Source organism: Chiloscyllium punctatum, chromosome 19, assembly GCF_047496795.1.
Source record: "Chiloscyllium punctatum isolate Juve2018m chromosome 19, sChiPun1.3, whole genome shotgun sequence".
NCBI classification, from domain to species: domain Eukaryota; kingdom Metazoa; phylum Chordata; class Chondrichthyes; order Orectolobiformes; family Hemiscylliidae; genus Chiloscyllium; species Chiloscyllium punctatum.
The window spans coordinates 94,345,664-94,461,137 of NC_092757.1; the positions used below are offsets into that span (position 1 = coordinate 94,345,664).

General features: G+C 43.1%; 2 protein-coding genes across 2 annotated transcripts; both read left to right on the forward strand.

Annotated features, from left to right (window-relative positions):
- The first annotated feature begins 1,825 nt into the window (after positions 1-1,825).
- pigs (phosphatidylinositol glycan anchor biosynthesis, class S) lies at positions 1,826-56,710 on the forward strand. The gene is made up of 11 exons (XM_072590104.1): positions 1,826-1,920; positions 8,089-8,228; positions 13,820-13,934; positions 15,016-15,105; positions 24,917-25,243; positions 26,158-26,300; positions 36,988-37,102; positions 44,138-44,283; positions 50,791-50,891; positions 54,054-54,264; positions 55,992-56,710. Exons 1-11 carry the CDS (start codon positions 1,884-1,886, stop codon positions 56,253-56,255), a joined length of 1,689 nt encoding a protein of 562 aa, XP_072446205.1. The 5' UTR covers positions 1,826-1,883; the 3' UTR covers positions 56,256-56,710.
- Positions 56,711-72,347: 15,637 nt separating this feature from the next.
- Positions 72,348-115,081, forward strand: unc119a1 (unc-119 lipid binding chaperone a1). Its single transcript, XM_072590105.1, has 5 exons — positions 72,348-72,590; positions 107,220-107,333; positions 107,823-107,925; positions 112,199-112,371; positions 114,160-115,081. Exons 1-5 carry the CDS (start codon positions 72,413-72,415, stop codon positions 114,270-114,272), a joined length of 681 nt encoding a protein of 226 aa, XP_072446206.1. The 5' UTR covers positions 72,348-72,412; the 3' UTR covers positions 114,273-115,081.
- Positions 115,082-115,474: the final 393 nt, after the last annotated feature.

The window sequence follows — 115,474 nt, forward strand, 5'->3', positions numbered from 1 at the left end:
ATGTGAAGGGCAGTGCTTGTCACTGGCCACTCGGGTGTTTTCCTATCTTCCTGGTGGTGGAAATTGAATAAAGATTCGTACACCTTGTGTCTCTCACTGTGTCTCACACCTGCACACACACACCATGGGTGCTGGGGAAAAAATAAGCACTACCGCAGTTAGGCGGTAGTGTTGGGGGTTAAATAAAAGGAAAAAAAGAAAAAAAATTAAATCTTCTATGCGATGTACTGTTACATTGGCCTTCCGAGCCAACGTTAAAGCTGATGAGCTGATGTCCTGTTTCTGCAGGAGGGTGGGATACTGCACCTCGGCAGTTACAGGAGATGATCGAGCTTGTGGGCCCATGGGCCGTCAGTTTGGTCAGGGGGCAATGATAACCGCTCATCCAACCTTGGTATCCTGCTGCGAGGAGGCAACTTCACCATCTCAGACGTTAAGGAGGTGGTGGGCGCGCGCCTCCTCGTCACTGATGTCATATACAGAAATGCTCTCCTGAGACTGATTAATGTGTCTGTCCCAGCGGGTAAGAGTGAACGGTCGGCCGTCCTGCAGCAACTACCACTATTGCTGGCCACGACAAAGCTGGTCATTCTGGCCGGAGACGTCAACAGCATCATTGATACTGATGGACAATCTGGCAGGAAGGACAGCAAACTAGATGCCATGTCCAGAGTCCTGATGGAAACGGTCAAAGATGCCAAGGTGCACAACGTCTTCAGCACGCCCGCAGTCTGTGGGCAGCATAGATACACCTGGTCACGGGCAGACGAGTCTATCCACTCAAGGATCGATTACCTGTTTGTGTCCCAAATGTTCTTGGTCAGATCCACCAATGCCAAGTCGGTGTTCTTTTCTGACTACTGTCTCCTACTGGCCGACTGCCACCTACAGGACGAGCAGTGGACTGGTAAGGGAATGTGGAAGCTAAACACCAAGTTGTTGACCCCAGGAAACATTGAGGAACTCAAGAGGGATTATGCAGGTTGGCCAACTGTGAAACCCATCTCTGACTCTCCAGCGGACTGGTGGGAAATGGTTAAAGGGAACATCAAAAGACTCTTCGTCCTCAAAGGTGTTCAGGAGGCAAGAGAAAGGTGGGCTGAGAGAAACCTGTTGGTCTTCCAGCTGAAGGAGTTGACCCCGACTGAGTGTTGCAGACTGGCACATCCCAAGGTCCAGGACTACGTGCTGAAGCTTGGGGCAGCTGCCGCCAAGGCAGGGTGGGGAAAGACCACCGTGTAAGGTCTGCTGCCAAAGAAGAACAGGGGCTCACTCAGTAATTGGGCTCCACTGACGCCTCAGCTAAACACCTGGATGGGAAACATACAGACTTGTATATACAAATGATTCAGTCTGATCTCTGTATGTAAAGGCACGCAATTAGTACATCACCAACTGTACACATATCAAAATATTGTTATGAATACCGACCACCCTGATATTTTGCACAGGAGAACGGTTAGCGGAGTTGGCTGGATGGCTGATTTATAATGCATGGCTCAATACCTGTACCACTATCCTGGTGAAGCCACGATTTTAGGAGCTGGTGTTGGACTGAGGTGGACAAAGTTAAAATTCAGACAGCACCCGGTTATAATCCAACAGGTTCATTTGGAAGCACCAGCTTTCAAAGCAATTTTTCTTCATCAGGACAACAACCAGCACGTGCGGCGGCCACCACAACGCGGGAAATTTGAAGGCAGAGGCCCGGATGTTGCCGCCAACCGATACCTAACGCTCGCGCCCTGACCTCCGGAAGCTGCCACTCGTCCCGCCTACTCACCCGACGCTTGGTGGATGAGCAGGTCTGTCACGATGCGTTCCATTGGTGGATTTCCTGTCACTCAGACAGTACTTCCGTTGTCAGGGGAGCTCGAGGCAAGATGGCGACGGCGGTGGCAATAACAGCAGCGGCAGAAGGTGCGAGACGGTGTGTGTGGAATGGGAGCTGGGCATTGCTTTATTCCCCCCCCCCCCCCCCCCCCCCAAATCACGCGTATCCTTTTCCAGCAACACATCTTTAGCTCTGATCTCCAGTCCTCACTTTCTCTTATCCTGTTATTAAGCAAAGCTCAGGCGCGGGCATCTTTCTGTTTGTGTAATATGACCATTTTCCATCAGGACTAACCGCAGCAATATCTGAAGCGAATGACGGGTGAGGAGATCCCCAACCGCGCCCAGTGTCTTCAGTGAACCTTTATCCAGTACTATCAGCTCTTCTCTCCTGTTTCACACCCTCCATGAGTAATAACACCCTATCTGCCCTTGAGGACCTTAAAGTCCTCAGGATTCAACATCGAATTTATTTTTCCTAGAGCAGGAACACCTTATTGCCCTCTCCACTCCACGCCCCAGGTCCTGTCGTGACATGGAACATACCTTGTTCAAATCCTACTTGGGACCCTCCACAGCCCTTTCTCCAGCACTGATGACATTGTTAATGCTGCTTTCCTCTCATTTGGAATTGGAAAAATGTATCAATTTTCCTTTCGATTTCTCCCTTCACACGGTCTATCTCTGTTTCCATTTCTGGATTAAAAATCACACAAGGAAGGAGAGGTGCTCATGCTTCCAAATAAACCTGTTGGACTATAAACTGGTGTTGTGTGATTTTTAACATTGTCCATTTCTCCCACAGTTAAGAAAAGTTATGAGAATGAGGGTGTTGCTGGCTAGGCCAGCATTTCTGGCCCATCCCTAATTGTGCAGACAGCAGTTAACAGTCAACCACATTGCAGTGGGACAGTAGTCACATATAGGCCAGGTAAGGATAGCAGTTTCCATCCCTAAAGGAAGTTAGTGAACCATTTGGGTTTTTCCCCATCAAGCAACAATGGACAGCATCAGATTCTTAATTCCAGACTTTTATTGAATTCAAATGAAGGAGATATTTGGTATGCTTTCCGTTATTGGTCAGGGTACTGAGTATAGAAGTTGGGAGGTCATGCTGTAGCTGTACAGGACATTGGTTAGGCTCCTTTTGGAATATTGCATGCAGTTCTGGTCTCCTTCCTACCAGAAGGATGTTGTGAAACTTGAAAGAATTCAGAAAAGTTTACAAGGTCATTGCCCAAGGTTGGAGGATTTGAGCTATACAGAGGGGCTGAATAGGCTGGGGATGTTTTCCCTGGCGCGTCAGAGGCTGAGGGGTGACCTTATCGAGATTTATAAACTCATGAGGGGCATGGATAGGATAAATAGACAAAGTCTCTTCCCTGGGGTCGGGGAGTCTAGAACTAGAGGGCACAGGTTTAGGGTGAGAGGGGTAAGATATAAAAGAAACCTATGGGGTAACTTTTTCACACAGAGGGTGGTACAGGTATGAATGAGGTACCAGAGGAAGTGTTGGAGGCTAGTACAATTGCAACATCGAAAAGGCATTTGGCTGAGTACATGAATAGGAAAGGTGTGGAGGGATATGGGCCGGGTGCTGGCAAGTGGGACAAGATATGGTTGGGATATCTGGTCAGCATAGACAAGTTGGACCGAAGGGTCTGTTTCCATGCTGTACATCTCTATGACTATGACTCTATGACCACCATCTGCCTTGGTGGGTTTCCAACTCTGGTTTCTATAACATTATTCCTGGGTTTCTGCATCAACAATCCAATGATAATGCCACTATGTCATTTCCTTCCCCTATACATCTGTACATCCTCACATCCAGCTTCGTGTAAGGATGTCGCCCCATTCTCCCAGTTTCTCTGTCTCTATCACATCTGTTCTAATGATGCCACCTTCCGTTGGGACAGCCTCAGAAATGCCTATCCTTTTCTTTAATTGTGTATACCCTGCCACAATGGTCAGTAGGGCACTTAGCCCTCTTTGACCTATCTCCCAAATTTCTGCTTTCCCTTCTTTCCAACAATAATGCTCAGGCTCCCTGGTGCTCACTTACCATCTAATCGTATATGCATCTAAAAGGACTGTAAGCCCTCCATTTATGTCACCTTCAACAAGATGCCACAACCAGATACATTCCCCTTTCCTCGATTTTGCAGGAATCATTCCTTCTGAAGCACTCTAGTATACTCCTCCATTCCCATAGCATCTTCCCATACAATTGTTTGTCTGTTTACCTCCTCCCTCCTCACAATCCAAGGCCCAGGGCTTACCTTCCAGGTGAAGCAGCTATTTATCGGTACTTCATTAAATCTAATTGCTGTTTTCACTGTTCACAATGTTGAGAAGATGGAATGCAGACTGGGTGACTGCTTTGCAGAGCGGCTATCTATCTGCAAAAATGACGTGAGTTTCCAGTTGCCTGCCACTTCAGCACACCACCATGTTTCCTTGCCAACACTTCTGTCACGCACCTGTTGTAGTGTTCCAGTGAGCCTTAGTGCAAGTTTGAGAAACAATATCTCATTTTCTGCTTGGGGACTAGAAGCCTCTAAGTTTGGGAGAAGATTTGTAGCTCAGGTGCTCGTTGTTGTGGTTCTGTTCACAGAAGCGCTTCACAGGAGGTTCCCAAGCACTGAGGATGTCACCTAGACAGGGAACGAAACAACTGCAACACAAATTCCCAGCTCGGTGAACAGAACCACAACAGCCTCTAAGATTCAACATCAAATTTGATAACTTTATAGCCTGATTCAATCTTTCTGTATTTTTAACCCACCCCACGCCTGGCCCTGTTAATGACGTAATTGCTTTTTAGGAGTCACCCGTTCTCATACTGTGAGGTTGCATGAATTGCATTCAGCACAGCTCACTCATTTTCTCACTCTAAACTCTTCTCACGTATTCAGCTTTTCCTCTACCAAATCTGCTATCTGTAATCTCCTTGTTTACTTATCCCTTTTAAATTCTCTCTTGTGCTGTCTCCACCAATCTGCTCACCTTTCATTGAGTCATAGTTATACAGCACAAAACAGACCCTTCAATCCAACCAGTCCGTGCTGATCATAATCCCAAACTAAACATTTCTTATTCCTGACTTTTCAGCAAAACTGTATCCTCATCTACCACTTCCTCTGGAAGTTCATTCCACACACGAACCTCTGTCAAAAAAATTGCCCTGCTGTTTTGTTAAAATCTTTCTCCTCTCAAAAATATAGCTAGGCGAAAGTAAATACTGCAGATGCTGGAGATTAGAGTTGAGAATGTTGAGCTGGAAAAGCACAGCAGATCAGGCAGCATCCGAGGAGCAGGAAAATTGACGGTTTTTTTGCTCCTCGGATACTGCCTGACCTGTTGTGCTTTTTCAGCACTACACTCTTGACTTAAAAAATATAGCCCCTAATCTTGAAATCCCCCCCCACCCTAGGGCAAAGAACTTACCATTCACTTTATCTGTACTGTTTTGAACTTAAAGGTGTGTACTGTACCTTTAAGAGAGAGAGAGAGAATGCTGTTTTGAACTGAGAGCTTACAAGTATACATGACTAGATGGCAATCCAAGATTGCACTGAAAAATTGAAAATATGTAGCATTTGGCTGTGAAATGGATACCTGAGTTCTGTTTAAAGATCTAGGACACTAATCACCAAGTGTTTAAATCTGCTGGATCTTTCGTACCCCAGATTGGTTCAGATCTGTCTAAACCTGTCCAAATCCCAGATAAGCCTCCAATCTGTTATGTCACGGAGGCGAACCCTCTGTTAATTAAACCAAACATCCAGAAAAGCTTGCCTCGCCACATAATCTGTTAAACTACGACTGACAGAACTCCCAGGTTCCACTATTTAAAGAAAATAACATCAATTTATTTTTTAACTCTAAAAGTGAGCATTAAACAACAACTATTCACAACTCTAAGCCCCACTTACTCTTAACTGTTTATTATCCGCTTCCAATGCTATAACAATGTGCTGTTCCATTTAAGACAGTTATTAAAATTACATCAACTTAATTTTCAAAATCTCTCAGTTGTTGTCTTTGTTTGTCTTCATTCTTCTGGCTGAGCATCTCCCTGGGTCGTCATCTCTTTTTACTGCGTGTATGTTTCACATGAATAGATTATGTTTCCTAATTTCTTGAAGTGCAAGATGTTAGATGGGCAATTCGGTCTTTCTACAGCAGTTGCTCTCTAATCAATTTGCAGAATGTTGGCATTCTTATATACCCAACATCAGATCATCTCATTGGTTTGTTGCTGGCAAAACAATAAATCCGAACTCGTTTGGGTTTTAGTGTCCTGGGGCATAATTTAAACAGTTTAGTTAAATTTGAATTGTTGTCAAAACTTAGGTATTCATTTCACAGCAAAATTTTGGATATTTTCCACTCTGGGACAGCCATCCAGGCATAACACAGGTACTTAGAGTCATAGAGATGTACAGCATGGAGACAGACCCTTCAATCCAACTTGCCTATGCCGACCAGCTATCTCATCCCAATCTAGTCCCACCTGCCAGCACCTGGCCCATATCTCTCCAAACCCCTCTGATTCATATACCCATCTAGATGCCTTTTAGCCCCCACCACTTCCTCTGGCAACTCATTTAGCTTGCAATTCAGAACAGCATTCTTTTTCTCTTAAAGGTACAGTAAGCACCTACAACTTCATAATAGTATCCCTCACAATTTTATAAACTTCTGTAAAGGCATCCCTGAACCTCCTATACACCCCAACTTCAACTTCAGCATAAATGCCACTTTTCCTAGCTACTAACCATTCTGATGAAGAGTTACTGGACCCAGTGTTAACTCTGTTTCCTTCCAGCAGATCCTGCCAGACCTGTTGAGTTTCTCCAGCAATTTCTGTCATGACATGTCTTTTTTCTTTAGCACAGCCACCCTGTTTTCATCCACTTGAAGCTCCAATTATCACCTGCAGTCATTTTTTCTATAGCGTGATGGTCATGTTCTTGTGCACCCTACTCTACACACAATAATTGCGCAATACGAATAACAGTGTTGGTGATATGGTCGTGCTATAGCCAACACACATTTTAAAAGTTTGCGCTTTAGAACCAGAATCCCCATTTGTCAATTGCGTTACAGCAAATTTGCATTGGTGAAATGTATGATATAGCAGAATGACCTATATCTAGTTTTCTTCACAAACAAATAAATTGCTGGTGAATCTCTGCAGGTCTGGCAGCATGTGTGGAGAGAAGTATAGAGTTAATATTTCAAGTCTGATAGACTTCAGAATTTTTCTTAATTTCAGATTTCCAGTGTGCAGCTTTTATTATAGCTGATTAAACTACTGTGGCTCCTGATTATGGGATGTAATGAGATTTGTTGGCTTTGCTCATATTTTAACCAATAGGATAGCATTTGTCCTTTACTGATTGGCTGCTCACGAGAGTAGTCTCAAGTATTATCGTGTGCAGTTTCAACTCACTGCTCAGTGCTGCCCCATAATAAGAACAGCAGTAGTCTGTAGCACAAATACAGCCATTTGATAAGATTATGACTGACCTTTGACCTTAATTTTATACCTGCACAGTTCCCAAACTTGGCATTTCCCCTGAAGCCCAAAAATCCATTAATATGTTTCTTGACTATATTCAATGATCTAGCTTCTGCTGTCAGAAGTAGAGAGTTCCAAATATCCAGGGCTCTCTGAATGAAGAAACTCCTACTTATCTCAGTCTTAATTATCAAACCCTCATCTGAGACTCTGCCTTCTAGTTCTAGACTTTCCAGCCAAAGGACATAATCTTTTGCTGTTCATCCCGTTAAGCTCCTCAGCATTTTTGTTCATTTCAATCAGATCATCTCTAATTCTGCTAAAATCTGGAGCATAGAACTAATCTTCTGAACCTGTCATAGCACAACTCACTCACTGCAGAAATTAATGCAATGTACCTTTGTTGAAACAACAGTATATTATTATACTGTTGTATAATTTTCAAATGGCTTTGTGAAACATGGGCAAAGCTGACGTTATGTTCAATTCTCAAGGACGTGCAGATGGGGCCTCAATATATATCCTCAGGTGGAGTAAACCTCAAGGGATTTTATCCTCAGTAATTTTCTCAACCTTAGCATTGAAGGATAGTTGAGAAATTTTAGTTTGCAAATTTTCTTTTATTCTTGCTAAGACTTCCTCTGGAAAATAATGGTACTTTGTAGTTAATGTTTTCCGACTTAAGTGCTGAGCTTAGCGACTCTCAAGCTGTTTTGTTTCCCCAGAAAGGTCCCGAGGAAAGTACTCAGCCGGCTGCATCACTGTGATTGTGGTATTGGTTGGCCTGCCTCTTTGGTGGAAGACAACAGAGACATATCGTGCCTCGCTGCCTTACAGTCAGATCAGTGAACTAGATATTCTCTTGGTAAGTGATTCAATGGCAGTACATTGGGCTTTGTCATATTGTAAGATGTGAATGTGCAGTTTCCTGACTAGGTACTGATGAACGTCCACCAATATTCAGTGGATAGCATCCTCGTCTCTGAATCAAAAGGTTCTGGGTTCAAGTCATAATCCAGAAACCTGGTGTACCCTCAGGGAGTGCTGTATATTAAAGGTGCTGTTTGTCAGCTGAGGACTTGTCTTTACTTTATAAGATTCCCATACAGTATGTTGAAGATGAGCAACTGAGATTTTCCTGATGCCACGGCCAATATTTCTCTTCATTAATGCCTCTCTAAAAACAGATTATTATCCTTATTGTTTTGCTGTGTGTGCAAGCTTGATGTGAATAAATTAGCCACTACACCCTGAGCCAGGAACCCTGGGGTATGTATCAGAGGTAGCTCCCCATGTTCAGGCCTTTTTTGTGGGGATGGGGGCATCTCCTGGTTAGGAGCAGCACTGGGGCCTGTGATTTCTTTACCTGGTCTTGGTGGATACATATCAAACATACTTAGTTGACTTTAAAACTCTGTCATATTCTGTGCTAAGAAAGATGTTTTTGAAATATGTCTTTTTACCTTTCTCTGGTTAATGGCATGTGCCTGAATTGTGCTGGGGCACTGGATGTGACCCCATTTTCTATACAATACTGGGAACTGATAGTGAAGGTGCTTATTTGCAGACATTAAAGGTGAGCTCTGCTTGTTGCAATTCCACTTGCCTCATAGTAGCTTTTCCAGTTGGCATCTAGATTATGAATGGAAAGCAGCCAATAGGATGATTGGTGAGTGTTTGAACTGGCTTGAAGAATGGCTCTGGCACTGTGACCAGAATTATTTGCAAAACTATAATTGGAATTATTAGACCAATTACACCTGCTGTTATCATAGGTGTGCATTATTGAGAATACTTTTAGTTTATGGAACATGTATGCATAATGTGAAAGATTGCCTTGACCTTTGCAACTTTGAATCATTGAGTGCAAACATAAGGAGGACAGTCAGGAAGGGCTGTGGAAAATGAACTTTCCTTTCTACATTTATGCCTTCAGGATGTATCATCATCAAACTGACCATTGTTCTTACTCAATCTTTACACACAACTTCCATCAGAAAGCAATCAACTTGTTACTTTTTCTCTCGTGACCCTGATGGTAATCAAGTCCCATTATTCCACAAGCTGTCACAAATATATAAATGACCAAATCAGTCACTAAAAGTTTATAGAGAACACTACAGTACTGCATAAGCCCTTCAGCCCTCTATGTTGTGCCAGCCTTTTATCCTACTCTAAGATCAGACAACCTACATACCCTTCCTTGGATTATCTTCCATGTGCCTATGCAAGAGTTGCTTAAATGTCCCTGACTCTGCTATCACTGCTGGCAGTGCATTCCACACACCCAGCATTCTGAGTAAAGAACCTCTTTCTGACATCTCCCCTAAACCTTCCTCCAGTTACCAAAATTATGCCCCCTCATAGTAGACATTTCCACCATGGGAAAAAGTCTCTGTCCATTCTATCTATGCATCTCATCATCTTCAATGTCTTGATCAAATCACCTTTCATCCTTCTTCATTCTAGTAAGGAAAGCCCTCGCTCCCTTAACCTTTCTTCATAACACATGCCCTCCAGTCCAGACAGCATCCTGGTAAATCTGCACCCTCTCTAAAGCTTCCACATCTTTCCTATAATGAGCTGACCAGAACTGAACACAACATTCCAAGTGTGGGTCTAACCAGGGCGCTCTGAGCTGCAGCATAAGCTTGCAGTTCTTAAACTCAATCCCCTGCTAATGAACACACCATACCGCTTCTTTGGGGTGGCAACTTTGAGGGATCTAAGAATATGGGCCCCAAGATCTCTCTGTCCCTTCACACTACCAAGAATCCTGCCTTTAACCCTGTATTCTGCATTCAAATTCAGCCTTCCAAAGTGAACTACTTCACACTTTTCCAGGTTGAACTCCATCTGCCACTTATCAGCCCAGTTCTGTATCATGTCAATGTCTCGTTGCAACCTACAACAGCCCTCCACACTATCCAAAACTCCACCAATCTTTGTATCATTGGCAAACATGCTAACCTACCCTTCCATTTCCTCATCCAGGCTGAATACTTTCCATCTACTACCACCCTCTGTCTTCTATGGGCCAGCCAATTCTGTATCCAGACAGGCTTCCCTGTATCCCATGCTTCCTTACTTTCTGAAAGAGACTACCATGGTGAACCTTATCAAATGCCTTGCTGAAATCCATGTACACCACATCCATTGCTCTACCTTCATTAACATGTTTTGTCACATCCTCAAAGAGTTCAGTAAGGTTTGTGAGGCATGACCTGCCCCTCTCAAAGCCATGCTGACTGTCTCTCATCAAATTATGATTTTCCAATAATCATAAATCCTGTCTCTCAGAATCCTCTCCAATGCTTTGCCCCCCACTGACGCAAGACTGACTGGTCTGTGATCCCCTAGATTAACCCTATTCCCTTTCTTGAAGAAAGGAATAACATTTGCCATCCTCCAGTCATTGGGCATGACTCCAGTGGACAGTGAGGACGCAAAGATCATCGCTAAAGACACAGCAATGTTTTCCATCGCTTCCTGTAGTAACCTAGGGTGTATCCCATAAGGATAGATGGGTGTATCCCATCAGGAACCCTTTCTGAACACACCTGACAAAAACTGCTCCATCCAAACTATTTGAACTAAATAGGTTCCAATCAATATTAGGGAAATTAAAGTCCCTCGTGACAATGACCCTGTTATTTCTGCACCATTCCAAAATCTGCCTCCCAATCTGCTCCTCTGTGCCTCTGTTGCTATTGGGGAGCCAGTAGAAAACGCCTAAATAAAGAGACTGCCCCTTTCCTGTTTCTGACTTCCACCCATACTGATTCTGTAGGACGATCTCCCTTTCTGCAAGCTGAGATGCTATCCCTGATTAGCAATGTCACTCCTCCACCTCTTTTACCTCCATTCCCCACCCTAACAATTCCTTGTGTAACATCCGAACCCCAGAACATCCAACAGCCATTTCTGTCCCTCTGATATCTATGGCCACAACATCATAGTTCCAAGTACTCTTATTCCTGATTCTCCTTGCATTAAAATATACACACTTCAACCCATCACACTTGACTGTACCTTTGTCCTATCAAGTGCCTATCCCTCCTCACAGACTCTCTGCAGGCTGTATCTGGCAGTTTACTGCCTACTCCATCATCTGATTTGCAGCTCATATTCCCACCCCCGCCAATCTAGTTTAAACCTTCCTCAAAGCTCTTGCAAACCTCCCGTCTGTGATATTGGTGCCCCTCCAGTTCTTGTACAGGTCCCACCCTCCCCAGGAGGTATCCCAACGATCCACATATCTGAAACGCCATCCGACACCAACCCCTGCAGCCATGTGTTCATCTGCACTCGCTCTCCAGTCCTCGCCTCACTGGCACATGGCACCGATAGCATTCCTGAGATCACTACTCTGCTCGTCCTGCCTTCTAGCTTCCAACCTAACTCCTTATATTCTCTTTTCAGGTCCCTCATCCCTTTCCTTACCTATGTCATTGATGCCGATGTGTACCACGACCTCTGGCTGCTCTCCCTCCCCCTTAAGAATCCTGTATACTTGATCCAAGACATCCCTGACCCTAGCATCCAGGAGGCAACACACCATCTGGGCGTCTTGCTCACGACTACAGAATCTTCTGTTTGTTCCTCTCACCTTTGAATCTCCTATCACTATTGCACTTCTCTGTTTCCCCCCCCTTCCCTTCTGAGCCACAGAGCCAGGCTCAGTGCCACAAACCTGGCCACTGTGGCTTTTCCCTGGTAGGTCATTGCCCCCAGCATCATCCAAAATGGTATACTTATTATTGAAGGGAATGGCCACAGTGGGTCCCTATTCTGTCTGCATATTCCATTTTCCCCCTCCTGATGGTCACCCAGTTACCTTTAATTTAGGTGTGCCTACCTCCCTATAACTCCTCTCTACTACCCCCTCAGCCTCCCGAATGATCTGAAGTTCATTCAGCTCCAGCTCCCATTCCCTAACGTGGTCTGTGAAGACTGGAGTTGAATGCACTTTTTGCAGGCAAAGTCAGCAGGGACTTCAGTGGTGACTCTGACCTCCCACATGCTGGAAGAAGAGCATGTAACTGCCCTAGCCTCCTTCCTCTCTGCTCTAAATTATCAAGAGAAATTGAATAAATTAGCCATAGCCCACATATTGATCTTTCCTAACTTTGACTGCTGTCGAGGACAAAAGAAACTCATAAGATTTCATCAATAAACCAAAAATAGAAATTTATTTATTGTAAACAAATTTAACCTTTAATAAGTTGTAAAGCAAATTTTTAACTTGTAATATTCAAACTTAAACTAAAGGTAAAGTCACCGTAGTTTTAGAGGACCATAGGGCTGCTCTTTCATTAGAAAGAGAGAGAAAGAAAATTAGTGGTTAAACATGAGGGAGACCATACCTTGGATGAGGAGAGAAGCTAAGAACAAGAGTCCTTCACAATATCTCGGTGTGTAGAACCCACGAGGTTGCCGTTTGTCTGCATAGCAAACAATCTGTCTAGCCAATCGAAATTGCTGATTCCCTAAAGACCCCTTTAAACCCAAGCATTGACACATTAATTCAAAAATAGAACAGACAAGACAAACAGCTGTGCAGGTATATCATAGGTAAAAAACTTAAACCAAAAGGAACAAGTTCTTTGAATCAAGAGTCCAAACTACAGGAGTGGAACAAGCTGACTTTCTCACCTTTTGGCAATGTTTGTTGTCACATAGTTGTTACATTTTTGTTGACTGTAGTGTAATACATTTGGTAAGTTGGACCTAGGTCGTTGATTAAGTTAGTTTTTTTTTGTAGAGTCCCAGAGAAAGAGAGACCCGTGTATGCTTTCTGGAGTTCTGAGTCAGCTTTCTTCTCAGGTCTGTTACAAACTAGTTTCAAACCAAAGGCACTTGGTACTAGCTTGTCTCTGTCAAGTATTGAATCCAGCTTCTCCAAAAGATTCTCCTCAGCATACAGATGGTCAGTGCAGACCAAGGGTCAAACCTGATATTTTCTAAGTATAAATCAGGATGCAACCATGCAATGTGTGCATGTACTTAATATGGCAGTTAGTGTTCTTAACTGCTGTGCCACTGGGTAATGCGATAGAAAATTAAACTCTCTTCTGTCTGATGTCAACCTCTGTGCAGTGATATGAAAGTCCCTTCTGTGTGGCAAGGTGTTTTAGTCCTTAAGGAGCACCATCTGAAGAGGCTACATTTCAGATCAGATACTAAGCCAAGGCCTCACTATCAGTTCAAGTAGATGTAGAACACACCATAGTATTATTCAAGTCAGATCAGGAGGAGTTCTCCCCAACATCCTGGTCAAAGTTGAAGTGATTTCAATTTGTGGGATCTTCCTGTATATATATTGACAGCAGTGTTTTCCTACATTACAAAAGGGGTTGTACAAGTGGAGGATTGTACTTTTTTCTACAGGCTATCAAATTAAGTTGTCCACATCCTTAGATTTCGTTTAATGGAACCTTGTGACTTCTTTTGCAGCTTGACATTAGTGTACCAGTGGAGGTGGTCTTCACAAGAGACACATTGACGGCAGAACAACAGAAAAGGCTGCTGCCACAGACTCAGTTTAGCCAGAAACTGAATCAGCTGGATGGTGAGTAAATACAACAGTAAACTTAAAATGGTGGCTTCTCATTTTATATACTGATTGCAATAGTGCTGATGTTTGAACAAGTAAAGAAATGTTTGTCCCCACACCAATATGTTATCCTTTTCATATTATTGAGCTGTGCAAATAAGAAGATAATCAACTTTGATTTCATTGTTTGTGCTGAGATTAATTGATCACAGTAAGATACAGTAATAAAGCATAACGGTTGATATTTTTAAAATTCACTTATGGGACATAGGCGTTGCTGGCTGGCCAGTATTTATTACCCATCTCTAGATGCCTTTGAACTGATTGGCTTGTTAGTCCATTTCAGAGGACAGTGGAGAGTCAACCACATTGATGTGGATCTGGAGTCATATGTAGGCCAGACCAGGTGAGGATGGCAGATTTCCGTCCTTGAAGGACATTAGTGAACTAGGTGGGATTTTTCTGGCAATCAACAATGTTTTCATGGTTAACAGTAGATTCTTAATTCCAGATTTTTATTGAATGCAAATTCCACCACCTGTCATGGCAGGATTCGAACCCAGGTCCCCAGAACATTAGCAGAGTTTCTGGATTAATAGTCTAGCGATTATACTACTAGGCCATCAGTTCCCCCAGGATCTTGGTGTCTATCAAGGGTTTTGCCCCATATCACCATCCAGTAATTCCTGGTTGGGATGTGCACATGTTTGCTCTTCAAGTGGTGATAGCCACAGACTCAGCAGTGTGATCTCTGTTGAAACTCACTTGTAAACTCAAAGCCAAGACTGGTCAGCAACTGTTTTCACTGGGAATGCTGAGGATTATTAGAGAGAAAACATGAACAAAATAAATGTAAAGAGATTCTATTTTATACTATTGGCACTAAAAATCCGTTTGTACTGTTCTCCCACATGTTAGTATATAGTTAATGTAGTGCTCCCTGTGGGTCACTACGCTCAATGCATAAATTGAATCTGAACATTAAGATTGGCAATTGTGTTGCTAAATCACTGTCTAGTCAGCTTTGCTTCTTGTACAAATTCTGTTTCATGTCTAGTTTTGTAAAGTTTAAATCCTTGTACTGTTACTCTCTCAGGTAAAACAGGCTTCAAGTATAGGTATGAGAAGACATATAGAGCTGCTACCGGTATTGAACAAGATGCAATAATGGGTGAAAATGTGGAAGGTAAAAAATTGCTGCTGCGTACCTTTTCTATATTGAATTTACTTCTGTCTCTATCTGTTGCACTTGCCTCAAAGCCGAGTGAATCCTGTTTGTTTACCTGGATACTGAGAGGATGAATTGAAGATTAAAAATCCGAGTTACAACTGTGATAGGCCAGCTGCAGTCAGTTGTTGGAAGATCTTTGGGAGTGATTTAGGGAGATGACTGGTGTCTCTGGCAATAAGCCTTTCCCCACTGAGCTGATGCTGTGGTTTACATTGATTAAGATTTAAGAACTTGTGACCAGAACTGTCCATCATCCTGTGAGGCCTATCCTAAACCTTAAAAGTATTGTGAGGACCCACTTTCAGGGTCTGTATTATCTTTGTCATTCTGATCTCATTTCACCAAGCTTGCTTTCGAGCACTGGTCTGGGAAGTATATTGCAGCATTGAAACCCTCCATCTGCCTATATAATACAGCCGTTTATTCCCTGGTTTCTTAGAACATAGAACATAGAACAATACAGCACAGAACAGGCCCTTTGGCCCATGATGTTGTGCCGAACATTTGTCCTAGCTTAAGCACCTATCCAGTTGCCGCTTAAAGGTCACCAATGAATCTGACTCTGCCACTCCCACAGGCAGCGCATTCCATGCCCCCACCACTCTCTGGGTAAAGAACCTACCCCTGACATCTCCCCTATACCTTCCACCCTTCACCTTAAATTTATGTCCCCTTGTAACACTCTGTTGTACCCGGGGGAAAAGTCTCTGACTGCCTACTCTATCTATTCCCCTGATCATCTTATAAACCTGTATCAAGTCACCCCTCATCCTTCACCGTTCCAATGAGAAAAGGCCTAGCACTCTCAACCTATCCTTGTACGACCTATTTTCCATTACAGGCAACGTCCTGGTAAATCTCCTCTGCAACCTCTCCAAAGCTTCCACATCTTTCCTAAAGTGAGGCAACCAGAACTGCACACAGACTCCAAATGTGGCCTTACCAAGGTCCTGTACAGCTGCAACATCACCTCACGACTCTTGAATTCAATCCCTCTGCTAATGAACGCTAATACACCATAGGCCTTCTTACAAGCTCTATCCACCTGAGTGGCAAATTTCAAAGAGCTATGTACATAGACCCCAAGATCCCTCTGCTCCTCCACCTTACGAAGAACCCTACTGTTAACCCTTTATTCCGCATTCTTATTTGTCCTTCCAAAATGGACAACCTCACACTTGGCAGGGTTGAACTCCATCTGCCACTCCTCAGCCCAGCTCTGCATCATATCTAAGTCCCTTTGCAGCCGACAACAGCCCTCCTCACTATCCACAACTCCACCAATCTTCGTATCGTCTGCAAATTTACTGACCCACCCTTCAACTCCCTTTTCCAAGTCATTAATAAAAATTACAAACAGCAGAGGACCCAGAACTGATCCCTGCGGAACTCCACTTGTAACTGTGCTCCAGGCTGAATATTTACCATCTACCACCACTCTCTGACTTCGACCGGTTAGCCAGTTCTCTATCCAACTGGCCAAATTTCCCACTATCCTATGCCTCCTGACTTTCCGCATAAGCCTACCATGGGGAACCTTATCAAATGCCTTACTAAAATTCACATACACTACATCCACTGCTCTACCCTCATCCACATGCTTGGTCACCTCCTCAAAGAATTCAATAAGATTTGTAAGGCAAGACCTATCCCTCACAAATCCTTGCTGGCTGTCCCTAATCAAGCAGTGTCTTTCCAGATACTCATAAATCCTATCCCTCAGTACCCTTTCCATTACTTTGCCTACCACCGAAGTAAGACTAACTGGCCTGCAATTCCCGGGGTTTTCCCTATTCCCTTTTTTGAACAGGGGCACTACATTCGCCACTCTCCAGTCCCCTAGTACCGCCCCCTTTGACAGTGAAGATGAAAAGATCATTGCCAACGGCTCTGCAATTTCCTCTCTTGCTTCCCACATAATCCTAGGATATATCCCGTCAGGCCCGGGGGACTTGTCTATCCTCAAGTTGTTCAAAATGCCCAACACATCTTCCTTCCTAACAAGTATCTCCTCTAGCTTACCAGTCCATTTCATACTCTCCTCTTCAACAATACGGTCCCTCTCATTTGTAAATACTGAAGAAAAGTACTCATTCAAGACCTCTCCTATCTCTTCCGACTCAATACACAGTCTCCCACTACTGTCCTTGATCGGACCTACCCTCGTTCTCGTCATTCTCATGTTTCTCACATACACATAAAAGGCCTTGGGGTTATCCTTGATCCTACCCGCCAAAGATTTTTCATTCTCTCTTTTAGCTCTCCTAATCCCTTTCTTCAGCTCCCTCCTGGCTATCCTGTATCCCTCCAACGCTCTGTCTGAACCTTGTCTCCTCAACCTTATGTGAAATTAGATTAGATTAGATTACTTACAGTGTGGAAACAGGCCTTTCGACCCAACAAGTCCACACCGCCCCGCCGAAGCGCAACCCACCCATACATGTACCCCTCACCTAACACTACGGGCAATTTAGCATGGCCAATTCACCTAATCTGCACATCTCAAAGAAACCGGAGCACCCGGAGGAAACCCACGCAGACACGGGGAGAATGTGCAAACTCCACACAGTCAGTCACCCGAGGCGGGAATTGAACCCGGGTCTCTGGCGCTGTGAGGCAGCAGTGCTAACCACTGTGCCACCGTGCCGCCCCTCCTCCTTCCTCTTTACTAGATATTCAACCTCCCTCGTCAACCAAGGTTCCCTCACACAACCATCTCTTTCCTGCCTGACAGATATATCCATATCAAGGACATGTTGTATCTGTTCCTTGAAAAAGTTCCACATTTCAATGTCATCCTTCCCTGACAGCCTATGCTCCCAACTTATGCTCCTCAAATCCTGTCTTACAGCATCGTATTTACCCTTCCCCCAATTGTAAAACCTACCCTGTTGCACGCACCTATCTCTCTCCATAACCAAGGTGAAAGTCACAGAATTGTGGTCACCATCACCAAAATGCTCACCTACTAACAAGCCCATCACTTGTCCTGGTTTGTTACCGAGTACCAAATCCAATATGGCCCCCCCTCTGGTTGGACAATCTACATACTGAGTTAGAAAAGCTTCCTGGACACACTGCACAAACACCGCCCCGTCCAATCTACTTGATCTAAAGAGCTTCCAATCAATATTTGGGAAGTTGAAGTCGCCCATGACTACTACCCTGTGGCTTCTGCACCTTTCTAAAATCTGTTTCCCAATCTGTTTCTCCACATCTCTGCTGCTATTGGGGGCCTATAGTAAACACCCAACAAGGTGACTGCTCCTTTCCTATTTCTGACTTCAGCCCATACTACCTCCAAAGGAAGATTCCCCTCGAACTGCCTTTCTGCAGCCGTTATACCATTTCTAATTAGCAACGCCACCGTCCCTCCTTTTTTACCATCCTCCCTAATCTTACTGAAACATCTGTAACCAGGAACCTCCAACAACCATTCCTGTCCCTCTTCTATCCATGTTTTTGTGATGGCCACAACATTGTAGTCCCAAGTACCGATCCATGCCTTAATTTCACCCACCTTATTTCTGATACTCCTTGCATTGAAGTATACACACTTGAACCCATCTCTGTGTCCGCAAGTATTCCATGTCAGTGCTACCTTCTCCCCAGCCTCCCTACATTCTTGGACATCCTGAAAAACAGCTAGCCTACTTGCTGGACTACAAGTCCGGATCCCATCCCCCTGCCAAATTAGTTTAAACCCCCCCCCCACCGAAGAGTGCTAGCAAACCTACCTCCCAGGATATTGGTGCCCTTCTGGTTCAGGTGCAACCCGTCCTGCTTGTACAGGTCCCACCTTCCCCAGAATGCAGTCCAATTGTCCAAATATCTGAAGCCATCCCTCCTACACCATCCTTGCAGCCACGTGTTCAATTGCACTCTCTCCCGTTTCCTTGCCTCACTGTCACGTGGCACCGGCAACAACCCAGAGATGACGACTCTGTCCGTCCTAGCTTTTAGCTTCCAGCCTAACTCTCTGAGCTCCTGAATGACCTCCCCACCCCTCTTCCTACCTATGTCGTTGGTGCTAATGTGTACCATGACTTCTGGCTGCACACCCTCCCCCTTAAGGATTTTGAAGACACGGTCTGACCCTGGCGCCTGGGAGGCAACAAACCAACCGAGAGTCTCGCCCATGTCCACAGAATCGCCTGTCTGTCCCTCTAACTATAGAGTCTCCTATAACTAGCGATCTCCTCCTCTCCCCCTTTCCCTTCTGAGCCTCAGAGCTGGACCTCGTGCCAGAGACCCGGTCACTGCAGCTTACCCCTGCTAGGCCGTCCCCCCCAACAGTATCCAAAGCGGTATACTTATTGTTGAGGGGAACGGCCACAGGGGATCCCTGCACTGCCTGCTTTCTCCCCTTCCCACCTCTAACTGTTACCCAGCTACCTCTGTTCTCTGGCGTAACTATGTCCCTGTAGCTTCTATCTATCACCCTCTCAGCCTCTCGAATAATCCTCAGTTCATCCAACTCCAGCTCCAGTTCCCTAACGCGGTCTGTGAGGAGCTGGAGCTGGCTGCACTTCCTGCAGATGAAGTCGGCAGGAGCATCGGTGGTCACCCCTACCTCAAACATCCTGTAGGAGGAACATTCCACTGCCTGCGCTGCCATAACTCTACACTTAGTCTCCAAAACAAGAACAATATGTAGCTTACCTTTTTTTTAGGTTAGAGGAGGAAGGAGGGTAGGAGACACTACACGTGTAGTGTCTCCGGTTCCTTCTCCACTCAAATAACAATCACTTACCTTCCCGACCGGCTTTGCGCTCCGACTTCACTTCCGCCCAGCTCCCACTGCTCTCTGCTGCAAAAAAAAATGAAAACCAATGAAAACCAATAGTTTCAGTCTTCCTAATATTTATTTGGGGGAAATTTCTGCTCGTCCCTTATTGGCTATTTGAGGGGACCATGGAAGAAATAGTGATATTGTATTGTCAGCATATATTAGGAATCTGTTTTGGTTGACATGACGGAGGGCTATTATGCGTTTAAAAAGGTAGAAGGAGCCCTAGGATACATCCTTAGCAACACCCAGAGAGAACAGAGCAAAAAGAACCTGGCCAGGTATCAACCTACATGAATCTCATTTAAATATCATCCGTTGTGCACGCTGAGTTTCACTGGCTCTTTGTCTGACTACATCAATTTCCAAATCCTTATCCTTTATTTTAATTCCCTCTATGGCCACATCCTTCCCAATTTCTGTAATTCCCCCAAACCTTTAAGCTTTTGAGATCTCTCTGTTTTTCTAATTCTGCCTCTTGAGTATCCCTGATTTTAATAACTATGTCATTAGCAGTGTACTTTCAACTGCCATGACTTTAAGCTCTGGAATTCCCTCCCTATCATTGTTCTCTTTTTGAGATGATCCTTTAAACCTTTGATAAATCTGGGCTTGATTTCTCATGCTGTGGCTTGTTACAAATATTTCATTTATATTGCTCTTGTTAAGCACTTTGGGATTTCAATGTTTGTGAGAAGATTTGTAGCTCGGGTGCTCGTTGTGGTTCTGTTCACCGAGCTGGGAATTTGTGTTGCAGACGTTTCGTCCCCTGTCTCGGTGACATCCTCAGTGCTTGGGAGCCTCCTGTGAAGCGCTTCTGTGATCTTTCCTCCGGCATTTATAGTGGTTTGAATCTGTCGCTTCTGGTTGTCAGTTCCAGCTGTCCATTGCAGTGGCCGGTATATTGGGTCCAGATCGATGTGCTTATTGATTGAATCTGTGGATGAGTGCCATGTGTCTAGGAATTCCCTGGCTGTTCTCTGTTTGGCTTGTCCTATAATAGTAGTGTTGTCCCAGTCGAATTCATGTTGCTTGTCATCTGCGTGTGTGGCTGCTAAGGATAGCTGGTCGTGTCGTTTCGTTAGTTGGTGTTCATGGATGTGGATCGTTAGCTGTCTTCCTGTTTGTCCTATGTAGTGTTTTGTGCAGTCCTTGCATGGGATTTTGTACTGAAGGGGGGTGATAAACCACCCCATGTTTACCGTGGAGCAAGGCCCGCATTGGGAGAGCCAGCAGTATCCATTTTAAAGCAAACAGTATTCATTCTAAAACAGCAGCTGCCAGCCCGACCACATGCAAAACAGTCCTACACAAAAGGCACGGTGGCACAGTGGTTAGCACTGCTGCCTCACAGCGCCAGAGACCCGGGTTCAATTCCCGCCTCAGGCGACTGACTGTGTGGAGTTTGCACGTTCTCCCCGTGTCTGCGTGGGTTTGCTCCGGTTTCCTCCCACAGTCCAAAGATGTGCAGGTCAGGTGAATTGGCCATCCTAAATTGCCCGTAGTGTAGGTAAGGGGTAGATGTAGGGGTATGGGTGGGTTGCGCTTCGGCGGGGCGGTGTGGACTTGTTGGGCCGAAGGGCCTGTTTCCACACTGTAAGTAATCTAATCTAATCTAAAAAAAATGATCAGGAGAAGGGGGCCCAAAGACAGATCCGAATACACACCGGACCAGACACTAGTCAGGACTCCAGACAATGGTCATGACTCACAGATCGAAACTCACTTTATAATCTCGTCAAGGCTCCAACTGACACACACCCATAACCTGATCATGCAAAACAGTCCTACACAAAAGGCAAACACCAAATGAACAGGATGAATCTAACAGACACTTTGGAAGTAACAAACGGGGGTGCTAGCCTCCAGCTCTCACGGAGAGACAAGCAGATAGCACCCGGACCCCTTTACGTAAAGATAAACAGCACACCTTTTGTGTATGCTACTGACTCTCCGAGGACGGCAGGAATCTTGACATTCACACATACTCCAGCCATGATTACCACCATTCACACTCATTCATACCCAATCTCCTACATCCTGACTCATGAAGTATATAACTTGTAACATCGCGCGTGGAACGGGAGAGCGATCGAGATTCGGACCTCGGTTGGTCTCCGCCGGCGTTAAACACTTTAATAAATTACTGATTGTCGAACCGCGCTCTGGGCTCGGACTGAGATCATTTCATCCGCGCTAACAGTACACTACATTGGTTTTGCTCATGCTGGGTATCGGGTCCTTCGTTCTGGTGAGTTGTTGTCTGAGAGTGGCTGTTGGTTTGTGTGCTATTATGAGTCCTAGTAGTCACAGTAGTCTGGCTGTCAGTTCGGAAATGCTCTTGATGTATGGTAGTGTGGCTAGTCCTTTGGGTTGCGGCATGTGCTCGTTCCGTTGTCAAAATGGATACCCGCGCAATTTCATCAACAGATGCCTAAGGGAAAGACAACAGAATGAGGACATGCCGTTCAATCAATAAGCACATCGATCTGGACCCAATACACAGACCACTGCAACGGACAACTGGAACTGACAACCAGAAGCAACAGATTCAAACCACTATAAATGCCGGAGGAAAGATCACAGAAACGCTTCACAGGAGGCTCCCAAGCACTGAGGATGTCACCTAGACGGGGGACGAAACGTCTGCAACACAAATTCCCAGCTCGGCGAACAGAACCACAACAACTTTGGGATTTATTTTAAGTATGTTGAAAAATGTAATTTGTTGTATAATATTGTGGAAGATCAAAATAAAATCTCCTTGAAAGGATGTTTCTTCCACCACCATTGCATTTTCCATCTCCACCTTTGTTCCAACCCACCGACTGCTAAACCTTCCTTCTGTGCCTTTATGCCTGGATATTGCACTATTCCAATGTTCTCTTGGCTAATTTATCCTCCAGGAGAAAGTGAAGACTGCAGATGCTGGGGATCAGAGCTTAAAAATGTGTTGCTGGAAAAGCGCAGCAGGTCAGGCAGCATCAAGGGAGAAGGAGAATCGACATTTCAGGCAAAAAATGCAAAACTTGCGCCCACACCTCCCCCCTCACTTCCCTCCAAGGCCCCAAGGGATCCTTCAATATCCATCAGAAATTCACCTGCACCTCCACACACATCATTTACTGCATCCGCTGCACCCAATGTGGCTCCTATACATTGGGGAGACAGGCCGCCTACTTGCGGAACGTTTCAGAGAACACCTCTGGGACACCCGGACCAATCAACCCAACCGCCCAGTGGCTGAACACTTTAACTCCTCCGCCAAGGACATGCAGATCCTTGGCCTCCTCCATCGCCAGACCATGGCAACATGACACCTGGAGGAAGAGCAATTCATCTTCCGCCTAGGAACCCTCCAACCACAAAGGATGAATGCAGATTTCTCCAGCTTCCTCATTTCCCCTCTTTCCCGCCCCCCCCCACACCTTTTCTCAGTCGCAGCCCTCAGACTCAGCACCGCCTTCTTGACCTGCAATCTTCTTCCCGACCTCTCTGCCCCTGCCCTTGCCCCCACCCCCTCTCCGGCCTATCACCCTCACCTTAACCTCCTTCCACCTATCGCATTCCCAACCTCCCTCCCCCTCGTCCCTCCTCCCTACCTTTTATCTTAGCCTGTTTGGCACACCCTCCTCATTCCTGAAGAAGGGCTTATGCCCGAAACGTTGATTCTCCTTTGATGCTGCCTGACCTGCTGCGCTTTTCCAGCAACACATTTTTAGCTCTAATTTATCCTCCATCCTACATAGATGTAATCAAAAACTTTGATGCTGGTAAGTCTCCTGCTCACTCATCACCCCTGTGCATCCTGACTTACTTTGACTCCTAGCTACCACATGCTGCAAATTTCGATCTCCCATCCTATGAAGTGCCTTGGATCTAAATAAATGTTAGTTGTTGATGTTAAAATCTCTTTCTGGCCTTATCCCTCTGTATCACTGTGATCTCTACAAACTTCTAGCGAAGGAAATCGGGTTAATTAGATCCAGGATTGGTTGAACGGTGTTTTTGTGACTGGAAGCCTGGGTCTATTGAGATTCCACAGTGTTCAGTGACAGGGCTCTTGATGTTTGTGGTGTGTATAATGATTTAGACATGAATGTAGGCGGGTTGGTCAGTGAGGTCGTGGGTAATGCAAATATTAGTGCGTGGTAATAGTGAGGAGGATAACCTTAGATTACGGGCATCTGAAAAGAGAAACAACTGGATCAAGATTCATTTAGGCTTTAGCAGAAACTTTAAACTGTTACCTTAATCTCAACTGTTGTTTTGTAATTTGAACTCATATTAATCCAGGCCTGTATAAATTAACCACTTATTCCACAGTGCAAACTTAGAGAAATGTTGTCTGCAGCCCGGGAAATACATGTAGTCCATCTGTACTTTAGCTTCTACTAAACATTAATCAACTACTCCATCTTGGTCAGCTCAGCTGATTGCTCACAAATGTTCATTTTAGTTGTGCAATAGTTATGAATTGGTTCTGTTCTTTTTGTTTTCTCATCCATCCCAGCTCCTCTTTCCTGAATGAGATGCATTTCTATGAAGCACAGTCCTTGGACTTGAAACTCCTTTTAACATGCCAAGTTGCTCACTTGAGAATCAAAAACAGGCTGTAGGGGAGGGGCATCACCTGAAGGTGACTATTAAAATTCTTCCAAGATTGTGATTCATAATGAGAGTGGCAGCCTAATTTGACTTTTCTCTATCCCTCTCTTGGGGGATTTCTCTCTCAAGATTTCTTAATTTTTTTTCTTTATCCCTATTTCTCTTGCTTTTTTTATTTCACAGGGCTGACTCTTATTATTTTTCCTGTCCAACCTGCAATCTGCTTATTCAAAAAAGCAGATTAGATATTAAGACTGCCATGTTCTTCTTTGTAGGGCTCTGTTTTGAAAAGTCTTTTTCTGATTGTGTCATTTATTTCTAAAGTAGAGATTCCCTTTCTAATCTAATTCCTTCTCTCTTCTGTTTCAGTGACTGTTGTCACGCTGTCCCGAGTTTATGAGAGCTTGATAGGATCTGTGGTGATATACGTTGTGCCTGCTGATTCCCAGCTTTTTCCACAAGAGGTCACTGTTTACATTGGGAAACACAGGGCTGCCTTTCTGCGCTCACCTGTGACTAGATCTCATACTGTGGCGGAGGTACTTCAGGACATTGACGACTACGTGGAAGATATCCTGCAAACAATGTCCTTCACTGATGACATGGTGGTTGCAGCATTGTCTAGTCGCTTTCCTTCAGGAACTTTTGGCACTGACACCTTCACAGACAGCATGACAGCTTTTAAATCTAGTCTTGGTAAGAATTTTCCCTTTTGTATTGTTTGGTGCTCTGCTTCTCTTCCTATTTCTCCTGAAGTTATGTACTGTCATTGGAAGGTAGTTTTATTGTTTGCAACCATGCTCTAGTATCTTGCCTGAGAACGTAATCAGTATATTGGGCATAGACACAATGAGAGCAATTTTAAAGACTTGTGAGATGAACTAACTGTGGAATTCAATGCTGAATATAAATCCTGCCCAATATTACTCTTATTTGATATTTTATAATGTGGTGTTGCACCTAATCCTGTTAGCTTATAAATTGGTAAGTCGGGTTAAAACTCCCCCAATATCTTAACAAGGACTTTGACTGGGATGTATCACAGCTGAATCCAATCTGCCCTTGCTTGACATTCACATACACAGGCAAACTGGGTACAGAGCAGGAGCCCAAGCTGATATCCCTCTCTTTGTGCTCGGGAAGCAGAAAGCAATTGTAGCCTTTCTCCTGAACCAACCAAGAATAAAACTGCATATGTGCCACCCTCACTTAAGATCCCACAGATGTAACCACATGCATACTGGAACTATGCACAATTTCCCTTGGATCCTCCCCTCTAATCTCTCAACAAATGCTCATAGCTGATGGAGTGATCATTCAGATATCTTACAGCTTAAATATTTTAATATTTATTTCAAAACTTGGTGTAGAGGAGCATTCTGCAATTTGCAACATTGCTGCATGTATGTTAATCTTGGCTCTGAGAATTGCCCTGCCCTCATCTGTTAAATAATTGCAATGTTCATCATATTAAATAATAAACAGACCAGGTTTATCAATTAATGCATAAAGCAGAACTAAATACCCTCAATACCACAATCAGTGTTTGTTTTAATGATGCACATTAGTTTCCGTTTTGATGAACTGTACTCTTTTCAATCTCCATGTAGGATATGAAATCACTTTCAGTTTGTTGAATCCTGATCCCAAATCCCACAACACTTGTTGGGACATTGAACAAGCAGTGAATAATTATGTGCAACCCTTCCTGGACAAGATGTCAGTATTCGCTAACTTTTCTGTTGACTCTCAGGTAAGGTTGAGTTGAAAAGATTGTTTCTTAAACTGAAAGAACTGGGCAGAAGAAAGAACTTTCACCAGGACACCATCAAGTGTAAAATAATTAGAGAAGGAAAACAAAATAAATAACAGGAAAGAGAATTTTACACAGTGCCTCTCATAAGATCAGAACACCCTAAAGCTCACTTGTAGTGAAAGGTTGCAGCCAATTTGCACACAACACATTGCCACAAGTAGTATTGACGCAGGTGACTAGATTATCTGTTTGATGTGTTGGTTGAGGGATTCCTGTTGGCCAGGATACCAAGGAAACTAGCCTGTTATGTGAAGTAATGCTGTGGAACCTGTTACATCCACCTGGGCAGAACCTCAACTAGCATCCCATCCTGAAGACTTTAGACCACAGAAAGTCCAGCACTTACTTAGGACTGATCTGCTGACAGGACAACACTCCTTAAGTATCATCCATCCAATAATGTTGCTTTCTGTCAGTTCAGCAATCCTTCTATACTGACTCTTCTATAGTGCAGTGCTCCCTAAATATTTATGTTGGACAGTTGACCTCAACCAAATATTGCAGACTGGCATATTCCAAGGTTCAGGGGTATGTGCTGGGGGACACAGGAAAGCTTGGGGCAGCTGCCAAAGTAGAGTAGAGAAAGTTTTTCATCTAAGTTCTTTCTGCCAAAATACAACAAGGGTCCACGCAGTTATCAGATCCTCTCTTTGTCTCAATGTATAAAAACAGAGTCCTGCATGAGTAGGAAATGCCTTTGGTTTTTTAACTCCAGGAACTTCAAATTCCAGTGTTTTTGTTGTTTATATGCAAAGACTGTACAGAACTACTTTAGGTACAATGGAACTGACTCAGCATGTTCCTGCCCCACTGAACTCATTTCTACCTACCTTGACACTGTCCTATCCCCCCTTGTCCAGGAGCTCCCCACATATGTTCGAGACACCACCCACGCCCTCCACTTCCTCCAAGGCTACGTTTCCCCAGCCCCCAACGCCTCATCTTCACCATGGATATCCAGTCCCACTACACCTCCATCCGCCATGACCAGGGCCTCCAAGCCCTCCATTTCTTCCTCTCCCAACATTCCCAACAGTACCCTTCCACTGACACACTCATTCCTTTGGCCGAACTGGTCCTCACCCTTAACAATTTCTCCTTTGAATCCTCCCACTTCCTCCAGTCCAAAGGGGTAGCCATGGGCACCCGCATGGGCCCCAGCTATGCCTGTCTCTTTTTTGGCTATATAGAACAGTCCATCTTCCATAATTACACGGGTACCACTCCCCACCTCTTCCTCCACTACATTGATGACTGCATTGGCGCCACCTCGTGCTCCCGCGAGGAGGTTGAGCAATTTATCAACTTCACCAATACATTCCACCCTGACCTTAAATTTACCTGGACCATCTCTGACACCTCCCTCCCCTTCCTGAACCTCTCCATCTCCACTAATGACGACCGACTTGACACCGACATTTTTTACAAACCCACCGACTCCCACAGCAACCTGGATTACACCTCTTCCCACCCTACCTCCCATATTCCCAATTCCTCCGCCTCCGCTGTATCTGCTCCCAGGAGGACCAGTTCCACCACAGAACACACCACATGGCCTCCTTCTTTAGAGACCGCAATTTCCCTTCCCACGTGGTTAAAGATGCCCTCCAATGCATCTCGTCCACATTCCCCACCTCCGCCCTCAGACCCCACCCCTCCAACTGTAACAAGGACAGAACCCCCCCTGGTGCTCACCTTTCATCCTACCAACCTTCGCATAAACCAAATCATCCGCTGACATTTCCGCCACCTCCAAACGAACCCCACCACCAGGGATATATTTCCCTCCCCACACCTTTCCGCCTTCTGCAAAGACCGTTCCCTTCATGACTATCTGGTCAGGTCCACGCTCCCCTACAACCCACCCTCCCGTCCTGGCACCTTCCCCTGCCACCGCAGGAATTGCAAAACCTGTGCCCACACCTCCTCCCTCACCTCTATCCAAGGCCCCAAAGGAGCCTTCCACATCCATCAAAGTTTTACCTGCACATCCACCAATATCATTTATTGTATCCATTGCTCTTAATGCGGTCTCGTCTACATTGGGGAGACTGGACGTCTCCTAGCAAAGCGCTTTATGGAACATCTCTGGGACACCCGCAACAATCAAACAATCCGCCCCGTGGCCCAACATTTCAACTCCCCCTCCCACTCCCACTCAGCTGAGGACATGGAGGTCCTGGGCCTCCTCCACGGCCGCTCCCTCACCACCCGACGCCTGGAGGAAGAACGCCTCAACTTCCGCCTTGGAACACTTCAAGCCCAGGGCATCAATGTGGACTTCACCAGTTTCCTCATTTTCCCTTCCCCCACCTCATCCCAGCTCCAAACTTCCAGCTGAGCACTGTCCCCATGACTTACCTGCCTATCTTTCTTTCCACCTATCCACTCCACCCTCCTATCACCTTCATCCCCTCTCCCACTCACCTATTGTACTCTATGCTACTTTCTCCTCACCCTCACCCTCACCCTCCTCTCATTTATCTTTCCACCCTTCAGGCAGTCTGCCTGTATTCCTGATGAAGGGCTTTTGCCCGAAACGTCAATTTTACTGCTCCTCGGATGCTGCCTGAACTGCTGTGTTTTTCCAGCGCCACTCTAATCAAGAACTACTTTAGTACCTGTGTTGTACATAAAGACAATTTTTTATGAATAAAGTATCTTTTTGCAATTTTTTTCAGACAGTAGCATTTCGTCAGACTGATTCTCTAACAGAATTATGCTCTCTCAGTGCCAATCCTCTGACGTCATGGTGCTCTGGATGTAGGTTTGCTTGCTGAGCTGGAAGGTTCATTTTCAGACGTTTTGTCACCATACTAGGTAACATCTTCCGTGGGCCTCCGGAGAAGCACTGTTGATGATTCCTGCTTTCTATTTATATATTTGGGATTATTTGGTGATGTCATTTCCTATGGTGATGTCATTTTCTGTTCTTTTTCTCAGGGGGTGAGAATTCGGGTCCAAGTCAATGTGTTTGTTGATAGAGTCCAACGAGAATTCTGTTAACAAACACAGCTACTTGGACCCGATTTCCCAACCCCTGAGAAAAAGAACAGGAAATTACATCACTATAGGAAATGGCATCACCACAAGAAATTCATCACCAACTCAAACACACCCAAATATATAAATAGAAAGCAGGAATCATCAGCAGTGCTTCGTCCAGAGGCCCACTGAAGATGTTACCTAATATGGTGACGAAATGTCTGAAAATGAACTTTCCAGCTCAATAAGCAAACCTACATTCAGAATCTTAACTTGAGCTACAAATCTTCTCAAAACTTGCTATCATGGTGCTCTTTCATTATTGACTGTCCAAGTGGGCTCCACTACCTCGGCACACTCTCTCTACTAGTTCAGTACTTGCTTAGTATTTCCCTCAGTGCAGTGCTGTCTCAGTACTGACCCTCTGAAAGTATGGTACTCCCTGAGTACTGATACTATGACAGTGCAGTGCTCCGTAAGCTCTGACCCTCCAACTGTGCAGTGCTCCCTCAGTACTGACACTAACAGCATGGCGCTCCCTTAGTAGTGTCCCTCTGATAGCATGGTACTCCCTCAGTACTGACCCTCTGACTGTTGCAGTCTGTCAACACTGACCTTCTGACAGTGCGATGCTTACTCAGCACTACACTGGAAGTGTCAGTCTACATTATTTAACTCTCTCAGCAACTTGCTATCTATCCAAAATCTGTCTGACTCAGCCTTGAAGCTATTTGATGTTCCAGCCACCACTGCCCTCTTGGCAAGAAATCTCCAAAGAGTAATGACCTTCTGTGAGAAAATATAGCTCTTCATTTGCATCTTAGTTTTCAGACTGTGTTTCCTGTTTCTAGATTCCTCCATGAGGGGAAATGTCCTCCCAGTATCCATCCTGTTAACCTCCTTCACCATGTTATACATTTCATTATCTAAGGTCATCTCTCATTTTTCTAAACCCCAATTTCTACACGCCCATCCTGGTCAACCTTTACTTCTGAGCCAACACTTTCATTCTGGAAGTCAACACTGTGAACCTTTTCCTGAATAGTTTCCAATTCAAGAATATTCTTCCTTAAATAGACAGCCTAAATCCGTGTGTAGTAGCTCAGATGTAGTCTCACCAGGGCCCTTTGCAGTTGTAGTGAGACTTCCTCCTTTAATACTCTATACTCTAATTCCCTTGCAATAAAGGTGATGGTCTATTTTCCTTTTTCATTAGTTGATGCATTAGGTAGAAGTGCTTAGTGAAACCTGTTGGTAATGGCCTCTATCATTTAAGGTAGGAAAATCGTTTCATAAATAGGATTTGAACCTGGAAAAAGATCACTGAAGTTGTCCACGTGGCAATTATATCTTTAAGCATTGCCACAGTGAAATTTAGAGTGTTTGGCTGAGTGCATTTTGGACGATTAGCAGCACAGTTAAAATATTGTTACTGATTCTCTGTTATCCCAACCTCTGCCTGAGCTGAGACTCATGACTTTTTTTTTATAGATTTTTTATTAGAAATTTAACATTTGAACAAGTTTACAAAAATAAACAAAACTCTCAAGTACAAACATTAATATACAATTAAATCAAATATACAATAGCCAAAATTTAACAACAGAAAAAATACCGAAAAAGAAAAAAAACAAAACTCAACTATCTAATAATCTAACCTACAACTAACCAGAGTGTACATTTAAGTCTCTTACATGCTCGGAATGTATTAACGCCAAATGTAATAAAACCCGTATTTGTGCGGGATTCCTCTCCCAAGGGACCCCGGACCAGCCAGGTTCGCAATCCTAATTAAATAAAAGCCCTTGTTAGGATAGCCAAAATATCTGTATTTATGTAATTCAAGAAGGGCTGTCATATTTTATAAAATAATTCGGTCTTTCGGTGCCCCATATTTGTAAGGAAGTCAAGGGGAATACATTCCATAATTAATCTGTGCCAATTTGAAAGTCCGGGGGGCCCTCAGCCACCCAGTTCACCAAAATATTTTTCCTTGCACAGAAAGAGAGAATAGAAAATAGTCTCTTCCCATGCATATCCAGGGAGGGTAAGTTCGAAAAGCCCAAAAGGAGAGATACAGGGTCCACTTTAATTTCCGTTCCTAAAATTTCTGTCAGGGTACTTGCTACTTTAGTCCAATATCTACGGATCTTATGACAGGTCCATAGACAATGTTCAAGAGTACCCACCTCTATTTTACATTTAGGACACATTGGAGATGCTCCTGCCTTAAATTTTGCTAATCAAACCGGTGCTATATGGGCCCTATGAAGTATCTTCAGCTGGATAGCCTGGGTTCTGTTACAGATAGTAATTTTTCTAGCGTTTTCCCAAATATCATTCCATGTTTCTACAGAGATTTCTAGTCCCAAATCCTGATCTCATGTTTTAAGCAGATTATCCATATCGGTGCATAGGGGGATGTTTTATGTGGGCGGCATGGTAGCACAGTGGTTAGCACTGTTGCCTCACAGCGCCAGAGACCCGGGTTCAATTCCCGCCTCAGGCGACTGACTGTGTGGAGTTTGCACATTCTCCCTGTGTCTGCGTGGGTTTCCTCCGGGTGCTCCGGTTTCCTCCCACAGTCCAAAAAATGTGCAGGTTAGGGTGAATTGGCCATGCTAAATTGCCCGTAGTGTTAGGTGAAGGGGTAAATGTAGAGGAATGGGTCTGGGTGGGTTACGCTTCGGCAGGTCGGTGTGGACTTGTTGGGCCGAAGAGCCTGTTTCCACACTGTAAGTAATCTAATCTAATCTAATCTAATCTCCCGATACTTCTTCATGTAGTAAATGAAGATAGTACTGACGGAAGATACCCCCACTGGTCGTAGGACTCTACATTCTCTATCTGATTTATAAAGACTATCTATTAACGTAGTCTTCTTCTGTATATAGTCTCGAATTTGGAAATATCGAAAGAGGTCTCCATTAGGTAATTCGAATTTCTGACACAGCTGTTCAAAAGACATCAGGACCCCATCCTTAAATAGGTCCCCTAGACATGAGATACCCCTGGATCTCCAGAGTTTAAAAGTGGCATCTGTAAACCCCGGTTGGAATCCCCAAGCTCCCACTATCGGTGCATAGGGGGATGTTTTATGTGAGTTGCCCTCATTTTGCTGCATTATATTCCAAGCCCTAATTGTGTTTAGTATTATAGGGTTTTTACAGTGATCTGTAATGATTTTCCTCTTGTCTGAAAATAAAAGGTTAATAAGTGGGTATTTTACTTGAGAGGCCTCGATGTCCAGCCAGATTGATTGTGGATCAGACAAGACCCAATCAGCTATGTAACTTAATAGGGAACTTAACTGATATTTCCTAAAATCTGGGAAATCCAATCCTCCCCTTGCCCATGGAAGCTGTAGCTTCTTCAGTTTAATGAGGGGCCGTCTATGATTCCAGATAAAGGAACCCAGCCAGCCATATAATTTACGTAGAGCCATCCTCGGCACCATCACCGGAAGAATTCTCGTAGGATATAGGAGATGGGGCAGGACATTCATTTTAATTAGTGCTATTCTACCCAGCCAGGAAATTGGAAGGTCTCCCCATCGCTGGAGGTCCTGCCTGATCCTTTCCAGTAAATGCACAAAATTAGCCTTATACAACTGACCAAATATTGGGGTAATAAAAATACCTAAATATAAGAAGCCCTCCAGGGACCAACGAAAGGGAAAAAGGGATCCGTCCACTAAGTGGGGTATCATAGCAAGGCCACCCATTGGTATAGCCTCTGATTTTGAAAAATTAATTTTATAGCCTGAGAATGTACTAAATGTATTAATAACTTGGATTAAGCAAGGTACGGACATCAGAGGATTACTAAGGAATAGAAGAACATCATCTGCATAAAGGGTAGTTTTATGTTTACCTGTACCAATCCTCGGGGCCATTATATTAAGATCAGCTCGTATGGCTTCTGCTAGTGGTTCAGTTATTAGCGTAAATAACAATGGTGAGAGAGGACATCCCTGACGGCAGCCCCTATCCACACTGAAGCTATCCGAACATAATCCATTGGGAACCACAACTGCTTTGGGATCACTATACAATGTTGTGACCCATTTGGTAAACACCTTTCCAACGCCAAACCTTTCCAATGTGTAAAACAAATATGACCATTCAACCCTATCAAATGCCTTTTCCGCATCTAATGAAACTACTACTCCTGGAATCTTTCCCTGATGGCAGGCTTGAATCATATTCAAAACTCTTCTAATATTATTGGATGATCTCTGGCCCTTAATAAACCCCGTCTGATCCTCCTTTATAATATGTGGCAGCACCCTTTCTAGTCTCAGTGCTAACATTTTAGAAAGGATTTTAAAATCTACATTTAGCAAGGATATTGGTCTGTATGACGTACAATCTTCTGGATCCTTTCCTTTTTTAAGGATAAGAGAGATATTTGCCTCTTTCAGCGAAGGCGGGAGACAGCCCTGACTATATGCATAGTTATACATATCCATAAGTGGACCAGCCAATATTTCTGTAAATTCTTTATAGAATTCAGCTTGAAAACTATCTGGGCCCGGTGCCTTACCGCTCTGAAGTTGCTTAATTGCATCAAGTATTTCTTGGACTGTTAGAGGAGCATTTAGGACCGATACCTGTTCTGGAGTTAGGCCTGGAAAGGTCAAATTTTAAAAAAATGACTGCATCCTCCTCGTCCTGTCTTCACAATCCTGTGATTTATATAACTCAGAAAAAAATTCTCTAAAGATTGTATTAATCTTTTTATGATCATGGGTCAGAATACCCGTACTTTCCTTGATAGACGTAATAGTTTGAAGGGCCTTTTTTCTCTTTGCAAGAAATGCTAAGTATCTACCCGGTTTGTCGTCATTAGCATATAACCTTTGTTTTACAAATAGTATTTCCCTCTTAGCCGTTTGGGTAAGAGTAGTGTTTAGAGCTGTCCTAAGGGCCGTAATCCTTTGCAATTTGATTATAGAAGGTCTGTCAGTGTATGCTGTTTCAGCTGCTTTTAAGCGAGCTTCAAGCAGACACTGTTGTTCTCCCTTCAATTTTTTCTGGGTCGCTGAGTAGGAGATGATCAAACCTCGCGTGTAAGCTTTGATGGTCTCCCACATCATTGATGGGTTGCTAGCTGTACCTGAATTAATTTCTAAAAAAGTTTTAAATTCTTGAGAAAAGTACTTTACAAATTTACTATCTTTCATTAGGAAGGGGTCCATACGCCAATGCCGAGGGGATGTCCCATTGTTCCTCGCCTTAGTTTCCATGTATACAGCAGCGTGGTCGGAGATTGCTATACTACCTATTTTACAGGATGATATGGAATTTTAAAAAATCGAGGGAGCAAAAAACATATCAATTCTGGTATGACATTTATGTGGATTGGAGTAGAAAGAAAAGTCTCTGCCCTGTGGATGAAGACATCTCCATACATCTACTAATCCTAATTCTTTGTTCAGATCCACTAATTGTCTAGATCTGGGAGATACTCCTGCAGTACTCTTGGGAATCCTATCTATTTCCGGATCCATAATATAATTAAAGTCTCCCCCTATAATTGTATGACGGGCACCAAAAGCCATTAATTATGAAAAGGCTTCCGTTATAAATTTAAAGGGGTGTGCCGGGGGGCAGTACAAATTTAAAATCCCATATTCCTCTCCATTTATAAGGGCTTTAATCAGAATATATCGCCCAGATTAATCTTTTATCTGATTTAGGATTTTGAAAGGGGAATTCTTCCGAACGAGAAAAACAACTCCCTGCTTTTTGAGCTAAAAGAAGAAAAAAAAGGCCTGATCAAATCCACCCTGTCGTAATTTCAGGTGCTTTTTATCTAATAGATGTGTCTCCTGTAGGAGAGCTATATCAACTCTTTCTTTCTTAAGATTTGATAATATTTTCTTCCTTTTGACTGGCGAATTACTCCCCTTGACATTCCAGGTGCACCACTTATCAACCATAATCATCCAGGCCAATACGAGACCCCTCGGGAGGGGAAACCCTATCCAGAACATCCCGAGCATAGAACATATAAAATTTACAAAAATAAAGGCTCTCTAATACACTCACAACAGTGTAATAAAAAAACTAATTCTAAATAATAAAAAAAAGTGTTTAAATGGAGATACTCTCCCTTGTTCCCAGGGGGTGTCACTTCCTTTCCAAAGGTCCATCTTATCCTCTCCCAACTAATGCCCCACCCTTAACCCAGGCGCTCCTCAACAAAATGAGGAGAATTCGAATATAATACAAAGCTAAAGTTAAGAGTGAGCACCCTACCCCCACCCACCCCAACACCTGGATATATTTGGTAATGTTAATACCATATATAAACATATATAACTATAAAATTACAACCTCAATAAATAATAATTAAATATAATAATACAAAATAGCAAGGGAAAAAAACAACCCCGCTCCTAAAGACAGAAATAAAAGGAAACAGCCCCAAGGGGGGGGAGAAAATCAAATACCTCTCCTCACCCCCCATGATAATATTAAACAGTAAGGTAAGAAAAAAAGAAGAAAAAAAAGGGGGGATATAAATCGAAGTAGGGGGAAAGGCAAACCAACATCATTATCTCTTACAATTTATCTAAGAGAGTCCAAGAATTCCTTAGCCTTTTCTGGCGATCCGAAGTTATACACGGATCCTTCATGGTTAAAGCGTAGCGTCGCTGGGTAGCCTAAGGAGTACTGAATATTTAAGTCCCTTAAACGCTTCTTCGCCTCATCGAATGCCTTCCTCTTTCGGACCAGAGCTGGGGAAAAGTCCTGGAATAACATTATCTTGGATCCTTTATAGATCATGGCTTGGGGGTCTTTTCCAAGATTTCTGGAGGCTTCTAGGAGTATCTGCCTCTCCCTATAGCTCGGCAGCCGGAACAGGACCAGACGTGGATGCTGGTTCGAGCCGGGCCCGCGTATTGCGACCCGGTAGGCCCATTCTACCCTTACCTGGCCTGATCCATCTTCTAGATTTAAAAACTGTGGCAGCCACTGTTGGAGAAATACTGTAAGCTGGCCTTCCTCTTCCCATTCGGGAAGGCCCAGCAAATGAATATTTTTTTGATGACCTTGATTATCGAGGTCGTCAGTGTAATTCTCTAAGGTCCGGACTAGCTGTTCGAGAGTCCGGACCCGAACTACGGCCAATTGCGCTGTAGTTTCAGAGGTCACGGCCTTTAGCTCCACCCCTCCAACTCGGCGCTCGATTTCCTTAATATCTCGGTCGTGCTTTTGCAGCGCGGCCAAGAGTGAGTCCCATCGACCTCGGGATTCCTCGATGAAAGCGTCGATCTTCGAATCCAATTTGGAAATCATTTCCACGAGGCTTGCAACCGTAGGTAAGTCCCCCGGGGCGGCTGTGGACGCCTCTGCTGCAGCTGGAGAGGATGGGGGAGGGGTCCCTGCTTGCTGAGAGCTGTGGGCTCTCTTCCCTTTAGTCATTTTTACTAAGGATTAAATTATTTAACTTTAATACTAAGCAACTAATTAAATTAAACAACAGTTTTAAATTTTAAACAACAGTGTGGTGGGGGTGGGTGACCCACTTTGTCCAAGTCTTGGGAAGAGCACTATAGACTCAGACTTGCTGGGTCGCCGCCATCTTGAATCCCCGAGACTGATGACTAACCCCAGCTCTCTCTTTACAGATACTGTATTATGCAGTTCTTGGTGTAACACCACGCTACAATAAGACCTCATCAAGCTTTACTTTGAATGAGGAAAGCTTGCCCCATGTGATCAATCCGGTCGAAGCCAAACTGGGTAAGAATCTCCATCTATTATAGCGATGATTCTACAGTCTCATCTCATTATGAGACGGTGAACCAGTCTCATCTCATTATGTCAATCTGGAACATGCTGTGTAATAGGTTCATGATATAGAAGCACAATTAGGCTCTTTGGCCCATTGAAAATGCTCCATCATTTGATCATGGATGATATGCTCCACACCCCCATTTTCCTGCCTTCTCCCCATAACCTTGCAACCCCATTACCTCGCAACCCCATTACCTCTAACTCCTCAAATTTACTCACTGATAGGACAGTGGAAGCTGATTTGATGGTAATTTTGAAAAGGGAATTGAATTAGTATTTGAAAAATAACATTTTTCTGGACTTTGATGAAAGAACTGAGAAAATTAGATGAAGCATTTAACACCTTCAAAGATCTGGTATAGGTACAGTGGGCCAAATGGCCTCTGGTTCTGTGACTTACCTGCTGTCACCATGCAGCACTGGTTGTTGCGGTTCCAGGTTTCGAGTATTTACACTTCTCGCTGTGTTTATTTCTGTATTGGCTGAAAGTCAATGTATAACCCAAAATTGCAGTATATTGTATGTCAATTCCATCTGAGATGTGGTTTTACCAAACCAGTTATCAATCCCTGTAGAGTGAGTGATTGATGCTTATTCCCAAAGTGAATGTCTTTATTTTTATTGGTTAGCCACCAGATGGAGAAACTTGCCATGAAAATACTTGGCTGCTGTGTCTCTTGACTGTCACAAGGCTCCTGTAGACCTGTGTGTATGGCATTACTGTCACACTGAATCTGGAAACTGCCCTCTGTCTGCCTGGAAGCTGTTGTATCTGTGTATCAGAGTCATAGCTAAAATGCAAATTGGGATACCGAGCAGTAACTTGCAGAGGTTTACTGTTTAGCATCACTGGTTGATTGTTTTGAATGGGAAGAATTTTCATCATCTGAATCAGAATCATTTGGTGTTGTCACTGCTGTGGCTGTTGCTGTGGAGGAGTTGCAACAGCAACAGCTGGACATTCAGTGGTTGCTTAGAAAACTGGAATTCTTAATTTCTTGATGTGCACAACCTGAAGTTTCTAATATCATGTTGGTCAAGGATTTGGGTGCTGAGTCTTTTGTACATGTCATTTGCCAGTGACTCCTAGATTGGTTTTGGCACCTTCCTCATTTACCTTCCCTATCCAATTGTACTTGGTTCTGAGGCTGAGTCATGCTGTTGTGGGGAGGCAATGAGCAGAGGGCCGTGTGCTGCAGGGGGCTTGCTCTCTATGAAAATGATTATAATTTAGGATGCAGCTCAGTTATTGTGTGGCTTACATAGAAATGGGAAAGAGAGATAACTAGGGAAAACACTTCAAGGTTGCTTACATAACAGAAGTATTGCTGGAATACAGCCTTGGTTTGTGGCTGAGTTAACAAAGTATGTGGATTAGTAAAGAAACACATTTAGTGTAATTGAATTCAGTGGGGACATAGAGCCTGCATGGAATAAATGAGTTCACATCTCTTGTGTAAACTCTTTTTGCTGCCTGGATACATGTCAAACATTTTATTTTAAGCAACTGCTTTTTTTTAAAAAGAGAAGAAACTCTTTGAGCAATAAGTACCATGTGCAGTAATTCCAGCCCACTTTGGATGTGTTCACTGTGTGTCTTGCCCCAGTGGCTAGGCTGGGCACAGCAGACCTGCTTCTCCTCAGTAGAAGGCTGTTCAGTCTCTCTAATGTGTTCTGGTATTCAGAGAGATCATGTCTGGTATTTAACCTAGCTCCATTTACCCTCCTTGACTTTGTTTTCTTTTATACCTTTGTCTATTAAAAATCACAACAAAGAAAAGTACATCCAGAGTATGGAAAACAAATTCTCGAGTGCTGCCAAAAATCTTGGTCCACAAATTACTGTCTCCAAAACAGTGCTTATGTTTCAGCCAGCACCAGACACCCTCTGTACAGTGTTAGACATACAGGTTTTTAAACAGACAACTATCCCCCGGTTGACTTAGATCAAGACTTTCAGAAACTTGGAAGAGTTTTATTGTAAATCTACAATTTAACACAAACACCTTCCTTCTCGATCTGTTCCCTCTCCAGAAGTCAATTCCCCACTGCACCAGAGCCTAATTTTATTTGTAAACCCTCCACAGATCACCCAATTAAATAACTGCATGATTAAACGGATTTTAAAATATTTTCTAATGAACTTGTTATTACATTGGAGGAAGTGGGCCTTGGGCCCTGGCTGATGGTCCAGAGGCAGGGACACTGCCACTGCATCACAATAGCACAGTTGATTAGTCCAGTATTTGGTGAGGCATTGGGCAAATCAAATCAGAGGCTTTTCATTTCAATCTCCAGGCTCTGCTTGTTAGGACTTTGCGGAGACTATAGTCTTGAGAAGGAGGAATTAGGCAAAGCTGCTGCTTCTGATCACTGTCCTGTGCATTCCTGCTGGAAAATGCGTTTCAGTGAATATTTGAAAGGGGAGGTAATGGCCTAGTAGTATTACCACTGGACTATGAATCCAGGAACTCAGCTAATGGTTTGGTGATCCAGTTTCAAATCCTGCCACAATGGATGGTGAAATTTGCATCCAATAAAGAATCTGAACTTAAGGATCTAATGATGACCATGAAGCCATTGTTGATTGTTGGAAGTACCGAACTGAATTCACTAATCTCCTTTAGGGAATGAAATCTGTCATCCTTACCTGGTCTGGCCTACGTCTGTCTCCAGACCCACAGCAACTTTGAGTCATAACTGCCCTCTAGGCAGTTATGGCTGGGAAATAAATGCTTGCCTAGCCAGACGTACCTGCATCCCATGAGTGAATTTAAAAAATGCTTCATATTGATGTCTTGCATTACTCATTATGCAGACAGGCACAGTTTCAAGTTGGACAGTCAAGCCAATGAACAAGGAAGGTATGTGACATCCATTAAAGTAAAAGCAAAATGTTGCTGACAATCTGAAATAAAAACAGTGCAGGAAATTTTCAATATGTCTTGCATAGTCTATGGGGAGAGAAACAAAATTCATGTTTCAAGTTTCATATGACTTTTCTGTACTGCAGCACTTTCTTTGGACTCTGAACATGTATTCTGTTTCTCTCCCCTCAGATGCTACCAGACCTTATGATTTTTGTTCACCCAGCTCTTTGTTTTATACCTTAAAGTTAAATTCAGTCTCAGGGTAAAACCTGGTGACACAGCTGTGATGGGAGGAATGTCCTAGTACTCAAGCCCCACAATTCTGTCTCATCATTAGAGTAAATGTTTTGGTTCAATCTCCAAAACTGCCAATGTTTTTTTTTGTACTGTTATCCAGAATAACAGACTTTCACCAGATCCCAATTTCTTTTAACTCATGCCCCATCTCTGTGCCAATGTATCCACCAACATTTGCCAGCTTTGACCTTGTCGGCCCTAGATCTACAGAAGAACCTCGTGGGTTAAGTTGGTGCTGCATCCACCTCCAGTTAAGCTTGTTCAACAATTACTATCTGATTATTGCTGGTGGCTTTGTGAATATTAATCCTCTGCCAGACGTAAACTCATGAATAAGTTGATTGGAGTTGGGACTGAATGAGTCGTGTGTAAACCACTATCTTTGGAATCTCGAGACTATGTTATGCAATGTTGCAAAAATAAACTGACCTCTCGAGTTTTCATCCAAGCCAGAATGTGTTTTTGTTTTAAGAAAGAGAGAATTTGTAGTTTTATGGATATAATTTTTATAATTTCAGAGTCTCAGCATGTTACATAGTGATGTGTAGTCAATGATGCACTTTCAGGCGTCGTCATTGTTGGCAATGCAGGGAAACGTTTAATTCCTGAAGCCGGGCTTCAGTGTTTATATAAATACAGAGGTCAAAGCTGCTAAGTGCATGATACAGTGCCACCAGTGTGACATCTGTTGAATCTTGGATTGGAGTTGGGGTACTAATAGGACATGAGATCCTAGACTACAGGCAGGTGGAGAATGATTCACTCTGGACTGAATTCTCTCAAAGTAGGTAGTGTAGAGGTAGCTTTATCAAGTATCTAATCCCATGCAGTACCTGTCCTGGGAGTGTTTGATAGAGACAATAGGATGGAACTTTAATCCGTATCTTTAAGAAACGCAAAAGAACTGTGAATGCTATAAATCAGAAACAAAAACAGAAATTGCTGGAAAAACTGAGCATTGTCCAGCAGTATCTGTTGAGAGAAATCAGTTAATGTTCGGGTCCGGTAATCCTCCTTCAGAACTGGGTGAAGAAATTTCTCCATCTTCAGTTCTAAATGGTTTACATTGTAACCTTGGACTGTGGCCCCTGGTTCTGGAATCCCCCATCATTGGAACTCTCTTCATACATCAGTCTCGCTATCCCAGGAATCAGTCTGGTAAACTTTCACTGTACTCCCTCAAAAGCAAGAATGTCCTTCCTCAGATAATGACACCAAAGCTGCATGGAGTATACCAGGTGTGGTTTCACTAAGGCCCTGTATAATTGCAGCAAGACATCCCTGCCCTGTACTCGAATCATCCTTCTATGAAGATCAGTGAACCATTTGCCTTCTTAACCAAATCTATGCTTACTTTCAGCAGCCGGTGTTTAAGAACACCCTGACCTCGTTGCAAATTTCCCTATCTTAATTTATAACCATTCAGATGATAATCTGCTCTCTTGTTTTTGCTGCCAAAGTAATAACCTTATTTATCCACAATATATTTCTCAGTTTGTCCAATTTACAATGAAGCATCTCTGCATCCTCCTCACGGTTCACCCTCCCACCCAGATTTGTGTCGTCTGCAAATTTGGTGATATTATTTAGCTTTATCATCTAAATTATAAATATTTATTGTGAATAGCTGTGGTCCTGTAATATTGATTGCCCTTGAAAAAGACCCATTTATTCCTATTTTCTGTTTCCTGTTTGCCAACCAGTTCACTGTCCATCTCAATACACTACCCTAATCCCACATGCTTTAAGTTTACACACTAATCTTTTGTATCAGGCTTTGTTGAAAGCCTTTCAACAGTCCAAATAAACCATACCCACCAGCTCCTCTTCATCAATTCTAAGAGTTAAATCCTCAAAGAATTTTAATAACTAGCCATTTGGATACAGAACTGGCTCAAAAGTAGAAGACAGAGGGTGGTGGTGGAGGGTTGTTTTTCAGACTGGAGGCCTGTGACCAGTGGAGTGCACAAGGATTGGTGCTGGGTCCTCTACTTTTTGACATTTACATAAATGATTTGGATGCGAGCATAAGAGGTACAGTTAGTAAGTTTGCAGATGACACCAAGATTGGAGGTGTAGTGGACAGTGAAGTGGGTTACCTCAGATTACAACAGGATCTGGACCAGATGGGCCAATGGGCTGAGATGTGGCAGATGTAGTTTAATTCAGATAAATGCGAGGTGATGCATTTTGGGGAGGCAAATTTTAGTAGGACTTACACACTTAATGGTAAGGTCCTGGGGAGTGTTGCTGAACAAAGAGACCTTGGAGTGCAGGTTCATAGCTCCTTGAAAGTGGAGTCACAGGTAGACAGGATAGTGAAGGCAGCGTTTGGTATGCTTTCCTTTATTGGTCAGAGTATTGAGTACAGGAGTTGGGAGGTCATGTTGCGGTTGTACAGGACATTGGTTAGGCCACTGTTGGAATATTGCGTGCAGTTCTGGTCTCCTTACTATTGGAAAGATGTTGTGAAACTTGAAAGAGTTCAGAAAAGATTTACAAGGATGTTGCCAGGGTTGGAAAATTTGAGCTATAGGGAGAGGCTTAACAGGCTGGGGCTGTTTTCCCTGGAACGTCAGAGGCTGAGGGGCGACCTTATTGAGGTTTACAAAATTATGAGGGGCATGGATAGGGTAAATAGGCAAAGTCTTTTCCCTGGGGTCGGGGAGTCCAGAACTGGAGTGGCATATGTTTTGGGTGAGAGGGGAAAGATATAAAAGAGACCTAAGGGGCAGCTGTTTCACACAGAGGGAAATGTGTATGTGTATGGAATGAGCTGCCAGAGGAAGTGGTGGAGGCTGGTACAATTGCAACATTTAAGAGGCATTTGGATGGGTATATGAATAGGAAGGGTTTGCAGGGATATGGGCAGGGTGCTGGCAGGTGGGACTAGATTGGGTTGGGATATCTGGTCGGCATGGCTGGACAGCTCTATGACTCTAATAGATTTGTCAACCATGACTTCCTTTGTGTAAATCTATACTGACTGATCCTGCCACTGTTTTCCAACTGCTCAGTTATTAAATCTTTTATAATGGACTCTATCATTTTTCTCATCACTAATGACAGGATGGCTGGTTTTCTCCCTGTCAGCCGCCTTAAACAGAGGGGCTACCTTAGCTACCCTCCAATCTGTAGGAGTTGTTCCAGACTCTCTAGAATCTTGGAAGATGACCCCTAATGCATTCACCATTTCTATGGCACTTTCTTTTTCAGTACTTTGGATGTAGAAGAAGTTTGGAGAAAGCTAAAGGCTGTCTTTTCAAATATTTATCCCTAAGTCAACATAATATTTTCTTTAAAATACAGGAGATCTGGTAATTTTGTTCATTTGTGTTTTGGGATCTTCATATTCACTGGTTGCTGCATGTCCTACATTGCAACAGTAACTAAAATTACAATGTAGCTAATTGACTGTGAAGCACTTTAAGATATTCTACCTTTCATGATCTCAACATACGAGTTCTGTCTTTTTCTCTGTCATGCCTTCTCTTTTCTCTTTTTTCCTTTTCTCCCTTCTTCCTTCCCTTAGATCCTTCCTCTGAAATTCTTCCCTTCTGACTGAGGAAAATGAATAGACATCAGTTTTCTCTCTCAGAAAGAGGTGCATGTAACCAAATCCTCCAGATTCCTAAAAGTGTGCATTGAATATTAAAATGTAATCGTTTTGAAGGGAAGAAAATTACAATATATTAACATAAGAGGATTTTGGCTAGGATGTACACTGTACATGGAGGGAAGGCTGGAGTCAGTGTTGAGGACAGGAAGGCTACCAAACCCACCTGAAATTCAACTTATTTTTTTTTGTTCCTAGGGTCCAACGTTGCTTCAAGCTACCCTGTTTTAAATTTTCTTCTTTATGTTCCTGAATATTCACATTCTCCACTGTATATCCGTGACAGCGATGGATCTCCCGTTGAATCAAACACTTTTCACAGCTCCCGCTGGGGAGGAATCATGGTAATGACAGAATACCCTTGAAAGAAAAATATTCTTGTGTTTATCAAGCTGTATTCCAACCAGTGTTTGACAAACAAACATCCTGAAGTGTGCTAATTGTCCTATGTAGCATAATGCAGCACACATTGTGCATGCAAGTTCCTACCAAGTGGTAAGGAGAGGAGTAAACTGTTTCTTTTGTAATGGTTATCTTAGGGAGAAATATTGGGTAGGACACCAGAAAAACTGTCATGGATCTTTGACTGTTTCGGAGATTAAGTGAATGTTAAACAGGTCTGAGTCAAGTGTCACATTGGATTAATGGTATTGCTGACTGTACCTCACATACTCTGTGCTAGGTTGGGTATCACTCTAGATTATAAATTTACATCCTGTTTTTAAATTAGGTTAGTAGTTTTGGTTACTTAGTTCTTGCCAATCATCGCTAGACCCATCATTAATCAGAGCTGAAGCTTAGTGGGATGGAGAACTGCAAAATGTATGAAAAGACAACAGAAAATGCTAAAATTAAATGGGAATGTCAAAGATTATGTAAAATAGTTTAGTCAATTTGGAAAGAAAATTCCTTTCCGATTTGTGTCAGGATGTTGCCATGATGAAGTGCAAACCCATCTGCTTTCTGTACCCAGGGATATTGGTTGCAGCCAGATAATTATCTAATTTCTGTTTGAACTATTGCTATGAATCCAGATTCAGCGGTCACCTTGGCCTCTATAGGAGGAAAAAACCTTAAGACCTAATGTAGTGTATCCAAACGCAGTTTAAAACCTCTCATGGCCCCTAACCTCTCACGCTGAAAATGTCTACCTCCACAAATGCATTTAGTGCATCAAATTAAGTCACCCCGAAGTTTATTTCTCTAAGCTCTTGGAAGCTAAAGATCAGTTTAGAAAATATTTAAAACTAGTCTACTAATGCCAATACCAGCCTTTTAATCTTTACCTTTTTTTGCATGCAGTGAGTGCAGTGCTGTCTTTTTAGAGTCTTGAGTTTTTCTTTGCCTGTATAGAATGTCCATCTGCTCAGTAGTTGTCACCGACCCATATAATTAGCCCTAAATGGAAAACCTATCAACAGACAGTGTCTGGGCAAAATTGCCCTGAGCGAACACGTGCACACATAGAGACACACACACAGACGCACACACCTGATAAATCCAGCAATCCTCCCCCACTGTTTGAACAAGGCAACATTGTTTGGGCAACTCACAATGGGACATCAGAAAATAGGGTGTAGGCCATTCATCCCCTCGAGTCTGTGCCATCACTCAATGAGATCGTTGCTGACCCATGCCAATAATGAGTTTCAGCAATTTGTTTTAAAGCTGCAATGTCACCTTCCAAATGTTCTCGCTGAGAATTGTGTTGGGGGAGTGGGGGAAGCTTCATAGATATTAGTTGGTCTACAGTCCAAGCTGTTCTTCCAACAAGTCTTAATGTCAACAGATTATTTGACCTTGAAGTTCATCACATTCAAGCCCAAATTCTGTTCTCTTCTGTCCTGTTCACAGTGATGCACTTGCCAGATGGCATCATTAAGTCTTTAGCAGAAATCATGGCTGATACCCACTTGCCTCTAGCCTGGAACCACAGTAACCAGTTTTGACTGGCCCACCACTTCATTGTAGTTGAGGATGGAATTGTCTTTTTTGCTAACTGGCCCATTTGTGAACTTCTGCCAGTACTTTCAGAGAAATTACCTTGTGATCTTTTGCTTTACGTAATACTAATATGTGAGTAGGCCATTCAGCTTGTTGATCTTGTTCCACCATTCAATTAGATGATGTTTGATCGTCATCTTTTATGCCAATTTCCCATACTATCTCCATGCCATTGATGTTCTTCGTCTTTATAAATCTAGTGACTTCTATTTAGAAAATGCTTCGTGATTTTACTTCCACAGTACTCTGCGTAGAGAATTCCAAAGATTGACCATCCTATAAGTGAGGACATTCCTCCTCATCTTAATCAAAAATGGCCAACCCCTTATTTTGAGTTTTTGTCCCCGGTTATGGACTCATCAGCCAGCAACAACATTCTATTGATATCTACTTTGTCATGCCCTGGTAAAACTTTGTAACTTTCAAAGTGATCTCTCTTATTCTTCAAATCTCTACAAAATAAGATTTAGCTTTTTCAGTCTGTCTTCCTAAGTCAATGCCAGAGATTAATTTGGTGACTTCTGATGCACTCCCTGTAGAGAAAGTATATCTTTCCTTAGTTCAGGAGACCAAAATTGAGTACTGCTGGTGAGATCTCAGCAAGACATCTTCACTTGTGTATGTAAATCCACATATGTTGAACATGTCGTTTACCTTCCTAATTGGTTGTTGTGCTGCATGTTGGCTTTCACTGACTACGAATAAGGACACCCAATCCAGGATTCTCTGAAGCATTCTTGCATAATAATTTACATTTTCACCTCATTTTGTGTCATCAAGTTTGGGAATATTATATTTAGCTCCTAAGTTATTATCCTTTGTGTAGGTTGTGAACAACACTGATCTTTGCAGTAGACAAAAAGTGTGACACTGGAAAACCACAGCTGGTCAGGCGGCATCAGAAGAGCAGGAGAGTCGATATTGCGAGCATAGGCTCTTCATTAGGGATGTGATCTTTGCTGTACCCCTTTAGTAATAGTTTATTCCTAGTTTATTTTGTCCATTAATCAATTCTCAAACTGTACTAGTATATTACTCATATAATACCAAGCCCATGCTCTATTTGCTAACAACCTCTGTTACTTCTCAATAGCCTTCTGAAAATCAAACTACACCAGATCTATTGGTTCTTCTTTATCTGTGCTGAAATAATATCCGCAAAAACCTGTCAACGTGATTTCCTTTTCATAAATCCATGTTGACTTTGCTCGATCACATCAATATTATTCTATTTCTTAATCTCCTTTTTTTATTCATTTATGGGATGTGGATGCCGCTGGCATTTATTGCCCTTGCCTAATTAAATGTTAATCACATTGTTGTGGGTCTGGAGTTAAATGTAGGCCAGACCAATTAAGGAAGGCAGATTCCTGCCCTAAAGGACATTACTGAACCTGATGGGTTTTTTTTTGACAATTAATAATGGTTTCGTGGTTATCATTAGACTATAAATTCCAGATGCTTATTGAATTCAAGTTCCATTCTCTGCCATAGCAGGATTTGAACTCAGGTACCCAGAACATTACCAAGATATCTAGATTAGAACATTACAGCACAGTGCAAGCCCTTCGGCCCTCGATACTGCGCTGATCTGTGAAACCAATCTGAAGTCCATCTAACCTGTACTATTCCATTATGTTTATCCAATGAAGATTAATAATCTAGTGATCATACCACTAGGCCGTCACTTCCCCTGAAACCAATATGTGTGCGCTTCTCAATTCCATTCCCATTATCTCCCTTCTTAAATAGTGGGTTACTTATTCCAGTCTGCAGGAGCCTTTTTAACGTTGAATGAGTTAGCTGTTGACACAGCTTTCCTTACAACCACCATCCTTTATTGAGTTGCTATCTTTCCGAGCTACCTCTTTTCTGAAACATTCTTAGCATTGGTCCCTATGGCATCAACCTGAAGATTTGGCAATGCGTAATATGCATGCCTGCACCTCCAAAGGAATGTATTAGTCTCAAGGAGTTCACTGCAATCCTAATTTTATAGATAGCAACCTCAAAGCAGCATCTATAGCGACATCTGTTGCCCGTCGTTCTAGCAACAGTATCCATAGCAACATAGCTTCTCAACCACTTCTTAGTGCTTGTCTTTGCACATCACTGCTGAAAATAGCATAATGTTTAATTTCCTGTTTTTCTAAAGAGGATTTCCATGTAGGCAGATTTCATAAGTCTGTGGTGATTTACTGTATCTAGTATTTGACCCACTCTAACAAACTGAATTTATAACAGTAGTTTTATAGATTTCATACTGTTATCATGAATGACACCAAAATAAATAACAAAAAGAACAATTTATTTGCAAATAAATAGTGAGAAATCAATTTACTGTTAACTCTTTCTGCTCGAGTATTCTCCTCTTGTGTTTTGAGTGTGTGCGTCTTATTCTTTCTCTGGCTGTTTGTCTTTCAGTGACCCTTGTTTTTCATCAGCAATAAGTACGCTATCCAATTTTAATTTCATCACAGTGAAAAGAAACCTCATTTTGCTGAAAACAACACTCATTGCATTATTGTAGCACACAACCTGTTGGGGCATCAAAACTATAGGATCCCTTTGTGTTAACACAGGACTTTTTTTTTCTTTAGTTGATTATTATCTTGGAATACTCTTGTTCCATGCAAGTTAGTACGAGCCTTTACTGACCGCGATAATCATGAAAAGCCTAGGGGATCAAACAGAAGACTATCGTTGTTATATACCAGCTTGAGCTTTTCTGAGTTTCTTGACTTTGGAAGTTGGAAGGATAACTACAGACTATTGTGGCTAAGCATACAAACCAGGCCTAGTACTACAAAGCAAGAGGAACCAGTAATTGCATATTGAGCTACACAGCCCCACTGATATACAAAAATTATAAAATCACTCCTGCACTTGAAATTAGGTCTGAAATAAGCTTTTTGGTTAATCTTATGTGGTGGCTAGCTGTTAATCTACCATGTAGCCCCTGAACCACCACATCACTGTTACCATAACATCAAAACATTGTACAGGACTTCCAAAAACCTTTTGAAGATAAACTGAAGCTGAGGAAATTAAACATGTATCTTTCTAACTTGACAGTTTGACATTCCATAATGTTACAAAATTTGAGGTTTCCTGTTTGTGCTGAACCTGCTTCCTATGTTGTTGCAACATTGTTGCCATCATTGCTTGATTGCCAGTTTTATCTTGTGTTTCATGCTGTAGAAACATTTAAAAATGACAGGCAGGGAAAGATGCACTGCTGCATCAAGCTTGTCCCCCATTCCTGATGGTCAGAGCACTGTAGACACTTTCAAACACCCCAACCACTTGCGTCATGTGATCAGCTGGGAGACACAAGAAAAGGTGATAAGATCAACCTAAGCTCAAGGAAATGATGTGTTTTGGGAAGTTCCTCTCTAACCCCCTCAACTGATTGAAATCAGTCCGAGAGATCAGACGGACCAAGTGTCCGTCCTCTGGAAGTTGGTGTTCCAAAGATGCACTTGCCTCCACCACTGAATGGGCAATGTGTGTTTCAAAGATTCATGATTCTGAGAGAAAATAAAATGGGAGACTCCTTAGTATCACATCATGTCCCCTAGTTCCATTAATCTTTGATTAATGCTTCTCAGTTGCTGGAGTTGAACCAAGAATTGATGCAGGCCATTGCATGGAATCTACATTTCTACTTGCAGACAGGATGAAGCAGTTGAAGCTCAACCCAGGAATAAATTGGTTGCTGAGGTTTTGCTTCACATGATTCAGCCTGATCAAGTGGCTGGTTTAAGGCAAAGCTTTTGTTTGTACAGTGCCTTTTATAATCTCAGACCATTCCAAAGTACTTCACAGCCGGCTAAGAGTGTTATTCAAAAAGTATAGTCAATGTGGTCACAGACATGGTGGCTATTTTGTGTGAAGTAAATTCCCATAAGTCGTGGTATGAAAATGGCCAGATAATTTATTGCAGAGTTGCTATTTGAGGGTTAATGTTGGCCAGAATAGGACCATGAAGTTAGTGATAATCAAATGAAAGAGTAACACTATCAAAAAGATGGCCTTGATGTCTCTAGTGTTCAGTGAAAGAGGTTTAGATTGATTCATCCCTTATATTGTACAGCAAGGTGATGTGATCTCAGGAAAATATGACAAATATGCTTGCAGCCTGGCATAACAGGTCATGAAGAAAAAAGCCATCAGTTGCTACATTTACAATCTGCATACTATAATCTGCAGACAGTAGTGTGTTTAGTTTGGTTTCCTCTATAGAATATGAATTAATGTAATGTTTCTTGTCTGCCCTGCCTCTCTGGGCAGTACTCTCAATTCCAAAACCTAATAGTGTAGGTTTCCTGAGACTCGAACCTAAAATTCAGGATAATGTTTTCAGTGCTGCACTGTTAAAAATGCTGTCTTCCAGATGAAGTGTTAAGCTGAGGTAGCTGTGTACCCCCCCCCCCCACCTCCGATGGACACGCAATTAGGGATGGACAATAAATCCAGGGCCTTGCCAGTGCTACTTGCATGCAAATGAATTCAAAATAAAAGCTATAAAAGATCCCAGGGCGTGATGCCGTGAAAGTGGAAAAACTGAGTATTCAACCAAAATCGCTACAGCAGATAATTTGTTCATTATTTCTTTGCTGTTTGTGAAAGCTTGTCTCAGATTGGCTGCCATGGTTTCTACGTTACAGCAGTAACTGCATTTATCAAGATGAAAAAATGCAAGTCCTTTCAATCTTTATACATAGTTTATGAATATATTAAGATTATATGCATTTACAAATGTAGTTTGGGATAAGTAATAATTCTGTTCTCAGGTTTTGAAGGGTTTCTGTTTCATTAACATTTTAACCTTGTTTTCTGATTAGATTTACAATGTGGATCACCAGCAATTGAATGAGACTCTACTGCCAGTATCAGTCAACATAGACATGGCTCGCGTGATGGAGGTGTTTCTGACTCAGCTGCGGTAAGACATAAGAAATGGGGCAATGAAATTGTGCCCAGCAAGCTCTGGTAAACAGTCATGTCATAGTGAACAGGCTATCTGATTATAATTGGTTTGAGCAACATATAGGGACCACAACTCTCTGGAAAACTCCTGTGTTCCTGTTGAATATTGGCCATGAAGCCTTTGTTAACACCCTAAAGGGCAGGCGGGTGTCAGTAGTTTGGAACGCCAGCTTTTGTTTTTGTTCTCAAATTTTTGGAGTGGGAGCCTACAGCCTTAGATTACTACCAACTGAGTCACTGCATGCCTGAAACCCTTAGCTGAGGAGGGGATTGATGCTAATTGGTCTAATTATTATTCATTTTGTGGGGTGTGGGTATCACTGGCTGATCAGCATTTATTGCCCATCCCTAGTTGCCCTTGAGAAGGTGGTGGTGAGCTGCCTTCTTGAACTACTGCAACTACTTCAACCTGCTGTGGTTGACCCATAATGCCATTAGGGAGGAAATTCCCAGATTTTGACCCAGCAACAAGTGAAGGATTTGTTTCCAAGCCAGGATGGTGAGAGGAGCTTGAAGGTGGGAGCGGTTGTGGGTTTGGAATCCTTGATGAATTTCTGCAGTGCATCTTGTAGATGGTACACATTGCTGCTACTGAGCGTCAGTATTCCTAGCCTCTGACCTGTTCTTGTAGCGTCTGTGTTTATCTGATGAGTCCAGTTGGGTTTCTGGTCAATGATAACCCCCCAGGATGTTGATAGTGAGGAATTCAATGATGGTAGCACCTTTGAATGTCGAGGGGCGGTAGTTAGGTTGTCTGTTATTGTAGATGGTCACTGCCTGGCATTTGTGTGACGTGACTGTTACTCGCCACTTGTCAGCCCAAGCCTGAATGTTGTCCAGATCTTATTACACTGAAGAAACCAGGTGTAGAATAGTTGGTCTGTGCTGCCATCACTGTCTGGCAGACTGTCTGCTTGACGAGCGAATTGCCTACCTATAGAGTCATAGAGATGTACAGCATGGAAACAGACCCTTCGGTCCAACCCATCCATGCCGACCAGATATTCCAACCCAATCTAGTCCCACCTGCCAGCACCCGGCCCATATCCCTCCAAACCTTTCCTATTCATATACCCATCCAAATGCCTCTTAAATGTTGCAATTGTACCAGCCTCCACCACCTTCTCTGGCAGCTCATTCCATACACGTACCACCCTCTGTGTGAAACAGTTGCCCCTGAGGTCTCTTTTATATCTTTCCCCTCTCACCCTTAACCTATGCCACTCTAATTCTGGACTCCCGACCCCAGGGAAAAGACCTTGTCTATTTATCCTATCCATGCCCTCATAATTTTGTAAACCTCTATAACGTCACCCCTCAGCCTCCGATGTTCCAGGAAAAACAGCCCAGCCTGTTCAGCCTCTCCCTGTAGCTCAGATCCTCCAACCCTGGCAACATCCTTGTAACTCTTTTCTGAACTCTTTCAAGTTTCACAACATCTTTCCAATAGTAAGGAGACCAGAATTGCACACAATATTCCAACAGTGGCCTAACCAATGTCCTGTACAACCGCAACATGACCTCCCAACTCCTGTACTCAATACTCTGACCAATAAAGGAAAGCATACCAAACGCCTTCTTCACTATCCTATCTACCTGCGACTCCACTTTCAAGGAGCTATGAACCTGCACTCCAAGGTCTCTTTGTTCAGCAACACTCCCTAGGACCTTACCATTAAGTGTATAAGTCCTGCTAAGATTTGCTTTCCCAAAATCCAGCACCTCACATTTATCTGAATTAAACTCCATCTACCACTTCTCAGCCCATTGGCCCATCTGGTCCAGATCCTGTTGTAATCTGAGGTAACCCTCTTCGCTGTCCACTACACCTCCAATTTTGGTGTCATCTACAAACTTATTAACTGTACCTCTATGCTCGCATCCAAATCATTTATGTAAATGACAAAAAGTAGAGAGCCCAGCACCGATCGTTGTGGCACTCCACTGGTCACAGGCCTCCAGTCTGAAAAACAACCCTCCACCACCACCCTCTATCTTCTACCTTTGAGCCAGTTCTGGATCCAAATGGCTAGTTCTCCCTGTATTCCATGAGATCTAACCTTGCTAATCAGTCTCCCATAGGGAACCTTGTGAACGCCTGACTGAAGTCCATATAGATCACATCTACTGCTCTGCCCTCTTCAATCTTCTTTGTTACATCTTCAAAAATCTCAATCTAGTTTGTACTATTCACTTTAAAAATGACAGTAGCATGTTGCTATTTTCTTGTAGAGTCAGTTTTGGAATTAAAATATTAGCATTTTGTTTTCTGCAAGCTGGATTTTCGCATTCTTACCGGCTGAGGTGACCATGAAGGCTCCACCTTCTCAAGCTTGTCCCTCACCCGAGGCATAGGGACCTTTGCGGTGGTGAGAATGCAAAGCAACCAGATGGCGTGATTAAGGTCAAGAACTGATAATTTGAGGAGAACTTGCATCAGCACATGATGCAGAAAAGATTAAAAGGTTTTATTCGTAAGGTGAGGTGAAAGTTAGCGTCCTGTTGGTCCATAAATCCTGACCTGGACCATGTGGGCCGAATGGCTTGCTTCTGTGCTGAACATTCTAATGCAAGGCATAAAATAATTCATTCAAAAAGATGAAATTTGCTCATTATCCCAAAAACTTAATTGTGATCCACAAGCATTGACCTGGAATGAGATGTTAAAATACAGGCTGCCTATCCCTCACCCCGCAAATGTCAGGCAATGACCATCAACAATAACAGACAGCCTAACCAACGCCCCTCAACATTCTAAGGTGTTATCATCATTGAATACCTCACTACCAACATCCTGGGGGTTATCATTGACCAGAAATTCAACTGGACTCATCACATAAACACAGTCGTTACAAGAACAAGTCAGAGGCTAGGAATACCGACGCTCAGTAGCAGCAATGTGTACCATCTACAACATGTACTGCAGGAATTCATCAATGTAGTGAAAGGCAGCACTAGTCTTGCAGCAGGGGCTTTGGTTATGCATATATCAAGTGAGATCTCGAATTAATTCTCTCACATAACTCTTTGAACTGCGAAGTTTCTGGTTGCACAGACAATTTCTTTGATTAGTTTGCATACTTTCTCATTTTCCTTTACTCTCTACCCCTCCTGACAGGTTACTATTGGGTATACAGAAAGTACAGCCCCCTTCTCAATCCCTTGTCCAAAGTCCCGGGAACATGATTGCCACTGACTGGGAACTTGACCGCCTGCTCTGGGTGAGAACAGTGGAAAATATTGCCACTGCAACAAACACACTGACCTCCTTAGCTCAGCTCCTCGATGAAATTGGAAACATTGTGATTAATGATAACATCGCCTCTGAGGTGAGTGAGAGCCAAATAGACTTTCGTTTTTCAGATGTTTCTCCTTCCTCTCAAGAAGGCATCATCGCTTTGCCACACTGTAGTTACACAGGTGCAAAGAATAGAATGATGGAAAGCTTATATTAGAGAAGGAAATCATTTGACTTTTATTGTCTGTCCCAGTCTACTGCAAGAACAATTGCTCTAGTCTCACTCCCCTAGCACTTCCCCTTAATCCTGCAAATCTTTTACTTTTAAATAATTCCCCTTTGGTAACAGTTACTGAATTTGATAGAAGTCGGAGTTGATTTTGAAAGCTCAAAAGGTGCTGATCCCTTTTCAGCAAAGGGGTCAATGTATGGGGTCATCAATCAACAAGGAATGTAGGAGAGGAAGATAATGGCAAATGAAAATAACTTTCCAAGTTCAAAAATAAATAATGAGGAATTTTGGCAAAGTAAATGAGGCAAGCATGTTTCCACTGGCAAAAGCAGGTAACCAGTGGAAAGAGACTGTCATTTGTCATTTTTATAAATGACTTAGACGCAAGCATAGGTGGATGGGTTAGTAAGTTGCAGATGACACTAAAATCGGTGGAGTAGTGGACAGTAGAAGAATGTTGCAGGTTGCAGGGGGACTTGAATAAACTGCAGAATTGGGCTGAGAGGTGGCAAATGGAGTTCAATGCAGCTAAATGTGAGATGATTCAATTTGGGAAGAATAACAGGAAGGCAGAATACTGGGTCAATGGAAAGATTCTTGGTAGTGTGGATGTGCAGAGGGATCTTGATGTCCATGTACATAGATCCCTGAAAGTTGCCACCCAGGTTGATTGTGCTGTTAAGAAGACATACAGTGTGTTAGGTTTTATCGGTAGAGGGATTGAGCCGTAGTGTCATGCTGCAATTATACAAAACACTAGTGCGGCCGCACTTGGAATATTGTGTACAATTCTGGTTGCTCCATTACAGGAAAGATGTGAAAGCATTGGAAAGCAGAGGAGATTTACCAGGATGCTGCCTGGTCTGGAGGGAAGGTCTTATGAGGAAAGGCTGAGGGACTTGGGTCTGTTCTCATTGAAAAGAAGAAGGCTAAGAGGGGATTTAATAGAGACATACTCGATGACCAGGATGATGACGTCAGCTTGTATGAGGGGGCATAACTACAAATTGAAGGGTGATTGACTGAAGACAGATGTCAGAGGCAGGTTCTTTACTCAGAGAATGGTAAGGGCATGGAATGCCCTACCTGCCAATGTAATCAACTCAGCCACATTAGGGAGATTTAAACAATCCCATGGATGATGGGATAATGTAGGGGGATGGGCTTAGATCAGTTCACAGATCAGTGCAACATCGAGAGCCGAAGGGCCTGTTTTGTGCTGTATTTTTCTATGTTCTAAGACAATGTATTTTCAAAAGAATCAGAGGAAGTAAGAGGAGAACAGTTGGTTATTACAAACCAGAATGCACTGCTGGAAAGAGGGATAAAAACAGATTCAATAGCACCCATAAGGGAATTGGACACACATTTGAGAAGGAAGGTTTGTAAAGATTAGGGATGTGGGATTAATTGAACAGCTGTTTCGAAGAACTGGGACAGGTTGAGCTTTGTGATGATGGGTAGGCTATGTTTACTTAAATTTTAATACCATTTCTTTCCCAAGCAGGGTCTTTTAGTTTATTTGTGTTTTCGCCTGTTTATCCAACACCCTTCCTCTCTCCATCTCTCTTCCTCTGTCTTCACAGGTGTACAGTGCCCTAGCCTCTGTTCAACAATCGCTTCAGGAGCTGGAGGCTGGAAGACTGTTGTCAGCTTTTCAGGCCAGCAAAAAAAGCATCACTTCATCTGAGAGAGCTTTCTTTGATCCGTCTCTCCTCCACCTCCTGTACTTCCCAGATGATCAGAAGTTTGCCATTTATATCCCCTTGTTTCTGCCAATGTGTGTCCCCATTATGCTATCCCTATTAAAAACTGCCAAGGATTTTAAATGGAGAAAGAAGGTGGATTGAAATGGTGAAGTGGTAATGAGCAATTGATGGCTCCCCATGGACTTAAGATATCTCAATTATGAAAGAATATTGGATAGTAGGTCTCAAAAGATTTGTAAATGTTTTGGATTTTGTTCAGTTTAATTTATTGGAAGTTCTTGCCCTCTTTCCTGACTGCATGACGGACTGGAGTTCTACAGATACCTCAGCCAGAATAGGCCAGCATACACTGGACTCATGAGTGGTTGGTGTATGAAGTGAATCTTGGGCAAAGTTGATGCCTCCGTTTTATGCACATCTTCATACAGTAAATGGGGATACTAAATATGAACATCTCAGAATTTATGTCTGGACTGCTTTTCCTACTGATTTTCATGTAAAATAATTCATAGGGAAAGCCTGCAAGTTTGTTTATGTAGCTTTCCAACCGATTGTTGAAATGTTCAAAAACCAATAAAACGAGACATTAATTTGAAGGTTAAATAATTTCCTGTTATCTGATCATTCCCTCTTCTGGTGTTCTCCCTCCCCCTCCTCTTTCGTTCTTGCTGAATGTGTCTATTCCCACTATCCTCCACAACTTCTGATTCTTCACCCCTTCTATCTCACCATATATCTATGGCTCTCTACTTTTCCCATGTGTATCATTTGTTACTCTACCATTTTGTATCTCTCACCACAATGGTAACCTCCCCACTAATCCACTACCTTCCCTAGCTTGCAGTGTTTCAGTCCACCTTTTGCTCCTTTCTATCCTGACCATCTCTACCCAATTCCTTGATGTGCTGATGTAAGCTCTTCAATTACTGTGGGGCGTTGTAAATGTTATGTTCTATCTTGTAAGTGCACCTTTGTGTTGCTGTGTTTAATCAATTCATCACTAATGAATTCCTACTTCATGATGTGTACAATTGTAGGGTCTGACCACAGTAATTAAATATGGTGACAAGTGTTATGATTTATAAACAAAGCTTGCCATTTTACCTTGGTGGGGTCCCAGACAGAATAGTGTGTCCAGTTTTGATCACATGGTGGATAAATATTATGACTTTGGAAAGGCTGAAAAAGAGAGCTACGAGATGTATTTCCTGTCTTGCTCACTATACTAATACAACAATAAAGTTCTGCAGAAGCTGGAAACTTTGGTTTTGATGAAAGGTCATCAGTGTTCAATGATTTCTACTCTGTTACTGAACTAATTACCTCCTCTCTCTCTCTTTCTCTCTCCAGAAGTAATGCCAGATCCACTGAATATTTCCAACATTTTGTTTATTTTTCAAATTTCCAGCATTGGCAGTATTTTGCTTTTATTTTAGTAAACCAGATAACCTCAGACCTGGGTCTATATTTTGTCGAGAAGCTATAGTGTCAGATATTTTGCTCGAGGTTTAAAAGCAATAAAGGTCTGTATAGGCTAATTACTTTAACTGGTTAGATTAATGAAGACTAGAAGTCATGATTGCAGTCTAAGGGCAGGACTAGATTGGATTCTTGTTTTTCTAGGGAATAGTAAAGCTGTGGAACAGAATGCTGGCTCCTGAGGTGACTACTAATTTACTGAATTCCTTCAAGCAAGAGCTGACCTGGTGCTGACTGGAGTGAAAATCACTTAATAAGAGGTATGTAACCTGCTGGATTAATCAGGGTCTACTGATCTCTTGGATTAATTTTGGTCACGTAATGGCTGTCTAGAAAAGCTTTCCAGATTGATTTTCCTAAATTATCTTGGTTTCTGCCAGTTTTACCACTTCTCCCAGGAGATTTTGTGCCTCTGGATGGTTGTGGAGTATCTGTATTGTGGCGCATAATGACTATGTGGGACAGGTTGGATGGATTAATGAGCCTTTTGCATTTCTTGTTTGTGTGTTTTTGTTTTATTTGGTACAGTTCCATGGCACCTGTCGGAATGTTTGCAGAGGACTGTTTAAAATTTTGAGTATGAAGACAGAATTCCACCTCCAAATATTGTACTCATTTCAGTGCCTTTGCTAGGGCAACATGAGCTACGCAGACAGTAAAAGTGAACACAGCTGTCTTTGCAAGTTTCTGTTCTAATATATTACAGTCTGTTCAATAAGCCTTCTTCAGCAGCAGCTCCCAAATATGAAGTTTTCGCCACCTCAAGAAGAAGGGCAGCAAATGCTTTGGATCACCACTAGCTCCACATTTCAAACCAAGTCACACATCATATTGACTTTGCTGTTCCTTTAATATGACTGTTCACCTTTTTTGTAAATATTGTAATCCACTGCACTTTACCTGCAATAACCACACTCCAGTACACGTTTTACCTAAGATGGTTTCTTTATTTTAGATGAGGTATTAAACCTGTTAAACTTATTTTTCTGTAAGGTGGACACAAAAGATTCCTTGATACTAATCTTAAAAGATAAGTGGTCTCCTCATTTATCCTTCCACCAAAATCAGTAAATTAGCTTGAACCTGTCAAATTGGTGGAGCTTGCTGCATGCAAACTGGCTACTGTTTCGAAAATTACTACTGTGTTTGGACTTCAAAATGATTTCTTTTACTCTGGACTGACCTGAGGGTGGTGAATGCTGCTGTAGAATTACAAGTTTTTTTTTATATGAAGCGCAGCAACATTACTATGGCAAATTCAGTGCCAAATATAACTATAGGATGTGTTTTACCCAGGATACACTCCCTGCTGTACACCGAGAGGGATAACTACTGCCTGTGTATAAATTAGACGATTCTGTTTTAGCTGGGGTAGTTCCCCACTCCTGTTAGTAGGCTAGTTTTTGGGAATCTCTACTTGTACATAAAACAATCATCTTTCACCAAGTCATTGTGTCAAAATTGCCACAGAAACCTCAAGCTGGCCAGCAAGGAACTCTCAAAATATGTCACAAGAAGACTAGTTTCTTCTGCAGTAAATTCTGGATAAGGACAGATTTAGTCAAGGGAGAAAATTATAACAGGGAAAAAGTGAGGACTGCAGATGCTGGAGATCAGAGCTTAAAAAATGTGTTGCTGGAAAAGTGCAGCAGGTCAGGCAGCATCAAAGGAGAAGGAGAATCGATACCTGAAACATCGATTCTCCTTCTCCTTGGATGCTGCCTGACCTGCTGCGCTTTTCCAGCAACACATTTTTAAGAAAATTATAACAGACCACATTAGTCTACACTTCGAGTTGGAGTATCAGTTCCAGCTTTCTGCCAATTGTATTTTTTTCCCCAGGAAACCTTGTGTGGGCATATAGATGAAATCCTATTTCTCTACTCGCCATAATATTGTGACCTTTGTCACTCATCATCCTGTCACACTAATCCCATTGTATACAGAGTGGTGAGTGACCCTATAGGGATTGAGTTAACAAATGTGTGGAATGAAGCAGATTGGAGTTCTACATTGTGGATGTAGGAGTGAGAAATCACTCATTCACTATCCAGAAGCCTAATTTGTTGCAATGCTGGTGGAATCCTTGGAAGTAGGCACCTTGCTCTGCTTTTGACTTGGAGTTATGTATCCATGGCCAAAGGCATTTGGTGAAAATGCCATATTGTTATGAGGTGATGACAAATTTCCTGATGGCTCAATGTATAAGGACCAAGTTCTATGGTACTGAGAGAGATACAAAGTAACCTCAGTTTCCCTGACTACAGAAAAGGGTGTTTAGCTGAGCTGTAATGTATGGAAATCAGATAAGAATTGATTTGATTTCGGGATGGTTATAGGTAAGGACACTTTATACAGTGCCATTGAATTTTTAATATCCCCACAGGCAACAGTTTAACATTTTGTCCAAATTGCAGCATACCTGACAAAACAGCACCTCCTCAGAACTGCATGAGTGCCAGACTACATTTCACACAAATATTATGATATGGGACTTTCTTATTCAGACAATCTAACCTGGACTACTAGCAGCTGAGTGAAACTGAGACCCCCACAGTCTGGATAAAGTTAAACACAAATATTTCTATGAAAGCAACTCTTCAGGATTGAGATGATACGTATTTTTGTTGGCTAAGGATATGAATTGTTACTTAAACAAAGATGGCTAACTTCTGACCAGTGAATGGTAGAACAGGCTTGAGGGGCTGAATAACCTACTCCTAATTCTAAAAACTGGAATGTTGAACAAGATATTAACCTTTTTTATTCTTAGATTTTTTGTCATGCTTATTTCAGAGAAAAGCAAGACATGCTGCAGTGCTACGCTTCACTTAAACATACAAATCTGACATGAGTGTTGTTTTAAAGTGATGGACACGTGCAAAGGCGAAATAAAGGAAAGCATTTCTACATTATAGGTGGTTATGATCTGGAATGCTCTGCAGAAAGGGTGGTAGATTTCATAATGGCTTTCCAAAGGGAATTAGCTAAACACCCAAAGGATGAAAATTGGCAGGGCTGTGCGGAAAAAGGATGGGAAAGTGAAACTAGCTAAATTGTATTTGCAGAGAGCCAACGTGGACTTGATTAGCTGACTAGCCTTCTTCTGTGTGGTAGTCATTCTGCTCTGCTGCGCTGTTGAACAGACTGAAACAAGTATGATGTACAGGTTAGGTAAATTGGCCATGCTAAGTTGCCCATAGTGCTCAGCAATATGTAGGTTAGATACATTGATCAGGGGTAAATATAGGGCAGGGAAATGGGTCTGGGTGAGTTACTCTCCGGAGGGTCGGTGTGGATTTGTTGGGCCAAAGGGCCTGTTTCCACACTAGGGATTCTATAATTGTATGATTGGGATCATTTGCTCTTTGATCCAGTTTGAGATCCTTTATGACACTGTAACTGAGATTTCAGACCTTTGTTTACTGACATGTGACTGTCAGACATTTCTGGTGAGAAATAAAAGTTCAAAGGGGAAAACATACCATCCATGGTTAAATCAGAAGGGTAAAGGTAGTATCAAACTTAAAGGGTGTATAATTGTGCAAAATTGGCGGGTCCAAAGAATTGACATAAATGCATACAAAAAAGCACAGATGACAAAAAGATTAAAAGGAGGAAAAAGTTAGAATGAATGAGTGCTAGAAATACAAAAATAGGAGATTCCACAGATATTGAAAAAGGAAAGAAGCTAATAAGAGTTGATCAAATCGAAAGCGAGTCTGGGGAATTAAAAATGGAAAATGTTGACATGGCAGATGAATCAAACAGGCGTCTTCACAGTAGAAGACATGAAGACCAAAAGTTCTAAACCAGGAAATGGATGGGAGAGAAGAACTGAAAAAAAAAGGCTGTATCCAGTGAAGTGGTACAGAACAAATATATCAACACTGATAAATCCCCAGATCTTGATGGACTTTTTCATAGGATCTTAAAAGAAGTAGCTCTTGAGACAGCTGATGCAGTGGCTTTAATGTTTCGAAATTCCTTAGATACTTGGAACGTTACACTAAATTGGAAAACAGCAAATAAAACACTTATTCAAGAACACCGGGAGACAGAAAATAATAAACTAGGATCAGTTAGCTTAACATCTGCCTAAGGGAAGATATTTAATGCTGTAATTAAAAACATTATAGCAGGACACTTGGAAAGTTCAAAGTAATTAGGCAAATCCAACATGGTTTTATGAAAAGAATTTATTGGCACTCATTGTGGAAGCAATGTGCTCTGGACAAAGGAAATTAGTGGACTGGATTTCCAGAAGACATTTGATAAGTTGCCACATCAAAGTATATTATGAAAGCTAAAAGTTTATGATGTCCATAGTAACATTGGCATGGATAGAAGATTGGCTGACAAACAGGAAACTCATTATAGTTTTCTGGTTGACAAGTATCAGGTGGTGTGCCACGGAGATCAGTGTCAGGCTTCAACTTTTTAGGTTAGGGTAAAGGAACCAAAGATACGGTTGGTAAATTTGTTGAAGAGACAAAAATAGTTAGGAAAGTTAAGTGAAAATAAGGATACAAAGTAAACTAATTAAGTGTTTGGGCAAATCTCCAACACATAGGAAAGTGAAATTATCTGTTTTGGCAACAAAATAGAAAGCAGCATATTATTGAAAAAATAGATTGCAGAACCACAGGGGTCTGGGGCGTCAAGGTGCATGAATCACAAAATTCAACACACAGTTACTGCAAGTAATTAGGAAAGTTCATAGAATTATTATTTTTGCAAGGAAAATTGAATGATACAAAATACAAAAGTATGGAAATTATATTTCAGTTTGGAGTACTGGTCTCTTTGTTTAGGGAAGGATCTAAATACATTGGAAGCAATTCAGAGATTGGGATGGACAGTCGGGGTGGGTGATGGCCAAGACTTAAATCCGTTGGAGTTTAGAAGAGTTAGAGATGATTTGATTGAAACAGGATCTTGAGAAGTATTGATAAAGTAAATGTAGAGAGATATTTCCTCATCTGGGAGTATCTAGAACTAGGAGATGCAGTTTTAAAAACACAGTTTAAAAACTACACAACACCAGGTTATAGTCCAACAGGTTTAATTGGAAGCACACTAGTTTCGGAGCGATACTCCTTCATCAGGTGATAGTGGAGGGCTCAATCCTAACACAGAATTTATAGCAAAAATTTACAGTGTGATGTAACTGAAATTATACATTGAAAGATTGATTGTCTGTTAAGTCTTTCATCTGTTGGGATAGTTTCACTTCTATCATGTGTAAATCACAAAACCTTTTTTTTAAAAAGTTGCATTCTCGGGTTAGCTGTTAACAATGGTGATAGCTAGACAATATGTTGAAGGTGTTGGCCCCCTGTGTTCACTGTCTATGCCGTGATGTTTAGATTGATTCTAATCTAAAAAGTGAGATAACGGAGTTTTATACAAATTCATGCAGTTTTTGAGCTCAAGAGTTCTACATGAATGCATGCAGTTTTTGAGCAAAGTACAAAGGCTACAACAACGGATGAATGGGCACCGCACAACAATCAATAGACAGGAGGGTTCCCTCCCAGTTGGGGAACACTTCAGTGGTCCAGGACGTTCAGCCTTGGACCTTCGGGTGACCATCCTCCAAGGTGGACTTTGGAACAGGCAGCAGAGAAAAGTGTCCGAGCAGAGGCTGATAGCTAAGTTCGGTACCCATAGGGAGGACCTCAGCTTGGACCTTGGGTTCATGTCACATTACAGGTGACCCCCATTGCACTACACACACACACACACACACACACACACACTCCTACACACACACACACACACAGGCACTCCTATACACACATACACGTATAAACAGATACCCACACACACCCTTACAGACACACACTCTCACACTCACCCCTTCACAGACTTAAGACAGTCTGCACTCACTGCACGCACACATACACTTTCTCACACTCACAACTCCCAATCCAGACAGACACACACACATAGACCGACAAAGACCCACATGCACACATATATTTTGTGGGGTGAATTTGTACTTGCAGGGTTACATTGCACTTTGCTTAAAAACTGCATGCATTCATGTAGAGCTCTGAGCTCAAAAACTGCATGAATTTATGTAAAACTCCGTTATCTCACTTTTTAGATTAGAATCAATCTAAACATCATGGCATAGACAGAGAACACAGGGGGCCAACACCTTCAACATATTGTCTAGCTATCACCATTGTTAACAGCTAACCCGAGAATGCAACTTTTTTAAAAAAGGTTTTGTGATTTACACATGAAAGAAGTGAAACTATCACTGTATTCTAACAGATGAAAGGCTTAATAGACAATCAATTTTCAATGTATAATTTCAGTTACATCACACTAAATTTTTGCTATAAATTCTGTGTTAGGATTGAGCCCTCCACTATCACCTGATGAAGGAGCGTCGCTCCGAAAGCTAGTGTGCTTCCAATTAAACCTGTCGGACTATATAACCTGGTGTTGTGTGATTTTTAACTTTGTACACCCCAGTTCTACACCGGCATCTCCAAATCTTAAAAACATAGGATTGTCCATTGTAGATGGATAAGGAGAATTTTGTTCTCCAATTCTAACCAATCTCTCTCCATAACTAATAAACCCTCCAGCCCAGTAAATCTCCTTTGCACCCTCTCCAGTGCAGTTATTTGACATCTATCCTTCATTGCAAATGGACAGGACAAATCATGGAAGACTTTGATTGTGCCACAGCCTACCTCTTTAAAAATGTCAGTAGTTAGTCTATTCCAACAGCCTGTTGAACTGTTCCAACCATTTGTGTCTTAGCTGTGTCTGAATTTTCCACAATGACGATGTGGAATTTGTCCATTTTCAGATTGAATAGAGCTGGAGAGCTTTTTTTTTTAAGTTGTAGGAATCTGCATATTGTAATTCTTTAGCTTCCTTTTCCCAAAATTATTTTGGAAGAAATGCAGTTGTCTCTGAACATTGCTTTTCAGGTGTCAGAACTAGTCTCTTGGCGATGCAGGTTGGATTACTCTGCCACTGCATGTATGCTTTAACATAGAACATTACAGTACAGTCTTCGGCCCTCGATATTGCGTCAACTTGTGGAACCAATCTGAAGCCTATCTATCCTACATTATTTCATGTTCATCATGTGTTTACCCAGTGCCATTTAAATACCCATTTGGCGAGTCTGTTGCAGACAGTGAGTTCCACGCCCCTACTGCTCTGAGTAAAGAAACTACATGTCCTATATCTATTACCCCTAAATCTAAAACTATGTCCCCTCATGCTAGCCATCACTATCTGAGGAAAAAGGCTCTCCCTGTCCACCCTATCTAACCTTCTGATTATCTTGTATGTCTCAATTAAGTCACCTCTCAACCTTCTCTCTTACAAAAACAGCCTCAAGTCCCTCAGCTTTTCCTGATAAGATCTCCCTTCCATACCAGGCAATATCCTAGTAAATCTCCTCTCAACCCTTTCCAAAGCTTCCATATCCTTTCTATAATGCGGTGACCAGAACTATACACAATGCTCCAAGTGCAGCCGCACCAGAGTTTTGTGCAGCTGCAGCGTGACCACATGGCCCTGAAATTCAATCCCTCTACCAATAAAAGCTAACACACCGTATGCCTTCTTAACAACCCTATCAACTTGAGTGGCAACTTTCAGGGATCTATGTACATGGACACCAAGAATCTTTGTTCTCATCTACACTACCAAGAATCTTACCATTTGCCCAGTACTCTGCATTCCTGTTACTCCTTCCAAAGTGAATCACCTCACACTTTTCTGCATTAAACTCCATTTGCCACCTCTCAGCCCAGCTCTGCAGCTTATCTATGCCTCTCTGTAACCTGCAACATCCTTCAACACTATCCACAATTCCACTGACCTTCGTGTCATCCGCAAATTTACTAATCCATTTTTCTACACCCTCATCCAGGTAATTTATAAAAATGACAAACAGCAGTGGCCCTAAAACAGATTTGTGTTGTACACCACTAATAATTGAACTCCAGGATGAACATTTCCCGTCAACCACTACCCTCTATCATCTTTCAGCTAGCCAATTTCTGATTCAAACTGCTAAATCACCCTCAATCCCATGCCTCCATATTTTGTGCAATAGCCTACAGTGGGGAACCTTATCAAATGCCTTACTGAAATCCATGTACACCATGGGAGCTGTTTTACCCTCATCCACCTGTTTGGTCACCTCTTCAAAGAACTCAATAAGGTTTATGAGGCACGACCTACCCTTCACAAAAGTGTGTTGACTATCCCTAATCAACTTATTCCTCTTGTTATGGACTAGGCCAGGCCACTCGAAACATTCTTGAGCAGGCAACCCAGATCATAACTTTGCAATTTGTTTCAGTAAGTGTACAGTGAAAATTATCCGGATTAAGTTAGCTAGGTTGACTACTAGGTTTTAAATCAGACTGAAATGTATTCACAAAATTACACAATGAAACACAGAACAGAATAAAGAAGCCCTACAGAACTCCAGTCTATCTAAACTAGACTTAATAATGCTGTTCCAAATATACAACAGTCCCAATAAGCAAACCCCCTTAAAAAGTAGTCAAATGAAACAGATACTTACAGGTTGAGGTTAGAAGGGCAGAGAGAGAGAGAAAGCCTGTTTACACACAGCTCACTGTTGAACTCCTAACTAGTTCTGGACTGAACTGCTCAGCTAGAGAGATGATCACTCCTCTTTCATTATACAGGTCACCTCTAAAACACGACCACTTTGGCCTGAAGTCTCATCTGTTTACATATAAACAAAAAGGCCTCTCAGTACCCTTTAATCTCTGTACTAAACCAGTCTAATCCGAACCAGGAGCTGGTTTATGACCCCTCTGAAAAAAAACCAAGGACATAGTATCCTTGAGAAAAGGAACAACTTTTTTAAAAAAGGGACCAGCTTTGTGACAGGGTTTGGAGGGATATGGGCCAGGTGCTAGCAGGTGGGACTGGATTAGGTTGGGATATCTGGTCGGCATGGACGGGTTGGACCGAAGGGTCTGTTTCCATGCTGTACATCTCTATGACTCTAAATCCTATCCAACACTTCCGAAGTAAGGCTCACAGGTCTATAATTACCAGGGTTGTCTCTACTCCCTTCTTGAACAAGGGGACAACATTTACTACCCAGTCTTCTGGCACTATTCCTGTAGATAATGATGACTATCTGGCTTCCCAGATAATCCTAGGATGAATCCCATCCGGCCCAGGGGATTTATCTATTTTCACACTTTCCAGAATTATTTATTTTTGAGCTGCAGGATTTACAAGATGTTTCCTAAGTTTCATTAAATCAATCCTTGATGCATTTATCTCTTCAGCCCAAGAAATGTTTGTTGTTTCACTGAAGATGTATTTAAATCTGTCCTATTTCTCAACACAGTCTCCATTGAAGTATGTGCCAGCTTTGAGTTTTCAACAATTCTATTATTGGTTACATCAAGCCATGTTACTCAATTCAGCCATACTGAAAGGATCTCTGGTAGCTTTTGGTCAGCTGTGCTGAGTTGGAATAATTTGCAAGTTGAGAATTGCACTGATAGGTCTGCGATCAGTATACTATTCTATACCCTGGCACTGAACAGGTGCTCTGTACATCCTGGAGATCTCTCTGAAACACTTATCAACTTGTCTGAATATTGTTAAAAATCACACAACACCAGGTTATAGTCCAACAGGTTGAATTGGAAGCACACTAGCTTTCAGAGCAACGCTCCTTCATCAGGTGATAGTGGAGGGCTCGATCGCACCACAGAATTTACAGCAAAAATTTGCAGTGTGATATAACTGAAATTATACATTGAAAAATTGATTGTCTATTAAGCCTTTCATCTGTTAGAATACAGTGATAGTTTCACTTCTTTCATGTGTAAATCACAAAACCTTTTTTAAAAGTTGCATTCTCGGGTTAGCTGTTAACAATATGTTGAAGGTGTTAGCCCCCTGTGTTCTCTGTCTATGACCTGATGTTTAGATTGATTCTAATCTAAAAAGTGAGATAATCGAGTTTTACATAAATTCATGCAGTTTTTGAGCTCAGAGTTCTACATGAATGTATGCAGTTTTTGAGCAAAGTGCAATGTAACTCTGCAAGTACAAATTCACCCCACAAAATATATGTGTGCATGTGGGTCTTTGTCTGTGTGTGTGTGTCTGTTTGGGGTGGGGGTTGTGATTGTGAGAAAGTGTGTGTGTCTAGTGAGTGCAGAGTGTCTTAAGTCTGTGAGGGGGCGCATGTGTGAGTGTGGGGGTGTGTGTGTCTATAAGGGTGTGTGTAGGTGTCTGTGTGCATGTCTGTGTGTATCTGTGTCCGTGTGTCTGTGAGAGTGTGTGTGTGTGTGTGTGTGTGTGTATTGCAATGGTGATCACCTGTAATGTGACATGAACCCAAGGTCCCAGTTGAGGTCCTCCCTATGGGTACTGAACTTAGCTAACAGCCTCTGTCGGCCACTTTCCTCTGCTGCCTGTCCCGAAGTCCACCTTGGAGGATGGTCACCCGAAGGTCTGAGGCTGAATGTCCTGGACCACTGAAGTGTTCCCCAACTGGGAGGGAACCCTCCTGCCCATTCATCTGTTGTCGTAGCCTTTGCTCGGTTTCCCCAATGTACCATGCCTCCGGGCATCCTTGCCTGCAACGTATAAGATAGACAACGTTGGCTGAGTCACATGAGTACCTGCCATGTACAAGGTGAGAGGTGTTCCCTCGTGTAATAGTGGTATCTATGTCCACAATCTGACCCGTCTTGCAGCGTCCACCATAACAGGGTTGTATGAAGTTGTCCTGAGAGCCGGGCAGTTTGCTACGAACAATTATCTGTTTGAGGTTTGGCGGTTGTTTGAAGGCAAGTTTGAAGGTTGTTTGGAGGTGTGGGGAAGGTCTTGGTGAGGTGCTCATCCTCATTGTTAACGTGTTGCAGGCCACGAAGAACATGGCGTAATTTTTCAGCCCCTGGGAAGTACTGAACAACGAAGGGTACCCTGTCGGTTGCAGCATGTGTCTGTCTCCTGAGGAGGTCATTACGGTTCCTTGCTGTGGCACGTCGGGACTGGCGGTCGATGAGTTGGGCATCGTACCCTGTTCTTGTGAGGGCATCCCTGAGTACTTCCAGGTGTCCGTCACTTTCCTCCTTATCTGAGCAGATCCGGTGTACGCGTAGGGCTTGTCCACAGGGAATGGCTGTTTTAATATGTTTTGGGTGGAAGCTGGAGAAGTGTAGCATTGTGAGGCTGTCTGTGGGTTTGCGATAGAGTGTGGTGCTGGTGTGTCCGTCCTTGATGGAGACGCATGTGTCCAAGAATGAGACAGATAGTCGAGAGTAGTCCATGGTGAGTTTGATGGTGGGATGAAACTTGTTGATGTCACTGTAGTTTTATCAGTGACTCCTCACCATAAGTCCAGAGGACGAAAATGTCATCAATGTACTTGGTGTACAATGTTGGTTGGAGATCCTGCATAGAGAAAAATCTTGTTTGAACCTGTGCATAAAAATGTTGGCATATGCTCAACTCATCGACCGCCAGTTCCAACGTGCCACAGCAAAGAACCGTAATGACCTCCTCAGGAGACAGACTCGTGCTGCAACTGACAGGGTACCCTTCGTTGTTCAGTACTTCCCAGGAGCTAATGTTCTTCGTGGCCTGGAACACATTATCAATGAGGATGAGCACCTCACCAAGACCTTCCCCACACCTCCACTACCTGCCTTTAAACAACCGCCAAATCTCAAACAGATCATTGTTCATAGCAAACTGCCCGGCTCTCAGGACAAATCCATACAACCCTGTTACGGTGGACGCTGCAAGACGTGTCAGATTGTGGACATAGATACCACCATTACATGTGGGAACACCTCCCACCTTGTACATGGCGGGTACTCATGTGACTCAGCCAATGTTGTCTATCTTATACGTTGCAGGCAAGGATGCCCGGAGGCATGGTACATTGGGGAAACCGACAAAGGCTACGACAACGGATGAATGGGCACCGTACAACAATCAAGACAGGAGGGTTCCCTCCCAGTTGGGGAACACTTCAGTGGTCCGGGACATTCAGCCTAAGACCTTCGGGTGACCATCCTCCAAGGTGGACTTCGGAACAGGCAGCAGAGGAAAGTGGCCGAGCAGAGGCTGATAGCTAAGTTTGGTACCCATAGGGAGGGCCTCAACCGGGACCTTGGGTTCATGTCACATTACAGGTGATCACCATTGCACTACATACACACACACACACACACACACACACACACACTCTCTCACATACACAGGGACACACAGACGCGCACACAGACACCCAGACACGCCCTTATAGACACACACACTCCCACACTCACACATGCACCCCCCTCCCACAGACTTAAGACAGTCTGCACTCACTACACACACATACACATACTTTCTCACACTCACAACCCCCACCCCAGACAGACAGACAGACACACACACACACAGACAAAGACCCACATGCACACACATATTTTGTGGGGTGAATTTGTACTTGCAGAGTTACATTGCACTTTACTCAAAAACTGCATGCATTCATGTAGAACTCTGAGCTCAAAAACTGCATGAATTTATGTAAAACTCGGTTATCTCACTTTTTAGATTAGAATCAATCTAAACATCAGGTCATAGACAGAGAACACAGGGGGCTAACACCTTCAACATATTGTTAACAGCTAACCCGAGAATGCAACTTTAAAAAAAAGGTTTTGTGATTTACACATGAAAGAAGTGAAACTATCACTGTGTTCTAACAGATGAAAGGCTTAACAGACAATCAATTTTTCAATGTATAATTTCAGTTGCATCACACTGCAAATTTTTGCTATAAATTCTGTGTTACGATCGAGCCCTCCACTATCACCTGATGAAGGAGCGTCGCTCCGAAAGCTAGTGTGCTTCCAATTCAACCTGTCGGACTATAATCTGGTGTTGTGTGATTTTTAACTTTGTACACCCCAGTCCAACACCGGCATCTCCAAATCATGTCTGAATATTGTGTTGTTAGTATAAAGGATGTGCTCAGGACATTTTGCCTCAGAATTGACAGATTGCTGTTAAGTTTTGCAATGCTGTATCTCCCTCAATCACCTTTCCAGTAATTGCTGACTTTCCCTGCAGAGGCATTGAAGTCTCCCAGGCGCATGAGTTTATCACGAACAGATGTGGACAGGGCCAATTCAGATCTTCCAGTTTATTGCATTACATCCTCGGGGCTGCTGAGGTTTGGTGTATAGACACTTGACGTGTTAATTCCAATGGGAAGTGCAGCTTGGGGTACTTGTTGATTCTGAAGGAAGTGTCTTTCATTAGGATGACCTGATGATGAAACTCCTTCAGGTCCAAAGCCTGGGTTCAATGGTACAGAGAACCCTTAAGACTGAAAGCTTTGGCTGTAGTGGATGACTGTTACATCTTTTGAGCCTTTTCATGTTCTTGCTGCACTTTTCTGGCTTGCTGGTACTCGGACAGTCATTGTGTGGATTAGTGGTGCTGGAAGAGCACAGCAGTTTTACCTCAGCTGTTGTGTGCGCGAGACAGGCAACTCAGAAACTCACTGATACTTACTGCACCAGTAATATCCTAGAGCATTGCCAGTGAGATATCAGACAAAATTTGACACGGACACGAGGAGATATTGGGGCCAAACGCCCAGTCAGAGAAGCAGGTCTAAAGCATCTTCAAGGACGCAGAGGAGTTTAGTGAGGGCATTCTACAGTTTGGGGCCCGGGAAACTGAAGGCACAGTGATGGAGTGATTAAAATTAAAGACACCAGAATTGGAAAAATGTCGAGATCCTGTCAAGGTCTTCTGGTGTAGAGGTGGAAGAAGTTAGAAATGGGAAGGGATTTGAGCACACAGATAAGGATTCTGAAAACCAGAGTGAGCTGTAAGGTCCGGCGGTATCTGTGGAGTGAGAAACACTTAACATTTCCTGTTCAATATGACTCCTCATCGAGCCTCAAAACTCCAGTTCCAAAAAAAGGGTCACGTGAGGTTAACTCGGTTTCATATCCAGACACTGCCAGACGTTTTTCCAGAGTTTTTTTTTTAAATTTCAGGTCTTCAGCGTCTTCAATACTTTGTTTTTATCTTAAAGTCTAAGGTGTCTGGATCACGGGCAAAGGGGGGGGGGGGAGGTGAACAACAGTCGCTGGCGAGCTGAGTATGACGCTGATGGCTGAGTTCTGGTTGAGGTGAAGTTGATAAGTACAGTACTATACAAGGTTAGGGACTGGTCCTTGCCAAGTGCTTTCCCGACAGGCTAGTGCCCGGTAGTGGGAGCTCTGGTTTAATGGAGATCCGGGCCCAGATTAGGCTGCTTGAACTGCCAGACTCCATAGTCTTGCATATTAATAGCCGCCATCCTTGCAACACGCCTCTATTTATTTATTATATATTCAAAACTGCAGCTCATGTTATTTAAAATATAAATACGATAAAACGTGAATTAACGAGGGTTTGTTTTTGAATGAATTTGCTGCACAGGTATTGCAAACGGATTGTACCATTGCTTCAGAAAGGAGGGGGATATGGTAGGAGAGAACTGGGTAACGATGAGAGGTTTGGAAGCTTGGAGGGGTACATTCCCCCCAACCAAGTTATTGGTGGACTGTAATGTTATGAATGGGTTGTTTGCGAGAGAGGAAGGAGTGAGGAAGAGTCTATTCGGAGTGGTGGCTGATTATGTGTCCCCTGAATGTGGGTGGTGCAGTCCGCACTGGATACATTGTAACGGTTTGATTTCCGCTCCAGGTAAAGAGCGGATCTCGCGGCGGCGGCAGCAAGATCCTCGGCTCCGGGAAGGGAGCCGGAGAGACATGAGCTTTTCTGGCACCAAAGCCCTGAGCAGCAGCGCCAAGAACCAGGACACGGTTGGCATGAAGGTGAAGAAGGCGCCGCCGAGCGAGGGGCTCCCGGCTACCACCGAGGAGGAGCTGCTGAAGAAGGAAACTGTGACCCCCGAGGACGTGCTGGGGCTGCAGAAGATCACCCAGAGTGAGTAGAGCCTCTTTAAAGAGACAGCTGAACACTGCCACGGCAAAGAGAGGAGCTGGAGGGAGACGGGAACGGAGCTTCAGTGTCCCCAAAGCTGGGTCGCCAGAGCTGGGGGGAGAGAAGGGCTCAGAGCCCCCTCACCCCAGAACCAGCTGCCCACAGAAGTCAGGTACAGAGTTTCAGCGCTGAAGAACCATCACAGCCAGGTATCGGTGTGGTGGAGAGTAGGGGCAGTCCTTCAGTAGATTGTGTTACTGTAGGTTGGGATAGGGATGGAGACACAGAGTCTCCGGATGTTCTCCCAGGACCCAACAACCTCAGGGGCTGAGATCTGACAGGCTGTACAGAAGGTGTTGGGAACACAAATCTCTCTCAGTTTGAAAACACTAGAACCAAAGAGTGGCACAAGCCTATGGATAGCCTAGATCCAGACAAATGAAGCAGAGGGTAACGAGGAGGAGGAAGTATGTCAGACAGAATTTACATCCTCTGTTTCTGGACAATCAGCTCACGTACTCGTTCATAGTGAGTATCTGGGGGTCAAAACTGAAAGGAATAGGACATGAGCAGTGCCCCAGCAATTTGAGCTGAAGGAACTGCCTCCAAAAGCAGATGCACTTTTAAACACAGAGTGAGAGTAACTCTGTCCCAATAAATGACATTTGATAAATGTGTTTATTCCTGTTCCAACTGCCAGTTAGAATCATGCAAAGGAAGGTCAAACTGTCTGTACTGTGATGTCACCTAACAAGTATTATTTTTCAAATGTTACATTATTTTATGTTAGCTTTACTCTTCATGCAAGTTCCAGTTTTCCTTGAAGCAAGCGTTCCAGTGCCTTGAATATATAAAGTTGCAATTAATTTATTAAAAGTGAGGCTTCGGGAACAAATCCAGCATTTGAGGAATGAAGAGGTGTTATAGACATTGGGAAAATGTGCTCTTTGCTTTTCCATCCAGTGGTTGTATGAAGTTAGATCGAAACCATAGGATTTGGGCTCACTCCATCTCTTGTGCCAGAGGCATTGATACAGTGAATATCTAGGAAATCTTGGAAAAGATGTACCCTTCATCATTGTTAACACTGGGCCTGACCTTCTGATTTACAGCATTGTTGCAATCCTTAAATTTGTGAGAGTTTTTGATTTCTTTGTCTAGATCTGTGCTTTAATTGTGTTTTCTATCCTCTGTTGTCAGCTATGATTTGTAACTCAAGAACCTAGCAGAGAGTTCTTTAATCCTGATGTGGGTCTTTTGCCCAGTTCTTAGATACATGGAGTATGGTCACTGGCAATATGGTGAACAAGGAGCTCCCAACAACTAAATTTAAAATGGAAATATTCAATTCCATAGCTGGGGATTTGTTTATCAGAATCCATGTATTCCCAATCAGATAATGTCCAGAGTTGTGATTGATTCTGTATCTGTGTAGTTCTGTCAGGGCTGTCAGTGTCAGAACCACACAGTTTGCAGTCATTCCTATCAAAATTGGGAAAGCAGTGTTAATTAATCCTACCTGCTTTCCATCTCCTACACAGGTCATTTGGTGGCTTCTAGAAACTGACATTCCCAATAGTCCCCAAGAGAACAGTCCCATTCCAACACACTGCAGTTAATTGGAAAACGAGGTCCCAGATGAGAATTGGCATTTTCTACCTCACTTACCATGCAAGAGTTTTTGTTGATTTTAATCAACCTGTTTGGACATGTTATAGTGCACCTTTGGGCAGGTGGATCTTGAATCCAGAACTCTTGGACTAGAGTAGATACAGTACCACTGAGCCTTAAGATCCTGTGAAAGAGTTTTATCCTTGGATTGAAGATCGATAGATGAATGCTTGGTTGATTAATACTTGGTGCTGTAACACCAACTGTGTGTCATGTCAGTGCCCCTTGCCTTATTATTTAGATGGCATATCAGGTCATGGGATATTTTGGCTATTGCTTTCCTACGTTATGGTTTAGTCCTTTTAAAGGAAAGTGTATTCACTCTACCTTTTTTAACACCAAAAATGGCCGTCAGTGCTTAGTTTGCTATTTGCGCACGTTTCGTCAGGGTGACCTTATAGGGATTTAAAATCATGAGGGGTATGGATAGGATGAATAGCCAAAGTCATCTTTTCCCAGGGGTAGAGGAATCTAGAACTGGAGGGCATACATTGAAGGTGAGAAGGGAAAGATCTAAAAGGGACCTAAAGGCAACTTTTTCATGCACATGATGGTGCGTGTATGGATTGACCTGCCAGAGGCTGGTAAAATTACTTATAAAAGGCATCTGGATGGGTATATGATTAGGAATGATTCAGAGGGATTTGCGCCAAATGCTGGCAAATGGGGCTAGGTCAGATTTGATGAGTTGGACTGAAGGGTCTGTTTCCATGGTATACATCTCTACGACTGTTCAAGTAAGTAATTTGTTAGTTTGCACCAGTAGTTGATAAGAATCTCACACTTGCTGATTTGGGAATACCCTAATTCTGGGCATTCAACTAAGACTTTCTTTCAAACTGTAAGTAAAGAGAAGGTTGGTCAAGTTCAGTTAAGGCTATAAATTCAGTCAGGTTGTCTTTTAAGAAAACTTCAAGATCTGTCAATGAGACTAATAGCTTAGAAATGCAATTGAGGGGTTAGAAACTAACTTGTTCAAGTCAAGTAAAATGAGCACTTGATTTCACAGTACCGTTATGGCATAGTTGGAGGCCATTTGGCCCATCATGCCTGCACCTGAACTATTACATAGTGCCAATTTGGGGACATGATTTTCTTTTGTACTCTATCATGGAGAGAGGATTGAAGTGTGTGAGTTCAACTGTAATTGATGTCTTAATGTTTACTTCCACTGAGACTGAGCACAGTATATCAAGACAGTTCAATAAGTGCTTGCCATCTCTGCTTTTTGGAGAGATTGAAAAGACACCAGCACCTGATTCAGGTGACAGCGAGTCAATAAGGTGACATGCTCAGGTTCTGCTCCAAGTAAAACTGAGACCGCATTGCGGGAAAGAATTGACACAATCTGAGAAGGTTTCTGTGGAAGGGCTGAATTTGCAATATTGGGATTTGCTGCAATGTAGTGAATTAAACTTCCAAACTCTATCCCTTTGGAAAGAAAAAAAAACAACGATCAACAAAATTTTAGAACTCATGCTGCAAAGTTATGTTCTTTGTACTTGGAATATTTTGAGCTGTCTAGCAATGAGGTAAGGCCAAGTGGGAACAGATCTGTCCCTGTATAACACTGGAGTACAGTACTGGTGGGGGCAAGTCTGTCGCTGTGTAACACTGGGTGACAGTACTGGTGGGGACAGGTCTGTCAATGTGTAGCAGGTACAGTCCTGGTGGGACAGATCTGATACAACACTGGGATATAGTATATGGGAGATAAGACTGTCACTGATACTGGATGCAGTAATGGTGAAGACACATCTCTCACTGTATAACACTGGATTACTCTGAATTGCCACAATTTTTTTTTGCTGTATTCTTTTGTTGTCAATGTAACTAGCACTGACTGACATCGCATCCTTGAGCCATGGTTTGAAATTAATATTTTGAAACAGGTGAATAATTTTAAATTATTTACCTGTGCCTAAAACTCAATCGTGAGTACAATATGAGGAGCAACAGGTTGATTCAGTGATGTCATACTGCAAGCTGTTCATTTCCACACAATGATTTGTAAACTTTCCTGATGGAACTGCTAATTCCCTCTAAGGAATAATGCCAGACATTCCTTCGCATCTTATGATTAGGGAAATACTTTCAGCCGATTAATGTAGTTTTGTGGTTAGAGTGACAGTCAGCATCAATCACAACAGAATGAATATCCTATTGTATCTTTGCTCCACAAGCGTATTCTCCGACATCCCCATGTAACATTCAGCGTCTCCTTTAATTCCTCTTTCCTTAATGTGCTTATCTCCATTCCTTTTAGTCCTTGCAATGGATTCTACATTGTAACCTCGATTGATAAAGGTGTTTCTCCAGTATTCCACATTGTGATACCTTGAAATTAAAACTCTCAATTTTAGAAACCCCTGTAAGAAAAGCTAAAAGTTCAAGGTGAGTTTTAAGAAGTGTCATGAAGGAACAGCATTGTAGATATTTAAACAAAAACTATTCTCCTATCAACCTATTCAGAAATGTTATTCCACAATTCCGGGTGGCACGGTGGCTCAGTGGTTAGCACTGCTGCCTGACAGCACTAGGGTCCTGGGTTCAATTCCCGTCTGTCTGTGTGGAGTTTGCACATTCTCCCCGTGTCTGAGTGGGTTTCCTCCGGGTGCTCCGGTTTCCTCCCACAGTCCAAAGATGTGCAAGTCAGGTGAATTGGCCATGATAAATTGCCCACAGTGTTAGGTGTGTTAGTCAGGAGTAAATATAGGGTAGGGGAATGGATTTGGGTGGGTTTCTCTTCGGAGGGGCGGTGTTGACTTGTTCGGCTGAAGGGCCAGCTTTCACACTGTAGAGAATCGAACCGAAATCTCTGAAACAAATGAAACTTGAACTTGGCTCTCCTGGCTCTAAGGTAGGGATACTACCGTGTGCTACAAGAGGCAGTGTTGTTGAATACAGGGTAATGTGTGAACAGGACTTGGTGTAAGTTAGGGTGCAAGCAGCAAAAGTTTCAAGTGAGCTGCTGTTCAGGAAGTTGGGATGGATGGACACACCAGGAGACCACTCGAAGAGTTAATTCAACAGCTACCTTGATTAATTGCCTTAAATATTGTTGACTCTGTGGTAGTGGTTATTTAGAAGTTGAGGCAATCTGTACCATATATGAAATACTGAGCAGCCAGTATGTTTAACACTGAAGCCAGTGGTTAATTTTCTGAAATGTCCAAGGTTGTACAGGTTAGATGGCTTGATCATGCTAAATTGTCTAGTATCCAGGAATGTGCAGGCTTGATGAATTCGTCTTGGGAAATGCAGGGTTACAGGGATAGAGTAAGGGGGTAGGTCTGGGTGGATGGTCTCTGAAGGATCGGTATGGACTTGATGGGCCGAATGGCTGGCTTCCACACTGTAGGGATTCTGAGATTCGATGATCTGAATTGCATCAAACTTGTGCTGATTTCAGAGACAATTTTCTTACATGTTATAAAGGATACAATACAGTACAGTTAGGCCTTTCAGCCTAACTTGTCCATACTGAAGTCTGTGCTCCTTACAAGCCTCCGTCCACCAGATTTTAGTCCCACCTGTCAGTACATCATTTTGTTCATTTCTTCCTCATGTATTTAGATTTCCCTTAAATGCATTGATACAATTCCCTCATTAACTCCTTATCGCAATGAATACCACATTTCCATCACTTTCTGGATAAAGAGGCTTCTCCTGAATTCATGAATTCATGAGATTCATCAGCCCCCTCACTGCTGATTACCAATTCATTCTGCTATTGGTTGTTCCTCTTGGTCTATGTCAAGTTCCTTTCCATAGGGCAAGTTTTCTCTTTTCCTATTGGTCTGGAGTAAGCACATGTCTCCCTAACTACCTCCATTTGGAGCTGAACATTGAATTAATTGTGAAAGGGTAAGTCAAAAAAGAAAACCCCTTTCTGACAATATCCAGATAATGTTTTGCAAGTATTCATTTCACTGCCGCATTGTTGGGTGTATTGCAAGCCAAACTCTACACGTCGTGATTCTACTAGCAGTGACAGTAGGATAGGACCTCAGTCTGGTGATAAGATGGAGTTATAGTCAGTTTGTATGGTGTAGAACATTGAGAACAACGCAGTCCCACCTTTAGACAGCACCCGTCCTGTTCCAGTCTGAAGCTCTTATGGAGTAGTATAGCACACAAGAAGACCATTTGGCCCATCATTCCTTTATGAATGAGCTATAGTATTTGCCCCATTTCCCAACAGTACCCAAAGACTTGCATTTTATTCCTTTTCAAATACTTATCCAACTAACTTTTGAAATCTCCTGATGAATCTGCTTACAAGGCAGCCATTACCATAACCTACTGCTTGGACATTTCTCCTTTTTTTTTTAAAGATTAGAATACTTACAGTGTGGAAACTGGCCCTTCAGCCCAACAAGCCCACACTGACCCTCCGAAGAGTAACCCACCCAGACCCATTCCCCTACATTTACCCCTTCACCTAATACTGCAGGCAATTTAACCTTGCCAATTCACCTAACCTGCACATCTTTGGACTGTGGGAGGAAACCGGAGCAAACCCATGCAGACACTGGGAGAATGTGCAAACTCCACACAGATAGTTGCCTGAGGCGGGAATTGAACCCGGGTCTCTGGTGCTGTGCGGCAACAGTGCTAACCAGTGTGCCGCCCACTGGTTCATTTACCAATGATCTTCAAACTGTGCCCTCTAGTTACTGATCCTCTTGACACTGAAAACAGTTTATCTTATTTATTTTAGCAAAACATTTCATGAGTTTGAACACTTCTATTAGACCCCTTAATCAAGTTGCTGCTGGAGGGAGAGCATTCCAAGTCTTTTCACCTAACTGATGGCTCTCACCCTGATAGCATCCAAGTAAATCTCTTCAAGGCTTTCACATTCTCCTGAAAGAGTGGTTACTGGAATTGAACACTCTCCTCCAGCAGTGGCTTTACCAGCGTGTTGTAACGGTTTAGTACAATTTCCTTACTTTTACTCTGCATCTATTCATAAAACACAAACTCTCTAGTTAAATAATTATCTTTATCCTGAACTTGCCTACCATGACTTCCTTTTTTTCCAAGTTGTCTATCTGTGTTTTAAACAGCTACAAGGACAGGAACTTCCTGTATGTAGTCCGAGTGGATATGTGGCCATGTTGAACAATAGCCTGGTGTTGTCCATGTTTGTCAGGACAGTGGCACAGTGCCTGTGTTACTGGAATAATATTCCTGAGAGTCAGTTCTGTGTGTGGCACTTTGAGATTTTGGTCGCAATTAGGAACATAAAGCCAGTAAAAATGAAAACGAAACGTTGGATTGTTGCAAAAACCCAATCCTTTTAAGGAAAGGAAACCAACCATCTCTATCTGGTCTAGGGTTAAATGTGCCTCCAATGGGATTGACTGTGATCTTATGGCAAACTAAGCTGTCACTTCTCCAGGGTCGGTTGGCCACACCTCCCAAACTATCAACACTTCGATGTTCTCTGGATGGATTGTTTATCTGCAACTGAGCCTAATAGACTCTCAAAATCTAGGCTGACAGGAACCAGGACCCCCCTGCTGGCTCTTTCTGGCCGGAAAGCAAGTCAATGCTGTCCCTGGCAGTTCACCCAAATAATCATGATATTGTGGAGAGTGCCATCAAAGTAGAGCGGCAGTCCTATCCTCAGTGACTGCAGTTAACTGGGTTACTTTTATTCCACATGGGGTGATGACTTAACAGCATTTAAAAGGCATCTGGATAGGTATATGAATAAGGAGGGTTTACAGGGGTATGAGCCAAGTGCTGGCAAATGGGACTAGATTAGGTTAGGCTATCTAGTCCCAATGGGCGAGTTGGACTGAAGGGTCTGTTTCTGTGCTGTACATCTCTGATTGGCGTTCTCTCTTCCTCAACACTGAGATCAGTGCTCCTCACCGCTGAATGTGAGCTATTAGAGAAAGGTTTCCCTGTTGTGGTTCAGTGGTAGTGTCCTTACCCCTGAACCAGGAGGCATGGGTTCAAGTCCCACCTGCTCCAGAGGTATGCAATAACATCTCTGAACAGGTTGATTTAGGAAAATAGGTTAAATTTAAAAAAATTGAAAATTAGAAAGAGTCTTCTGACAGTTGAAGCCTGTGTTGGTCACACAGGACAGTACAGCATTAGCTTTTATTCTGGAGGACGGGGCTGCTTGGGATCAATGAGAGAACCCTCCAGAGGCATCTGCCAATCTTTATCTTCGCCATGTTTGTTAATTTCAATGCCTAACTGCATGATGATGGGAGAGAAAGAGCTAGGGAGGGGGGATGGTTCGGGTGAACGGAAGGTAATATCAAGCTAAACAGAGTCCCTGTCTGTGTAAGGGGCTACATTTTAATCAGGATAAAAAAAACACACAAATACTAATGAACAACTCACTGAAGTGGCAAAAATAAACCTCCTTTCCTTGTTGAACTGGGAAGATTGAGCAGTGTTTTGGAGTGTGAGCAGAATGCAAACTAGTCTGCAGCCACTGTCAGAATACTAAAAGCATGCTGACTGATGGCTGGTTAAAGGCAAAGTCGACTTGCATTTCTATCTGTTTTTTCTCATTTCCCAAATACTTCAACATGCAAGCATGCAAAGTGCTGTCTTAAAGCGCAGTGTCCTATGTGGTCAAAGACAGCAGCCATTTGGGCACAACAAGATCCCAGAAGCAGCAAAATAATGTTTCAATTCACAAAGGACTGGGTGGGTAACAGTGCAACAGGAGCACAGCAAGTAGTGGAAATCTGAAAACACAGAATGCTGGAGAAACTCAGCAGGTCCGGCAGCATTTGTGGAGAGAGAAACAGAGTTCATATTTCAAATCCAATGTGACTGTTCCGCAGAGGAGAAGCGATCTGGAGGGCTTTGAGAAGGCATGTAATGAATCATCACTTTCTCAATGCAAACCGGGGAGGGGGGCAATAATTGCTAATCATGTCGGCAATACCGATGTCCCTAGATGAATTTAAATAATGCTCAGCTGGTCTGGCAGCATCTGTGGAGAGAAAGCAGAGTTAACGTTTCGGGTCCAGTGACCTTTCTTCTGAAACTCCGTAGATAATCAATACTCCTTGTCCTGATCTTGCCCACCACAATTTTTTTAAACTGTGTTTCAACAGCTGTAAAGACAGGAACTTCCTGCATGTTGTAAGACCGGATATGTGGCCACATTGGGCAACAGCCTGGTGTTGTCCATGTTTGAAGATCCAGTGCCACAATGGTGATGTTATTGGAACAATAATCCAGGGAATGTAAATTCTATCCCAATGTGGCACTTTTTGAGTTTTGGTTTTAATTGGAAATGTGAAGCCAGTAAAAATGAAACAAAACTTTTGGTTTGTTGCAAAAACCCAATGGTTCATAACTCTTTTTTAGGAAGGGAAACAGGCCATCTTTATCTGGTCTCGGGTTAGATATGCCTCCAGTGAGATTCATGATATGGAGTTGCTGGTGTTGGATTGGGGTGGACAACATTAGAAGTCACATGATAGCAGGTTATATTCAACAGGTTTATTTGAAATCACAAGCTTTTGGAGCACTGCTCCTTCATCAAGTGAAGGATCTTAACCAGGTGTCATGTGACTTCTGACCTTGTCCAATGGGATTGACCCTTAACTTGTCGAATCTGCTCTGTTGCTGTCCCTATGGTCTATGGCAGCATGTCCCAAGAATTAATTCTGGGGTTTCAGTGCTTCATTTTAAAAAGAACTGCAGATGCTGAAAATCTGAAACAAAAAGCAGCATTGACTTCTGAAGAGCATCTCCACAGACCCAGCACACGACCCTCTCTCTGTATTTAGCATGGTGAATCCACCTAACCCACACATCTTTGGTCTGTGGGAGGACACATGCACATGGTAGAAAACCCCACAGACACGGGGATAATATGCAAACTCCAGACAGACAGTCACCCAAGGCTGGAATTGAGCCCAGATCAGTGGCACTGAGCCACTGTGTTACTCCTGTATATAGAAAGCAACAGAACAGGTGGATTTGGGAGGTTTTATACATAGATCATAAAAAGCTAGCATCTAAATTCAATGGATAATAGGGAAGGTGAATAGATTTTTTTATTTCAAAGGGAATGGAGGATATGAATAAAAATTTGCAAGGCCCTATTTATGAACAATTTTGGTCTCCCTACCTAAGGAAAAATATACTGGTGTTGAAGGGCTGTCTTTTGAGGTGAGATCGAGTATGTTGGGCCTGTACTCATTGGAATATAGAAGAATGAGAGGTGGCCTTATTGAAAAATACAAGATTCTTGGAGGGGCTTTTCAGCACCGATGCTGAGAGTTACCTTCCCCTTGTAATAGAGTCAAGGGCTGGAACCTCCGAATAAAGGGTTACACATTTAAACACAAGTGAAGAATTTTCTTCTTTGAGGGGAGTGAATCTGTGGAATCCTTTACTGCAAAAAGCTGTTGAGGCTGGGTCATTGAGTATGTTCAAGATTGAAATAGACCCTTTTAATGAGTAAGGGAATCAAGGTTTTGAGGCAAGAGCAGCAGAGTGGATTTGAAGATTATCAGATGAGCCGTGATCTGTGAATGTTTTTATTCAATCATGCTAAACCAGCATTTATTACACATCCTGAATTGCCCAGCGGGCAGTTCAGAGTCCACCTCATTGCTGTTGGTTTGGAGTCATGTGTGGTCTTCAGTCTAGTGATAATGCTACTAGGCCATTCTCTCCCCATTAATGAGAGGCAGAGCAGATTCAATGGACTGAATGAATTATTTCTTCTCCTAAGTTTTATGATCTTAATTATTTGGAGGTGGGACCAATTGTATTATTTCCAAATTTACAAATAACCGAAAACTTGGTGAGAATGAAAGCTGTGAAGGGGTTACACTGATTTAGACAGGCTGGGCTGAGTGTGTTAGAACTGGCAAGTGGGATATAATGTGGATAGGTGTACTCAGAACAAAGGTGCAGAATATTTCTTCAATGTTTGCAGATTGGGAAGTGTTGATGGCCTTAGGTGTCCATGTTCATTCAAGCGTTCTTGTGAGACTGTAGGAATGGCTCCACCATGGAACCAGGAGTCCAGAGATGTGTAATAACATTTCTAAATAGGTTGAGAAAATATACATGTTTATCAATTATTGAAAGCAAGCATACAGATGCAGCAGACAGTTTAGGGAGCAGATAGCATTTTGGTCTTCAGCACAAGAAGATTTGAGTGTAGGAGGAAAGCGGTCTTGCTCCATTTGTACAGAATACTGAGACTCCACCTGGAGTACTGTGAGCAGTTCTGGTCACGTGCCTAAGCACTGATATACTTGCTGTAGAAGGAATGCAGCAGAGTTAACCAGCCTGACCCCTGGATTGCTGGGGCTGTCCTTTGAGCAGAGATTGAGAAAACTAGGCTTGTATTCTCTGGAATCTAAAAGATAGAGATGGGATCTCATAAAAACTTAAGGTTCTTAAAGGATATACAGGGTGGATGTAGGAAGGGTATGACCTCTACCTGGGGCACCCCAGAACCAGGGGACACAGTCTCAGAATAAAAGGCAAGCCATTGAGGACTGAGATGTGGAGGAATGTCTTCACTCAAGGTGATGAATGTTTGGAAATCTATTCCAGAGAGTGATGAGAGCTCAGTCATTAAGTTTGTTCAAGCCAGAAACTGATAGATTTCTAGTTACTAATAACATTGAGGGTTATGGGAAAATGGTGTTGAGATGGATAATCAGCCATGAATGCTGGGTGAAGTTTGAGGGGCTGAATGGCCTACACTTGTTCCAAGTTCCTTTTGGTAAAAGCAATGACTGCAGATGCTGGAAACCAGATTCTGGAGTAGAGTAGTGCTGTGCAATAAGGTCCTAGCAAATCTTCCCATGTTCCTGTTTTCAGAATGACTCTTCTCTCCTGAAAAGACCAAATCCAAATCTAGGTAATTTAGGATTAGTGTGAACACAGGGGTCCAATAAAATGATAATGAGTAACTGCTGCAAATAAGAAGAGCAGCAGCAAGATGATGCTCCTGAGTATCAAAGCAACAAGCAGACGCATTGACATAAACTGATTATATCTCTGACTCTCAGAATAGAAAGAGAGGTGGGGGATTATCCTCCGTTCTGGGCTTCTCTCTGGCTTGGCATTTATGTTGCAGATTTGAAATACATCATAGAACATAGAACAATACAGCGCAGTACAGGCCCTTCGGCCCTCGATGTTGCGCCGATCAAAGCCCACCTAACCTACACTAACCCACTATCCTCCATATACCTATCCAATGCCCGCTTAAATACCCATAAAGAGGGAGAGTCCACTACTGCTACTGGCAGGGCATTCCATGATCTTACGACTCGCTGAGTGAAGAACCTACCCCTAACATCAGTCCTATATCTACCCCCCCTTAATTTAAAGCTATGCCCCCTTGTAATAGCTGACTCCATACGCGGAAAAAGGTTCTCACTGTCAACCCTATCTAACCCCCTAATCATCTTGTACACCTCTATCAAATCACCCCTAAACCTTCTTTTCTCCAAAGAAAACAACCCCAAGTGCCTCAGCCTTTCCTCATAGGATCTTCCTACCATACCAGGCAACATCCTGGTAAACCTCCTCTGCACCCGTTCCAGTGCCTCCACATCCTTCCTATAGTATGGCGACCAAAACTGCACACAATATTCCAGAAGCGGCCGCACCAGAGTCTTATACAACTGCAGCATGACCTCAGGACTCCGGAACTCAATTCCTCTACCAATAAAAGCCAGTACGCCATATGCCTTCTTCACTGCACTATTTACCTGGGTGGCAACTTTCAGAGATCTGTGTACATGGACACCAAGATCCCTCTGCTCTTCCACACTACCAAGTAGTCTACCATTAGCCCAGTAATCCATCTTTTTATTACTCTTAATCAGGTGACTTCCAAGTTGCACTGTCTCAGTGTGTGACTTCTACATAACATATCTCTCTCTCACAACCCCACTATAAACCCAGAATCTGCCTGTTATCAGCAGGAAAACTACCTTCTGAAGGGAAGTGGACTACATTTACATTTTTGCTCATGAAATGCAGCAGCATATTATTGTTTCACCTGTATCTCCCAAAGGGCAGACCCCTCCAAACTGGAATAGTGAAATAGAATTTTAAAGATGACAAACTTTAAAAATCTACTAGGGAGTACTGAACTATGACAGGTCAGCGCCAAGACAGCGTTGCATTGTCGGGGAGTCAGCGCTGAGGGAATGCCACGCTGTTGGGGAGTCAGCGCTGAGGGAATGCCACGCTGTTGGAGGGCCAACACTGAGGGAGCACCACATTGTCAGAGGGTCAGTGCTGGGGGAGTGCCACACTGTTGAAGGGTCAGTGCTGGGATAGTGCTGCCCTGTCAGAGGGTCAGTGCTGGGGAGTGCCGCACTGTTGGAGGGCCAGCAGTGAGGGAGCACCGCACTGTCAGAGGGTCAGCACTGAGTGTCAGTATTGAAGCCATTGAATTGTAATCACTGTTGAAGTGGAGGAAACTGTTCAAAGTTGTTCAAAATTGTGGCAGCTGTTTTGCACATCTCAAGATTCCACAAACTGCATCAGACCTCATGTCTCTAAGGAAGCTAGTGCAATCACCTCAATTGCAGTTCTCGCATTGCTATTAAAAGGCCGAGGTTGGATCAAGGCTGTTCATAATCTGTAAGGGTGTTATAAATAGCAAGTGCTTATCTCTAAGATTACTCTGTTCCTGTTCTGTATCAGGCTGCTATCTTTTTGGCAAGACTGGTGATCCATGCTGAGATGTTGGTCAAGTTTTAACCCCCGTGGTCTGGCTGGAGGGCCAAGTCCAAACTGAAAGCTTCCCACATTTCCCTTAATATAGAAACATGGAAAATAGGAGCGGGAATGGGCTATTCGGCCTTTCCAGCCTGCACTGCCATTCCATGTGATCATACAACTCAATGGCCTTTTCCCATTTTCTCCTTATCTTTTGATTACTTTAACTGTAAGTGCTAGATCCAACTCCTCCTCAAAATCATACAAGGTTTTGACTTTGACTGTTTTTTGTGGCAGAGAATGTTCACACTCTGGGTGAAAACATTTCTCCTCCTCTCAGTCCTTCATGGTTTACCCCTTAGTCTATGACCCCGTTATAGAAAACATCATTCTTGCAACTGAGAGAGGAAAGCTGACAGAGATAGAAAGTAGGAATACTGATGAGGGCACGTTGACAGTGTGGGTAATGTTGATTGTTTAAAAATTGGTAGGTACTTTTGAGGTATTTGCATCACTATCAGCAAAGGTACCCCAGGTGTGAAATGAGGTGAAAAATGCCATCTCAAATGGATATGAACTAGTGCGAGAAGCTCAAGACAACATTTTCAGAATCTAAGGAGGGAACCTGGTCAAACATAGGGGGAGTTTGAAAGCATCAAACGAAGTAACTTTGACAGATGCATAAGGGCATTGAAAGTTGATCAGTCTTATGACGCTGTTAGACTGTTATTTTGCAGGAATTCAAAAATTCACTTCCTGAAATCGTGAGAACTCATGGAAGAGCTTGGAGTTAAAATGGCAAGACTAGCAGTGGGAATAGCTGGTGATTGAGTTGGTTCATAAATCAAAGTTTGGTTTCCAACAGTAATTTCAATCTGTGAGGGGTAGAAGCAGGGGAGAAGAGAAATCCTCAATTGGTAAGGGAAAAGGAGATCACATTGAAGATAGTTTACCACAGGGCAGAAAGGAGACCTGTGAGGGGGAAAGAGAAGTAAAAAAGCTCGGGTGTTTTCACTGCAATAAAGTAGGACACATGAAGTCACAGTGTTGGTGGTTTAGAAAAAGCACAGTGAAGACAGATACAGGAAAACAGGATAAGCCAATGGGGTTTATTGAAGTAGTAAAGGGAGCTAAAGAACTGCAGAAGAATGTACAGACTGGTCAGGGCTTGGTTAATAAGTACCAGATTTCTTTAAGGAATTTACCTGTCCGGGTAAGGTTTACCTGTGTACCAGGAGGTAAGGAAATTAAAATTACAGGATACAGGAGCAAGGTGAGAGATGTGCGGGTATGTATTTGGGAAGGAGTATTGCCAGAAAAGGTGGGAATATGTGAAATCCATAGTGAGAAGAATAGTGTTCCATTGTATCAGGTGAGATTGGAGTGTCCAGTGAAAAATGGTGAAGTGGTGATAGGAGTAATTGAGAAATTCTTTGTTCCAGAGATACAGTATATTCTCAGGAATGAGATTAGCTGGATCACAGGTGAGAATGATGTAAGTGAAATCAGGCAAATGAGATGTTACAGGAAATATATCCTGGGCTTTTTCCTGACTCTGTGGTAATAAGGTCATAAAGCCACCTGGTTGAAACAGGAGGAGAAATTAAAAAATAAAGATAAGGAAGCTAAGTTCAAAATTGTTTCTCATAATGTTGGTCAAATGCTTGAGAAAAAAAAACACAAGAAGGTGGAGGACAAAGTGGATATTTTTAGTAAGAGAGGTTAGTTGAATTACAACAAAAAGTTGAAAAAATAAAAGCAGTTGTAGCAAAAACCATTCACAGAGGAAGAATTTGAGTGTATCCCATGATGTTACTATTGTAAAAATGAAGTCTTGATGAGGAGATTGAAACTATTACATATTCAGGCAGGCGAAAAATGGGCAGAAGTTCATCAAGTTTTATTATTGGTGCATTATAGAAATGAGATGAGTGGACCACTGAAATTAATTAAGGAAAACTTGGTAAGTCAGAGGTCAGAGACCACATGTTTGGACTGCGTCAAATTTTAGGGAATGGTTAAATAGAGCAGGTGAGTTAGCTAGACAGCATTTGAAAATAGCACAGCATATGAAGAAACAGGAAGCAACAAGAAATAAAATTTGTAGTTTCACTGGAGGAGATAAAGTGTTAGTGTTACTGCAGTGGTAGCTGATCTTTTAAAGGCAAGGTTTAGTGGGCCTTAGGAAAAAATAATGACTGTAGATGCTGGAAACAAGAATCTGGATTAGAGTGGTGCTGGAAAAGCACAGCAGTTCAGGCAGCATTTGAGGAGCAGGGAAATCAACGTTTCGGGCAAAAGCCCTTCATCAGGAATAGAAAGAAAGTTGAGTGAGGTGAATTACTTGATAAGGATGCCAGATAGAAAGAAATCTGAGTGTATCATGCAAATATGCTCAAATGGTATTTTGATAGGGAAGGAAAGCAAGAGGAGAACGTGTTACTGGTTACAACATAGAGGGAAGAACCAAGTTCAGATAAATTCGAATTTGATATTCCTCAAATTAAAAAGCCAAGTTTCTGAGGAAGGGTCACTCAACTCTGATTTCTCTCCACAGCTAGTGCCAGATCTGCTGAGTTTTTCCAGCAACTTGTGATTTGATTATTGTTGTCATGTGTATCTAAGTATAGTGGGAAAGTTTTGTTTGGCAAGCAGTACAGGCAGATCAGGGCAAACAAGGACATACAGGTCTAAGACAGAGTGAGACACACAGGGTTACAGTTGCACAGGAGGTGCATGAAGCAAGATCAACATTAGATTTGAAACTAGAGAGGTCCATTATGCAGTCTAATAACAGCGGGGAAGAAGCTGTTCTTGAATCTGTTGGTGCATGTGATTAAGCTTCTGTATCGTCACTTGTGTCCATACACATGGACAATGAAGGATACCAATTCGACTCAGACATATCCCTCCTAGGACAAGCCAAACACAGATATGCACGGGGAGTCCTGGAAGCCTGACACTCAACCCGGAACTCCATTAACAAGCTCATGTATTTAGATCTCATAGACCAACTACTGAGAAACAGAACCAGCAACAAAACCGGAAATGACACCACCAAAGCTAGCAGATTACACACACAAATACAAGTGGGACAGAACACAAACACTTCCCCAGAGGTACACTGATGATCTTACCTAGTACGGTGATGAAATGTCTGCAAACGAACTTAACACCTCAGTGAGCAAGACAGCAAGCTCATCGACAACCTGAGCTACAAATCTTCTCAAATATTATGCATCTTCTGCCAAATGGAAGAGAGCATTATGGGGTGGGAAAGGTCTTTGATGATGGTGGCTGCCTTTCCATGGCAACAAGAAGCGTAGACGGAGTCAATGGATGGAAGGTTGGCATCTGTGATGGTCTGGGCTATGCACACAACTCTCTGTAGTTTCTGGTCCTAGGGCAGAGCAGTTGCCATACCAAGGCATTATGCATCTGGGTAGAATGCTTTCTGTAGAGTATCTGTAAACATTGATGAGGGTCCTTATGGACATGCCATATTTCCTAAGCCACTTGAGGAAGAAGAAGCGTTGTTGTGCTTCCTTGACTGTTGCATTTACACAGAAAGTCAAGGACAGATTGTTGGTAGTTGTCACTCTGAGGAACTTAATACTCTCAACCCTGTTTAACAAACTAAATTGGATAATAAGAAAACTCTCATTGAGCTGAATTATTGACGTACCCTTTAAGGAAAATTGAAAAGACGTGAGAAGGTTATTCCAATCATGTGGAGAGATATGTGCAAATAAGCTGGGAAGTAATAACATTATTGCACATGATGTAGATCCAGGAAATGCTGATCCTGTTAAGCAACATCCTTAAGAGTTAACCCTCTAAATTTGGCACAGGTTCAAAAATCAATTGAAAGCATGTTCAAAGACAATATAATCAGTGAGTTTCAGGGAATAGAGCTCGCCCATACTAACAGTACCAAAACCCCGATGATACCCAATGCCTATATATCGGTTACTGCAAAGTCAATGCAGTTACAAAATCTGATTTTTATCCTTTTCCACAGCTGGAAAACCGTGGGCGGCACGGTGGCTCAGTGGTTAGCACTGCTGCCTCACAGCATCAGGGTCCCAGATTCGGGCGACTGACTATGTGGAGTTTGCACATTCTCCCCGTGTCTGCGTGGATTTCCTCTGGGTGCTCCAGTTTCCTCCCACAGTCCAAAGATGTGCAGGTTAGGTGAATTGGCCATGCTAAATTGCCCATAACGTTGGGTGCATTAGTCAGAGGGAAATGGGTCTGGGTGGGTTATTCTTCGGAGGGTCGGTGTGGACTGGTTGGGCCAAAGGGCCTGTTTCCCCACTGCAGGGAATCTAATCTAATCTAATCTATATTGAGAAGGTGGGACAAGTAATTTATATTTCGAAGCTGTATTTAAAGGATAATGGCTTGTACCTTTTTATCCAAGAGAGCAAAAGAAATTTTGGCTTTCGTGACTTTCCCAGTTTAAACTCATACCATTTGGTATGAAAAATGCACTCGCTACTTTTCAAACATGAACCAATAAAATCATTTTGGGATTACCCAATTGTGTCTGGTGTACATAGACGATCAGGTGATTTTTGGTCACACATGGAGCATCTATCAGAATTGTTTGAAAGCCAAATCACATTCCTCGGCCATACCTTTGGACATGGCCAGATGGCCCCACAGGATGCGGAAACAAAGGTTATTGGGAAATTTCCGATTGAAGAGGGAAATATTACAATTTCTGGGACTGAATGGTTTTTATCAGAGGTTCATACCAAATATCAGCAATGTGGTTGCTCCACTGACTGACTTGTTGAAGAAATGCAAAAAGTTTCAGTGGATTGCAGACTGTCAGAAGGCATTTGACAGCCTGAAAGCTGTTTAACCACTGCCCCAGTGTTAGCCACACCTAATTACCCAAAGCATTTCAAAGTGGCTATCTATGCACGGATGTGGGTGTTGGCGCTATATTCTTGCAAGAAGCTGACAAGAAGGTAGAAAGATCTACTGGGTATTTTTCCAGAACGTTGAATATTCATCAACAGAAATATTCCACAATTGAGAAAGAGACTTTGAGTTTGGTATTGACACTGCAACATTTAAACATTTATGTTGCTAGTAATGTGTCTGAGACAATTGTAAATACTGATCATAGGCCCTTAAAGGTTTTGGAGAAGTTTAAAGATAAGAATACCAGACTGTTTAGATGGCATTTATTGTTACAACCATTTAAATTGAAAATTATACATGTGGCAGGATGAGAGAATGTAATTGCAATCGCGTTGTCACAACTTTGAACAAGGAAGATTAAGGTGTTTGGTAGATGAAATGGATTATAATGAACTGTGGTAGTGAACATTTGAATGCTTAGAGTCAATGTAGTGTATATATAATTTTGAGAACTGTTAGAGTAAGGCCTAAGGTTTTAAAACAAAAACTTTCCATATTGATGGTTTTATTTTTTGAAGTTAGAACAACAGAAGCAGCATGACTGGGTGGAGTAAGGATCCCACAGAACCAGGGTTTTAGTTTAGCTTTCAGTAATTGGGGTTTGAAGTTGGTTGTGGAAGTTGCTACATCTCTTTCAGCCACAGCAAAAAGCTGGAGTTGTGTCTTGGCCAGGATTTCCTCTTGGTGTTCTTTACTCTGGGACGGGTGAAGCATCACATAAGACAAACTATTGAATTTCCCTTTGTCAAGGATGTACTTATGGGATGTTACTGTATCAGCACAGTTGATGTTTAGTAGTTAAATAATCTATTATTCTGTGAAGTTTTCCAATAGTGTCAAAGTTACACCAATTCTTTTTGTTTGTATTTTAACTGGGTGTAAGAATAAAGTGTGCTTTGCTTAAAGCCAAGTAGCATGACCAATTGAATTATAGCTGGAACGCAGCTTCTTACACTTGCCTTTAAATCAGATAAAAGTTAGGGTCTAGGCTATCTCCTTGACATATTTGAAGGGGATTTGCTATGATCCATAAGACCCCTCAATCTATCGGCAATGGGGTAATAGTCTTGACTTCCTGTATTTGCTCTCAAAGTGGATAACTCCATATTTAACCACATTAGATTGCATTTGCCACTCATTCACCTCACTCATATCACACTCAATGAGGCAGCAACCCCAGAAAAACTCTGAAACCAATTGTGATTAAGAAGAGAGTTTGAACCATGCAATTGGTCCATTGAGAATGTTCTTGATCCATATCGATTTGATGCACCGTATCACTACTTCAACTGATTCCCAGGTCTTTTTGCCTCAAGGATCCTAACATCAGTTCAAATGATAACCTGTTCATTTGCCTTAGCAATAAATTCCAGATATTAATCAGTGCTGAGGGAATGCCGCATTATCGGAGGGTCAGTGCTGAGGGAGCGCCGCACTGTCGGAGAATGCAATATGTAGATGTAGATTTGCTCGCTGAGCTGTAAGGTTCATTTTCAGACGTTTCGTCACCATACTAGGTAGCATCTTCAGTGAGCTTCCGGACGAAGGACTGCTGATGTTTCCTGCTTTCTATTTATATGTTTGAGTTTCTTTGGGTTGGTGGTGTCATTTCCTGTGGTGATGTCATTTTCTGTTCTTTTTCTCAGGGGGTAGTAAATGTTGTCCAAGTCAATGTGTTTGTTGATAGAGTTCTGGTTGGAATACCATGCTTCTAGGAATTCTCGTGCATGTCTCTGTTTGGCTTGTCCGAGGATGGATGTGTTGTCCCAGTTGAAGTGGTGACTTTCCTTATCTGTACGTAAGGATACTAGTGAGAGAGGGTCATGTCGTTTTGTGGCTAGTTGATGTTCAGGTATCCTGGTGGCTAGTTTTCTAACATTTGTCCAATGTAGTATTTGTTGTAGTTCTTGCATGGTATTTTGTAAACGACAGACTTACACACAGATAAGGAAGGACATCACTTCAACTGGGAAAACACATCCATCCTAGGACAAGCCAAACAGAAACATGCACGAGAATTCCTAGAAGCATGGTATTCCAACCGGAACTCTATCAACAAACACGTTGACTTAGACCCTATTTACCACTCCCTGAGAAAAAGAACAGGGAATTACATCACCACAGGAAATGACATCATCAACTCAAAGAAACTCAAACATAGAAAGCGGGAAACATCAGCAGTGCTTCGCCTGGAAGCTCACTGAAGATGTTACCTAGTATGGTGACGAAACATCTGAAAATGAACCTTCCAGCTTAGCGAGCAAACCTACATCCAGAATCTCAGCCTGAACTGCAAGTCTCAAAACTCGCGATGCGTTATGTCTTAATTGTATCACAATGAGGCTCGGTGTACTATCTTGAGGTGAAACTAGGCAAAAGAAGCATCATGCTGTTTTAGACATGAGTTGAGTTACAGTGAAATATTTCAGTGCATTTGTGGATGGGAGCAACTTGGGAGAGAAATGATGCAAATTACTGAGATGTTTGGAGGAGGAAGCCGAGCCGTTTACTTTGGGAATTCACCTCTGGAAAAGCAAGTGAGCTGTGAAACATAACATTCATGTGGTGCTCATGGATTGAGCAATTACCCAGGCATGGCTACAGGATGTCATAGATTGGGAGCTGAATAGTAATGGCTACAGGACTTTCTCCTGGCTTTCTGGCCTTCCTAATTTTGGAGGATGGCTTAGTTAATTAGTCCTGGTATTAGCACAATAGAGAGAGCTGCTGTAAGTTCAAACCAGAATATTTTTGGCAAAGATGAGAAATGATAAAGGCAAGATGTCACTTTTGGGAGTGGTGTACAGGTTCCTGACCCTTATCCCACTGTAGAATGAAGTCTAAAGAAATAAATAATTAGCCTGTCAGAGAGCCTGGCTATAGTTATGGGGGATTTAATCTACTTATTGTTTTGAAAAGTTGGATGGGCAAAAGTAACCTGGACAAGGAGTTTCCAGAATATCTTTGGGATAGTTTCTTAGAAGGGCCTATCCTGTAACTGGTCAAGCAGACTATACCCTCCTGGAAATTGATACTTCATAGACTTGGTGAGCTAAGATTCATTAATAACCTGATAGTGAAGGTGATCCTGAGTAGCAATAATCAGAACGTGATTAAATTTTGGATTCACTTTGAAGGAGAGGGGAGTAGGACAAAGACTTGAGCTTAAGTCGAAGCAGTTATGAGGACACGAAAGCAGAGAATACAGACATGAAAGTGAGTTCCAGAGATGTGTCAAAGAGACGCAGTAGCAAACATTAAAAGTTTCTGAATACACAACAGGTATAACCAGAGAGAAAATCCTAAATTGTAACTCAACCATCTGTGGTTAACTGAAAGTGTTAAAGGTTGTATTAAATCATTTTTTAAAAAATGTAATTGTGAATAGGGGCAGGTCAGAAAATTTGACAGAAGATAAAAAGAAAAGGAGCAAAGATTATAATTGCTCCCTCATTAATCTTTTAGTCACTGTAAAAAGCTAGCTCAAAATATAAAGAAATGTGTAGTAGGAGTCTGTATACAGATTTTAAAAAGTTAAGTTAACAAAGTGAGACTGAGGAATTAATAATGGAAATTTAGGAGATGACCGATGAATCAAACAGGTTTTTGTACAGTTCTCACTCTAGAGAATACAATGAACATCCCAGAAATAGTTATAAATCAGGAAAATAGAGGGAGGAACCTAAGAAGACTACAGTAACCAGGGAAGTGGTATTGAACAAATTATTGGAACTGTGAGGTGACAAGTTCTGAGGCCCGATGGACCTTATTATAAAGTTGTGAAAGAAATGGCTAGTGAAATAGTTGATACATGATTTCAATTTTCAAAATTCTCCCTACTTGGAGAAGATTGGCAAATAGTGAATGTAGAACCTTAAAGGGAGGGATACCAAGAAGCAGGTAACCACAGATGGTTTAGTTTAATATCTGTCGTAGGGAACATCTTCAAAACAATTACTAAAGCCATTATAGCAGGGCATTTAGAAAGTTCAAAGAGCTCGGCTAATTGAATATGGGTTTGTGAAAACGGAGTTACACTGAATTAGTTAATTGGAATTCTGAGGAAATAATGTGCTGTGGGAATAGGGGAACCAGTGGTTGTACTGCCCTTGGATTTCAAGAGGGTATTTGCTAACATGGAAACACGAGGCAGGAATAGGCCATTCAACTCTTTAGAGCTAGTTCAGCTATTCTGAATGATGATGGCTGATCATGGATCTCAATGCCGTATTCCCACTTCTCCACATACCCCTTGGTGCCTATAAAATATAAACATGAATATATTTAGTGACTCGGTCTCCACAACCTTCTGTGGCAGAAAATTCCATAGGGTTACTCACTTTGAATGAAGAAATGTTTCCTTATCTCAGTTCTAAATGTGTTCCCTATTTTCTGAGTCCCCTGGTTCTAGACTCACCAAGTAGTGAAAACATTCCCTCTGCATCTAGTCTGTCCAACCCTTTTAAATTTTATGTTTCAAACAGATCTCTAAACTCTAGTGAACACAGGCCCAGTTGAACCAATATCTCCTTATGGGACAGTCCTACCATCCCTGGAATCAGCACAGGAGCCTCCACTGCATGCCTCTATGGCAAGGATATCTTTTCTGAGATAGGGAGATGAAAAATGCACACATTACTTCAGGCGTTGTCTCACCAAGGTATAACAGCAGTAAGATGTCCCTAGTTCTGAACTTAAGTCCTCTTGCAATAAAAGCCAATATGCTATTGGCCTTCTAAATTGCTTGCTGCACCTGCCTGTCTATGTTCATTGACTGGTTTCCAAGGACACCCAGATTAATTTGTACATCCATACTTTCCAATATATTAAATCATACTCTTCCTTTCTGTTATCCACACTCGAACACTTGCTGCTGTGTTGTAGTGTATCTGCTGCGTGTTTGACTACTAGTCCAACTTGTCCAAGTCAACTCGCAACCTCCTTGCACCCTCTCCTCAACTCACAATCCCACCCAGTTTTGTGTGGAAGGATCCAATCAAATTTTATTAAAATAATTCTAATGGTGCAGGGGTGAACAAAGTAGTGCATGTAGAAGATTGTTTCCTGTTAGCCAGACAGAGTGTGGGCCTAAATAGGTCATTTTCTCATTGGCACGATGCAATGACTGGCCTGCCACAGGGGATCATTGCTGAGGCCGCGACTTTTTATGTGCATGAAGCGACCGAAGCACACGTGCTAAATGTGTTAATGCCACAAAGATAGGAAAGTAAGTTTGAAGAAAATTTAAGGAAGCTGAGACATGTTGAAAGATTGGGTCAAATTCTGGCAAATGAAGTATGGGAGAAAATGTGAAATTGCTCATTTTGGAAGTATATTATCTAAATGGAGGGAGATTACAGAGCTCTTGAGGTACAGAGAGTTCTGGGTGTTCTGGTGCATGAATTGTGAATGGTTAGTACACTTGTACAGCAAGTAAGTTGGAATCTTAATAGACCGATTATTGTTTATTCTGGATTAGTGGTGCTGGAAGAGCACAGCAGTTCAGGCAGCATCCAAGGAACTTCGAAATTGACGTTTCGGGCAAAAGCCCTTCATCAGGAATATTTCTGATGAAGGGCTTTTGCCCAAAATGTCGATTTCGAAGCTACTTGGATGCTGCCTGAACTGCTGTGCTCTTCCAGCACCACTAATCCAGAATCTGGTTTCCAGCATCTGCAGTCATTGTTTTTACCTTGATATTATTTATTGCAAAGGGGAACTGGGTACAAAAGTGGGAAGGTTAGGCTTCAGTCATACAGTGCGCTGGGGAGGTCACATCCAGAGTATTTTGCACTAATTTAATTACCTTATTTAAAACAAGGGTGTAAAAGTATTCAAGGGATTTTAATAGATGAACACCTGGAATGGGTGGCATGCCCTATAAGGAAAGGTTAGACAAGGTCAGGTTTATATCTTTGTTTTTATTAGTTCATGGAATATGGGTATTGCTGCATTTATTGCCCATCCCTAATAGCTACGGGTGAGATGATGGTGATCGGCTTTCTTGAATCACTGCAGTCCCTGGGGTGTAGCAACAGCCATAGTGCTATTTGGGAGGGAGTTCGACAATTTTCAGCCAGTGGAATATGTACTTCCAGGTCAGGATGGTGTGAGGCTTGGAGAGGTAGTGGTGTTCCTATGCATGTGTCGCTTATATCCTTCCAGGTGGTAGGGTTCACAGTTTCAAAAGGTGCTTTCTGAGGAGCCTTGGTGCCTTTCTGTAATGCAGCTTGTAGGTGGGACATACTGCTACCTCTACATCAGCAGTGAATTGAATGAATATTGAAATTAGTAGATGAGGTGCCTATTAAACTGGGGTTGATTTGTTCCTGATGATATGGATTGTCTCAAGTGTTGGAGCTGCACTCATGAAGACAAGTGAGGAGTATTTCATCACACTCCTGAGTTGTGCCTTGTAACTGGTGGACAGGCTTTGGGGATCAGAGCTTAAAAATGTGTTGCTGGAAAAGAGCAGCAGGTCAGGCAGCATCAAAGGAGAATCGATGTTTTGGGCATAAGCCCTGATGCTGCCTGACCTGCTGCGCTTTTCCAGCAACACATTTTCAAGCTCTGATCCCCAGCATCTGCAGTCCTCACTTTCTCCTGACAGGCTTTGGGGAGTCAGGAGGAGAGTTACTCACTACAGAATTCCTAGCCTCTGACTTGCTCTTGTAGCCACTGTGTTTATATGGCTGATCCATATAGTTCTGGTGAATGATAATCCCCAGGATGTCGATTGTGGGAGATTGTCATGGAAACACCATTGAATGTCAAGGGACAGTGATTCTCTCCCATTGGACACAGTCATTACCTGGCATTTGTGTGGCATGAATATTACTCACCCAGAGTTGCAAGAGTAATATTTTACTGGATTTAAACAGAAAAGGTTCTGAGAGATAGTAACAAGGTGGCTTCCTCTTTGGGGGTGAATCTAGAACAAGGGGTCAATGTCTGAAATAAAGAATTGTCGATTTAAAGTAGAGATGAGAACTTTGTTACCTCACAGGGAGTCATGTGCCTTTGGAGCACGTCTTAAAAGCGTGGGAATTAGAATCTTTGAATATTTTTACTACAGAGGCAGAGAGATTATTGATAAACAAAGGCTGAAAGACTATTGGGACCATGTGGAGTAATCTGATCAGTCATGATCGTTTTAGACTGGCAGTGCAGACTCCAGTAGCTGAATAGCTTGCTCCTGCTGTTCACTCATATATCTGCTTGTACTGATCGCCCCCGAGAACCTGGGATGGTGGATTGAGGAAAGACTGAGCACTTTGGGTCTTTAGAAGAGTGCGAGGTTATCTTATTAAAAGATAAAGGATTTTGAGGAGGTGTGACTGGATGGATACCGAGAGGATGTTAACAAATAAGCCTCTCCCAGTTAAGGTGGAAATGAAGAAGACATTCTTCTTAAAGGCTCATTGATCTTTAGAATGCCCTACTTCAGATACTGGATCATACATTCAAGGTTGAGATAAACTGTTTAGATCTACAGGAGAGTCCAGAGTTGTGGGAGTAGGCGGGTATGCATTGTTAAAGCCACAGTCTGATCAGCCGTGATTGTACTAACTGGTGCAGCAGGCTGGAGAGGCTGAAGATGCATTCTGTATTTTCTCTGCAAACTGCTCCTTCCTTTGGTAGGAGACTGTTCGGATGGCCAGCGATCAGCTGTGGATTCCAGCTGGTGTTTTTTGTGGCTGCATTGTGAATGGAAGTAGCAGCCAGCTCAGTCCGTTCCACCTGCCCTGAGCTGGGGTATGCTCAGATTAATGGCAGTGATCCTCTGGAACATACTGTGTGCTATTGATTCATCTTGTGGGCTAGATCAAAAGGGGAAGCTGAAGAGCAATATTAATAATTTATTTTGCCGCTCCATTTAAAGGGATTGACTCAGAGTCTGTCTCAGCCATTCAGTTGTGAGACCCTGGTGGGTGTGGTATTTCGCTCAAAGGACCAAGCTGCCCTTCCCTCCACCACCATCAATGCATGACCTTTGACACTGACCCGCACATCCCAAGTGTGGGTAGGCACTGATGGTTATGATTTATCTTCTGAGTTCAGTACCAGACATTGTGTACATTTTGTTTTGCAATTTGTAATTGTGAAGGTATTAATCTAATAGGTTATTAATTAATTTTGTTTTGCCTTCCTAGCTCATTCCTGTCTCTCTTTAATAAGCTGTTGAACCAAAGACTCTTTAAAAGCACAGAAGGGTGCCATTTAGCCCATCGTCATTGTCCTGGCCCTTTGGCTGATGCAGTCTGCTGTGCTGCACATTGTGCACAATCTTTGAGCCCTTGAGCTGTTGCTGGTTCACATCGTTTTCTGCACTTCCTTTAAAATATACAATTTTATTTACCTCAGACTCCAGCAGCAAAGCATTCCTTAAAATGATAGAGGAATTTACTGAGGTCTCCATCTCTGGTGGGTGGGTGGGGGGCAAGTCCACAACAAAGAGACACAACCTTGAAATTAGATTGAGGCCATTCTGTTTACACACAGTGTTAATACAAATCTGTTATCGATTGGCATTGAGCGTGAATATTAGGGATTATAATGGTGAGGTAAGGAAGCAATCAGTCATGATCTGATTGAACGGAGGAAGAGACTCAAGGCAATGAATGAATTATATTATCCCTACAGTGTGGAAGAAGGTCATTCGGCCCATTGAGTCCACACTGACCCTCTGCAGAGCATCCTACCCAGACCCAACCCGTTAACCAACCCTGTAACCCTGCATTTCCTATGGCTAACCCACTTAATCTGCATGTCTTTGGACTGTGGGAGGAAATCCATGCAGACACGAGGAGAATGTGCAAACTGCACACAGACAGGTGGAATCGATCCTGGGTCCCTGGAGCTGTGAGGCAGCAGCGCTAACCACTGAGACACCGTGCTGCCTCAAGTCGTCTCCTCTGATAACTGTTTTTAACAGATCAGTGACTGTTCTTTGCAAGAGAAGGTCACTGCCAGTACATTGTAAACAGTACTTTCTTGCGTGAATGTACAAGATATCACCACCATGATTACATGAAAGCCCAGGGGACTTGTCCTCAGGATCCTGACCAGTGCTAACCTCATAAACAATGGCACTGAAACAGGTGGTCTGCTCAACTGTCTCATCCTCATTCATGAGAACTTACTGTTTATAAACTATCTGCTGCATTTCCTAATGGAGCATAGTCTTTAAAGAAATGTACTTCATTGACCATAAAAGATTTTGGGATGTCCTGAAGCCATGCAAGGTGCTATAGAAATCAAGCTGACTCTTTTCCTGCTTTACTTGGAACATGGTTGACTCGAGCTTTGTAAAGTATCAACTACAGAAAACCAAATGGGACTACTGATCCTGATAGAGCTGCTACACTGTTACAGCTACAACACAAACTTAGGTCATCATACAATCTCATTATCTCCTCTCAATCTGTTCGCTGTTTCAGTTTAAGTAGGGAATCAGTGTAGGACACCTGACATGAAATCAGCCCTCCCCTTTCAGTATTCAGGCACACACACAGCTCCCCTTTCCTCTATCAATAGTCAAATGCTCAGTGCAATCCCAGGGAAACCTGGCTTTTGTGGCTTGTGCTGGAGAAGGTAGCAAAGAGTACAATAGGTGTGGGGGTGGGGATTGAGGTGATAGGTCAGAGAGGAGGGTGGGGGAAGGTAGCAAAGAGTTTATGGGGGCAAGCAAATGTGGCTGTGGTAGCAAGTCTGTTTCAGTACATGGTCGAAGAGCTTCAGGGCAGAGGAGATGACCTGGAGAAGATTGCAGCTCAGATGATGAGTTCCAAAGTAGCCCTTTAGTTCCCCCGGGAGTACACCCTGTAATGATAAACCAGAGCAGCAATCCACAGTCCTTGGCCTCTTATCCGGCAGTTTAGTGCTTCCGGGTGAGCTGGATTGTCAAGGCAGTTTGACAATGCAGGCCCTGCGTTGTCCATCATTCCTCCCAACAACAGCGTGCAATTATATGGTGCCTGTGATTCAGAATGGATTTTTTAAGGTGTTCACATCCACCAGGCCAGAATGCAGTGTCAATTCTGGGCACTATGCTTCAGCAAGGATTGTGTCCAGGGTAACACATGGCAGCTAGCAGGTTTTGTTGGTCACCTACCATTCACTGTTATTAAGAAGATTGTGGTGAACGACTTGAGATGTTAAGAGGTCAGAGGCTAGAAATCCTGCAGTGAGTAACTCCCCTCCTGACTCCCCAAAGCCTGTCCCACCATCTACAAGGCAAAAGTCAGGAGTGTGATGGAATATTCCCCACTTGCCCTGGATGGGGGCAGCTCCAACAAGAAACTCGACACCATCCAGGACAAAGCAGCTGCTTGATTGGCACCACATCCACAAACATCCAGCAGTGTGTACTATGCACTGTAGAAGTTCACCAAGGCTCAATTCAGAATGTTACCATCTTGAATGAACATATACATCACCCGAAGCTAGAAAAAAATCCAGTAAACATTCACTCCCCCCACCACCAATATTCAGGAGCACAGTGTACACCTAACATGCACTGCAAAAATTCACCAAAGATCCTTAGGCACCACCTTCCAAACCCACGACCACTTCAATCTAGAAGGACAAGGGCAGCAGATACATGGGAACACTATCCCTTGCAAGTTCCCTTCCAAGCCACTCACCATCCTAACGTGGAAATATATCGCCATTTCTTCAGTGCCTTTGGGAGAAAATCCTGGAATTCCCTCTCTCATGGCGTTGTGGGTCAACCCACAGCACATGGATTGCAGCGGTTCAAGAAGGCAGCTCACCCCCCACCTTCCCAAGGGGCAACTAGGAATGGACAGTAAACGTTAGTCCAGCCAGCATTGAGAGGTTTGATCAACAGCCATTGCTTAACAGCCATTTGAACTTTAGCATCTAGTCATGCCTGAAGTTCCTTCGCAAACTCCCGTAATGTGTAGAAATTTGTCATCAACGTCTCGACTCATTGTGACACTTTGTGTGTACCATGAGACACCAAGCAGCTGAGATTCAGCTGCTGCCCCAGGCTATGAGGTGGTCAGAGCTGGGTTACTGTGGGATCACAAGCATGGCCCAGCAGCAAACCCAATGCCCTTTTACTTGGCGGTGTTGGCAGAGTTTGAAACAGTCTGGGCTAGCACTAGGACAGAGAGAAAAAGACTTCACACCTGTCCCAAATGGCCCTGAAGTGCTGAAAGAGCAATCTTTAAGGACAAAATAATCACGTCATTTTGGTTATTTACCAAGAGGATTCTAGCTGCCATTTGCATGTTTTGTTTTCCCTAACCTTCACTCTCTCTCAATTATTCCAACCTTCTTGTGACCTATCTCCCGCCTTCCACCCTTAAAATTCTACACCTCACTTCTTCCTGCACCAACAAAAGCTGCCGGACTGGTAACAGGGAGCGGTTTAGTTTCAAACATTTCAACCAATAAAACAGCAGCTTAAACAGGGAAAATAAATGAGGATATGAGAGACAGCTAGTTGGAATCTAAAGCAGAAACTAGTATCTTTTTCACGTCATGTTTATTATCTTCGGAGCGCTTTGGAAATTGTATTGGGAACATCAAATGCTGGAGATCACAGCAAGTCAGGCAGCGTTATTGAGAGAGAGCAAACTAACACTTTGAGTCGAGATGACTCTTCATCAGAGCTGCAGAGTTCCGATGATAAGTCATCTTGACTGGAGACGTTAGCTTGCTGTCTCTCCATGGATGCTGCCTGAGCCGCAGTGATCTCCAGCATTTGATGTTTTCGGTACAGATTCCAGCATTTGCAGTAATTTGGTCCTGAGCTTTGGGAATTGATTGATACAATGTTAAATTTGCAATAGATTGATAAAGTAATTCCCTTGCCCAAGACTTTGCCAAACTGTACTTAATTTTTGGGACAAAGGGTAAACCTCATGGAAAGTAAAGGTAGCGTGTTACATATGGAAGTACTGAAGCTTCTGTCCTAAGGTTGCAGAAAGGGTATTAAAAACTAACTAACACTAATTCCCACAGTCCCTGGTCTGTGCTGACCCTCCAACACCACTGAGAGCTGAACATTTACAGACCACCAGATTGAGGCAAAAACACAGAAATTTACAGTAAGGTAGTATGGACTTGGCTCAATGTGACACCCTAGTTTGCTTGATTTGACTAGTTACCAAAAGTAAAACTGAAGGATTAGAAGTAGACTCCAAATTCTCTGCCACAGAAGGTTGTGGAGACCGAGTCACTAAATATATTCAAGTCAGATACATGTTTATATTTTATCGGCACCAAGGGGTATATGGAGAAGTGGGAATTTGCAGATTTTGTCAGTGATCTGGAGAAGCCAGCAGCCCATCCTCACATGGTCTTTTTCAACTCCGTCCTCCCCCCTGCTTCACATCCTCAAGTCTTCATAGAACCTTAGAATTCCTACAGTGTGGAAGTAGGCCATTCGACCCATCAAGTCCACAATGGCCCTCTGAGAAGCATCCACCCCCTACCCTATCCCTGTAACCCTGCATTTCTCGTGGCTAACCCACCTAGCCTGCACATCCCTGGACACTATGGGACAATTTCCCATGGCAAATCCATTCTAACCTGCACATCTTTGGATGGTGAGAAAAAACTGGAAAGCACAGAGGAAACCCACACAAGCAGTTGCCCGAGGATGGAATTGCACCATAGTCCCAGTGTAGGCAGCTATGTTAGTTTATTCAGCTCTGATGAAATAGTAACGCCCATTGAAGACTCACTCTATCAAGAGGTAGGAAAGGTGATTGACAATCTGAGGAAAAACAGGTCTAGCACTGTCAAAATCTCTCCAATTTTCTTGCATATTGTTGGAGAATCTGCAATTACCAACTGAGAAGCTATGAAGCATTTTTGATAGACAATTCGATCTGCCAAGAAATACACGGATTGTTTTGCATGGTTTCTACTGACACCTCAAAAATGAAAATGAAGTGAGTGTTCATCCTCGAGAGGATAGGAATGAGGGGCGAATAGACAATAAGGAAATGGCAGTTTAAATAAACAAATATTTGCTTCTGTCTTCACTATCGAGGATTCAAAACACATTCCAATAATAGGTATAAATTAGGAGGTGGAAGGGAGAGAGGTATTTGATGAAATTGCAATCGCTAGGGATGAGGCACTGAAAACACTGATGGAGCTAAGGGCTGACAAGTGCCTGGGGCTTGATGCACTTCATTCTAGGGACTTTGTTCAGAAAATGTGGGTATTACTAGGAATCCTATTTTTGTCTAAAACAGAACTGACTGAAGGGGGTGACCTGATAGAAATCTTCAGTAAGGAAGATGTAGAGTCATGCTGTAGCATCTCACTAAGGCACCTTCCACTGCATCATCCAAACCCATGACCACATCCATCTAGAAGGACAAGGGCAGCAGATACATGGAAACACTACCCCCTGTAAGTTTCCATCCAAGCCACTTACCATCCTGACTTGGAAATATAGTATAGAATATCCTTCACTGTCATGGGTACTCCAGTACAGGAGGGCAGTGAAACATTTTTACAATGGCTGTCTCTAATGGCACCATCTTAGGTACAGGAACCAGTGTACAAATCTTGGATACAAAAGAGGAATAAAAGGAAAAGTAGAATTACTTAAAGTGTGTTAAAAAAAATTAGTAATAAAATAGTTATAAAGTTTGTTAAAGGGTTTACATTACAGTCCAGTAAAGAATTTCAAATAGCAGCAGCTCAGTACATGGTCTGACCGCCCACGCCAGGCCCTAATCCAGCAACCATGCCACTCTGTTCCAGTCCTCTCCGCACTGGCACTCAGATGGACCGTTCCAGGACTCCCTTCCCCCTCCCTGCTCCAGACTCCCTTCCCCCTCTCCCTTCTCCCTTCACTGCGCATCCCTTCCCCCTCTCCCCGCTCCGGGACTCCTTTGCTGTCTCCCCTCTCACGGACCACCCCCCCTCCCCACACACAGACCTCCTCCCTCTCCCTCTTCACTGATCCCCGCCCCCGCCTTCCTCATGGACTCCCTTCCCCTCTCCCCGCTCGCATTCACTCAAAAACAGAGAGAAAAGAAAATCAACAAGTGGAGCTGAGGAGCTCTGGATGGAACATCCTAATCTGCCACCATCTTGCTGGAAATATCTCGCTGTTCCTTCACTGTTGCTGTGTTAAAATCCTGGACCTGCAGCAGTTGAAGAAGATAGCTCATTACCCCCTGCTCTAAGGGAAGTTATGGATGGGTAACAAATGCTGGCCAAGACATTAACATGAGCTGTTGATGAAGGGAGTGTCTGGTTCTCATTGGCAAGCTGTAACAGGTTGTATCTCTCAGGGATCTGTCTAGGCAGTTCCTTGGCTTTTTACAATTTATGTCAATGATTTAGAAGAGTGGAGTGGAGCCATGGTGGCGAAGTTGGTAAATAACACCGAGCTATGTCGGAAAATATATTGTGAAGAAGATGCAGGGTTGCAGACGGATATTAATAGTTTGAGTGAGTCGGCAAAACACGTGCAGATGGAGTACAATGTGCGAAAACGTGAGGTTATTCACTCTAGCAGGAAAAATGATTTTAAAAATATTACTTAAATGGAGTACAGTTGAAGAATTCGGATTATACAAAGGGATGTAGAGGTTCCAGTGTGTGAGTCACAAAAAGTTAGTCTGCCAGTAAAGCAAATAATTCCTTAAATATTGTGTACAGTTTTGGTCTCCTTTTTTAAGGAATACTGTGATCCAATGAATGGTAATGCTGTTCAGTCAGATTCCAGAGTCAAAACTGGTTTAATTGACCACATGTTTTATTTTTGTAATCTGGTTGCCATGGTGTCTGTCACTTAACATCGACAACGAGAACCTTGTGTCACTCTCTACAAAGAGTTGCCCAAAACAAAATAAGGAGAAAGCAAAGTTATTTATATATAAAGTTTGAAAAGATCTCACCATAAACTGTGAAAGTAAACATTAACTCAAGTAAAATAAAATATACAATCTTTACAAAAGTCTGTATTTTGCTCATTTTTTCAAATAGCTCTCTGACTCTGTAAAAACAAACAGATCAGATATTCACAGAACTGAAAACCAAAACCCAACTCACTCTACTTTGGAATCCAGTTTCTAAACGATAAAGGACAGTAATGTTTCAGGAAGGATGTAAATACACGAAGTGGTCTGCTGGATTGATGGCTGGGTGAACAGGTTGTCTTAGGACGTGCTGGGCTTGTTTCCACTGAAGGTTAGAGGGGTGAGGGGGAGGCTTATTGAAGTAAGTCAGATGCTGAATGGTTTTGACAAGGTGGATGTATAAATTCTAAGGAGCACTATTTTCCAGATGAGGTGTTGCCCTTCAGGGGCAGAGATGAGAATTGTTTTCTGAGAGTTGTCTGCCACTTTTGCCTTCTGAGCCAGAGAATTCCATCAAGGTCAGGTTATTGAATATTTTTAAGATGGGGGTAGATGGAATCTTGTTAGGAAGGAATCAGAGGTCACCTGGGCTGGACGGGCATGTGGAATTCAGAACACAAACTGATCGACTATGATCTTACTGAATGGCGGAGGAGGCCTACACCTAGTTCACACTTATGCTTCTGTACTGGATTAGTGGTGCTGGAAGAGCACTGCTCGTTGGATGCTGCCTGAACTGCTGTGCTCTTCCAGCACCACTAATCCAGTGTTTGGTTTCCAGCATCTGCAGTTATTGTTTTTACCTTATGCTTCTGTGTCATCCCTGTCCCCTCCCTGTCCCGGGCTACAATCCTCCAAGAAAGCAATCCTCTATTTCTGGACTCTTGCACATCCTCGGTTTTAACCACTGCTCCGTGAGACAACTCCTTTGGCTGGCTTCTCTATAAGCTCCGAATTCTCTCGGTAAACCTGTCTACCTTGAGTTGTGGTTTGAGATGATCTAGTGTCCATTCTTCTCTGTTCAGGATCCTGTGAAGTGGCCAAAGACAGTTCACTGTATTAAAGGTGATGTACAATTGCTGAAACGTTCCTGGCTTTGTTATTTCAGTGACTGGGTTGTAGATCCTTGTTGTCGATATCCTGAGCCCACTTCGGGGGGGAAGGGGGAAGGGAAGTGGTGCTGATCAAATCTGATTTGGCCCTTGAGTCAGTGGGAGACCTTTGAGATTAAACAAACTGGGTGAAGTGGGGATTTGGGGAGACTGGGCTTTTAGAAGAGACTGAGTTGCCTTAGAGTCTTGGGGCTGGGAGGGCCTGAGGGGGGGACTATGACTTTTAACATTAAGCTTTTCTTACTTTCACCTTGCCTGTGATGTCGTCTACTATCTCTTGGATTGAGATTTATAAAATAATTTGTACCCATTCTCCCCCTCATTAACAGAGGACTATGTCTGTGTTTCTTCCCCAGATTATTTATGTGCTCCTGAAGACAACGTTTACAATATCGATTTCACACGGTTCAAAATTCGGGACATGGAATCAGGCGCCATCTTATTCGAAATCACCAAACCACCTTCCTCCGGTGAGTCAAAGGGATATCCCTGTGGTCATTACACACCCCGATCCCACATGAGACCTCATTAAGACAAGAGCCTCTGCAGTTGTGAGGCCAGGCCCGGTGTACGGGGAGACTTTCTGCCTAGTTGTATGGGGTTCTGAGCACGTGCTGATCTTTAAGATGTTTTGAAACCGATCATCAGGGCTCAGTTGCTGTCTCCACTTTCCCTCCCTCCCTCCCCTTTGCCCCCACTCCCTGCTGCCTTTCCTTTCCTCCCCCAGTCCCATGTCCTCTCTCATCCCCTCCCCCTTCCCCTCTCTCTGTCCCCCAGGAGTTTTTGATTTGAGGTGTAAATCTGCTAACAGATCTCGATCTGTTCCCCGCCACCCCCCCCCCCCCCCCCCCCCCACCAACAGTTCTCATGCTCCTCCCCCCAATTCCTCACCCACATTTTCAGTTTGATTTTGGGGCAATTAATTGTTTTCCACTGAACTGCCAGTGTTTCTGTTTCAGACCGAGACCAAGGAGATAAGAAAGAGGTGGACAGCAACGCTGGGCGGTTTGTACGCTACCAGTTCACTCCAGCCTTCCTTCGCCTCCGACAAGTTGGAGCCACGTAGGTTCATGGGGGTAGAGTGGGGGAAGTGGTAGGGGCTGAGCCTGGGTTGAGGGGGGATGGGTTGTTCCAGCTAACCTACAGGCCCTGGGTAGTTGGATAAGGGACACTAGAGGCACTAACTGTATCTAAAGCTCTGCCTCCCAATGCACACACTTACCTTGAAAGATTGAGTGCAGGGGGAGGCTTAATAATTTACCTGTGATGATCAACAGTTAGGAGTTCCCCACTGGCTGGTGGTGTGTAATTGACTCTGTCTAGATATAGCCTTTCCAGACTAAACTGTGGCTGTATCTAGACTCTCCTGTTTCAATGCTCTACATGACCCTGCTCCAGGAAATATCTACAGGAGTTCATCAGGATACTGTCCTCGGCCCAAACCATCTTCAGCTGCTTCATCAATGACCTTCCCTCCATCATAAGGTCAGAAATGGGGACATTCGCTGATGGTTGCACAATATTTAAGGAAAGATATGATTTCATTGGATGCAGTTCAGAGAAGGTTCCCTAGGATGTTCCTGGGGGGAGAGTTGTCTTATGAGTGATGGTTAAACAGGTTAGGACTGTACTCACTGGAGTTTAAAAGAATGAGAGGTGATCTCATTGAAACATTTAGGATCCTTAAGGGGCTTGACAGGGTCAATGCTGAGAGGATGTTTCTCCTCTTGGGAGAGACTCTGACCAAAGGGCACGTTCTCAGAATAAAGGGGCACTAGTTTAAGACTGAGCTGGGGAGGAATGTCTTCTCCCAGAGGGTTGTGTGTCTTTGGAACTTCCTGCCACAGAGCGCTGTGGGGGCAGAGTCCGTGTGGATATTTAAGGCTGAGACAGAACTCCCTGATCAATTGTGGAATCAAGGAGTACAGGGTAAGGGCAGGAATGTGGATCTGGAATATCTGATCAGTTGTGGTTCTTTTGAATGGTGGAGCAGGTTTGAGGGGTCAAACAATCTACTCCTGTTTCTGTTTACAATGTTCAGCACCATTTGTGACCTTCTCAGTTACTGAAGCAGTCCGTGTCCAAATGCAGCAAGGCTTAAATAATGTCCGGGTTTGAGGCTGGCACACTGAGTAACGTTCCTGCCATACTAATGTTATAATCAAGCCCCACCAATCACACCTTTTGTAAAAACATGTTGAATCAAACACCAAAATGACCAGTTGTTTCTCTTTTGTCCCTGTCTCCAAAATCAAAGTGACAATCACCAGGTTCCTTGAAGGAACTCAAAATAATCCGTTTATTAGGAATGCAATTTTTTAAAAAGCAAGTGGCAAGTACTGGCTAAGCTGTGATCTGGAATTAAAACAAAATCCTCTTAATTCCCCACCCAGACACACACATACAACAAAAACAAGACAAATCTCTGCAGAGATTTTTGAGAAAAAAAACCAAATGTGAAAAACAAATGCTCTTGGTCGGGGTCTGGGAACTAAGGATAGAATATGATCATTTCTTGTCAGTCAAACCAAACTGTTACTGACCATAAACTGATGGTAAATGTCCCATTGTTATTGCAGACCATCTCTAAAGCATGGTCACAGTCCGGCTGTGCTGGCTATTTGAATCATACAATCCTTTCAGTGTGGAAGCAGGCCATTCAGCCCATCAAATCCACACCGACCCTCCAAACCCCGACTCATTTCCTTTGGCTAACCCACGTAGCCTGCACACTATCTGCAATTTATCATGGCCAATCCACCCTAACCTGCACAACTTTGGACTGAGAGAGGAAACTGGAGCACCCGGAGGAAACCCACGCAGACACTGGGAGAACGTGCAAACTTCACACAGACGGTTGCCCGAGGCTGCAATCGAACCTGGGTCCCTGGCGCTATGAGGCAGCAGTGCTAACCACTGTGCTACACCTTACTGCAATGTGTCTCATAGATGGTACACACTGCTGCCACTGTGCATTGGTGATGAAGGGAGTGAAATTTGAAGGTGGCAGACATAATGCGAGTGAAGTGGGCTGCTTTGTTCTGGATGGTGTCGAGCTTCCTGAGTGTTGTTGGAGCTGACCCCATCCAGGGCAAGTGGGGAATATTCCATCACACTCCTGACTTGTGCCTTGTAGATGGTGGGACAGGCTTTGGGGAGTCAATAGACAATAGGTGCAGGAGTAGGCCATTCGGCCTTTTGAGCCAGCACCACCATTCATTATGATCATGGCTGATCATCCACAAACAGTATCTTTTTCCTGCCTTATCCCCATAACCCTTGATCCCACTGTCTCTAAGAGCTCTATACATCTCTATCAGGAGTGAATTACTTGCTGCAAGATACCTAGCCTCTGATTTGCTCCTGTAGCTGATTTATTTATATGGTTACTCCAAATCAGTTTTTGGTCAATGGTTATCCCCAGGATAGTGATAGTGGAAGATTCAGTGACTGTTACGCCAATGGGTGTCAAAGGGTGATGGTTAGATTCTCTCTTAGTAAAGATGGTCATTCCCTGCCATTTGTGTGGCGTGAATGTTACTTGTCACTCATCACCCTAAGCCTGGATATTGGGGTCGAGTGTGTGTTGCTGGGAAAGCACAGCACGCCAGGCAGCATCCAAGGAGCAGGAAAATCGATGTTTCAGGCATAAGCCCTTCATCAGGAACGAGGCTTGTCTGGATATTGTCCAGATCTTGTTGAACATGGTGTATCTGAGGAGTCACGAATGGTGAACATCTCCACTTCTGACCTTATGATGGAGGGAAGGCATTTGATGAAGCAGCTGAAGATGGTTGGGCCGAGGACACTATCCTGAGGAACTCCTGCAGAGATCTCCTGGAACTGAGATGACTGACCCCTGACAACCACAACCATCTTCCTATGTGTCAGATATGATCCAACCAGAGGAGAGTGTGCCCCCGATACCCATTGATTCCAGTTTGGCCAGGTCACCCTGGATGCTCCTCCAATCCGGCCTCAAAATCTCTCCCCGTGCCACCTGGAGTTAAGCTCTTCTGTCCAGTTCTCGATTTCCTAAAGTGGGGAAATACCTTGGCATCATCCACCCTGTTGTTACCTCAATATTTTACATTTCAATAAGTTACCTCCCCATTCTGTAAGCTTCAATGAGTATAGGCCTAAGTGATTCAGCTTTTCTCATAATACAACCTTTTTATTCCAGGAATTAGTCTCATGTACCCTCTTTAAGCTGCAAGGACATTCTTTCTTTAATTTCTCATAATTGTATTCTTGTTTTACTGTTTTCTCTCATGGGACATGGGTGTTACTGTCTCAGCAGCATTTATTACCTGTCCCTTGCTGCCATTGAACTGAGTGCCTGGCTAGGCCATTTCAGAGGGTAGCTGAGAGTCAACCACACTGCTGTGGGTCTGGAGTCACGTGTAGGCCAGATTGGGAAGAACGGATGAATTCCTCCTGAAGACCACAGAACTAAATGGGTTTTTTGGACAATCATTCATGGTGTTCAGTAGATGCATAATTACAGATATTTTATTGAAGTCAAATTCCACCATCGGCTGTGGTGGGATTTGAGCCCAGAACATTACCTGGGTCTCTGGATTGATAGTCTCACCAATATACCATGAGCACATCACCTCCCCTATTGTTTGACAGTGCAGCACTCCCTCTGCGCTGACCCTCCAGCAATGCGGCACTCCCTCAGCACTGACCGTCCAACAGTGCGGCACTCCCTCAGCACTGATCCTCCGACAGTGCGGCACTCCCTCAGCACTGATCCTCCGACAGTGCGGCACTCCCTCAGCACTGATCCTCCGACAGTGCGGCACTCCCTCAGCACTGATCCTCCGACAGTGCGGCACTCCCTCAGCACTGATCCTCCGACAGTGCGGCACTCCCTCAGCACTGATCCTCCGACAGTGCGGCACTCCCTCAGCACTGATCCTCCGACAGTGCGGCACTCCCTCAGCACTGATCCTCCGACAGTGCGGCACTCCCTCAGCACTGATCCTCCGACAGTGCGGCACTCCCTCAGCACTGATCCTCCGACAGTGCGGCACTCCCTCAGCACTGATCCTCCGACAGTGCGGCACTCCCTCAGCACTGATCCTCCGACAGTGCGGCACTCCCTCAGCACTGATCCTCCGACAGTGCGGCACTCCCTCGGCACTGACTCTCTGTCAATACTGCTGTGAAATGTGAGCCTGGATTATGGGTCTCTAGTCAATGTGATGGGATTTGATTAGAAACAGCCTTGAGGCCAGTGTGTACTGACCACTGAGCCAGTATTGGTGTTGTGTGACAGATGGGTCTAACCATGGTATAGGTAACAATCATGGCTGCCTTCTCTCTGTAGGGTGGAGTTCACAGTGGGCGATAAACCCATTAACAGCTTCCGAATGATCGAGAGACACTATTTCCGGGACCAGCTGTTGAAGAGCTTTGACTTTGAGTTTGGGTTCTGCATCCCCAGCAGCAAGAACACGTGTGAGCACATCTACGAGTTCCCGCAGCTCTCTGAGGAGCTTAGTGAGTATGGCAAGACATGGGGCAGCTCAACAGACTGATGTTAAAGTCTTCGCTGTAGGTTACTGTGGGGTGGCAGGGTCCCCTGTGCTGCTGCAGTAGTAAGTTCACACACTGGTCTACTCTACACAAGCCCATTGGCCTGTCCACTTCTTAACCTCCTCCATATTGCTCACAGAATTCTGCTGGCGAATTGACCATTCAGCCCCTTGCTGGATTTATAATGTGACTCTATTTAACCTCCTTGGTTTGCTAACCCTTTGAACCCTGCTCCAACCGAAATCTCTCCCTCTCAGTTTGAAGTTTTGAATTGACCCATCAGCTTCTTTAACATTTCAGATCCAGGTTTCCATTCCCCTCTGTGTGAACTGGCACAGCATGTGCCCCTCATTCTCAGAGCAATTCATTCTCCCCCAAAAAGCAGAGGAAAGATATTCTCTCTGATATTGCCATTACATCAGGGCCTTTTCCCTTCACTGGTTTGGAAGTTGTAAATGTAAATGGACCCCTTTAGCCCTTGGGAAGGTAAACAGTGCAGTGCTGAACAAAGTCCATTGATGGTCTCATTAGCAGTGGGTGCCACAGTGCCAGGTCAACCTAGACCCTTGATTCTCTGTCACGGTGTGGTGTTTTTTTATTTTATTCACAAGCTGGCTAGGCTAGCATTTATTGCAGGTAAGAGTCAACCCCATTGCTGTGGGTCTGGAGCCACATGTTGGCCAGACTGGGTGAGAATGGCAGTTTCCTCCCCTAAAGGGCATCAGTGAACCAGATGGGGTTTTTTTCCTGGCAGTTGTCAAGAGTTTCATTGTCATCATTAGACTCTTAATTTGCAATGTTTAAAAATCTGATTCCAATGCCACTATCTCCTACAATGGGATTTGAACCCAGGCCTCCAGAATATTACCTGGATCTCCACATTATCAGTCTAGTGATAATACCACGAGGCCATTGCCTGTCCAGGCTAATCACTCTATCCATGCCTCTCATGATTTTATAAACCTCTGTAAGATCACCCCTGACCCTCTAATAGTCCAGGGAAAGCTGCTGCAGCCTATTCAGCCTCTCCATATAGTTCAAACTCTTCATCAGTAAACCTCACTAAAATATCTGGTCATCATTTGTGGGATCTTCCTCTACGCACATTAGCTGCTGCCTTTCTATTATAGCAGTGACTGAAGTGCTTCACTGGATGAATAGGTGAACTGTACTTAACTGAGGAGTCATTTCCAGTGACAGGAGGTTCAATCACATCAAGTCAACTGCATAGCTCTTTCCTTGCCTGTATTTTAATTTCAAACCAATCCATATCCAACAACCTGCTCTGAAAGATCTGCTCATGATTTGATAGTATTGACAAATGCTTCTACAGCAATTTACAACATTCTTAAAAATAAAAAATTTCCCAAGTGTTAATGAATCCTTTAAACCTTCCAGTATCCCAATCTGCAATTCTTTCTTGGGGAAAACTCCGTGTGTGTTTTTGTGACATTGTTTACCCTTCAGTGCCAGAGGTAATGGCTGTGAAGTGAACCCCTCAAGCTGATTTGAAGTTGACAGTTGTTGTGGTCTGTCACAACTGCTTGAGAAGGGCACTGCCAGTAGGTTCAACTGTTAGAGGTTGTGTGAAGGGTGAGAGGTCAGACCCAAGGCTGGGTGGGGCTTAATGGGACCCCTGGCCTGCTGTGTTCTGGGAGGAGGGCCTGAGGTGCAATATAAATCCAAGCTCATTGATTTTCTTTCCTTCCTCTCTCTGTTTTGTCTCTTCCTCCCGTCCGTCCACCCACCCAGTTCAGGAAATGGTCACACGACCGTACCAGACTCAGTCAGACAGTTTCTACTTTGTGGATAACAAGCTGGTGATGCACAACAAGGCCGACTATGCCTATGGAAACGGACCTTGAGAAGGCGGCCAGCTCCGAGCTGCTTCCGACTCCGTAGCATCGTCCTCGGGGAGCCCGAGCCTGCGGAACGCCAAGAGCATCAGGGAATGTCAGATGGGGAGCCTCTGGTTCAGCTCCTGTCACTCCTAACCCATTAACCTGTGGTTTCTCACTGCGATCACTGACACCAATCAGAATAACCCTTCAGTGTCACCCCTTTCATCCTGATCCTTCGATAAATTCACTGTGTTTGAGATCAAGGAGCTGGGGTCCCACAGAGAGGTGGCAGCTTGAGGAGGGCAGTGCCTCCCCATGGCTGCTCAGCAGAGACCCTGAGCTCAAAATGGGACATTACTGTCTGAGGCTAGCGTCCACTCAACATTGATCTCGAGTATCTCCATTTAGACAATCAGGGTGTCTCAGCCTGGGCTTTCCATAAGGATTGGTGTTAATTTCCCAGTGACGTGGTGGGAGTGAGCCTTCCAGGTTTCCCTGTTTGCTGTTCTCTGTGTTTCTGTGTTTATCAGCAACTGGACTGGGCCGAGTCTTTAGTGTGTCCCCACTGCCCCCAGTGTGACCCGGTTTCTAGTGCTTGACCTTACACATTTGAATTTAAATATTTATTTTTTAAGTAGAACTGGGCGAGGAGAAAAGTCAAATTATTTTAATTTCCCGATCCTTTGTGCTGATTGTTTTTTTTTGTCAGTCTGTGAGAATTTGTTGAGATTCTGTAAAATTACTTCAAGTTTCTTGCTCTTTATTGTGAAGTTGTTGAGTGTAATGTCACCTGAACGATAGCTCAACATGTATAAAAAGAACTTTGAAAAAGAGAGGAAACTGGTGTTCTTTCTGTCTTCACCTGTACCTCAGGGTTGTATTTGACAGTGGGAGGTTTTGAATTGGGAGATTTCTCTCCCTCCCCCCCCCCCCCCCCCCAACCCCACAGTCTGAACATAAGAAGGTAAGAACTAGGAGGAGGAGTAGGCCATCTGGTCCCTTGAGCCTGCTCCACCATTTAACACAATCGTGACTAACCTTTGTCATGGACTCAGGTCCACTCACCGCCTGTTCACCATTATCCTTAATTTCTTTACTGTTCAAAAATCTGTCTTTGCCTTAAAAACATTCAACAAATTACGTCACCTGCTTCACTGGGCAGGGAATTCCACAGATTCTCAGCCCTCTCGGTCTGGTCTTATGAGGGTCTCATTTAATAATTTTCC

Bases quoted from the DNA above. Each gene is read 5' to 3' on its own strand.
- pigs (XM_072590104.1), top strand. From the start codon at position 1,884: ATGGCGACGGCGGTGGCAATAACAGCAGCGGCAGAAG. The intron at 13,935-15,015 runs GTGAGTAAATAC...TTACTCTCTCAG, and splicing joins GAAACTGAATCAGCTGGATG to GTAAAACAGGCTTCAAGTAT. The intron at 54,265-55,991 runs GTGAGTGAGAGC...CTGTCTTCACAG, and splicing joins ATGATAACATCGCCTCTGAG to GTGTACAGTGCCCTAGCCTC.
- unc119a1 (XM_072590105.1), top strand. From the start codon at position 72,413: ATGAGCTTTTCTGGCACCAAAGCCCTGAGCAGCAGCGCCAAGAACCAG. The intron at 72,591-107,219 runs GTGAGTAGAGCC...TTTCTTCCCCAG, and splicing joins GCTGCAGAAGATCACCCAGA to ATTATTTATGTGCTCCTGAA. The intron at 107,926-112,198 runs GTAGGTTCATGG...TTCTCTCTGTAG, and splicing joins CTCCGACAAGTTGGAGCCAC to GGTGGAGTTCACAGTGGGCG.